At 32.4% G+C, this 109603-nt stretch overlaps 2 protein-coding genes and 1 long non-coding RNA gene across 4 annotated transcripts; all 3 read left to right on the top strand.

Moving 5' to 3' along the window:
• The first annotated feature begins 5889 nt into the window (after window positions 1-5889).
• Window positions 5890-66253, top strand: LOC148621540 (transient receptor potential cation channel subfamily M member-like 2). Its single transcript, XM_088576038.1, has 33 exons — window positions 5890-6083; window positions 12711-12873; window positions 17392-17477; window positions 17723-17759; window positions 18442-18619; window positions 20542-20635; window positions 21118-21193; window positions 21679-21779; window positions 21960-22094; window positions 22386-22451; window positions 22718-22820; window positions 23108-23221; window positions 23488-23587; window positions 24160-24385; window positions 25223-25438; window positions 26262-26402; window positions 27934-28188; window positions 28455-28629; window positions 30363-30528; window positions 31666-31835; window positions 32219-32311; window positions 50186-50274; window positions 51454-51514; window positions 52669-52831; window positions 54287-54407; window positions 56818-56893; window positions 57622-57728; window positions 61820-61954; window positions 62636-62701; window positions 63147-63249; window positions 65224-65319; window positions 65755-65857; window positions 66139-66253. The coding sequence occupies exons 2-33, from the start codon at window positions 12762-12764 to the stop codon at window positions 66227-66229; spliced, it is 3855 nt and encodes a 1284-aa protein (XP_088432164.1). The 5' UTR covers window positions 5890-6083; window positions 12711-12761; the 3' UTR covers window positions 66230-66253.
• Window positions 43237-47769, top strand: LOC148621541 (uncharacterized). Its single transcript, XR_015921203.1, has 2 exons — window positions 43237-43285; window positions 46574-47769. It is a non-coding gene; the product is annotated as an uncharacterized LOC148621541 (long non-coding RNA).
• Window positions 66254-66739: 486 nt separating the features above from the next.
• On the top strand, window positions 66740-72866 carry LOC148621539 (transient receptor potential cation channel subfamily M member-like 2). Of its 2 annotated transcripts, none has more exons than XR_015921202.1 (8): window positions 66740-66873; window positions 67600-67740; window positions 67976-68230; window positions 68654-68828; window positions 69283-69442; window positions 70135-70307; window positions 70667-70782; window positions 72146-72164. XR_015921202.1 is itself a non-coding variant. In XM_088576039.1 (8 exons), exons 1-8 carry the CDS (start codon window positions 66778-66780, stop codon window positions 72184-72186), a joined length of 1134 nt encoding a protein of 377 aa, XP_088432165.1. In that variant the 5' UTR covers window positions 66740-66777; the 3' UTR covers window positions 72187-72866. The 2 variants fall into 2 exon arrangements, 1 of the variants encoding a protein (XP_088432165.1); XM_088576039.1 differs by having other exon boundaries at window positions 70690-70782; window positions 72146-72866.
• The last annotated feature ends 36737 nt before the right edge of the window (window positions 72867-109603 follow it).

The raw sequence follows: 109603 nt of genomic DNA, 5'->3' as shown, positions 1-109603 counted from the left end.
ATTGCCACACTAAAAACTCTTCGATAATTGAAGTTATTACTACGATGCTACAATTTGAATTTGTTGAAATAAAGTTTTTTTCTATCAAATCATGGACACCTTTATTCGAAATAATTTCTGTTTTGAATGAATGCCAATTTAATTATTTTTGTTTTAATTACGGAGGGTGAACCCACCAAAGCCATTTTAAATATGAATGATTCATTGACATTCATTTCTTGTGTCGGTAATTTATCATCAAATTTTTGACAAAACTGATTTTTTTCAAAATATTTCTGAAAAGTATCTTATAGGGACCACTTTATTTAAATTAGTGAACGATTTATTTGAGTCAATTCACATTTGTCGCGCGCTTCAACGGTGAATGTCCAATTGTTTAGCATCAAGTGACATTATGATTACCAGTTTTATATCATTTGCGTGTTAAAAAAAGTAGAAAATTTTAGCTGTTTCGCAAACTTTTTCATTTTAATTAAATCTCTTCGTGTTTATTTGCACGTTATAACATTGCATTAGAATTAATTTGAATATTTCATTTCGAACTTCGGTCTCTATGAATCTACATAGATTTAAGAAATAAATCACGGAAACTCAATTTTTATCATTGTTTTACCACGGACTGGCCATTTTTTAAATCGCATTGTTTTACCCCGAGGGATAGCGAGGGGTTAAATAACGACATAAATGGCCAGCCCGTGGTAAAAAAATGCTTGCGGTTTATTCTGCGTAAAACGAACCAAAGTTCCTTTTTACAAGATAATATTTTCAGATATTAGTTACATTTCTTAAATAAAGGTAGAAATTGAATAGTTTTCCTTCCTTTAAAATGTTTTTCTTCTCGAAAAAGTTCTGATTTAATTATGAAATATTAAATGGCTTTGGTTTATAATTATATTGAAGCTTTAACAAAGTACAAAATATCAAATTATTTTATACATGCACATTCCTGGTATAAAGGGACAAAATATTAATTTGTTTTATCAAAATAGACGCCTTCAGGCCTGATACAGTTAAAAAAGAGTCACAAGCTTCTCAATTATTGCATTGATATGTTCTCCAACAAATTTGCATAATTTTACATTTTTAATTTCATACTCTTATGTTGATACTTAGAACCATATGATAAAACCGTATAGTTTTTTTCTGTTGAATAAACCTCGTTTTGCATTGTCTATGACATGTTCGCATTCCTATTCTCCATTCTTATATACAACCGCCAATACGTGAATACTATAATACATGATGCCAATTGAATATCTTAATTTCGCGTTTTATATGATATTCACATTGTCATACAATAACTTTCAAATTTAAATCTGATAAACAATTCACGCCTCTTTAATCCGATTACCGATCCTAATGCCAACGGCCATTAACAAATTCGTAATTGCTACATACTCAATAGTCTGCCACAAAACTTTTAAATACTTAAGTCTGAAAATATTCTTAACTTCCATAGTAACTCCAACCAAAGTCTAACGAAATTAATAATAGAACAAAGTTTAGAATTTTCTCAGACTTCATTAACTTTTCATGCAAACGTTTGGTTAAAACAATGATAAAATGTCATTAGAATGATATGACCAAATATAAAAAAGTGTGACTACTATAGTGGGCTCATCCTGCTAGTTTCTGTATGTACTGTTTGTTCCCCTGTGTCTGCATGGTCGAATGAATTTATAATAGGACACGAATTTTTCCTGTTTGACACTTTTAGATCAAAGAAAAATACACGATAAATCTGTTCATTGGACTTTGAACACCTAACCAAGACAATGTAGGTATTTGTAAACACATGTCACAACAACTTGAGCCTATCATCTGCCTCTTTAGCAAAGAAGAAATGGCTCGTATTGACAAATATAATTAAGTTTCTTTTAATTTTGTAATTCAAATGTAAATAAAAACCTTTTATTTCACCACCTGAGGACGTTATATTGTACAAAAATTCCAGACCTGATTATATTGAAAAAAGGACTTTTCTATGGTTCTTTATGACTTACAAGGCTATGAACGTCGATTCTTTAATTTCAGGCGTTTAAAGTAAAACACTCACGACAAACAAATGAAATATTTCAATTGACTTTAAACATAAGAACCTGTTCTCAACTTTGGTTTTTGACATTATGCTTATCGATACTTAAAATTTAATACAAATACCATGTGAAAGATATAACAATTAGAAAATGAAAGAGAAAGCTAAATATTGGCACATAAATAACACACATTGAGTTCATGCCCTTAATGTATATTCTTTAAAAAAACATATATAATGTCTGTTTGTAGCGTCTGGCTTCCCAGTCGTTTGGCCTTAACTACCTAGACCGTGGATCGGTACCCTTATGAACTATGATTGAACTATGGGGATTTAAAATTATTACTTATCACAAATAAAGACGGTTTATTCACGTTTTTACACTATTTTAATATTTCACACCTCAGACTACTAAAGCAACTATCAATCAAGGCAGGAGATGAAGGGCCCAATAGAGGGGTGGTTCACGGCCAATCAAGGCAAGAGATGAGATGAAGGACCCAATAGAGGGGTGGTTCACGACCAATCAAGGCAGGAGATGAAGGGCCCAATAAGAGGGGGTGGTTCACGGTCAATCAAGGCAGGAGATGAAGGGCCCAATAGAGGGGTGGTTCACGGCCAATCAAGGCAAGAGATGAGATGAAGGACCCAATAGAGGGGTGGTTCACGACCAATCAAGGCAGGAGATGAAGGGCCCAATAAGAGGGGGTGGTTCACGGTCAATCAAGGCAGGAGATGAAGGGCCCAATAGAGGGGTGGTTCACGGCCAATCAAGGCAAGAGATGAGATGAAGGACCCAATAGAGGGGTGGTTCACGACCAATCAAGGCAGGAGATGAAGGGCCCAATAAGAGGGGGTGGTTCACGGTCAATCAAGGCAGGAGATGAAGGTCCCATTAGTGGGGTGGTTCACAGTATTCAAACATATAAATCATTTGGTATTGCTTTTTACATTAGGTTTTTAAATTGTCTATGACAACGTTTTATTTAGCTGTTTGAAGCAGTACCTTCATCTTAATTCCATTTTTATTTGAAAGGTCTAATGTTCTAGTTATATTTCTTTAATCTTTTAAGAAGAATATATAAAATAATTGCTGTTGTGTTGTAGTTCTAATTAGTATGATTTTAATGTAATGAAGTATTTCTCACATTTTGTTGTACATTTTATTACAAAAATATAGCAGTTATTGCATATAACATTGGATAGAAAAAACAATACAGTATTAACGAAAATATGAAGCACTCTCAGAAATAAGCATATAACATAATCATATGATATCAAACAAATTAATTCTATCTTAGTTCAATAAACGAATACAGAAAGAGTCGAATGTATATATGTTTGCTTTTTTTAAGAAAGAAAGGAGATTGGTTTAGTGAAGTGTAGAAGGTTCCGTCTCCATAAATTGTGTCTACAGTCTGGTGAGGTTCCTTGTGGTAGAAAGTTCAAATATTTTCTGTGCATTGCCATCGTCAACTGCAAGAAATCTTTCAATAGCAAATGTTTATGTCCACTTAGAGTCAAGTCACATGTCTTTTCAGGTGGTAGTCTCGGTGCTTCTTTATTTCTTCATCCGATACATATGATTTGTAGAATTAAATAGTTCGGCTATCACGTATACGTAGTTTGGGTTGGTGCCAATGTACTCTGTTAAACCTAGTTTGGTTTTTTCTTATTTGTGTACAGTAGATGTAGTAGGTATCGGTGTAGTTTCCTTGGTGTATCTCAGTTTGGTCTTGACTGATTATGGATCGGATTAGTGGTCAGTAGTTTTGTCATCCACATTTTTTAATTGATTACTGTTTAGGCCTTTATTTTAACTATGTTCGATGCATTTGGGTGTGGAGTACCACGTTAGATGAGTATATTTATTGTTGCGGTACAAAATGGAACAATACGTATACATTTTCTAATATCTTCTGTCTCTTTCTCTTGTCTTTACCACGTATTGTTATCCATTAAACTCAAGTCTAAATCTGCCAGACTTATTTGGCACAAAGTTCACTGCAAGCATTGCATGCATGTCTTATAAGGCATCGGTGAGTTCAGCCCAATTTGCCGTGTGAGCTATACATATAGCAAGCTGCGGTTTTAGCTGCAATGAGTTACATTTCTTGATTATTATTGGTATTACATAGATAAAAATAAAAAAAATGACGACACGTGTTAAACTTATTGAAATTAGTGCATTATAATGACACAAAATAACTTGTAATTAACAATTATCAGCAATAGCAAGTAATATTTTAAAAACTTTTTCATTTCAAATATGAAATCAAGTATTTACCTAAAAAAGAGAGCGAATTATATTTAAACCTTATCGTTTTAGTATGTTAATTACAAATACAGTAAAATAAGATATGTAATAAAAACAAAATTACAAAAAGAGAAATATTTTGTTTTTTTTATCAATGATAGTAAATAGAATATTTCTTCCAACAGTTTATATTGGAAAAGGTAAAGTTTAGTTATATTCGAAATATCTATCCATTTTAAGGGCCCATAATCCCTAACCTTAATTGTATGTTATTTGAGTCTAATTATTAAATGATGGAGAAACGTAAACATACCAAAACACACTTGTATAAAGGCAACTACACCAAACTTGGATCAATTTAAATAAATGACATATTTCTAAATCATACTGAATTTTAAAAAAGATGAACGATACGTATTCATCTTACTTCATTTTTTCAAGGTTGTTTCCCTCTCCTACAGTGCATTTTAAAATATTTATAGTATTCAACATTTATTTATACTATATGCATCACACGTGGTTTGATTCGACAATGTGAAGCAGCTTTGTTGATATGGTATTATCAATTCAAATTTTTTTAAGATAGTTCCATGTATTTTTATGAAGATGAAATGTTAGAAAAAAATGATCCTTTGTCTGCTTTGTATTACCGATATAAATGTAGCTTTTGTAATTCAAAATGTGTTTTGTCTGGAGTAAAAGTTCACTAAATGGTTCAATGATGTGTTTAAATATTTCAAAACTATATTCGACTTCAATTCAAGCCCATTTTCGATTTAATGTTAATTGTCTTCAGCCGTTCTTATGTATAAAAACTTAACACCAGTACTTACGATAAAATTCTTTTTGATTGTGCATATCAATTTGATTTGCACAATCAAAAAGAATTGTATAATTTCTTACTAAAAATTTTATGTTAAACCCGCCATTTTTGTTGCTAACTGCCGATTGTTGACAAGAATACTTTTTAATTCATATGTTGACAAAAAATAATTACTCACGAATTTAAAATAAACAATTATTTAGTATGAACGATATCCTTCAGAAGAATTAATTTCGTGATTATATGCATGTAATTGGCACTTAGAACTACCTAATCCTTAAATACAAATATTCATTTTTATAATTTTTGATCGTATTAAGAAGAAAGGCAATACTATTTGTTGTTTCACACACTCCTGAAGGTTAATGATAATGACACGATGTTTATAACATTAATCTGCTACGGAAATCATCAAAAATGTGTTCATCTACTTTTTTAACATGTATTTGTGAAACATACGTGAGCCATATTTAAAAACCACATTTCCACTCTGATATTTACTCCTCTCCGACGAAACCCAAAAATAGATATCAATCAACAAAATAAAATAAAGAATTTCCGAATCAGCTTAACCTTTACTTGTATGCTTGTGATCTGTTTTAAACATTTTACTTTATGCTAAACAGATTTAACAGACTTGAAGTTAAACCCCATTCATGAAAAAAAAATCCATACCAATCTCAGGTTATTGTAAAGAGCGACTGTTTTTTGAAACTCGTTCTCAAGTCACAGTATGGCATTTATATCTAATTTAGTTACCAAAATATATAGTCATGCGTCCTCAAAGCATACTTCCTATTGAATTTAAATGACGTTCTAATTCAAACTATTCGAACAATATATTGCAAACAATATTTACCGAGAACTATTCTTGATTTAAGATTAATTGAGCGGAAGACACTTGGTGTATTGCTTACACATATGGAATTAAATCTTGATAAACAGAAGAAAAAACAAACATCCGATCGGTAAGTTTACTTCAACTTTCACTTGCTTTACAAAACAGATTTTCATATAATTTGGAAGCTTTGCTTAATTAGCTCATTGGCAATTCTTAGTTTTTTTTTTATATTTTGCAAATTATTGTTAATGAGTACTACTGTACCAATACGAATCTTTGCTCCTCTAATCGCTGACCTATTTCTTTACTGAGGCTGACTTCATTGCTGATTTGTTCCAAAGAAAGGAACATCGTTTAGCCAGATCCTTTGATTTTTGTTTCCGCTATATATATATGACGTATTTTACTTGAACAATCCTGAGTTAGGGGATTTTATACATCGCATCTACCCCAAAAACAAACTTGAGATATATGATGCAACAGACACTTTAAAGTCAGTATCACCTCTTGTTTTACAGTAGGAGATCAAAGGAAAAGGAAAAGTATTGACCAAACTCTACGACAAACGCGATGACATCCGTTTAGTATCGTCAACATCCACTCAGCACCTGCATATGGTGTTTTCATATCACAACTGATGCATTATACCATAGCTTTCTGTTACTACGCAGAATTTTTGCACCACACTAGACATCTTTTGGCTTCTAAATTAGGGTTATGTTGCTACAAGACTACAAATCATCAGTACAGAAGTTTTATAGTCGTAAATATGAGCTCATGGATCGTTACGGTGAATCCATAGGCACCATGAGAATCGATTTGTCAACCGTGTCGTGTCACAGTTTTCTTTTCCTCTTTCGTCTACCAGGACTTGTTTTTAAATAAATAACTCGGCGGATTTTTCAGAGGAAAATCAGAGGATACTTACCTGCCGAAGCACCATATCCATGGTTCCAAACTTTATTGGAATCCGAATTGTTCATTTATTTTTGTGTCTTAGTACGTTTTATTTTGTCTATTTCATGTTCTTTGCTGTGTGTGTATATTTTCCCTGTCTTGTCTTTATCCCTGGATTTCATTCTTTTGATTTCAACTAGAACCTTGGTTCCATTGATAAGTCTTTGCAAACAAAAATAATTGTTAAATATGTTATTAAATTTATCTACATATAAAAACCGCAAAAGATACATAGGATTCCCGTCGCCTATGATAACATTTAATCTGAAATTACGTTTTTACTATACACTGCCCACAAAAACTAGTTGTTTTTAAAAGGTGATCTGAAAATAAACTTGCTGGACAAATCTTAACTGTAATATATATTAGAAATGATTTAATATTCTTAGTAGGTTTGTGGAATTACTGAGTTATTGTTTGATATTTCTAAGTACCCATATGCAAAAAACTATTTAAACAATAAAAAGCCATTTTTAAGAAAGAGGAAGCTCTAAATTAGCCTAAAAGAAACTCTAGGCATTCAAAAACGATATAACTCCTTACAATACTGAACTCTAAAAGTCAATGTAGACTAGAAATATTAAAAACAAATCTTTACTCTTGACATGACTGTTAACAATAATTAAAATCATTTGACATAAACCATGTCAATTACTTCCCTTTTCAAAAACCTATAGAATTTAAAATCAGATATGTGCTATTTCTATCGGTTGTATTCAATCTTACCTTTAACACTTTTTTGGTTCACATTGGTACACACTATTTACAGTATCGACGCATAAGCTTGCATAAACTGTTTATTTGGTACCACCAGTACTTTTTATGTAGAAATGGTACCACTCGCCAAAGGTGATGTGCGTAAAACTCATTCTGTTGTCGATAGTAGTTCACTTTCACTATTTTTAAAATGAATTATTTTTGCAAGTTAATTCAATAGAAAAAAAGAATTGTACGTTGCAAAACCATAAGCATTATATACTTTGCTCATATTGGTATGCTACATGCTGTTATATATATTTTTTTCTAATGTGGTAAAAGAACACTAACTTTTTTGTCGGTCGATGATGTGAATTACTTACTATTACTTTCTATACTAACAACATTGGAGGAAAGACCTGTATATGACTAATAGTGCTATGGACAGGTATCAAAAAGTTCTTTAAGTTTCGAGTTTAATGGGCCTAGAGGGTATATGGGTATATCATATGTCAATGGAAAGATAATCAATGTAGTTTTTGAATATCATTCTTTTCTAACTGAAAAGTGGTAAAGTTTTCTGAAATTTTGCATTAATTAGCGGAGGGGTCAAAGATCAATCGACCTCAATACACTTTGATAAGTAATTTAAGTAAAATCGTTTATTGTATGTATTAGGAAACAAGTAACGTGTAAAGACCACATGATCAAACAAAAAAAATAACTTTTTTTTGACAAAAATTGACAATTTAATCACAGAACAAAAAATACCTCTAAAAATGGTTGCATTTAAGTGCATTTTCATTTATTAAGAGATAATAAGACATCATAGAATATTACAATGTATATCTGAATATTCTTTAATGAAGAACAAATAAAATAAACACAACATTCTCGATTCGATCTGCAACATGAGCTTTACAAAATGAGTTTGAAGTTTTTTTCCCCCCTCATATTTCAACTACTTATTATACTAAAATTGTAAAATACGAAATCAATACCCGGACAACCTGGTACAGCATAAAAGCATGGATATCATCCAAAGTAACTAATTTTTTGACATGATCAATATATTAAGTGCTTTCTAAGCAGATAGCTAAAAGTTTGACATATTTTTTTTCTGTTATTCAATAATTGAGCGCTCAACAATGTTCGTTTTAAGGAAATTGGAATGAAAAATAGGATATCCATTGTTAAGGGAATGCACCAAAATACAAAATTAGTCATATGAATAACATATAAATTCAAAGAATTAATTAGCAAGTCAGGCTACATTAAAAAAACAGACGGTTTGGATCAGGTTCATTCTTGGGATATTAATTTTAATACCTTTTCTGTTTTCTGTTTTTCCTTAAGCGCCCGTCAATCAGTTCTTACATACAATGCATATAAATGATGTCATTCCGGATTTGAACTAAAGAGGGAAACTCTGGGATTGCTTAAAAGTCATTTAATTTGTGACGTGAAAAAGAGAACATTAAAAAGATTTTTTGTAAATGGTTTATTTCAAATAAACTCGGCCTTCACCATCCTATAGACTGATGAAAAGTTTCTAAGTTATGAGTGGTTTAATACAGGCAGAAACCTACCACTACGAGGACAATAGAAATCATGCTCTCGTTTAGTTGAGGCGGAAAAGTTAATCCTGTTGTTTATTGCCGTTGCTAATGACTTTAAAAGTTACTTTAAGACAAACAATTTATTATTTTCAATTTAGGTTAGGAATATCATTATTAAACATTAAATTATCATCAGAAACTGTATCAAATAATAGTAAGACAAAGCCACGAACTTCAATTAAAATGATTTTGAGTGGGGGTACGTTTATTCAAAAATGGATCATGCTTAATGTTTAGTCACAAAAAAATCAGGAAAAAATATACAAGTCCGTCAAATGTGTATCTGTTAGCATGCCACATTTTGGATTTTTTCAAGCTGTAATAAAAAGAGAAAAAAGTTTAAGTGAGTCGGGACCTCGAATGCTTGCCGATGTAGACATGACATATATTTAACTAAGATTACCTGTATAATCACGTCAACAAGCTTGTCAACAATTAAGTTCAAGGTTACATGTACTTGTATATCGGCAAAGTAATTATAGACCGAACATGCTTTATTAAAATTACTACAAATGTACATCTATTTCCTCCAAAGCCTTCTTTTACCCTAGCTATATATTACAAAAATTTATGAAGGTCAACCCAAACTCGTGTACACTTGGATCTTTCCGTATAGCTGACAGCATGTATCTCACACCTCTTTATCAACAAAAGTAATGCATCTATGTACATGTATAAATACTATAATAACCACAATTGAAATTCCATTAGGTTTCATCCTTTTTGTTGAGGTTTACTTAATAAAGCCGGGTCAACTTAGTGTAACAAAAATCAGGGACAAAAATTGACAGTCGCCCAGTAGCCCATGGCTACTAATTTTGAGCTGAGCTACCAAATTTTGGATAAAATGTAGCTAACATACAGAAATTATAAAACATGGCCTGGGTTACCAGCTTGTACTTCCTAATTATTGCCCTTGCAAATCCCATCTATCGGATCTGCAAGTATAATGCAATCTATAAATTCAAGTTCAACAAGGAATACAAAGCTTCCCAGGTGGCAGTTTTGAGGCGACCGTATAAATTTGGGCAAGTATCAGCACAGCTTTAAAACTTGATACAACTGAACTCTATTTTTTTTATTTTGTTGGTAGTAACTTAACCAGGATCAAAGCGGAAATCAGTGCAGTAACAGCATGATTGTATTGAATTTATTTCATTTTTCGTTTTATACGGTTGTTGACTTCTTCAAATATTTGATAAATGTGGCTTTTCATGCTGTTCGACTAAGTATAACATATGTTGATCCAATCCACATGAGATGTTCAATCACACTTATCTGTATTTTCCCTGTAAAATAACATTGGAGACACTTAAGAAAAAATCTAGTTCAAAATAAAACTTGGATTGGTGCTTGGATTTGATGTCAGAATATAATATTTTTATTTAATAAATGAATGATTAAAAAATCACAGAATTTGGAACTCCTTTTTTTATTTAAAGAAAACCCTCACCTCATGGTGCATAACAAAACATTGTGACGAGTTCAAAACTAGCTTTCTGGGTGTCATATGCTCGCAATAGAACCTATAGTATTTCGGCATAAAACTTGCATAGAATCTTTCCAAAATTCGTAACTTGTCATCGTATGAGAACCCTTCATTAGTTATTATTATATCGTACTCTAATTTTAATACACGGTTGCTGTGCGACGATTGAAGTTGAAGAATGAAGCTATAGGACAGTACATTTACGTTCTACATCACCACATTTGACCCTTTTTGTATACATTCACATGAATACTTAATGATATACTGTATGTTTAAATGGACTACTTCTATATGCGACATCGGAAGCAAATAATTTTTACTGGAAACTAGAAACACTTACCGTAACATTAATGTACATGATCCAATTTTAAACCAAGACATATCAGCAGTGCACCACAGTTTACCATCAGATTACGATTTTTTCAAAACTTATCCATTCCAAGAAATCCTCGTTCTACACATCTGTCAAACAAAGGCACGATCCACACTAGCTGTTTCCTATTCACCAAACATGTAGTAAGGAGTTTTTACAAGTCATATGTTATCAACACGTGAATGTCTTTCATATTCAATCATTTTCCGTATCAGAACCAACAACGGTCTATCGCAGCCATTTTCTCTCACGACAGACGAAAATCACAATGAAATGGAAGATAATTTAACTCGGATAGGTTTCTGCCTGTAATAGCAAACGATAAATTGTATCCTTCCCTTATAAACGTCTTGATCAGAGCTACTCTCTTTTTCAAATATTCTTGATCTGCCCCAACCCTGAATAATGATGTTTTCTTTGAACTAATAGTCTATAACAACTATGTTACCATTGTATCCTATTCATACGGCTAGTGAAACTGGAGTCTTTTTGAGAGGTAAAGAAGTTTTCATTGCGTCTGAACTTCTTTCATCTTTTTGCGTTAGAATTTTTACAAGAAATCTTGTTTGTTTAATCAATTCGTTTAGTATAATTCGTTCAGAGCAGCGGTGGATCCAGAAGGGGTGCATAGGGTTGGGACCTTCCTTTTTATTGGAAAATTTGTCATTTTCACGTGTAAAATTGACAAAAAATGGTAAAAAATATCATAGTACACCCCCTTTGCTGAGGAACACCGGCTGCTACCCCTCCTTTTTACAGTGTGGATCCGCACAAAGCCCATGTTGCAGATCGAATAAAGAATGTTGTGTTTTTATTATTTGTTATTCAGTAAAGAATCCTTAGATATACATTGCTATATTCTACGGTGTCTTATTATTTCTTAATCATTTAAAATGCACTAAATGCAACTATATTTAGGGGCATTTTTGTTCTGTGGTTATGTAGTCAACCTTTGTGGAAAAATAATCCTTTTTACATTTTTGAAATCTTAAACATATGATTTTTACATATTCTTATTATCCGATACCTACAATGAACGATTTCACTAAAATTACTTTTCAAAGTGTATTGTGGTCGATTGCTCTTTGACCCCTCCTTTAATTAATGCAAAATAGCAGAAAACTCCAGTTAGAAAAGAATGATATTCAAAAACTACTTTGATTTATCTTACCATTGACATATGGTATAGCCGTATACCCTCTAGGCCCATTAAACTTCGAAATATCCATAGCAGTCCGCAGCACTATAAGTACAGCAGTATGTAGTTCTCCGTACAAGGATAGTATTATAATAATTGCACAAACCGACAAAGTTAAACTTTTTAAATTGAAATTCGTTTTCAGATTTATTAAACGAAAATTACAAAATGATACAAAGAAATAATGTTTAAAAGAAAGAAAGAGTAAGCAGTAAATATCCGGTAACAGATCTGAGAAGCTATTTGATATAGTTAATATGAATAGTTGTGAACATGTTCCTACAGTCAACAACAACAACAAACTCATAACAAAACATAGCAAAACACACAAAGAAAAAACCATACAAAAAACAACAAGTACTAACCAAAACAAAACCGACAAAAATATATATACAGTTGTGTAATTATGTTTGTTGTTACAGCATATGAGATATAACCAAGTGTAGTGACCAAGATATAGGTATTGATGCAGAATGTCAGAGCTGATAACACCCGTCATTTGTGTGATCGGCGATGGACAACGTGTTCAAATTAACCAACACGAAAAAAATGCAATAAAGAGAGGTCTGAAGGGTGCCACAAAAGGTGGGTTAATTCTCATAAGGTATAAAAGTCGTATTCTTTATTGTTTTCCCATTGTTCTTTTTTTCTTTATTGTCTGTATCGTAATACTTAAATTAATACAAACTTATTTTTGTATGTGTGTGTTGTTGTTGATAAGCAGAATATTGTCAGTTTTGTTCGTCTCAAAACAACATCAGATCGGGTACTATCGGGCTCGCTGTGACATTGTCGGTCTCGCTACAAACGCTTTCGTTATTCTGTATTTATCCTGCAATTAGGTTATTTGTTAAATAAATAAAGGTATACGGATTTTTTTTGACTGTATCCGTACATTAGCAGGTTATCGACTTTCTGGCTCCTCCCGCTCACGTGATCGGCGGAACTACTTTTTTCTGGTATGCGTAAATTAATCATGGCCGCCACCATAGATACGATATAAAAAAATTGCGATTGAGTATACGGTTAATCTTTTTTTTTTGCTGTTTTGTTTCGTTTCACCTGAATGAAATAGAAGATTTTATGTAAACCAAATAATGATTTTGTTTGTATTTTTTTTCACCATTATATATATGGCAAATCCCAAATCAGTTTGCAGACGACTTCCCCTGTCATTTCAGTCATGTCGGACTCGGAGTCAGAGTGTCCGTCACAATTTAACATACACTGGTTCCCAATTAAAGAAATTGAAGCATTACAATATGATAAAACTCTTGAAGAGACAAATGACCAGGAAACTGTTATGGTCTTGGATTTATTACTGCCTAAACCCCAAGATAATGAATCGGAGGAACACTACATTATAGATCTGCCCATACAACTGCCTTCTCTTCTTCAAAAATCTCAAACAAATATTTCAAATCCCAAAGAAAATAGTGCACAAATTTCACCCCTGAACTGTTCTGCCATATACCAAACAGAAACAAGTCAGCTTCCACCTTCCTCGCGAAATTCAAATCTTTAATGTTCTTAAAATCGACTTTACAACATTCAAAATATTTGTATTTATTGTTCATTTTACTTATTTGTCTCTTCGAATTAAATAAATTTTGATACATTGCTTTTTTTCTTCAAACAGCCTTGACGGATTGTATGGTGCGGATTGAATTTCAATGTGTACTGAGTCATGCGCCATGCGTATTAATTTTTTTCTTCGGATTTAACGATCGGGGCTCCTCTGGGGATATGCATTTTAAAAGTTTATTTTAAAAATGTACACACGCACAAAACTATTAATATAACAGGACAAAAACGATATAGGTACATTGTCGAAAATATTTGAAGATATGTGTATTCGGCTTGGAACGGGGGAAATAGCTCGGCGGAGCCTCGCATTTCCTACCCGTTCCGTCGCCTTATCACATATCTTCAATAATTTTCGACAATGTACCTATATTATATATATATTTGCAGATACATGTATGCATTATATGAGATTGTTTTGTACGCCACATAAGACAGTTCGTATTATAGTTTATAAATGTCCGTCCGTTCGTAAATATGTCTCACCGTAACTTTTAGAGACCCTCTGTTGAATAAACTTTAAACTGAACACAAACGTTTTTATGGTGGTCTTACGTTCTTACCGTTTGAGAAAATTTCAGTTTTAGTTTTTGAGAAAAGATACTTTACTAACAAAGGAGGGGAGGGGTCACGATATTGCATGTCATCCCACGGTTGTTTGCTACAATTACTTGAATACCTTTTGGTGAAACCTATTTTTCTTCGTGGAATAATTGACTTTTTCATTTTTCTATTGAATTTTTTAAACAAGTCGCACAGTTACTTAAAAACAACCTCATATGCATTTAACTTAAACAATCTACACAAGTTTTTGTTTTAATGGTCTAGTGACCTGTTTAAGTTTCTGAGAAATTTTATTTTTAGTCTTAGAGTTTTTATTTTTATTTATCATTTTATTCATTTGTATGACTGTTATAAGAGAATAATACTCCCTATATTGCTATACAAACAAGTTTAACATACTACAAATATCTGTTTTAGTAGTATAAACATGAACAAAACGTATAGTATCTTCTATAAAAACTCTGCTAGTATATCCGCCCATCATGGGGAGGGGCGTATCAGGCACTCATGGAACAGCTTTTTATTTTGAATGTGCTTGAATTTTCAGTTGATTTTTAATAGTCACGAAAAATAGAGATTTCGATAATTATGATTAAGATAAGAATGATAAGGAAAAAAATATTTTTCACAATTGTTTTAGGTATTTCCTTAGAAAGGAAAATGTGATGAAAGAGCATCTCTTATTCCAAAATGTCCCAAAAATATTCATTAAATTGACAATTAATAATATTTAGTCTTTTTAATCACTTGTTTTCTAAAGCAATGTTCCTTAAAAAACTTTGGTGTGAAAATTGGTGTTTTACTCAGGTGAGATTTCTTTTCACAAATTGGGTTCAAGCTATATTTTCACTCTCTCGCGATAGTGTTCTTATTTTAAGCACTAAGACATCCTCCCAACTCAGAGCTTTGAGTCCACCATCGATACCTAAAACCCCTGACATCACTCATTCGTATTTAGCGGGTAACGCCCAACGCCATCCGGTGAGTTACCGAAATTTAACCCGTATCTAACATCCATTCAAATCACTCGTTATAGAAACTCTTCGGTATATCTCTTACAAAACGGCTACACACATCGTCTATTTTGTTCGATAAAGAATCTAAACATAGTCAAATTTTATCATTTTTGCTCATACTGAATCATTTATAAAATCTTACAACTGTCAGTTACTATATCAGATCGTCCATTACCTCGTGGCATTGTTTACCTTTCCACTGACGTTATGTGTTAAATCGATTTTCATTGGTGCTTCCTACCCGGAAAAGAAACACTCGGATTTGGCTGGACAATAGTGTCTAAATATGAATGAGTGATGTCAGGGGTTTCAAAACCCTGACTTGAGGGAGGATGGCTCTAGGAGAGCTTCGTGGTTAAAATTGGAAACATATATAGTAGAATCAATTTAAGGGAATACCATTTAATAGTGTCTGATTCTATATATATATTTCTTTTATTGTTGAAAGGAAACACATTTGAACGATTTGTTATTATTTATATAAGCGACTACATCAGATCTAATAATTTAAAAAAAATAAAAGTAAGCGCAGTAAAGCCTGTCCCAGCTATATTCAGTAATAGCATGACTATAAAAATAACCCAATGTAGTGGATTAAAAAATAACATGCATACACAGACTACATGACTACATGTTTTATATAGAAAGGTCTGATAAATTCCCAAAGATGTTAGAAATGTCAAATTTGCGATGCAAATATTTGGTCATTCTCTCCGCGGGACTCGAACTCGTACCGCTGTGACATCTATGGCAAGACCGCCTGCACAAAGTCCAGCGCCCTAGACCACTCGGCCAGCTAGGCTATATAAAAATATATACTACCATACATCGTGCACTAAATTAAAGCCCTAGATTAATCCTTCGAGGAGGAATGACCCAGCCAGCGAAAGCTATATTTTTATATGGCCTAGCTATGGTTATGTTCTCATCGTATGTAATGTCAACCCTAATTCTTTACATGCGGTGGTGAGAACCAGGGTACATCAAATGCCATACAATAAGGACACAAACCGCGTCATGTCCAAAACTTATTTTAAATTCAGTGTGTTAGTTTCTATGGAATGAATCTATGTCAATACCAAAAGATGCAATCTTTAACGGTTTGACAACAATTTCATAACTTTATCCCTTACGAATAAGCCATTTTAACGTAACTGTTAGTCATTTTACTGGGTGAGTGTTTAACTTTCCATGCTTATGGCGAATAGTACGATAAAATAAATAATGGGAGAAACCCGTACGTGTTTATAATTTACAAATAAGTTGAATTTGAGAATGAGTTCCTTGTATTTGTTGAAAATGTGAATGTTTTTACGAGCTTGTGATTTTGAAAGTATTTCTTTTGTTAAAATCCAAACATTGTTACCCATGCTAGTAAATCTAATCAATTGTGATAAGAAACACCACTTAATGGTGACAAGGGAACGTCATCATCTGAAAACGGATAGTTAACAAAAGTGAATGAAAATTATCGTAAATTTTAGTATTAAGTTTCCCAAAACAACAAAAAAACAAAAACAAAACAAAACAAAACAAAAAACCCAAAACAAAACAAAAACAAAACAAAACAAACAAAAAAACAAACAAAACAAAACAAAAATGTGTCACATCAAGTGGTTTTGTAGTGATACAAGACAAGGTCTGATATTCCGTTATGAACGTCCGGTATAGATATTCACTGTTCTTCATGAAGTTATACTGCATCAAAGTCTAACAAATTATTGACGTAAAACTCTTAAACTTAATCTGTTGATTTTTTTATGACGTCGACTTCATCAATTGACGAAACCAGTGGTCAATTTACAAATTATGAAAAAATCAATACGTTTTCTTTTTACATTAGAGAGCGAACTATTTAACCGTTCTAAGCGGTTGATGAAAATTAAACAATTTATTTCTAACTTATTATCAATGTATTTCTTGTTTTCGTTTATAACAGGGGAAAATATCCTTGTTTACACCAGCAATGAAATGTCAAAGACTTTAGACGATACTAAGATATACGGGAATGATCTAAAATGCAAGGTATGTTACCATCAGTTGAATGTTTTAATTTTAAATATAATTTTACTTACCCAAATTAAATTTAGGGTCTAATTTATGCACTGGTTTTCGATCCAAAAAACTAGTAAACGATATACATATATATATATATATATGGTAATATCGATGATTTTTACAACAATGTTAAGTTATAACTTATTACAAAGAAAAAAAATCTTACTATAAACAAATGGAAGTGGAACTTTGACACATTTGATTTTTTATAGGGAGGCAATCTTGACAGCTTCAAAAGGTCTTCAACAGGTAATCATTTAGCCTCGGGTAAGACGTTCTAACATTTCTTTATTAGTTTGTTATCACGTTGTTTCAATTAGCTCAATTATATAATGTAAGATCGTGTGCCGAATTTTTATATCTATCTGTTGGCCGCATATATAATATATTATTTTTACTAAGATGTACATGTATCATTCAATGTATAAACACTCCTAAATACAGTCAAACTTCGGTAGCTCGAACTGGAAAGGACCATTGAAATGTGATCCAATTATCGAGAAATTGAATTTTGTATATTTCCGGATTATTTTTTCATTGTCTGTCTGGGTTCGACTTTATCGTTAGACATCGCTTACTTCCTACGAAGTTTTGTTAGTTCGTGGATCTTTTTTCATTCGCTTTTGGAAGAATATGTTTACTTGTGGATGATGTCTTTGGTTTAAAAAAGTTCAGAGTTCCTTGGTCAATAATTTGTTTTCATCAGATTTTCTTTGATGCTTTCATAATGAGAAAATCCAAGGTTATTTATATTGATTACATAGGAGAACATTTTGGTACTTTGAACTGTGTTCAAAAATCGCGGGTGCTCGAAGTATCCGAGTTCAAGCTGAAGTTCAACTGTATTGTAAGATCGTGGACCGAATTTTTAGATATTCCCATTTGCTTATCTTATTCAGGTTTAACAATTCTATAAACAATAAATTATTAGACAGGCACACTCCAGTTACATGTATTGTTGTTGGAGACGATCTGCTGTTATTAAACGATTTATTGGACATAGCCAAGAAGGTCGATACCATAAATTTCATAGTCATTAATGGACATGGCAGGGCCACAGATTTACTGTCTTATATCTACAAGTCCTTGAATGAATCGAATGAATCCAGGTATAATAATTATGGACTAGTCATATTTCTTTTGAACTGAAGGTTATAGATGTTTCTGTGATCATTTTTACCATTCTATTACACGTGACAGTTATATTATTTATTGCTTGATTTTTACGTTAATTCGTTAGAGAAGTGTTTTGATTTGACAACATATTACATTATGAAGAGTGCAAAATGATGTAATTTAATATGTAATATAAGTGTATTCAGTAATGCCTTTGAAGGCATTGAATAGCCGTCTTCACTAGTATAAATTCGAAACCCGTGATGTTTTCATATATATGTTGATTAAATGTTTTTACGCATTTGACGCATCTTTGTTTGTTCATGATCTCAAGATATATATGTGTTTTTTTCCGTAAGAGCAACTGACTTTACGATTCAGTTGAAATAAGATAATTTTGCAAATATGCAATTAATGTAAAAACACATATTTTCATAGATATCTAACCCTCCCAAAAATACTGCCGTTTACTGTAATATAATGCAATTAGAAACACCCGAATATCACCAAACTATCACCAGCAAAGAATTCTTTGTAACTTTGCATCATGCTGCATCAGATGCACGTGCTTATTTTTTCTGACAGCTTTATTTTTTTTGGAAATTGTACACAAGAATTTGATGTTTTGTTGCATTGTACATCACATTTCCTCCTAACAAACTTAGCCCATTTTTTCGTGGTCGCATTCGCCAATATTTCTAAAAAGTGCAGGGAACCAGAAAAAAAAATGTTTGTCTAATATTATGTAGAGAAATAATCTGAATCGGCGTCGGAGCCAGTACAGGTAGACAAAAGGTTCCCGAGTCTATTCTACAGAATTAACGTCTGAATTGACTTGAGTAATTCTGTAATAATAAGGATAAAGATTAGACATTAGACACGGAAAACACACACACACACACACACACACACACACACACAGAGAGAGAGAGAGAGAGAAAATGATTTAACTATAAAAAAAAACAATGAAGCTTTATAAGCAATCTGCACTAAAAAAATGGTAGCATGGACCAGGTGCTCCGGTAAGGTATGATCTCATAGTGTCTGTAGTGTCCTCTATAGCAAGTTTTTTGGCGGTAGATGCAATATATAAACCCCCAAACCAGGATTGTTTAAAGAAATACGTTTACATAGCGGAAACTGAGATCAAAGGATCTGGCTAAACGATGTTGTTTGATCAGATCAGCTAGACAGTCAACCTCATAAGAGTGAAGGAATAGGTGAGCGATAAGCAGAACAGTTTGTTTCAATTAGAATGTCGACATTCTATAGGAAATCGCAACAAATACACTGGACAAACATGTTGTTTTTGGTATATTTAGAAGATGATTTTGAATCGTTTTTGTATTTGAATATTGATGTTCCATCCTTTATAGAGAAACATCGATGTAAACTGAATTTCAATTGGGTATGGGGAATAGTAGTTTAAAGGGTTAAAAATTAAAAAAACATAGTTCTTGGTGCTATTATAATGCAATAATAATAATAATAATAATAATAATAATAATAATAATAATAATAATAATAGGATAGAGGAATTCACGAAGATCTCATTAAAAATGCATTAAAATAAATGTATTACCGAACGAAAACAAACTCGCAAAAAGGTATTGTCTCTTTAAGATTGAAGTTTTTCAGTATATTAGTAATTTGTTACTTAAAGCAAATGAAATATCTTCATATTGTCATTGAGTTTAACAATAATCGTTCGATTGCCCTGTCTGTTGTTACAGTTCTCTATGGGGTAAATTTCCACTCCCTCCATTACCAATTACTATATTCCTAAGACAGGGTATATGCTTTTATGAAAGACACGAAGAATATTCAGGTTTATGTCCTAAATCTGGTTGCTCTATATTAAAGCAATGCGTTTAAAAGTTTCAAAATAGCAATGATCAATACATTCTTTTAACAGTATCATAAACAAGGCATATAGTGATTATGGTGACGACATGAATATAGAGAATTTTAAAGTCATCTGTGAACAATTGCAATCGATCAAAAATAAGGTATTAATCAAATGTATAGTAAAAGAATGATACGTGGAATACAGTAATTGAAGCAAATATTTACAGTGAGTCTATCAGTATTTATGCAGAGTATAGAATGGTCACTAAATTTGTAAGAGACAATTTCAGAAAAGTTGTCACGGTTTAATATCATTTCTCGAAATAAAAGTCAGTTATATTTCTAAAAAAATCGCAAAGACGTTAACAATTGTCATATTTTTTCTGTGCATTCTATTGAATGAATGAATGAATTAACTTTATTTTCATAAACTACAAATGAAGAGAAACATATATACAATAATGTATGACAATTACATGCATGTGTGAAAAATACTAAACTTAATAAATGTAGAAGATTAGTCCGGGGGTTTGACTTTCATTTTTATCAACTTAAAAAATCTGCTTAATTTTTCTATAACTATAATATTTGTTGTGTTGTGTAAAAACATGTACAAAACTAACATAATATGTTTCGTTTCCAGATGACTTTGTGGTGTTCAAAGGACGAGAAAGGGTTGGATATTGTAATTCAAGATACTCTATTCGAATTATTTCAGGGTTTGTAGAATAAGTCCGAAAACCGTTTAGAGTTTACTGATTGAACATTTAAAAATTGTATGCGAAATCAAAGACAAACAAAACCCCCCAAAAACCTAACCCCTCCACAAAAAACCAAAACAAAACAAAACAAAACAAAAACTGGCCCCAAGTATCTCTCAATTCTAGGATAAACGGTAAACATATGTTTTCATATGTCTCAGAACATATTGAAATATATCTATTGTTTGCCCATCACGAAAAAATTATGTTGCATCTTTTCATGTATACATGTTTCCCTTGTGAAAACAATTCAAATTCTTTTGAGTTAAGTTTTGATAATGTTGTTGTCACTTTGTGCTACGATCATTGTCGTACCGGTATTAGAACATTCTGTATTATATGAGAAATGTAAATGATGACGGACTCAATTATGTTAAAAAAATTGTATGATTACTAGGAATGTAGGAGGTTAAATTATAAAATGATTTCTATTTCTGACACAGGGATAGATATAGTTCGTCAATTAGACATCACTACAGCATGGGACAGATATGATTTTGCTGAACAGCTTATTTCTGATAAGTCCGACTTCCTGGGCATCAATGTTAGTAGTTATGACGTATAAACTGTTTTGATAAATGACAAATAAATCAAATTAAAGCAGCAAATTGCATTGTTAAGGTTACGAGAGTGGAATGAAATTCATAAATTGAATTAAATTTCAGCTTTTAAAATAACAAAAATATATATAACACTTTTTTGGTTATTATGCTTTCCTTTGTAGAAAAAAGTTTTAAAGAAGTATTTGACCGAGGGACTTATAAAGAACAAAGTTTTGTTTGTTGGAAAATTATTGAGGTCATACAACAAGTTTGAGGGTTCTTTACCACCTGAAGAACTGTATGATATATATCAAAAGGTTTTATATTTTTGTTTATATATTTTAACAATTATCAAAAACACTGACATATCAAATACTTTTTTAAAAGTTCAATTCGTCTTGTATTAACGCTGGTTAAATACGCCAAATACTAGAGTTTAGTGTACGTAGTAGATTTTAGTACTATGTTTAGCTTAGACGATTCATGGATACGTTAGATTGTCTTGAGTTTAACACACTGGTAAATATTCATACACTTAGTGTTCGTAAGTGCATTCATTGTATTTCTTAAAAATATTCAAAGTTGATAATTGTTTTTAATTAATGAAGAGTGTAAAACTAGATAAAGAAGACAGAGCAGCTCGTTTGTTTAAGATTCTATTCTTCCCTTTAAAGGTATGTATGGGTATAGGTTCATTCAAATTTACGTCCAATGCAGATTCACTTTTTCAATCATATTTCACATATTTATAATGTTGCAATCAGATATATGATAGTAATAGAATTTTTACATTTAATTTATGCTTCACGTCTAACAAAAGGTTGCAACTGTCATGAATGAAATCACTTTATAGTGTTCATTTGAACACAAAAATAAAAACGAATATTCCAGCATGATGTATTTTGTTGAAAATTGGTATTTATTTTATTGTTCTATAAAGGTAGCGTGGCCTTCCAAAGTAGACACTTTTTTCTCTGATGTTGGCGACTTTATTGAGAAGTTATTGGCAGATACATATCTCAACCCATACAGCAAGAATAATGGTAAATTTGGTTCTTTACTTCTTTATTTCACATGTTTTATTGCCTCCTTAAAGAACATACCTACATTAAATGATCGAAATTACAACTTTTTAAAACAATATTTTTCTCAAAAACATCAAAGATCGAACCATTCGACTTCAAAATTATAATGCATTATTCTATGGGACATGGATTAAAACATGGTTGGTAACTTAAAAGAAGAAATTAAGATCAATACAAAGATCAGTGTTGATCCATTACTTGCTTTATCTTTATGAACTTTATATTTTGTACTGATACCTGTTTAGATAATGGAGGATGTATGAATAAAGTATGTTCAAAAGACTTGTTTTGTTGGGGCCTTTTACTAAACAGATGCGATATGGCAGCTCTGTTTTGGACTAGAGGGGATAATTACACATGTAAGACATGATTGATAAATTTGATAAGTATAGAAGTCAGAATAACTAATACTCTCAAATTTTCACAGATATTCATTAGTCTAAATGTAAAGATCTATAAGTGTTATTCGTCCTTTTATGCATATTGGATAAAATTAATACATGTTTAAAGTTGTCATTTTTGGTTACAATTTTGTATCGACCGAATATACCATACATTAAACACATATGTTTATAATAAAAGTGATATAAATAATTATGGCTAATCTGTTACAACATTATAACAGGTGCAGCTTTGTTTGCGAGTGCTGTGCTTCGAAAGCTCTCCAGGCGAGCGAAAGACTTTGGAGATACAGACCTAGCTCGTTCAATGAAGAACAATGCAAAGTATATATAAAACAATTTATTTTAGCTATATTTATTATCATTTTACAGATATAACTAAGTTTAACTATAGTACTATGTAATGCATGATAAAAACATGATTGCTTCCACAAAATGGAAAGAAAATAACTTTGAGCAAAGCTCACTTGAAGATACATCCCTAAAAACCATAAAGAAAACCGCAAAAGTCTTTCTGATGAAACCAAAGGTAGAGGTGCACAATGACATGATCTGATAAAAAATTGTAAAAAGTTTTATGAAACTCCATCTGCGTTTTAGAGAAGTAACGGACGGGGAGAGACCCAATGGTCGTCTCTGCTAAAACGAGAAATGAAGTGAAACATTAAATCACTACGCAGGTACATAGATATGGAAGAAAACATATGATATATAGATAAATAAAAGGCAAACCGTAAGAGAAAATAATGATTGCATATTTAGCAGAAATCTTGAACGTTATGACAGTTCAATCAATAGCAGAATGCTGCCAGAAGAACTATCATATCCTGTTTATTTCAGTGTTTGAGTAAGTAGTATGATAATATGTCTTAATAATGAAAGATTACATTTTTCAGGATCTTTGAACGCTATGCCTGTGTCATTGTTAATAGTTTGCATGCATCAAGAGGTAAAAAGTCTCACGATTTGCTCGTGTCAGTGGTTAAGCAATATGGAAACACGACCCCCCTTTATATTGCTGGTAACCACAATCTTATGGATTTCATGGAACAAACGGCTTGTCAGGCAAAGCTCACAGATATATGGAATGGAAACATTGCATGGAATACCTCTTTATTAAAGGTATGAACATATCATTGTATTTCAAAGTGATTCATATAACCTGTAAAGAATACTAAAAGTATTATAACAATGAAACTGTTGACATTTACAGTCATGAAAAATATAAACATTTGTCTTCATAAATGACGTGTTTTGTGTGATAAATAAGTGGAAAATGCATTTTACTAGATGCTATTTTTTTTTCAATAAACTAGCTAATAGTAGTTAATTGCTGCTGTAATTAGATAATGAAAAATGATGAATTGAGATATAGATTTCCCAAGAAATGGAACCAAGGTGGAGCAGGAAACAGGGAACAGGGAAGTTGCCAAGTATGTCTTCATTTTAAGTTATGAAAAAAATATTTTCAGATATTAGGTAACATAATATTAAGACTTCTATCGCATATTTTTTTTAAAACGAAATCTCTTTTGTATCATTTATTTGATATTCTTGGCAATCCATTGTAAAATAGGAATTCATAACTGTGGAACATAACGCCAACAAGGCCTAATCCCTCAACTGTTTAAATGCTATTTTCTTGTGGAGATTGTTTTCTGCTTTATACAATAATGTATATTGGAAATTGATAACTGGTCAAATAGACCCTTTGTTATAGCTGTGGATAAGTCTGTGTAGTTGGCCAAAATAAACTTTGCCAATTTATTCTATCCCAAATGTTACCTCGGGAAAGTATATATCACGCATGCCAATTGGCTACACTGCTTTTACGAAAAATCGTTAAAAATGCCAACTGTCGATATATACCAGTGTGATTTGCCTTGTTACTTGTAAGAATCAGAAATTATCTATATAATACAATTTTTCTACGTTTGTTAAAGGTATATACTTTTTCAGAAATTCGGATGCATATTTTTCCCTTTTGTGCTGCTCCCAACAATCAAGTTTAATTGCGATGAGCACCACTGCAATGCCCAAACATATCCAGAAATGACTGAAAATACTGGAAGATATTATACAGTATTAGGGTCACCTGAAGAAAACAAAATTGGATTAACTCAGGCAATATATTCTTTTTATAGTGCTCCTGCTATAAAGTTTATGACATCTGTGGTAAGTTGTGAGACATAATTGAAAATTTTATCTGTATTGACGCAATTTGTCGATATTTATATTGGCTAATATAGAAAAAAAAGAAAGGAAAATTGTAAAATGTAAATACAAGAATTTCATTGTAGCATCTAATTATAGATACTTCTTGTAAATTTGATCATAATATGGTCTTACACGTAGTAACACTGGTGATGAGTGGGTGTTGTAAAAAACAAAAATACCAATCCTAATTATATTGCACATTTCGACATGCCTTTCATGCGACCAAGGAGCAAACATTCGTTCAGCAGCATTCGAACCAAACACATAGGTAGGTGTTAATCCATACGTTATTGCATACAAGAAGTGCTAAAAAAATCTTACGGAAACATGAAGCCTTATCCTTCACGGACAGGTTGTACAATGTGCAATACCAGAAATGAAGTCTCTGTGTTTGAGGTATTTGGAAATTTTTAACACGCGAATTTTGGTTAAAAATATATGATATGATTGGAAGTCAGACAAGTCCGACTACTATATTGATGAATACCCTTGGGGACTTGTGGTCCGCCACCAGTGGCATGAAATGTATATGTAAACGACTTTTGCAGAGAACAAGCAAATAACCTACAGATGGGTTATTTCAAGTCAAACATATCACATTATTTATTGTAAACCTGTCATCTTTCAATGAGCAAACACATGAGGAAATAGTAATACTCGATAAATCATTACAATTAATGATTGCATTGGGATAAATGGCTGAAAAAACCTGTATTTTGAATAGTATTGTTCAAGAAATACTTCGGTTTTAATTTCTTTGTTTTGTTTTTCTTCATCCCAGGCATTTTATGCTGTTTACTTGATGACATTTAGCATTATGATTATGACAAATCTGCACGATTTAGAGGATGGAGGTGTTTCTTTTCTCGAAATGATTGTAATTTTCTGGACTGTCACATTTCTTTTTGAGGAAGTCCGTCAGGTAATTTTTATTTCTTCAAGTGTACACCAACATCCGATAATATAACTACTAATCATAAGAATTCGATGATTAACACACGAAAAAATATCATTCTAGTGCAGCATTATTTGTAATTTCGAATTTCACTAGCTAACGTCGTACATTTATTGGACTACCATCAGTAAATAAAATAATTGCTAATAAAACAAATTAAAAACACGCATACACACGTTTTCAAACTGTTCATTGTTATTTCGCAGCTGCTTCATTTAGCAAATGAATTATTTTAAAAATTTGTTATCATAATTCTTGATTCGATAATCAGAAATATCATTTACTGTTTCAACATAAGCAGCGTCAGTGAGCTAAATGTAGAGATACTTAATTTAATGCCTATACTTTGAAAATATCAGTAGGTCATATAAAAAGTTATTGTAAGATACGCCTTATTTTGTTTGTTTTGTAAACAGGAATTTGACGAATCGATTTGCAATACAACATGTGCGAATAAAATGTTTTCTGTACATTGGGTTTCTGTGTACTATATACCGTCGAATATCGCCTTGGTGGTCTCGGGGTGTTTAGGGGCCAAGGTGATGACTTTTTGACTCAGAGTCGGGAGAGTCACACAAAAGATTATAAAATTGGTTGCCTTTGCCACTCCGTGAATTGTGTTATAATGTATAATCGAATTTCTGCTTGAAAATAACGATCTAAGTAGGCGATTATTTTTTGCCGTTAAAGGGAGTTTTTTTAAATTGATATATGAAAATAGATTAGAATAGTTATAGGTTATTATTTCGTTATGTGGAGTATACATTAAAATATTTCACAAGTATTCATTGTGCGAAATCGTTTGTTTGTTTGTTCGAGCCGTAAATACGGCGAGACCAAATCGGGCGTCAGTACAACATGTATGTGAATACGATCTACCTCAAACTCTATCATACAATTTTTATCATTCATCTAGCGTTGCAAATATAACATAAGTATATATATTGTAACGTCACATAAACGTTACGGTTAACAACGTAGTCATATTGTTCACCTGAAGATTGCCACAAGGCATGAAAGTACTAGTGACTAAAATATTGTGATTACTCGATCATGTTGGATTATTATTGACAAATATATACTTCTGTATACACATTTAATTCTTAGTCGAAAATATATATATAATTTACGACACGTTGTTGTGTATGACGCACATAACGAACGACCAGTTAGGGAAGGTGACATGACCAAAATAAATGATTTTCATTGGTTAATAAATATTAATATTTTATATTAATATTTTACAGTATTCAGTTATTCCTATATAGTAGTAGCCAAATATCATTTGGTGTGAATACCCCACTACACACAAAAAATAAGGAAGAATTTTGTATGAAATGTGCACCAGTTTACGAATGATGTTTAGACACGTGAAAATTGAAAACAAACGTAAATTCATCATGTAAATTATTTCTACGTTGTGATGCCGCCGACGTTTATTTCGTTGCAGTCATCTTCATTTTGTTGTCCATAATGTTCGATACTAAAATATTTGCAGATGATTGAAGAAGACCAACCGTCAGCCTCAAGTAAAATAAAGTTATGGTTTTCTAGTACCGGCAACAAGTTTGATTTGGTAGCTTACGTAATGCTAATGTTGTCCATTGGGGCAAGATTTGTGTTACCAACGAGTATGTTCAGATGGGCAAGATATTCATATAGTATCACTGTTGTTATATTCTGGTGGATCAGCATGCGATTTCTTTTTGTACATAGACATATTGGACCTAAAGTTGTTATGATTGGCAAGATGGTAATTATTTTGTTTTAGGATTTTGACGTATTTGAATGATCCCACTGCTGACGCTTTGGTATTTCTTTACCGATATTTAACTATTTGTAGAAACAAAGAATTTAAGCTTATAGATTCGTCTATAGAACCTAAAAATAAACGCTTTCATTGTTTTAATAACCCCAACAAAGGATGTAAAAGTGTTATTATTTATTTAAAAGAATTTATTTTGAGTTAGTATTATATAAACTTTACAAATAGTTTAAAGACGTCTGTTTTGCTTGTAGCTTACAGATTTAGTCTTTCTAATTATGATTTTTGCGGTGGTCATCATAAGTGTTGGTATTGCGTACAATGCTAATATATACCCAAACGCCATATTTGACTGGGAAACAGTGAAGAAAATAGTCTTCTATCCGTACTGGCAGATGCATGGAGAATTATTTTTAGATTATATCAGAGGTACAAATGATCATTTTATGCAGTCTGATTTATTTAAACTAAGCTTTTCATAATAAATAAGGGTTCAGCAAAATTACCGAACACTTGTCCGATCCATAATCAAGACGAGTCCAAAACAAATCTGACAAAATAGATATGGCACTTTGTACACCACCGGAGTAGCTGGTACTGCAATGGTCGTGACTTGATACATTCATTTCAAACGAAACGGTGGGTTAAATCTAGGATTTAAAGCGCGCAAAAACTCCCTCTTCTATTGCGGCGTGAATATATTAGCGGTGATTTCATACCATTTACATGCTTTTGTTTCAAAATATTGGACAATACTTCATTAGCATATCTGTATGTAAAGTCGAAGGATTAAGTATCTTTTTGTACTTTTTATTCTTTACGAGATTCTGAAGAATTTTTCGTATGAATAACAAAAAAAGGAGAGGAGCACAGTCAGTGCCCATTAGAATGCCAATTTTTGTTGAACATAGCTTCTCCAAATGTGACAAATATGTTTTCTTTGAGGAAATCAAGCATGAAGCAAAACCTGCTTTTTGGGTAGCACCATTAGGTAATATTTTAGAAAAGTATGGTGATTTGTCACCAATAACAACATAATTTTTCAAATCAACAAAAGTTTCACGAATAAGTCCTTTCAAACGATATTTCATTTACAATGTGGCAACGTAGTATAAAGAGTTGATAAATCAAAATTTTGGAGAGAACTTATTCCCGAAAAGCTGCGGGATTTAAGTTTTCGAAGTAAATCTTGGAAGTATATACATATGATAACTGCCACTACCAGAGTAGGTGGTAATGCATCGAACCTGCTGTCCATCCTTCACTGCTGACGATATGCTTGTAAGGTGAATCGACATATCCTTCGTGGAGCAAAATGAAGATCGAGCTATATACTTTCTTCGTATGGATTCTTACGAAGTTTGGGAATCCAATACAGATAAGGGAAGTCTTCAGATTTTGCTTCGATGTTGAGAGAAGACATAATGGACTTGTGGTTGTTTAAGATTTTATCTTTGTCAAATTAGTACGTTTGTATATAGCATTACTTGGGGTGTTACTATCAATGACCAATTCCGTAATAAGGCAATTCAAGTAATGGGCTTTACAAACAAATACAATGTTGTTTGAAGCTTTGTCCGCAGGGACGATAACAAATTTCTTATGTAATGAGAAACGCAGTGTTCATAGTTGAATAAAGATTGATTAAATAGACGTATGTGACAAGTGGAAGTAGTTGTATACGAAAATGACAGACGAATTGTCCCTACAGTTAAACTAGAAGACCTTTACTTATACTTGCCATTGATTTTCTTTGACATAAAGAAAATAAATCACATGAACGACAACAGTTCTATCATTCGCGGCGTTGATGCAAGTTAAGTTTATGACTGTTTATTGCCAGGGTGATATAAGCATTATCTGCTAAGATTGTTCCCACTACACACGACATTGCATGATTCAAGGAAAAGTTGGTACAATTACATCTTTCAACATATAGAATCTTGAACAGACCATGCTTTAGAAAGTAATTAAAAGAAAAATATAAGCTTTACAATCTTTGGTTTCTCTATGTATTAAATTTGAATTTAACACCAATTGCGCAAAACTTGCTATCTAAAAAAAGTCACAAACGAATTTATTGAAAAAAACATTGTCCACCAGAAACTCTACCTACTACTTTGTAAACAATATAAAAAAACTGATACGTATTTTGATTAAAGGAAAAGAACCAGATCCACCAGGAGATTGCACATATGATCCTGTCCTATTCAGGAATGGAACCCTGCCTGCCTGTCCCGTTCAATTTGATATGATCACAATGATAGCAGTTGTTTATCTTGTACTTCTGGACATCATCCTCGTTAATGTTTTGATAGCAATGTTTTCGTAAGTTTGTTTTGTATAAAATTTTCAATTGATATAACATTTCATTCTAAATTATATTATTTGCTTTGTAAAATCCTAAGGTAAGTGCACAGATGATATTGTTATTCTAATTTGTTTAAAGAGTTGTTTTCAGTCAAAACATAATTTAATAAAACCTAAGGTGTTTGATTGAGAATAAGAAGAATTAAGAATAAAAACAAAAATGAGATACATACACAAACATGAATGTATGACAAAATTTGAATTTAAATATAAACTAAAGACAATCACGGCACTATTTAGAATACCAAGTTAGGATATTCAAAGTTCAATGGTATAAGGAAAGAAAACATATTACAAGTGATATTAGTGATATAAGTGTGTTAGTAATAGGTATAAGATTTATATCATCTTTATGACGCAGCTGGAATTCTTTTTTGATCAAATTGACAAACATTTTCTGTCCTTCTCCCTCTATATTATATGTGTTTTGATTTGAAGTCTTAAATTTCTGTGATATGCCTTCACATGATATTTCTACAGTATGGTAAAACAAACTCTTATCATGACTTTACACATAATTCTTAACAACAAGGTTTAGTCTACTTAAAAGGACCAAACGAGACATATGGAATTCTTTTAATACCTAAATATCTTGATGATTAAGTTATAACTTAGACAATTTGTCATACTGCTTGACAAACCAGCTATAAACAAACCCTTGTGGTGTTACGTTCTATGACAGACACTTCATACACAATCGAACAGACAATGCTTTGTACCTTTTCGAAACGTGCAGAGGCCAGCAGGTAAGCATGTTCACACTCTTGATATCGTCACATTATCTGCGATATACTGCCTGTTATGAAAAGCAATGAAGCAAGGACTGATAATTATAAAAAATCATTGGTGTGACTTGGACGAGAATCAAATATGCGACCTCAAGCATTCACAGCGAGCCACGAAATCACCGAGGTGGGTTTTCACATGATGGATCAGCTGGACATGTGCTATACTACATTGTTTATTCATTTCATAAAATAATGGTTTATTTTACTATCTTAAAAAACTGTTTTTAGTCTTTCTGTAATAATATTATGTGTGCTTGTAAAACTGTTCACCATCCCTTATACGACTGTAGAATCATTTCATTTACAGATATACATTTATGAAAGTCCAAAGCAGAGCAGAGAAAGTAGCTAGATTTCATAATTACTTCCTGGTACATGAGTACAGCAATATGCCCACTCTTATAGCACCATTCAATGTGATAAATCTTCTATATAGATTATTAACATGTTGCTGCAGGGATAGAATCAACAAATTTAGTAAGTTTAAAGCAATTTAAGATTTAAAAAGTAACGAAATAATGATAAAAAATGAAATCCATTATTACATATTTTTAAATATGAATGAATTGCATGCAATGCTTTGAGTTTTTATAAAAGTGCTGTTTGATAGTTATTTCAATAACCAAACATCGCTGTATTAATTAGTAATTTTATTTAATTGGACCTAGCTTGGTATCAATATTTCCGAACTACAAAAATAGAAACAGCAGTTAATGACATTATGTATCAGTTATTCACTTAGCATATCTTTAATACTTCATTTTCCTCGGCGTAAAAAAGGTTTCATACGTCCTTTTACTTATAGACATTAGGATTGACATGATATAGTATTTTGTACTTTGCACTTCTATGTATTTTAGAGATTAAACTACAAAAAGACGATGAAATGGAAATGACGGAATTTGAGATCGAGGCACTAGAAACAACAGTACTACAGCATTTATTACAAAATGGTTGGTATTTATGTCTTTAGAACTATACAGATAAGAAATGTTGGATAAAGAAATAATAATAATAATAAAAAAACCAAACAAAAAAAAAAACCCAACCAAACAAAAAAAAAAAACAAACAAACAAACAAAAACAAAAAAAAAACAAATAAAAAACAAAGCAAAAAAAAAAAACAAAACAACAAACAAACAAAAACAAAAACAAAAAAAAGTTGCAGCATATTAAGTATAACAAATGCAAATAGAAATCTTTGATTAGGTTGAAATACGTTTGTTGCATTGAGTCTTTAATCATATGATATGATGCGTTGATCCTGTCTCATGTCATTAAAAATTAAGTTGTCTGAGTCTTGTTAACATTTCGTTTCAGACTTTAAAGTATCTGAATTTCGCTCGTTATCACACCGTTAAGACAAATCCTTATAGGACTTAATGGCATATATGATTATGTTTTCAAATTGTATGAAAACATAGGACCACACGACAGTATAAACGATTATACATGATATGATCGTCGTACCTATAATGATTTTCAATATATGCACAATGTTAGTCTTTACTTATGTATATCATAATTTGAAAAGTAAAATTTCACGTTTTTTGAGTTCTACGAAGTGACTTCATCAATTTGTTTTACTGATTCACTTCTTTGTTGTAATACTCTGTTCAAACTATTAGGAATGATATATTGTTCTGTACTTTTGCATCTTAATGAACGTTGTTCACATTTCTTCATAAACTGTGAAGTTTTTTTTTCAATGAGTACCATGTAATAATCATTTTTTTTACCAACAAAATATTTCGGTAAACGCAATTGAGTTGGGAATGCTGTTGCTTTTATTTTGACTTTTATGGATGAAAACCAAATTACTTGACAGTAATAAGTATTTTGTAAATGTGAATGAGTCATATTTAAACGTTTCATTTTGAAATAAAGTATTTGGAATACTTTTTCCTTCGTAGGGTTATCTTAGATCATTTGTATAAACTAATCTATGTGTCAGATATGTAGTCCGTCTGTGGTGGTCCATTTACTTCGTATTGAATAGCCAAGTATTCCAAGTATTCTAGAACCAAAGATTTACAGAAGAGAAATGTCTTTTATATCATATTCATTTTTGTGTCATTGTATACATTGTGTTTATATTTGTTTTTCGTTTTAATTTTGCCTTTTACTTAAAAAAAAAACTTTGTCGCATTTTTTGGATTACACATTCACTGCAGTTTGTTTTAGTACTATTGTCAGAACGTTTAAGACCAATACTCTGTAAGAACCAAACTTTTTTACATAGGGGTAAGACATGCATAGTCTCATAATTGGATGATTATTGTAGACATTGACTATCACAACCATGTAACAACTTAAAAGACTTCATAAGTAAAAAAATCATGATGGTTGCCATGGCAACCGACCTTAATGATTTTGGGCCAAAATGCAGGAAAATCGACACTATTTTTTGCCATTTTCTATCATTTGTTATGAATTATACATTAATGATATAATAATCACACTACAAACATGAGTACAGCAATATTATATTTTATCATTACAAATTGATATATAGAAATGAATTTCGACATTTCATATGTTGATATCATGACGGTAATATAACCCCCCTTTTTATATTTTCAAAAAGTCATATTTTTAGTGTTTATTTTTTAAGATTTAAAGCTAAAAATGCACCGATATCAGAAAATAATAAATCATTATCCTAACCAAAATCAACTAAAGTTCAGTGGGTTAAAAAGTTTTTCTATTCTTACCGAATCCTAAGAAAACCCCAAACAGATTATTTTTTTTCATAAATAAGTCATGAATAAGGATTACTTTTGTCAATAGTTTTCACATTTGATTGATATAAATATAAAGAAATATCAAGAGAAAAACTATCCATATGAAGTTTAAAGTAGAAACATTAAAGTTCAAGTTCAAATGCCAAAAGTCAAGGTCATAGTCAAGGTTTCAAATATTGATAAAATGACATTTTTTTCCCTAAATCGTAAGCTTTATGAATAGGTATTGAATTTTAATGGTATCTATATATATGCCAATCAGGTTTAAGGTTTCTAGATCATGCTTGAAATGAATCACACAGTTCAAGGTCAACGGGCAAGGTCAAATATTAAGGCGAGACCTTGAGAATTTTTTTTCCAATATCTGTACATCATAATAAGATTTTGTCGTGTACGAAACTGGAGGTTTATTCCTTTTCTACAACATAGTAACAAATAAGAAATGATGACTTGTGAACCACCTGCATACAGGTCAAACGAAATGCTGAATAGAATGCTTCTCAATAGACAACTCTCTTGCACTTCCTCTTGCATGTAAATTTTGATAATTTGACAGGTTTCAAAGCGTCAGAGACTATTTTGTCTGCTTCATTGTTAGTATCTTTCACAACAAGATCTGTTTTGTCAATAAATTAGAGTTAACTCCATTGAAATGATGGATTTGAACTGTTCTAACATGTCACCCTCTCCTGGACAAATGACTTAACGTACAGCCGCCATGCATTGCAAGGATTTTGTAGCACATCTTTTCTGAGTTTGTTTTGGATGATTCTCAACGAGAATTAGAGTACTGTGGCTACATCAGACGTGGCTAGAAATGAGTTCAGGCCATTAATTCTCCTATGATACAACTGATCCTTGACTGCTAATAAAAGTATCTGTCTCCGTACTTACTGTTGAGTAGACTTGACAAAAATGACTACTTATACCCTTAAAAAAATGAAAGGTTGATAAATTGCAAACATTCTTTTGGATCAATTTTAAGAAATTTCAGTGTAAGTTGTATTTACATTGTACAATGTGTCTTTGTGAGGAAGAGAAACTGATAGTGTGGCTATGGAATTCCCTGGTAATTATTTAATTTGGTCTATATGCATAATTTATACAATTGTGTAACATGTAGGTCATAATTAATTAATCTTGCTTTAGTACCCTTCTACAGTTTTTGTTTTCATTTGAGAGCAATATCTGGTCATATTTTGACTTAACAAGTCTTGCAGCATCTCCTGTTCCCAAAGAACAGAAGATAGTATATGTAATTTGTTAAAGCTTTGAGAGACATGTACTTGGATATGTACAGTCCTAATAACAATTATTGTTCATTGTATTGCTTAGTGCATAGATTGCTGATGCGCCTTTCAAAGCTGACAAAGCAAACTTTTTTCTTATCTTTCTTGTTTCAAGACCTCATGATTGGTTGCCTAAAATTGGTTTTAGTATTTAACAAAACTGGTGTGCCACTTAAGAGTAATCAAGGGAACCAAGGTTATAGCGGTAATCAAAAGAATGTAATCCAGGGACAACGACCAGATATGGAAAACAGACATACACAACAAAGAACATAAAGTAACTAAAATCATACATACAAAGTAACAAAAGTAAACGAGCAACTCGGACTCCACTAAAAACTGGGAGCATGGACCAGGTGCACCGGTAGAGTAAGCGTCCTCTGCTTTTCTCGAAATACCCGCCGAGTTGCTCATAAAAAGTCAAGTCCGGGGTAGACAAAGAGGAAAGGAAAAACTACGACCCGTTGTACCCTTTAAGATCTTATTGGTTTACTCTTTCAGAAATGTCGATTCCCACGTAACCAACATAATACTTCCCACTTAGCCAACATATGTAAATGAACGAATTTTATTGTAATATACATGTAACTATGGATATTCAACATTTTTGTGTGTTGCAATACTATTGTCAGTAAGGTCATAATGCCTAAGAAAACATAAACAATATTTTATTTAATGTTAAAAAATAGATGTAAATGCACATTGTAAATGTACACTGTGGTTTCAGCACAAGTTTTAATTTCTCCACTCTCGAAAGTGGTGAACATGGGAGTGGAGTCACGGTGTCTCCACGAGCACTCAACACAGTATAAATTAAATCCTTCTGCCTCCATATCAAAATATATTATTTGATTCTTGAAGTTTTATTACATTTCTGTGACATTCAGAAAACATATAATAAGAAAATTTAAAGGGAATGCCCGCGCAAATGGAGTTAAATAAATAACCCATAAGTTCAATTATCTCCCTTTGGAGTTCTTCTACACTTACTATATTTCTTCTTGTACATCTACGTAAGAGACACAACCTTACTATAAAATTTCTTCAAAATCCCTTGAGCGGTTGACGGGGTGATCCCTTTATACCCCCAAACGGAAGCAATGTTATCTTAGTTTTTACTTTGGTGGAGACATGGAGGAGTCACATTTACGGAAAAGTGTGCTAAACTATGACAAGACCGGGCAAATTTTTCCACCCATTTTCGGGACAAGCCCAAGCCCTTTCTCAAACCCTGCAAGGGGTTAGACTACAATGGAGAATATGTATCTGTATGCAGTAAAGATAGACCCGCTGCAAGTTTATTTATAAGATTTTTGGGTAAAAAAAATATACTTGATGTTAGCATTGTATGACTTAGCATTAAGTAATCAACACCGCTTGTTTATTGGCATTTATTTTTAATCTATATTATTGTGGTCTAAATACCGTTACTACTTATGATATATTATAGACAATATATGACAAAGGCCTATGTTTTTGCATTTTTTCATTAACAATTAAAGTTATATGTCTGCTTAAAAAAAGATTTGATGTAAAAAAAAAATTTGGTTATTTTTTTATTTTCTTACATTAATTGACGTAAACAAAATACTATATATTTTATGTTATACCATTTGATAATTATTTATTTTGAAATAAAATCTACTCTGGTCATGTAAAGATTTGTATCATTTCTTTGTTCTCCTGTATTATTTTCAAGAAGTTTCTTTGTTCAGTTATCATTTATTAATGATCAGTGAATAACTAAATCTAGATAGGAAACACGGTGTATGCAAAGTACATTTGTTTTTATAATTTGATATTTCACATATATGTACGACTTTTTATATATCACCTGACTACCTTTAACGTTACACTTAGAACATCTGTATATGCAAACTATTTACAAACTTCCGTCTCTGATCATAAAAAAATTCTATATACATGTATAAGTAAACATACCACGTGATTATGAATGTTTTGTGGCCTTCTCTTTCAAACTTTTTGCAAGATCTTATTTGCGTCGATTCTTTAATGTCAGGTATATAACTAAAACAGGAATGACAGCATTAGTGAATCATTTCAACTCCATGCAAGCATTCAATACTTTAAAACAGCATAAACAATCCTTAGAGGTTGTTCATTCGTAGGGTATTTTACGCTGCTACAACATTGTGAAATCCACGGAATTAAAAAAAACTGTATATGTTAACGCATCACGTATAAATGCATTTATTTTAGGTATTAAATGGTAACAATAGAAAAGTCCGATATTAACACCTCTCAAGAAAGTTGTCCTCACATGCTTTATAAACAGAGATTCCGGAAGATCGAGAATTGCGACCAATCAATATAACGAGAATGGATGTGGTGCATAAGTCAAAGAAAAAATCCTTACCCACCCGCACGTTTAATGTCAGCTCAAGGCACATAGCGGTCTTCAATGAAGGACGAGAAAACCTGAAATAAAGACGACTAATTTCGCTAAATGAAGTTTACACACATTGCTCCATTCTTGTCTGCATATGGTTGTGTTAAATATTTGGTTACATCTGAAAGGTCAATTTTATTTCATATGTTTTATAACAGCTAATTTAACATTTTCGAATCACCGTCAACATACATTTTATGTGCCTCGGTTTGTATTTTCAATTTTTAATCATAACCTCTACTTATTTGTTTTTACTTTTTAAGGTGCTTTATTTGCGACTGCTTTGCTGATGAAGCTGTCTAGTCGAGATTAAGCTTTCGATGTTGTTATTTGTCTGAATGAGGAATAATGCCATATATATTTTTCTTAGAAATTACCTTTGATGGCCGGTAAACTGAATAACGGATAATTCAAGATCTATAAGACTATATGATTGCATTTTAACATTCTATCTTGGAATCGATATAACTATGAATTATATTATGGTAAAAACCAAAATTGATACCATTTATGATACATTTATATCACAAAACCATTTTCTTTACAGAAATTTGGATGTATTTTTTACCGTCTTTGCTCCTTATGATGTCTCCATAGATGGTCTTCTTCCTTTCGTACAACAACCTCTTGAACTTCATCACATTAGAACTAAACTTTATTCTATACATCTCACTCTACTACACTCTCTTTTCAAAACAAGTCTTGACACTCCTGTTTCTGACCCCACCTCATCATTATACAGACTTGTTGCCATCATTTTGGAAATTGGTTTCCACAGAATCTTTAAACCATTCCTTGTGATAAGTCAAGATGACAAAAAAGACGATAATTTCTTCCACTACCGTTTGTCAACAAATGTATGGATGCAATTAATTTGGCTAACATCCTCCATCACAACAAACGTTACCAAGAAAATTCTCCAATATTTTAAAGACAAATCCATAACAAATATTTCATATTCCTATACTTCACCCATTGCATCCAACATTTTCAATTATAAAAGGCCATTGCAGAACAAACATCGAGATTGAGGACTTTAAATGTGGATCCTAAAAAATTCGAAAGATCTTTTGGAGACAATCAGTTCAAGACTTATCTGAATATAATAGCATTAAAACCTACGATTTGTCAACACTGTATACATCTATTCCCCATACTCAATTAAAATCCCGACTTAAAAACATTATACATCGATTTTTTTTTCCAAAAAGATGACACACCTAGATACAAATATATAGTTCTTGGTAGAGATTCCACATACTTTGTACGAAATAATTCCAAATCATCTTCCAAATATACAAAGGGCTGGAATTTTTAATCGACAACACATTTGTCCAGTGTGGTGGACGTGTTTTTCAACAAATGGTCGGCATTCCAATGGGAACAAATAATTGTGCTCCTTTACTTGCTGACCTATTTCTTCACTCTTATGAGGCTGACTTTATAGCTGATTTGATCCGAAAGAAAGAATAGCGTTTGGCTAGATCCTTTAACCTCAGTTTCCGCTATATAGATGACGTTTTGTCATTAAACAATCCTAATTTCGGGAATTTGATACATCGCATCCCAAAAGAACTTGAAATAAACGATACTACAGACACTGTAAGGTCAGTCTCATATCTTGACCTACACTTAGAAATCGATGGAAAAGGAAAACTATTGACCAAACGTTACGACAAACGTGATGACTTTTCATTCAGAATTATCCACTTTCCTTTCATCTGTGGCAACATCCCTTCAGCACCTGTGTATGGAATGTTTATATCACAACTCATACGTTATGTCAGAGCTTGCCGAAACTACGCAGACTTTTTGTATCGCCCTAGAACTCTAACAAATAGGCTTCTTGAACAGGGTTATGTTGTTACAAGATTGAAGTCATCACTACATAAGTTTTATGGTTGACATCATGAACTCGTGGATCGTTATGGTGTATCCATCTGCACTATGAAAACCGATTTTTTCAACGGGTCATAGTTTTCCTTTCCTCGTTTGTCTACCCCGGACTTGACTTTTTATGAGCAAATCGGCGGGTGTTTCTAGAAAAGCAGAGGACACTTATCCTACCGGTGCACTTGGTCCATGCTCCCAGTTTTTAGTGCAGTCCGAGTTGCTCATTTGCTTTTGTTACTTTGTATGTATGATTTTAATTACATTATGTTCTTTGTTGTGTATGTCTGTTTTCCATGTCTGGTCTGTCTCTGGATTGCATTCTTTTGCTATACTCTATAACCTTGGTTCCCTTGAATACTCTTTGACTTCTTGTACCTTTAGTTTGCATGTTTTATATCTTGCTGTAGTTGTAGCAGCTTTTCCAATTTTGTGCAGATTCAGACTTGATTTTGTTACAATAAGGTTGTGGTCAGAACCAACGTCAGCTCCACTATGAACTCTGACATCTAAGATAGATTTTCTGAATCTTCTATTTACAGTCACATGGTCAATTTGGTTGTGATGGTTTCCCCTGAGGTGATGTTCAGGTGTGTTTGTGAATATCTTTATGTTTGAACATAGTTGATGTAATTGCCAGGTTGTTGATTGAACAGAAAGATGTAAAACGTTCACCATTATCATTCCTATCAGATTTCATACCATGGTTACCTACTATTCCATCTTTGCCATCTAACTTGTTGCTAATTTTTGCATTCAGATAGATCCCCTATGATAGAGATGATGTCGTGTTTTGGGGTATTGTTGAAAACTCGTTGTAGTGTTTCATAGAAAATGTCCTATGTTGCATCTTCTGCGTCATTGGTTGGTGCATATACTTGAATAACTGTGGTCTTAATGTATTTTGACCAGAAACGCACAGTTACGATACTATCGATAATTGGTGACCTTTCATATAATGACTGTTTCTTTCGACATGACTATTGCAACTCCATTGCTATGATGATCATCTTGTCTTCCTGAGTAAATGATGGTGTCGCCTGTTTGTCTATCTGCATTCGCTGATTCCAAGAATGTCTAGTTGGTATCTTCTCATTACTTGAGCTGTTTTGCCAGTTGCATACAAAGTTCTTACATTCCATGTACCAACTTTGATGATCTTTTTGGGGTTTGCAAGGGAAACCATCTGCCTGCGTACTTCCTTACGTATTTTGTGCGTAGACGTCATGCATGCATTTCTTTCAACTATAAAATCGTTGTCTGGAGAGTGCTGGATATCTTGACTAATCCCGTGGTTTCTAATTGACTCAATTACAGTTTCCGTAATCAGTTTGCTTTTTATGATGTCGGATGATTAGTCCTACGATCAACCTTTTCTTAGATGATTCCATTTCCCTGGTAACGGGGTCATCTGCCCGGATTTTCTGTCTGAATTTTCTTCCATAGCCTTTGACTCTCCCGAGTCATCTACAAGGCAGTGAAACTATTTAACCCATTAGCTGGGGCAAGGTTGAAGAGTGCTAGGGCATATCTACACACCGGTGGGCATACACACTGCATCTCTGGGGTCCTTGCTACTCGAGATCCTCTTCAAATTTTACCTGAGATGCTAGATCCCAGTTGACGTGCATTGCCACGGGGAGGCATTTGAAGGAGTCTTGTTAGAGTAGAGGCTTTGTACTGGCGGGGGCAAGATTTACGCACTCGACTCTGCCTTTCACCTACAAGTAGGTTAGCAAGCGGCAACCGTAGATCTACAATTTTGATCCCAGTCGCTCTAGACGCATTTCACTACCCTGTGATATAACACCACCAACACATATTTTTTTAACATTGATTATATATTACCGAGCATTTTCATTATTTTTAAAAGCTTCTAGACCCAGAACGCTTAATTATTAAAAAAAACCAACCGTTTACTTTTAAGCAATTGAGCCTTTTGACGGTTTTGTGCATGATGTAGAAAATTGAACTATTTTTTTGAATGAATTTGATACGTTTTCGTTGTACAATAAGTAGAGTCGTATTAAAAAGACTTTTTATGGAAAATCCAAAAATCCCATTTTGAGCAGTTTACACTAGAAATAATTTAAGCTATTTTTTCAAGGGGGAGGGGTACATATCTTACATGTAACTCAATAATCGTTTGCGTACTATTACGTTCATGATACCATTGGAGATCTGATAAATTGGGCTACATGAATATACCTATGTATATTCAGTATACCCTTGGGAACCTCAGGTCCACCAGCAGCGGTATCGACCCATTGAGTAACCTCTAATCAGCAACACTAAAATCAACTATGTAAGAAGATCATAATCACAATATTAGTTGTATACAAGAATTACTCAAAACCAAAACTATCGAGAGACGAAGCCAAATCCATCACCGAGAGGTACTACCATATGTAATGCAAGGAATGAAGCCTCAGTGTTTTACGTATTTTAAAATTTGGAATACTGCATGATTTAATAAATAGGGTAGATAAAATACTATAATTCCTGGTCAGACAATTCTGATTACTGGGTTGGTGAATACCCTCGAGGACTTCAGGTCCACCAGCAGCAATATCGACCCAGCGGTTCTTAAATACAAAACATATCATTTTTATACGTTGTAAATTTCGATAAGTTGTACACGTGTATCAAGGAAAAACCTCTCATCAGCAGCATTAAAATAAAATATGTAGGAATAATAGAGGTAATATGTTCGACAGATATAATTCTTCAAAAAATAATTATTTTAAAGAACAGTAGTAAAATTGATGCATATAATCGAATAAAACCGAAATTTTACCATTCGCCTCGCATTTTGGACCTATGTAGAACGCGCTCACTCATTCCATATGACCCCCCAGAATGTCTAAAATTTCTAATACTATACCAAAACACAAATAAAAGCTTTGTGTACACTAATGGATATTTAGCATATCTTATTCTTGACGCATAACATAACTGTTATGCAAGATTTCAAGAGGGTAGATAAAATATGATATAATACGGGGTCAGGCAAGTCTAATAGCTAACTATCGAAATTATAATTTTCTACCATTATTTACGCAAATCAGTTAAGTTTCCTTTACGCTTTCTAAAATACGGTAGTATGATGTATAATGCAAATTATGTAAAGGATCTGGTAAAATTAGAAAAAAATGCAGTAAAACGGAATATCCAAACTGTACTGCGCAAATGGGGCTTTTAACCGTAACAGCATGTACTTTTTTTCTTTATAAAATTGAAATATTTGACCGGTGATGTTAGTTATTCAATAAAATGCCAATTGTATGAGAAAGACAAATAACAAATTGCAAGTTAATCACAACAATACTATGAAAAACTCTGCAAATAAAATTAAAGTGACAAGGTAATCATAAGTTAAAGATTATTTCGATTTGAGATATATCAATGAAATGAAAAAAATAAATATATTACTTTGGAAATGATAAACTTTTAAACTGATTTCAGATTGCATATCATAGGTAAAAGTAAATAACTGAATAAGGAAGAAACGCTATCAGTTATTGATATTTAATTTCAAGCCTAAGGCTATGGGACGGAAAACCTATGTGAAGTACGAGGGGAATTCAGGGACAGGTAAGGAAGGGTTTGAACCACGTACGATTACTTCCACACACTTGGAATTTGATTGTATGAAAGATAAATAGAAACAATATTTTTTTTAGTTTACAGCTTTTGAACCTGTTTATGTCTGTAAAATTCCACAAAATTATGTTACTCTATTTTTGTAAAGCAAAATGATTAAAAAAGAATACACGAGAATCTGGAATGTTATTTTCCCGTCCGGTAAACGAGGTCACCGTGAATCAATGACGGATATTAATTACGTGGTGGGACCATTAAATAGGTAACCAATTTGCAATCTTATAATGGTGGATTGATTGATTATTGGTGTTTTTTTACGCCCAGGAAGCAATATTTTAGCTATATCCGGGCAATGAACATGCAATGGATGATAAAATGAACATGCAACGATGTTGAAAAGAAAACGGGATGGGCCACAAAGATAAAAAGTATCGACAAATTTTAAATGCTACTACAAATAAGGAGGGGAAATTTCTTGTGGCTGAGCACAAATGTTCCTACTCCTATCATATGCCAATGCAGGGTTGTTTATCGTGTATTGAACATGGCATCTTTCCAAACACATTGCACCACTATGATTTGCATTACTTAATTGACTAGCTTCGCGCTGCTGCAGGCCTATTTTTGAACACTCGGTCCAACCAGGGCCTCAATTAATGGAAAGCGGAAAACAAACCCACAATTGCATTGCATAGTTATCAAAATATGAGATAACAGATAGTATGAATGGTTCGGTGTGATAAGACGCCCGCTTAAGTTGCCAAGTCATTTCCATGTATCAATATTAAAACTAGTGGCATCTCAAACGCAAACTTGCTCCAGAAATAATGACACAAATGCTATAAGATGCAATAAAGTCACGATCCTTGGGTACGTCCATAACACTTAAGCAACCGCACATTAAAAGCGGAATACCTGCTCGTCAAGATGCGATAAATTCCCGATTAAGTTCTCCAAACTGAAATTCCAGATATTTATTTTTGATCTGTATTGTGGTCAAGATCCTTCTTCGTTATTTTACTGTGTTACATGGAAAAAAAACTTTAACTTGGCATTTATTTCTACAAAATATTGTTATTGGAAAAGATATTGTTGCGTTTCCTTTGTTGTCTGGTTTCATAAAAGAATACACGGGCACACGGCAAAAAAAGGTATCATTTTAACGTATGCAGTGAAATCGTACTAACCAGAACTTTTTTTTTGAAGTTTTATCGTACTAGGTTATATGCATTTGTGAACTAAACACCTGTCTAAATCGGAAAAAAACTATACAGTCCGTAAGGTGTTCGATATAAACAGGTTTCATTTTTTTAGCTGAATTATTGTAGTAATCTGTAATTAAATATAGCTTTTTTCGGACAGGCAATGGATTTGTCTGTTTAATTTGTTTTATAACTATTTTAACTGTTTTATTCATGTACGCCTCAAAACGTTGATCTGCATAATTATTGGAACTTAATCATCACATGTTACGGTTTTGTTTATATTTTAGTGTACATAACAAGGTGTTGAAATATTGATTTAAGCTTGAGATAACTTTTCAGATTTTCAGTTTAAGGGAACGAAACGTATTGAATTCCTTTGATTACTTGTTTGAAATATCTTATCTAAAAACGTTTTCACGCCACTTTTCATTTATTCACTGGATGATATTAGTGCAAATAAAATTTTGTGACCTTGTAAGTTTTTGTTTGATTTTATGTATGAAATAATGTTTTTAAACCTGATCATTTGTAGTTTGGTTTGATGGTTTTAACAGCTTTGATGTTATGCTTTCTTTTTCATAGTCATTCTTTGTAGTATCTGGGCTGATATAAACAAAATGCACCCCATTCGTCAACTCAAATATGATTATAAGGTACCGTAATACCTGCCATTTACGAATGAATTCGCCTTCAAATAATAAAGTGAAGCATTTTTTATTGCACTTTTTATACTTCGTTAAGGCAGAAATCTAAAATGTTTGTATTTTGATTTTTCAACATTCGTCTGCCTCAAGAAAGAAGAAAATTCACATTCAAGTATATTGGTCAAACGGTATCACAAATATCGAAATCACATTTTTATTAATTTGTGGTAAATTCTAAGTGCAAAAATCGTCACAAATTGTCAAACGAACCCTACTAGAAATGTCAAAAGAATCAGTTGTGATAGTGGGGTAGAGTACGTATTTTACATGTAAGTGTTGTGGCACCTGATACCATTGAAACATATATATGATTATATTTTTATCGATATTTATTTTTTTATATTTGATGGCCCAAGATGATTAAGAAGCTCGAACAACTGAGGAAGAAAAATATCGATGTTTTAAGCCAGTATGAAACAGATAAGCTTATAGCGAAAAAATATTCTTAAATGGGAAGTTTAAAGGTATCTGAAAATCATCATGAAGTTGATTGATATGAGGATTCACGTGGACCCTCCAAGCCCATGTACTATTATTTTGCGTTTTCAAGGTAGATACGTTGCATTTGTTGTCATGCCTGAGTGTGAGACATCAATTAATAAGAAAACAATGCTTCTATATGCTTAGAGTAATGAATACAGACATTGTAGTTGTTGTTGTATTTGTTGTCTATAGTCACCTGGAAGAAGACCAAAAAAGGAATTCTTATTAACGTAATGTAAAATTTGTCATTTTAGGATAAAAACTGAACTTAATGCTACATTTATAGTGTTACAAATGCTCCAAAGTTAATTTCCTAATGTCGACAGACATGTATATAAATTCTTCATTTCAAGTAGACCAGGGGTCGGCACAACTCCCTCCCAAGAAATGTTCATTGTAAACGTCTTTGAAATTGAAATGACCTCGGGACACTATAGACCAGCAACCCCAAAGATGACTCTTCTCCCAGAAGGTATAGTTTGAAGCCTGGTATTAATGGAATTAAACTCTGCTCGCATGCCAAAATATAATTGCAGTGTTTATTGACTTATTATCATGTTAACTTGTCAGAGAGAGGTTACGAAGGTAACACAGAGGTACGCAATTTTCGTCCTAAATTAAGTTGATCTATTTTCGCATATAATAAGACTAAATGGTAGAGAAAATGCATTCTAAAGCAAGCTTTCTAGTATGAATATGGACGTTTTGCCAACCATAAAACTGGGAAAAAAGTGCTTTATTTTAAAAGACACATATTTGTGTATATTTTAATAATTGATCAGTAAAGAAAAGTCTAAAGCAAATCGAATCAACCATCGTCCCAGTATTACAAATCGGGTAAACATATTCACAATAATAATACTACAGTGTTGATTAATTTCATTAAGGTTATTTACGAGTGAGCACGATGGCACTATATATGTCAGAAATATTACGTCAAGGCTGAACAGTTCTCTACGATAATACACATGAACCGATCACAATGAAATTTAATGTATCAACGCTTATCGAGTATGAATGACAGACTTACCATGATTGAAACTAAATTTATACAATAAACAGTTTGAATAAATCTATACACTCCTTAATTCAAGATATTGGGGAGTTAAACTGAAGGTTGACAAAATTGAATCCTCTTAAAAAACACTAAAAGATAGAAATGACAAGCAAAAGGCAGAAATGGTTACAATAAGAAACGAACAAGATTCAATAAGGAATGCTGTTCAAGATTTACAAAAAGAAGCAATACACAGCTCAATGAATTTAAAATTAATGAGTGACTTCAGGGACGATTTCAAGAAACATCACCAAAATAACGTAAAAGACGTAAAACGAATGAAATCGAAAGTTAGTATAGTTGCGAACGATCTGGATAATCATGCAATAGAAATAAGACAAGAAATCAAATCTGCACTTAGGATGTTAGAGAGGAAAATAAAGAGCTGAAAAGCATAGTGTTTGATCTCCAGTGCAGATCCATGAAGTACAATTTAGTATTTACACGAAGGAGAAAACACTGAAGAACTCATTAGAGAATTTATAAAGAGAAAAGTTAAAGTAAATTAGTTCATCGTGTTCGGCAACGTCTATCACTTTCGATAAGGTGCACAACCTGGTAAAAAAGGACGCCCAAGACCGATAGTGGCAAAGTTTTTTTTTACCACAGAGATAAACAAAACGTCATATTGGGGTGAATCAACAATATCCTGATGTGGTGGAACAAGATAGGAAAATATTTTCCTCATTATGAAGGAGAAGAGAGAACAGGGCTACAGAGTCAAGCTAGTCCGAGACAGCCAGTATGTTGATGAGGATGACGATGATATGAAAGTACAGAAAGGTCCATCAAACACTCGCTCTTTCTCGAACTCAACACCAGAGAACGGTGGACTATCAAACGGCATCGGATGCACACACCCACGAACAAGTAGGACTCCCAAAGGGACAGCAAACATAATAGTTATTGTAGATATTTTAATAACATTTATTGACTCCCAAAGGGACAACAAAAAAAAGTGAATGTAGATATTTTAATAAAATTTATTGTATTTGTAATGGTTGCAATGTACAATTGAAAATATTACCACTGAATTGTTGTGATGTTAAACGAAAAATGAAATATCCAGAATTTATAGATTAAGTAAAACATTTATGATTTTATTTGTTCAACTGGGTGCAAAATTGATGATTTAGACGTAATTGATATCCCGGGGTACTCATTCTAAACGAAAAAAAAAGAAAGTAGTAATTCTAGAGTAAAATCAGGTGGTATACCGTTTGGGCATAAATTCAATATGACAAATATATTCACCAATTAGAGACTAACAGTATACTTGTTTCATGGTACAAAATTTCTATGAATATATGTAAACATCAGAGGATATTTTTATTGAAAATATATATGTACCCCCTGTACTCAATGCATAAGGTTAATAATACTTTTGATGAACTAAAAGAAGAATTCTTGAAACTATCAGTTAATTAAAAATACATACTTTTAAATGGTGATGCAAAGGTAGAACCGCAAATGATTCTGATTTATTTTTAGAAATTGACCAAAATAGAAGGTGTCCATGTTGTAATGATGTTAACTATGTTGCACACTTTAGCAATTAGATATTTCATATTTTCTAACAAAATTTTATTACCAGAAATTGCTTCTTTGTTATATCAAAAGTAGGTCATATGACATACACTCAACAAGTAAAGCAGACACTGTTTTGTCCTTATCTGATACACTGACTTTGTTCTTGTGTGAGAAAACAGATATTACAACCCACAACACAGACAAAAAACGTATAACCAAACCGAGTAATAGTTTTGAACTCCGAGACCTCTAGTTGTCTCTCTAGCCTATTGTGTAATGTCATGGGGAGGGGGATTGTGTCATCCTATTTTCTAATCCGAACATTGTGCCCTACAGCAGGGATATATTAATCAAAATCGTCATTTAAAAAGTGCTTCCGTCGTAACTATGACCTGTTTAACTGATATATAGTATCTTCAATTTGTCATATTTGTTCTTTCCTTTTTAGAAAATTGTACATTCAACTACCAACTTTTTACTCTCCTTCAGCAAGTTAGTTAATACAAATGGTTTGGTTTTGCTGGTTTTCCATTGGCTTTTCAAATTTGTTTTGTACTATTTGTTCTCCTGGTGTTGTCTTTATGGTATTCCTTGTGTTATTTGATGCAACTATTTTCTAAATATATTTAATGTAAATTTGATTGAAAAAGAATTTCAGAAATCAAATCATTGGAATTGAATAGATATGCTTAGCTTATGACCGTTTGAAAAGAATTTAAAAAGAGAAGCGCGCTTCGTTCCTGTGCATCAATTCAAAATTCCCATCTACCTATAGTACTTCGTGGTCTGGGGTTATTATTTAACATATTGTGTTGAGAAATTACATATACATACTTAAATTAATGACATGCTAAGTCGCACTTGCTTTTGCCGCGTAATGTAGTACTGGTATTGTTCGTAATAATGATGGTTTCTTTCAAGCAGAAATGTTGCAAGACTGTGGTTACACAAAAAGAGAAAAAAATACAGGGTGTAATAAAATATAAAAAAAATCAATAAAAAGAAACAACCCAAGCTGTTTCAAGTATCAAAAATTGTATTTAAGCATGGAATTCAGTAAAATAAAAGACAAAGATATATCACTTTTGGTATCCATAAGGCTTGTTGTCATGATAGATACGCCATGCATACCTTTTCTTGATATTTGTATAAACGTGTTTTTAATTTACATAACTTTGCTTTTGGTATGAATAATATACTTGTTTCATTTAACATATGTTTGTATTGATTTTCAACTGTAGACGGATGTATCTAATGTTTGTTATTACACAAAACTCGGTTTATACACGAATTGATAATAAAGAAGACTTTATTACTTAGCGAATCTGTTCATACATTCTTTTGCCATTAAAAATATCCATTGAAAATCATGTTATATATATCATATAGTGTTATTCATAGGTAAAACTTCAGTTCACGTAATGAACTATGAAGATGAGTAGTATCTATGTACTTGGAGATACACAAAATTGTAGTCTGTACAAACATGATATGAACAACATTATGCGAGGTGTCGTTGCTGCAGCTAAAACTACTGGTAATTATGTAACTTATGTTAACTTGCTTATTCTACTTCTGTTTACATTTACCAAACCCTAAAACACCAAACATTTTCTTGATATCTCCAGTACGTTTCAATGGTTGTACAGCCTCTGTAAACCATAAACCATAACCTGTTAAAACTGAGCCCAAAGATGTTTGACATGGATCATATTTATGTACTATGTTCAGACAATAACCTTGTAAAAAACATTTCAAATATGTTTACGAAATTATTACCGGGTGTCAAAACGTGCTCAACATCGTGTTTAAGTGAAATTCAGATAGTTAATCATGAACGTGTTTTATTTTGGTTATCAAAAGGTTGTTATTTATTAAGGAGAAAAATACTATGCTTATTTTTATTCCTAAGGTTCAACAATAGTCTGTTCTACAGACGATGGAATTTCAGAATTTTTAAAGGATGCTACAGAAGATCAAGATTTTAATATCGTTGTGGAGGTATATTATCAATAACATATATTCCGGTAAATTCTGGCAAGCAATTGACATTGATGGCAAAATATGTCTATTCACCTAAAACAAACGGAGATAATATTACTAAACAACAAGCAAATTGTCTGTGAATCTTCTGTAAAAGAGTAATCAAGGAAACCAAGGCTATAGCGGTAATTCAAAGAATGTAATCCAGGGATAAAGACTAGACGTGGAAAACAGACATACACAACAAAGAACATAAAGTAACTAAAATCATATATACAAAGTAACAAAAGCAAATGAGCAACTCGGACTGCACTAAAAACTGGGAGTATGGCCCAGGTGCACCGGTAGGCTCATAAAAAGTCAAGTCCGGGGTAGACATACGAGGAAAGGTAAACCATGACTTGTCTAATAAATCAGTTTTCATGGTGCTGATGGATACACCATAACGATCCGCAAGTTCATGATGACGACCATAAAACTTCTGTAGTGATGACTTCAATCTTGTAGCAACATAACCCTGTTCAAGAAGCCTATTTGTTAGAGTTCTAGCGCGATACAAAAAGTCTGCGTTGTTTTGGCAAGCTCTGGCATAACGTATGAGTTGTGATATGAACACTCCAGACGCAGGTGCTGAAGGGATGAATAAGCCTTAAAAATAATCCTTCTGTTTTTAAACCAAATGACTGTAATTATAAATCATTTCCGCTCTGCGAAATAAAAATACATATTACTTTAAATTGGCGATGAACCAATGTAATTTGGTATGTAATGCAGGTTTTCAATATCATTTCTTTAGTATTTGATTCTTTTACCTTTCAGGAAAGCTACAGTCAATCTTCAAAACATCAAAAAATTTATACAGCACAATTCATAATATGACTTAAATAATTAAATACTTTTTTTTATTCATTTCCTGAATAGAACATTTTAATAAATACTTTCAGTACATAACAGTCACCTTTGTAATTTGGGGACATTTTCAACAATTATTTTCATGTGTGCAAAAGAAAAAAAAATACAAATGTAATTAAGATAATAATTTATCAGATTTGCATTGACAAGTATATATGAAAGGTCGTTTTATCATGAGCTTCCTGATTATAGTTAAAACCAGCTAATAAATATGTAATTCATAAAACAAAGGATAAGACAACTTGTGCTTTTTTTAAAACTAGCATGTTTTATATATTTTGGAAGATACCAGAGGCCCCCAATGATCAGCAAGGAAGAGTTGAAGGCGTCTTACTAGACAGAAAAGGTATTGTAAAGTCTTCTACGTATAACTCTTCTGTTGAGTTGCTTAAAAAACAAGAACAAAACAAAAACAAAAAAGAACAAAAACATAGCTTAATTGAACAATATTTATAACATTTTAGACTATATGTTTAGTTGACAGTCATTTCTTATCCTACCGGTACACCTGGTCCATGCTCCCAGTTTTTAGTGGAGTCCGAATTGCTCATTTACTTTTATTACTTTGTATGTCTGGTTTCCATGTCTGGTCTTTGTCCTTGGATTACATTCTTTTGATTGCCGCTATAACCTTGGTTCCCTTGATTACTCTTTGGTTACTTTGTGTTCTTTGTTGTGTATGTTTGTTTTCCATGTCTGGTCTTTGTCCCTGGATTACATTCTTTTGATTACCGCTATAACCTTGGTTCCCTTGATTACTCTTTAGTTACTTTATGTTCTTTGTTGTGTATGTCTGTTTTCCATGTCTGGTCTTTGTCCCTGGATTACATTCTTTTGATTACCGCTATAACCTTGGTTCCCTTGATTACTCTTTAGTTACTTTATGTTCTTTGTTGTGTATGTCTGTTTTCCATGTCTGGTCTTTGTCCTTGGATTACATTCTTTTGATTACCGCTATAACCTTGGTTCCCTTGACTACACTTCCACCTGTCTGAGTGATAATGTATTGGCTACATAACCAAATAAGTAACAAAATCAAATGAAACTTACAACATCTTGTCGAAGTAATTGTATTCTATAATGTTTTAGAGAGTAATTTATTTACTTCTTCTTTAAAATTCAATGTAAGTGTTGATTAATAAATTCGATACGAAAGTTTACAATATTTAAATGAAAGGCAAAGTTCCATGCCACAAATGTGGAAAAAATCAGGATATGCATAGTATTGTTATTTGAATAAAGTATAAACAAAACCTGTGCTCGTACACATTTTTTTTATTTATGTACAAAATTGTCATTGGAAAGATGGCAGGCAGTTCTTCAGGTTATGATATTAATTTTATTTAGATATGTTTAGCTCTTTTAACATAAACACGACTAATTACAGTGGTCTTTTGAATTTCTTTTATAATTTTCCGTTTATTAAAGAAAAAACGAAGTTGATAGTAGGTGTTACGCACATGTCTGAAATTTCAAACTGATATTTCCGTTCGTTTTCAGATATATCTGCAACGTGTGTTGTTTTTGGAGGGAAGTTGGAGTTAGTACAATCTATTTTAGATGTAGCAGAAGTAGTAGAAAATATTCGATTTATTATAGTCGATGGGTCCGGCAAGGCTGCAGATTTCATCACACATGGATGCAATTTGAAATCACTTTCGAGGTAATATTTTGTTAATCTAATAAGATATTTGTTATTCTTTAAATCAAAGATGAAATAAATCAATGCAACAACAGACGAAATATAGTAAAGATGAATAATGTGATGAATATAGGACAAGACTGTTGACAGATTTCAGCAGTAGTATAAAAAGTGTTTTTTCTTGGATCTTCACCATGAATTAGTGCTGATCTACTGGATATATTTTTGTTTCAACCAACTGACGTCTCGTTGTAGTAATGAAAAAAAATACAAATAAAACTTGACACCAAACACAGACTTTGATGCTATTGAATATACTAAGATGATGATTAGTTGTAATTGTATACTTGAAGCAAAAAGCTTGTGAAAATTCTCTATACCCTATTTGGAATGCAATTATAATTTTAGATTATTTCATCGGTTATGATTTTTTATGTAATTTAAAATGAAGCCCATTTGTATTTGTTGCGTATGATGTTTACATACAGCTAACGAAGAAAAATTAACTAGAAATAATGTGATCAATCTCTTTAAAAAAAAGCCTCGTTTCAAATGGAATTTGGATGTTAAATATTTAACCCTTTTATTCATTTATCTACTTATCTTAACTTCCTTTACACTTCCACAAATATCCGTTGTGCAGTTTAGGAGTCGACAGACAGACAGACAGACAGACAGAGTGATTCTCATATACCAAAACTGTGTTTGTTAGGGCATCATAATATAACTTAATATTCAAATTTATTTTATTATTTGATTAGTAACCTGGACATGAAATACAATTGTGTCATTTATGTGTTGTTTTCAAGTAACACGTAAGGTGCTGAGTGTCTTTTTGTAAGTAACTAAACACCATAATCTTTTTCAAAGGCAAATGCTTTTCAGATGCGACAAAATTTAAAACATCGCGGACATAGTTTTTGTCATAGCTTAACTTATGATACAAATATATGATCAAAATTTGATACCACATCCGAACTGAAATCTCTTAAAAATATCAAGCGTTAATAAAGAGCCATTTTGCATGATGTATTGTGATTTAAGATGGACAATTGTATTTAAAGAAACACAATTTTACATAATTTTTGTGAACGTTGAAAGTGTTATCGAATACATTTAACTTTATTTCTACTTAAATAATATACCTATTTATTTTATAACAATTTTGCTCATGCAGTTAATTAAGATTTATCAGTCAATATAGATATGTATATAGTTTCCATATTGCATTTTGAAATGATTTTAAGCACTTGCAAAAAAGTAAGCACATATACAAGTATTTAAACTAATATTAACTCATGAGCAATCACTTTCCCGTTCTACATATCACACCTTTAATAGTAAATCCTGTACAATACTATATAATTCTACCGTAATATGATTATGATAGTACTAAATTCAATTATTATGGTTAATATTAATTCTAATTTCAGAAGAGTGTGCAAATTTAATCCAAATTTTCTATTTTTGTTAAAGCGACCATTTAAATGAATTAATAAATAATAACAAGGAAACAGGATATGGACTTCATTTTGATGATATAGAAAGCACTGTTTTGAATGGATATCTTCAGAAATGCACATCGTTTTCACAAAAGGTACCCTAAATATGTATATTTATCCACAAAATGATCGTGTAATATTCAGATGTTTTCAATTTACAGATACCAATTATATAACGATATTACAAATTTCGCTATGCCTTCCGCGTGTTCATGAAGTAGTAATCTCTCATTAGCAGCATTATAACCATATAAAAATAAAAGGAATATAAAAAGAAGTCAAAACACAATTTTCGAAATAGAAAGCCAAATCAAATGACGGGAAAGTCTACAATGCAATCACAAAAACGAGCTTAGCCAAAAAAGAGTGAAATAGACCCATTGATTCATTAATACAAAATTATAAAAACCACAAATTTCTTTATTCTTTATGCTATAGAAGATTATAGACGATCAACCAAAGAACTCGATTTATTGCACACTTCACTCTTATTTAATATCGCAAGTTGCGGTTTTTATCTTTTTTTTATATCACATAATATAATTTAACATATAAATTGTAAACAATGAAAAGTGTATCGTAGGCTGTAATTGTACATTATTAATGGTGCACAGAATGTTCAGACCCATCAAAAAACAAAATGGAAAAAAAAAGAAATGCAAAGACCTGAAATTGGCAAAAATATATAGTAAAATCGTTTCTAATCACCATGGTCTTATACAAATGCCAATACGCGTTTAAAAATCAGACACGGTTTATACATAACAAAACACTCAATAAGCAGTGGTGGAATGATTCATTGTCTTAAATAATTTTCAAGATTCTTGTGAATTTTTTTTAGATATTTATTCATGACATTTAATCTTAATTAGGTTTTTTGAAGAGCTTGAATGATTTCACCCAAATGTGAATTGTTTTCAATGGTCCTGTTTTTAACCAGTGTCGGAAAGCTTTATTACTGTTTTTGACTAGAACCGGAATATACTCACTTGAAATATGACGGATGTCGTATGCGGAAGAGTACATGCTTACCCTTACGGGAGTTCAAATTGTTTGTTAGTTTTATTGTGTGACGTCTTGTTTCTTTATGTCTTTTGATGTAAGCTATTCTATTCGGTTCGCTTCATTTAATTTATATTTGTAGTTTTTTTTCTTGTTTTCACGTTCAGGTCATGTACATGGATTTTGACGTATTTGAATAACCCCATTGTTGACGCTTTGATATTTTATGGCGATATTAAGATGGAAACAATTACTATTTTTAATTCTGAAGAAAGAATAATCCAACAATTGCTATATTTCTGGTCTGAAATTTATGGAAATCAAAATATTTAGGCTTTTTTAAGTGTCTACCCCGGACTTGACTTTTTATGAGTAACTCGGCGGGTGTTTCTAGAGGACGCTTACCCTACCGGTGCACCTGGTCTATGCTCCCAGTTTTTAGTGGAGTCCGAGTTGCTCATTTACTTTTGTTACTTTGTATGTATGATTTTAGTTACTTGTGTTCTTTGTTGTGTATGTCTGTTTTCCATGTCTGGTCTTTGTCCCTGGATTACATTCTTTTGATTACCGCTATAACCTTGGTTCCCTTGATTACTCTTTGATAGTATAGATGTTCGTGTGATATTTCTCCCTTTTTGTTCATGTTTCAAGACTTCGTTTATCAACTCTTACACTTTTGGATATAGTATTTCATGAAAATTTGATTAAAACTACATATAGTTAAAAAAATATGTATGTCCTTGATTGTGAAATACTAAGCCATTTATATTATACGTGAAGACACTAACACCATACAAATGAATTACGCAGAGAAGAAACTTAAATTTATTAAAACTTGTTGGCAAAAAGACATAAAACCTAACATTTCCTTTCCTTTCCAAATGAAACAATATACTAGTTTTGATGAAAAGACACAGTTACTGTTACTATTATTATGAATAATGATAATATAATTAATGTTAGTTAATGCCATTAAAAATGACAAATGTAGGTAATATCGGTATCATCGTTGCGTTTTAGATTCATATAAACATGCTTATTAATATGTTAAGGGTTTTAAAAAACTCGTCTCATATATCGATTGTCGAGAAATGGAGGGCAACTCCCAAGTAAAAACACTCCACAATATCTTATGCATATATACGATGACCATGCTATGACACATAACTATTTCTACACTAGAATTTATTTGGTAATAAGACGAAATAAACAAAATCTGATAACTTTCAATCTGTGCGATGTACTCTGAATTTAAACCTAAATAGCAACAGGTCTTCGATTTCAACATTAGAAATTTTGGATGACAAATAAATTGCGTAAACAGCATTTAAAATATACAATATTTATATGATTTATATTTTTGTTTCGAGCAGCAGTTTTACAACCCGTATTTAAAGTTTGAATGAAATATTGTATGGAATGTTTGTCTGTCCTTTACCAAGCATTGCGTAATTATTCATCTTATATTTTAACTTCAAATTTTGTACATTTCTTTACTTAAAGTTTATATTATGGTCACCTGGTGGAGGAATTGGTTTAAATGCCATCATTGAGAATGTTGCATTTGCGTTTTTGGAAGGTTTGTGTCGCGTTAAGGTATATAAATAAATTTCGCAAAATCGACTATTTCAGCAAAAAGAGAGGACACTTTTTCCAATATGATATTTTAAATTAATGTATCACGCAAAAAAAAACCAAAAAACAAAAAAACAAAACAAAACAAACTAACAAACAAAAAAAAAAACAATGGAAAACGAAACAAAATAAAAAAAAATATCATCCAAGAAAACAAACAAACAAACATGACAAAATAAAACGCAGGATAAAAATTGCAACGTAAAATAGACACCCTTGACCAATAAATAGTAAACATGGAAACCACAATTCTTTGGAAAAGACCACTTCCAAAAAGCCGATGAGCATGTCTGATGAAGTCCGAATAATTGTGTAAAAATGTGTAAGAAGTAAACTTATGCTTCTTGTGTTCATCTTATAGAATTTTTGTGCTTTATCGGAATTCTCCAAGCAACAACTTTTTTAAATTTTTAATCAGTTTTCACTCTCTAACGCGTTCAAGCGTCACCAAATTTTCAATGTTCAGTTAATTCATACGCCGTTTATTTAAGAAGATAAAAGCCGTAAATAATAATGAGATACAAGTGAACATTTATGATAGGAATAATAGATTAAAAACTGTGTATCACCAAAATCTTCGCACTCTATGACAAACATTTATAATCACATGTATTCTATAATTATACCAGATCTGCTGGTTTCCGCTTATTGATATTCAAATTTTGACTTTAGCTAAAAAAGTCGGAATTGGATATCTGTTAGAAACTACTTTAAAATGGAATAGACTGGACCTTGCTGAAAAGAAAATTTTTCCGATGTCAAACTTTTTGGACATGAACGTAAGTAGACAATGTATGAAGAATTGACCTCTAGTTATGATGATCGTAGATTAGTTCGAATATATCACGTCATTTGTTTTAAAAGGTCTCAAGAAGCACTTGTTTTTATTCAAAATATTTTGCAAATGCATTTGATAAAATGGTAATTTAGTATATATCATGGTTTACCGTTATGTATAAGATTCACCTGACGTGTTTGTGGCTTTCATATGGCTATGATGGGAACTGGTGTATAATGATAACTCATTCAATTTCTTCCGAAAATTTGTTCTAGGATTCCGAAATTTTCTTATTAGCTCACCACGCCGAAGGACAAGTGAGCTGTTGTCATCACTTGGCGTCCATCGTCATCGTCCGGGGACAGTTTTGTTTCAAAAACATATGAAACTGCTCAATTTATTGAAATCAAACTTAATATGTTTGGTTTTTAATGTATTCTGCACAAAATGACCGTTGTTTTTTATCCTTGTAAAACATTACAACGGTTACTAAAAGTAGAACATATAGTATTTTTTCAAAATACCCACAACTGTAAGGTTTGTCAAATTCTGATATTCTGATAGATGCTATGACTGTTCAGTAGGGTGACATCTACCTGCATATAAATTTTATGTTTTAATTTGTGAACCAATATTGGAGTTTTGCCCTTTTTTCTACGTTTTGTTTATATATCAATGTTTTCATTTTTAAAAATCTTCTCTTCAACTACTAAGCAAAATTGACATGAAGTTAGCATTATCTTTCCTTAGCGTTTGCTCCATATAACCACTTTTGGGATTTTGATCTCTGAATAAACATCGCTGCTATTGCTAAAAATAAACAATAGGGGCGAAATTGCAGAATTTTGCAAATAACTGAGTATAGCTAAAATCCCACAGGCAATATAATTGTTAAAGAAGAAATGAACCTCTGCCATCATTTTGGATATTGGTTTCCACAGACTCTTTAAACTGGCTTGAGTAAAAGGTCAATATGAAGAAAAAGATCATTTCTTCCACTACCATTCGTGAACAAAGGTATAGATGCAATTAACTTGGCTTACATCATCCATCACAAAAACGTAACCAACAAAATTCCCCCATATTTCAAGGACAAATCAATACCGATTATTTCATATTCCTATACTGAAAATATTGCATTCAAAATTTTCAATTATAAAAGGCTATTGCAGAAACTCGAGATTGAGGACTTCGAGGGTAAGCCACCTGACTGTTATGAATCACTCTATTCAAATATGGTCCGTCCGGTCGCGTCGTTACGGGTGATTTAAGCAGCATTGAAAAAATCTCTGTGTAAGGTCCTTTCTAAAGGTTCCAATTACCACCCTCCATAAATTGGAATTGGAAAGCTCTAATGAATATTGTGGAGGACTACGCAAGAAAATGGACAAAACGAGAATACATTGATTCTCTGTCAGAGTGGGTAAAAGCCGTGATGTCTTTAATTTTTAAACGAATGAGTTTTGAGTAAATCAATGAGTGTCAATGCTAGATCAGTTTTCAAAGACCCGATGTAGCAACAAAATGTCTACTATACATGACAATTTGTTGTCGTACCAGGAAGACAAAGCCAAAAGCAACATTGTTTTTTGTCTGCAAAATTTATTATATCCAATGTTTATCATCAAAGGTAGACGTAGAAAACGATATCAGTGATAAGACCTATACTACCACTGCACTCTCCAAAGAAGAGATAGTGGAATACCATAAATTTGTGCTATACTCTTTTTGGTCTCTCTACTAAAGACGATGATTGTGATTCTACGTCTATGTACCGGATTTCTAAACTCCACAAGAATCCATACAAACAACGTTACATAGCTGGATCTGCAAAATACACCACCTAACCTCTTTCAAATATTTTAACTTCTATACTCACATCTGTCAAAGAGGGTCTGCCATCTTACCACAATACCTGTTACTCCTGTAGTGGTATTAATTCAATGTTAATCCTAACAAATTCGAAGGATCTTTTGGAGACCCTGAATTCAAGATTATTATCAGAATAAAATAGCATTAAAATCTATGATTTTTCAACTCTGTATACTTCTGTTCTCCAGACTCAGTTAAAACTCAAAAGCAATATACATCGTTGTTTCTCCAAAAAAGGATGGTACATCTAGATACAAATATACAGTTCTTGGTAGAGATTCCACATACTTTGTAAAAAAATAATTCCAAATCATCTTCCAAATATACAGAAGAAGACGTTTTGAAAATACTGGAATTTTTGATCGACAGCATATTTGTCCAGTGTGGTGGACGCGTTTCTCAACAAACGATCGGCATTCCGATGGGAACAAATTATGCTTCTCTACTTGCTGACCTATTCCTTCACTCTTATGAGGCTGACTTTATAGCTGATTTGATACAAAAGATAAAAACGTCGTTTAGCTAGATCCTTCAATCTCAGTTTCCGCTATATAGATGACTTATTATCGTTAAACAAACCTAGCTTTGGGCATCTACCCTAAGGAACTTGACATAAAGAGTTACAGACACTGTGAAGTCAGCCTCATATATCTACCTACACTTAGAGATCGATGGTAAAGGAAAACTATTGACAAAACTTTACAACAAACGTGATGACTTTTCATTCAGAATTGTCAACTTTCCTTTCATCTGTGACAATATCTCCTCAGCACCTGCGTGTATGGAGTTTTCATATCATAACTCATACGTTATGCCAGGGCTTGTCGTAACAACGCGGACTTTTTGTATCGCACAAGAATTCTTACAATAAGGCTTATGGAACAGGGCAATGTTGCAACAAGATTAAAGTCATCACTACAGAAGTTTTAAAGTCGTCATCATGAACTCGTGGATCGTTACAGTTTATCTATCTAAACTATGGAAACCGATTTGTTCAACGTGTCATAGTTTTCCCTACCTCTTTTGTTTATCCCGGACTTGACTTTTATTGTGCAACTCGGTGGGTGAAAGAGTAATCAAGGGAACCAAGGTTATAGCGATGATCAAAAGAATCCAGGGACAAAGACCAGTTATGGAAAACAGACATACACAAGAAAGAACATAAATTAACTAAAATCATACATACAAAGTAACAAAAGCAAATGAGCAACTCGGACTCCACTAATACGATGTTTGCTTTTTTGTCCCTGGATTTTATTCTTTTGATTTAGGCTAGAATCTTGGTTTCCTTGATTACTCTTTCCGAAAGATCCGTTGACGGATGTTTGAGGTTATGATCCTGAAATTTTCACAATTTCACATTTCCAACTCTTCTGAAGCTACTTGATGGATTGTCTTTGCATGAATAATCCTTACAATAACATAACAATTAATAAGTGGGAATTTGAAAATTAGGTATTGAAAATTACATGAAGTTTCTAAACAATATTTCATGATTCAAGGTATTAGGAGTTCTGACAATGAGTATAAACGATCCCGAGTTCCGTCCTCGTCTTTTTGTAAGCGCAATCTTGCTTTAAGTATCCATATCCTATTCACGGTGGTGTTTTTCTTCAATCTGTTCATAGCTATGCATCCTAACCTTCATATAATAAGATTCTTTTTTTTTTCTCCTTGTATTGCCTTGTATGCTTTATTTATAGATCTTTTCACAGAAAAAAATGTGCCATATATATATAATATTTATAACGAGTAATCAAGGGAACCAAGATTCTAGCGAAATCAAAAGAATGTTATCCGGGGACAGACAGCACACAAGAAAAACAGACACACACAAAAAAAGAACATAAAATAACCATAATAATTCATACAAAGTAACAAGTATTGCGCAAATTAGACTCTGTGAGCTGGGAGCATGGAGCAGGTGCACCGGTAGGGCCAGCGTCGAAAGCAAACAAGTAATTAGTACAACGGAACATATTTAGGTCTTTGTACAAGTGTAGGTATTGTTTTAAATGGTGAACAGAAAGGGCGATGCACTTCAATTTATGGTTGTACTTGGTTGGAGCTTCATAGAATATTTGGCTACAATATGAATGAAAAGTGACTTTCTGTGTAGTTATTTTTCTAATTAAAGATAGAAACAATTTTTAGACGGGTTTTTTCAATTACATACAATAATTCTTTTGTAATTTTTGTCTACTCCAAATTATGATGTAGGACGCTGATAAGAAGAAAAGAATAATTGATGGACTTGTTCAAAACAAGGTTGGATTTGTTAGAAAGCTGTTGAAAAGTTGCCCTAACTTCGAATGTTCATTGACTTTTAAAGAACTATACAATATCTATATGGAGGTATTTATAAAGATACGACTTGAACGGTCTTTCTGCTTTGAGATTTTACACATATTATTAATAATAACTGATGTAATAGATTAATTGAAGATAATCAAATATTATTGGGCCCTCGATTAGTATCGTGCCTCGGGCTAAAACTCACGGGGCCAATAATACATATCGGGCTGATTACAAGGGGAATATTAAAAAGACCTTGTATTAATCTGTTATCACATATTTTAAACCAGTAATGCATTATTTACCAAATTTACCAAAGAAAGAAATAACATAAAAGACTAGCGAATAAAGTATTTGATCCGCAATTGTTACATCAAATCGACTGTGAGGTCGCCGATGAACAGGATAACGTTTTAAACGATTGTGTGAATTTGACCTCAGTAAAGCTCAGGAGAGGGTAGAAATTGCCATCATAATATGTTAATACCATTGGGACAGAAAACAATATATTTATTATATTGTCAAAAACAATGTTATTGGTAAACTTCATTGTATGTGTGTTGTTTATCAAATACTTTGTACAATATCAACATTTCAAATATAACTTTTTGCACGTTATTTACATCAATCCGTACTTTCCTGTGATTAATATAAAATGTTAAAAAATATCGTTGATTTCATCTGTTCCCACTTCAACCGATTCCGTCGTATAATAGAAATTAAAGTGTTTATCTTTTGTAGAGCGTAGCATTTGATCATAAGAACCAGGCAGTAATTTTGTTTACAAAACTTTTCTTCTCACTAGAGGTAAAGCGATACAAGATATAAAAAAATCCGACTAGAACAATGTAACTAGATATTTTAAAGGCAACAAAAGCAATTTATTAACAATATGTTTATGACATATTATGTGTCTTTATAAGCTCAGTGCCAAAAGAAAATTCTAGTATTTTGTTTTTTTCGAAGCTCTTTAGACCATGTCCATGGTTAGAAAGTGATAAACACATAATCAAATTTTGTGCAAAACATGGGCAACGTTATGTCCTTATTTAACCCCGCGCTATTGCTCGGGGTAAAACAATGTGACATAATAGCCAGGTCGTTGTTAAATTAACGATAAAATCGAGTTTCTGTGATTGCATAGCCAAACATAACAATAAACGAAACTTATTATCTTGCACAGAAATGCAAGTACATATGTTTTTTATACTTACTACTAGATACATTTGTCGATTCGTTGTTTTCGTATTAGATTGTCTGGGGCAAGGATGAAGGTAGATTTTTCAATAGACTTGGACGTTTTATAGAAACCTTATTAACAGACACTCATCTCAATCCATATGAAGATGAAAAAGGTATTGGTATTGGCAATTTTAAGGTAATATTTCATTAACTATGTCAACGATGGAGTATCAGTTATAGGCAAAGTAGTTGGTCATTTTTATGCATTTAGAATAGTATCCCTTTAATCATGTAAATAACTCTTTATGATTAAAATATTATTATTAACATTTGAATGCACAACCGAAAATCTTTGTTTGATTTTCGATAGTCCCTTCGTCAGTTTGTTTTAACCTACTGGCGTTTAACTGTACCCAGCACTTGCTTCATGGTGACTTGCAACTTCAAAGACCAGTTTTTCTTTAAGACCAACACGTATGGGCCACGTTGTATGGGCGTCTATTGGTCACCTAAGATATGTTTCTACCGACCAGCATCATAAGCGAAAAAAGTGTGATTTTGGACTGAAATGTAAGTGAAAGAACGCAAACAACGTTAAACCCCAACAAACAAACTTTTTTATCTGTTGCAATTTTTCTTCAACATCTGCGTATGGAGCTTTCATATCATAACCCATACGTTATGCCAGACCTTGCCGTAACTACAACGATTTTTGTATCGCGCTAGACTTATTACAATTAGGCTTCTGGAACAGGGTTGTTTCGGATCGTTACAGTGTATCCATCTGCACCACGAGAACTGATTTATTCACTGTGTCATAAGTTTCCTTTCCTTCTCCGGTTGCCCCTGGCATGACTTTTTATTAGCAACTCGGCGGTTGTCTCTAGAAAAGCAGAGGACGCTTACCCTACCGGTACGCCTGGTACATGCTCCTAGTTTTTAGTGGAGTCCGAGTTCCCCCATCTACTTTTTTTACTTTACTTTGTATGCATATTATTTGGTTATTTTATGTTCTTTGTATGTGTCTGTTGTTCATGTTTGGTTTTTGTCCCTGGATTACATTTTTTTTTATTTCCGATAAAACTTTGGTTCTCTTGATTACTCTTTCAATAGAATGTAACAAAATTAATGTTTTCAGAGAGTTACGTGTACCTGAAATGATCATTTGCAACAAAATGAAATGAAAAGTCGTGTCTTGATGGTACAACTAATAACATTAAACTGTACAAATGGTGGATTATTTCCTAACATGTTTCACACACACACACTGTCTGATCCCTACACGGAGACACTTACATTTTACCATATATTATGCAATATAGTTTGCTGAAGTAATGTATGAGATCCTTCAAGCTCACTTTGTTGCATGCCCGGCTACTACAAAAATCTCTTTAGTGTGTAATAGAGTACATGTACTATATTTTGTATGTAGCTGCTTTTAAGGAATACATATGTATTCATGAAATACTAGCAAGTTTTTTTTTAATAGACAGAAATGGAGAAATACCTTTTAGCTTGTTCTTTGGAAAATATTATGATTAAATTGTTGACCGGAAACTCAAATTCAAAAGCAGTCATATAGTGTCAGGGGATGTCATCGGTATTCCATGTCATAAACTGTTTACATATCGAAGCTGCTGTAAGTCGTGGCACCACTCAAAACGTCTTTTCCCGAATGGATGCAATAATGTTGGCTATACCCAGTATATCCTAAGCAAATTAGCTCAAACCATTAATTCGGGGAAGTCAAAACAAGTACAAGTACAAGCAACAATGAAATGCCGTTGATTTGTGAAACGAAATCACTCACTGTTCGAGCTTGTGGTTTCTGTTAACGAATCAACAGCGGTTCATTGTATCTTTATTACTTAGTGTATCTAATTGCAAATAACAATATTTGTCGATTGTATCTTTGTTTTAAACTTTTACGTTTTTATCTTTAGACAGGTCGGTATTTACAGTTGTACTTTACAATCCAAATAAGCGATAAACTTATATCATTTAGCATCTGTATTGAAAGTATGAATTAAGGAAAAAGACAAAACAAAGCAAAGCAACAAATAAAAAAGCAATATCAAAGCAAAACAAAACAAAATCTTTACCTTGATAACATAATCGTCATTGTTTATAGTTACATTTTTATATAGGTAACTGTAGTCCAAAAGATCTGTTTTGCTGGGCTCTCTTATTAAACAGATACGAATTATCTGTGCTCTTCTGGACTCGAGGAGAGAATTATATAAGTAATATTATTCCTTTCATTTAGTATATATACATAAATTAGAATCCTGATATGTGTTAAAATATTGTTTCACTTAAAGAATAGACCATAAGCAGCCAGTTTTACATTTATGGGCATTGTGGTAATTTGTTCAGTTATTTTATTTTCTGAAAAAAAATGTTTAGAACATTGTGACTCCGTTTGATAAAAAATGAACATCATAAAATATGGTTATATGAGTGAGTTATTGTTAAATTAAAGGGTAGCATTCCAAGCTTCGTGCTTAAATACAAGTAAGGGTTATTCACAATTATATTAAATTATAATATCAATGTTTTAGAAAATGAATCCCAAAAAGATAACACAAATGTGTGTTATTTTCTCTTAAAACTTATTTAATTGAAGGTAACTGTTGTTTATAATTTTTTAAATAAAACAAGAATATAACTATATTTAGGTGCTGCATTATTTGCAAGTGCTCTTCTGAAAAAGCTCTCCAAGCAGGCTGAAGGGTTTGGAGGATACTTTGAAGAATCGCAAAGAATGAAGAATAATTCAACGTAAATGAAAATAATTGATACGCAAATATTTAGCTTTAAACTAAATTTGTCTTGATTTGAAAATGAAATCAAATAACAATCAATAATAAATGACCTTTTCTTCAAAACTGCAACTAGGTTGAATATTCCTTTCAAAGTTTCGTGAAATTTTTTTTGTCCAACTTTTTTACATAATGATCTTTGGAAGTAAATACACTCTTTGAAGACAAATTTGTAATATGTATTAAATTAGACAAATACAAAATGAACTTACTTTCATCTGAACTCGATTTTTATTCCAGGATAGCTATTATTTCTACCAACAATAAAGGGTCCCGAATAGACATTATGTGCCTGTTTGTTTTTAAGTTAATTATTTTGTTTGTTACTTGAAGCTTAGTGGATTCAAGCTACAATCAGACGTCGCATAACTATTGTGCTCAACATATAATTGTAGAATTTTTGAGCAATTTGCAAGCGTTATCATCAACAACATGTATTTAAGGAGATGTGAGCTTGCTAAAATGTTGCTGGTGTATGTAGATGAACATTATGGAAATACAACCCCCTATATATCGCGGGTAACAATAATCTGATGGACTTCATGGAACAAACGGCGTGTCAAGCAAAGCTAACAGAGATTTGGAACGGAAATATGGCTCTAAGTACATCTTTAGTGAAGGTAATGTCAAATTCATGTTTTGTGTGCTTTAGAACAATAGTTGAGATATGATGATCCTTATAATACAGTAAAACATACAAAACGTGAAAATTCATGGATACTCTCATTTGTAATTTGTAAATACATATTTTGTTTTCAGAAAATTGGTTGCATACTCCTTCCAGTTTTACTTTTACTGACAGTGAACTTTAAATCTCCGAAGAAAATCAAATTAATTCAAACGACAAACCACGAACATTATCGTATTCCCAGATACTACATGATATCGTCGTTCAAACGGGAAAATAGAATAAGCCTTATAGAGGCTATTCATTCTTTCTATACTGCTCCTGTCATTAAGTTTATATCTGCTGTTGTAAGTATTTGAATTTGTATACGATATCCCTCGTTTGTTCTATTTTATCATATAGTCAACCAACACTTTTGGTGGTATGTACGACATAGAAGTTTCTTTTACTTAAATGGTGTTTTATTCTTGTGTTAGAATTACTGTAAATAAAATAGTGAAACAACACACGAACAAACAACATACAACAAAAAGTACACAACAAAAAGAATAATTACAAACTGATCAGTAAAAAATGCGATTTTAAAGTTCATCATGCAAATTTAACAAAAAGAATTACTAACATTTCTAATGTCAAAATTCATTCAAAATAATATAGTCGAAATTATAAGAATCATTTGTATTCCTTATACTATACCGTATATTTATAACGAAGCAAGTCACACATTGGATTTGGTTTGGTAAATGCTTTATTTCGAATTCCTTGTGTTGCACAAACATGTATCTTTTTAAAATATTTGGACCATTTTGTATTGATTAAACTCATTGCAAAACATTAACACCATGTTTTAAGAAAACAGGTAAGCAGCAATAATCGCATTTAAATAAGTTTTCCAGTAAATCTAAATAAACCTCATGTGTGTACTTTAATCTCACAATTATGCACTTTAACAGTATGTTATCAACTTAATATGCCTCGATTGCAACATCAAACGATATTTATAATACATTCATTTACAAGAAATCAAGAAACGTAGATCGGACCTACAACAGCAATACAAAACTATATTCCAGATATCTTACTTGGTTTTCCTCGTGATGTTCAGTTTAATGATTATGACAGATCTTCATCCGTTAGAAAATGGTGGAGTATCTTCACTGGAATCTATTGTAATATTTTGGGCGCTTACACTGATTTTGGAGGACGTTCGTGAGGTAAGAAATGAAAATACCTTATTTGTTTCATCAGAGGAAATATTTTGTTTAATCGTTCCGTCACTATTAACGTTTTGTATAGTTTTTTTTATATTGTGTATTTGTTTAAAATTTACTAAATGCGTATATGTAATCTCTTTTCTGTAGTCTTCAATTTTGATTGCTTACGTTTTTTACATAATTATTTTTGGGTTTGAGCTGTATTATAATTGAAAAGCAATTTTATTATTTATAGGTGATTGATGAGGATCAACCGTCTACATGGAGCAAAATTAGATTATGGTTTTCAAGTCTTGAGAACAGATTTGCTTTCGTTGGCAATATAGTTTTCCTGGTTGCTATTACCACAAGATCTGTTCTACCAATTGACTTATTCAGATGGGCTAGATACTTCTACAGCATAACAGTTGTAATTTATTGGTTGATTAGCATGAGGTTCCTATTTGTACATAAAAACATCGGACCAAAAGTTGTAATGATTGGCAAAATGGTAAATAGACAACATCATTTTAATGAAAACGCTGTTGTATACAAGAGGTCAGTTTTAACCAATTCTAAGGCATACTGAAATTAATTTGCACAGAAAAAAAGTAGCAAACCGTGCAAACAAAAACATACTGAAAACTGGCGAACACGAGTAACTTTTAAGCAAGCATTAAAAAATAAATAAAACAGAAGCATATCAGACCATTCTCAGAGCTCGTTTCCAATCACGATAGTTAACAGTCTCCATTAATAACCATTTAAAAAATCGACGTTAATAAATAATTAAACCAATTAAAATTTACAATGCAATACAATCATGTTGTTCCATATTGGTGTGTTATCAAGCACAATATCCATGGTACAACATGCCTTATTTCATGTCAATGATAATAATTGAACATGTTTGTTGTGTGATATATCTTTATAGCTTACTGATTTAGTCTTCGTGATTGTGATATTTTTGGTGGTTATCATAAGCGTTGGAATTGCATACAATGCAAACATATATCCAAACTCAATGTTTAATTGGGCTACAGTGAAGAAACTTCTCTTTTATCCATATTGGCAAATACATGGTGAATTATTTCTGGACTATATAAAAGGTATTGAATTCTAAATGTTTCCTGTATATTTTTGTTCATGACCAGTTCACTACAACTAATGGAAAAAGCATCTGCTAAAAAATAATTTAAAACATCAAGTAAAATATATATTACATATAACATGCAACTGACAAGAAATATTGGTGAACAAAAACATACCACAAGTAAAGTACAATGTACGACTTTTTCGAATGCAACCATTAAATACTCATGCTTTAACTCAAGATATTTCTTTTTTTATTTTCCATAACTATCAAATATTTGTATTGCTTACTATAAACTACCACAAAAAGAGATTTAAAATTATATCTGATTTCATCAGATTATTGTCAAAACCGATACACATATTCATGATAATCAGCAAGTATTGGATTTTTATATTATGTCGGTTGGCATTAAAGATATTTAACAATAAACAATACATTCTTTTTGAGTTCATGTATTAATACTTTAGGTAGAGAACCGGATCCACCGGGCGAGTGCTCGGACGATCCCTATCGGAACGGAACACTGCCAGCCTGCCCTGTGAAGTTTGACATGATAACTATGATAGCTGTTGTTTATCTTATTCTTTTAAATGTTATTTTAGTCAACGTCTTAATTGCAATGTTTTCGTAAGTTATCACTATTTTTATCATTGTTTAAGGAAAAACTATATAATTCTTTGGTATATGAAATTAATCTAGGTGTTTTATCTCAACAACAGCAAATCGAGTCAGCATGAAGTTCTCCCACTGAATCAAATAAAGGATTACGAAACGGACGTGTCCTCACAAAAATTATGTTAATTTACAAATGAAACAAAAAACGTCTCCGTCCTCTCAATGCAACAATTTTCTCTGAAATACTATAATAACTATAAGTAAGGGAAACTAATATGTATCAATTCTTCTTTAGTTGTTTTAAGTTCTTTTCGGACGACGCCTACATGGTTAAGATATCATATCATGGATTAGGTTATTTGAGTGCCATACAAAAGTTGATTTGTTTTTGCATGAATGTGTCATATTGTTTGTTAAAAATGATTGATCGGAGGCAACTATGGCGTTTAAGACAAATGATGGCTAGATTTTCTTTTTTGACGGTCCCTAATGTCAAGCAGTTCAATATACTAAAAAACACAAAGAAAAATGGTCCCATGACACATGAAACTTAAATATCCTTTTATATATGAAACTTTTAACATGATAAAAAAACTTACCGATGATCTTGATTGTTAGAATGTTCAATATATGTACTTCACTCATCATAATTATTATACCTATATGTTACTAATATGTAAATTATTTTCCCTTTATCATGCAAGGTATACATTTCTTAAAGTCCAAAGCAATGCAGGTAAAGTTGCCAGATTCCACAATTATTCCCTTGTGTATAAATACAACAGCATGCCTTTACTTGTGGCACCATTTATTGTGATAATTCATATGTACAGACTAGCTAGACGATGCTGTTGGAAACGTAGGCACAATGAATTCAGTAAGTTGTGTATTCCGTAATGACACAAAGGCGATACTTCATGTATACATATTGTATCAATAATTTACAACAACAAATCAGACAACTAACGATATATAACAATAAATCATATCAACTGTCCTCATTCAGCATTTCAACAATTAAGACTGCATTTTACAAGTTGACGGTTGCCGCTACATGACATGCTTTCCCTTCCGGAGCACATGGTGTAATTTTCTTGAAAGTGCTTTATGTTTTTTGCATAATGTCTCTTGATTTTTGAGGATATGGTCATGTCTTTGCTGTTGAAGCTGTTGTATTGCAATTGTCCTTTCGTTTTGATGCTTTTATTTCAATAGGAAAATCTTTGATATGTTTAGATATGTTACATTGATTTACACAGAAATAAGATTGACATCTCAAGACAACATAAAAGTGTCTTTTTATGAAACTGAGGCCATGGAAACATCGGTGCTCCCATTGCTTTTTCGCTACGGTAAGATTTTAACTCGTCAAAATTGTGATTTTCTTACTTGATGCGCAGTAGTTAATTTTCGAATTATAACGGTATCGAAATTGTAATCCTAAGATGCGTCACTATAGTTAAAAAAAGAGTAATCTAGGGAACCAAGGTTATAGCGGTAATCAAAAGAATGTAATTCAGGGACAAAGACCAGACATGGAAAACAGACATACACAACAAAGAACATAGAGTAACTAAAATCATACAAAGTAACAGAAACAAATGAGCAACTCGGACTCCACTAAAAACTGGGAGCATGGACCAGGTGCACCGGTAGGGTAAGCGTCCTCGGCTTTTCTAAAAAAACACCCGCCGAGTTGCTCATAAAAAGTTAAGTCCGGGGTAAACAAACGAGGAAAGGAAAACCATGAGTTGAATAAATCAGTTTTCATGGTGCAGATGGATATACCCTAACGATCCACGAGTTCATGATGACGACCATGAAATTTCTGTAGTGATGCATTCATTATTGTAGCAACATAACCCTGTTCCGGAAGCCTATTTGTTAGAGTTCTAGCGCGATACAAAATGTCTGCGTAGTTTCGACAAGCTCTGGCATAACGTATGATTTGTGATATGAACACGCCAAACGCAGGTGCTGAAAGGATGTTGCCACAGATGAAAGGAAAATTGACAATTCTGAATTAAAAGTCATCACGTTTGTCGTAAAGTTTGGTCAATAGTTTTCCTTTAACGTCGATTTCTAAGTGTATGTCAAGTTAAGAGGCTGACTTCTGTAGTATACTTTATCTCAAGTTCTTTGGGGTAGATACGATGTATCAAATCCCCACAATTAGGTTTTTTTAAAGATAATACATCATCTATATAGCGGAAACTGAGATTAAAAGGTCTAGCTAAACAGTATTCTTTCTTTCGGATCAGATCAGCTATAAAGTCAGCCTTATAAGATTGAAGGAACAGGTCAGCAAGTAAAGGAGCACAATTTGTTCCCATTGGAATTCTAACCGTTTGTTGAAAGAGTAATCAAAGGAACCAAGGTTATAAAACACGTCCACCACACTGGACAAATATGTTGTCGATTAAAAATTCCAGCATTTTGTAAACATCTTCTGTATATTTGGAAGATGATTTGGAATCATTTCTTACAATGTATGAGGAATCTCTACCAAGAACTATATATTTGTATCTAGGTGTACCAACTTTTTTTGGAAAATAATGCTTCATTGCGTTCTTTTATTTTCTGAGACTAAATTAACCACCTTAAGACACGGTTAAAGTATAAATAAAAGTTGTCTAGGTTAATCGCGTCGGTTATATTTTAAGCGTTGTGTACATATGTTGAAAATCGTACTGAGGACTATTCAATTATTTTCAGATACTGACCAATTGCTGGGAAATTTGAAAAAAAGGAGATAAGCCATTCATGGATGACTTCAACATCAACTAACTTACATTACTATGTTGTATTGTTTTATGAAGTCATAGAAAGTGCAATTATTTTATTCTTTTTTTTATTTCCCCCTTACCATGATTACGTATTAAGTAGTTAAAACACTTGTGAGAAAGTCAAAGCAATGAACAAAACTAAGTCCCCTGTACGGTCAGGGCACCATTTACAGAACATTGATCTTCCTATTTGGCTCTAATTAATACACACAAGGTAGTATGTGAACCACCTAAAGTTTCAGTATTTTGAATGAAAATTAAAATTCTTTTTTAAAAAAATAGCGTTTTATGTTGGGTAGTAAAACAAATCGCTTCAATTATTCAAGTATATATCATTTCACTGCTCTGTACCTAGTAAATGCTCAATACAGTGCTTTTCCATAAGAAAACTACTGTTATTCTGCCATTCTGACACAGCCTATGAACAGACTTGTTCAATTTCTGTATGTAAATGTCAGATTACATTTTAAACGAAGAGACATAAACATACATTGTGAGTTTTATTTACAAATACAAAAATATTGTTAGCATGAACATTTCCGGTTTTCATAGGTTTAACTTGGTAACCTTTTGAGGTGCATTCTAAATATAAAAAATATTTTAAGGTTATGAGTATTTAAGATTTATCTCTTGTAAATGCAAAAATAAATCACCATATGTATTTAGAGTTCAATATGATTTTTATTTTTAAGACAAGGCTCTTTTCGTGGAATTAATCGAATTCTTTTATCATATCATCGTCTTGTTAGCTTAAACTGTATCATATAGTATAAGGTCAAATGGTTAATATCTTTGATAATACGTATAAGTTAACGTTTAATATGAAACTTTGCAGGAAGCATTTCACAATGACTTGATCGCACTTTAGATAGACATGTTTTGGGTAAAACGTTAGTTTTCAAAAAAGAGTTTCACGAAAACAAAATATATCAAAATACATTTTTGAAAAAAAAGAAATTTAAAAGACGTTAATTTATACATTTATTTTGTTCTATAATACTCCTTTTTAGTATTAAGAACACTCTTAATTTCAATACCACATACTTTCAACCTCTTACTATGACAAAGAGTATTCAAGGCAACCAAGGTGATAGCGGTAATCAAAAGAATGCAATCCAGGGATAAAGACCAGACATGGAAAACAGACATACACAACAAAGAACACAAAGTAACTAAAATCATACATACAAAGTAACAAAAGCAAATGAGCAACTCGGACTCCACTACAAACTGGGAGCATGGACCAGGTGCACCGGTAGGGTAAGCGTCCTCTGCCTTTCCAAAAACAACCGGCCGAGTTGTGCATAAAAAGTCAAGTCAGGGTTAGTCGGAATAGGAAAGGAAAACTATGACACGTTGAACAAATCAGTTTTCATAGCGCAGATGGATACACCGCAACGATCCACGAGTTCATGATGACGACTTTAAAACTTCTGTAGTGATGACTTTGATCTTGTAGCAGCATAACCCTGTTACAGAAGCCTATTTGATAGAATTCTAGCGCGATACAAAAAGTCTGTATAGTTTCAGCAAGCTCTGGCAGAACGTATGAGTTGTGATATGAACACTCCATACGCAGGTGCGGAAGGGATGTTGCCACAGATGAAAGGAAAATTGACAATTCTGAATGAAGTCATCACGTTTGTCGTAAAGTTTGGTCAATAGTTTTCCTTTACCGTCGATTTCTAAGTGTATGTCAAGATAAGAGGCTGACTTCTGTAGTATTCTTTATCTCAAGTTCTTTAGGGTAGATACGATGTATCAAATCCCCACAATTAGGATTGTTTAAAGATAATACATCATCTATATAGCGGAAGCTGAGATTAAAAGATCCAGCTAAACGATATTCTTTCTTTTGGATCAGTCAGCCTCATAAGAGTGAAGGAAAGGGTCAGCAAGTAGAGGAGCACAATTCGTTCCCATTGGTATGAGGAATCTCTACCAATAACTATATATTTGGAATCTAGGTGTACCATCTTTTTTGGAGAAACAACGATGTATAATATTTTTAAGTCGGAAGTATGGGGGATAGAAGTATACAGTGTTGAAAAAATCATAGGTTTTAATGCTGTTATATTCAGATAATAGTCTTGAACTGATTGACTCCAGAAGATCTTTCGAATTTTTTAGGATCCACATTGAAATAATACCACTACGGGAGTAACAAGTGTTGTGGTAGGACTGCAGACCCCCTTTGACAGCTGTGAGTATAGAGGTTAAAAGTTTTGAAAGAAGTTTGGTGGTAAATGATGCAGATCCAGCTATGTAACATTGTAGGGATTCTTGTGGAATTTAGGAATCCAGTACATAGACGGTAAATCACAATCATCTTCCATGGAAGAGAGACCAAAAGAGGATAGCACAGATTTATGGTTTTCCACAATCTCTTCTTTGGAGATTGTGGTAGCAGTATAGATCTTATCACTGCTATTATTTTCTACGTCTACCTCTGATAAAAAACATTGGATGTAAAACGTTTTGCAGACAAAAACAATGTTGTTTTGGGCTATGTCTGCTGGTACGACAACTCGGACTCCACTAAAAGTATCTTTATGGCCCCTCATGGCCATTAACCACTCTGACAGAGAATCAATGTCTTCTTGTTCTCGTTTGATCCATTTCCTTGCGTAGTCCTCCACGGCATGCATAAGAACTTTTAAGTTATAATTCCAATTTATGGAGCGTGGTTCACGGTACTTGGGACATTTAGAAAGGATTTCGATGATGGACAAATCTCCCGTAACGACGTCACCGAAAGGGCCATATTTGAATGGGGAGTTCTTGCAAGAACAGTCAGATGGTTAAGCCTTGAAGTCCTCAATCTCGAGGTTCTGCAATAGCCTTTTATAATTGAAAAATATGGATGCAATGGGTGAAGTATAGGAATATGTAATAATCGGTATGGATTTCTCTTTGAAATGTGGGGGAATTGTTTTGGTAACGTTTTTGTGATGGAGGATGTTAGCTAAATCTATAACTTTGTTGACAAACGGTAGTGGAAGAAATTATCTTTTTTCTTCATCTTGACTTTTCACACAAACTGGTTGAAAAAGTCTGTGGAAACCAATATCCAAAATGATGGCAGAGGTTCATTTCTTGTTTAACAATTGTATTGCTTGCCGAATTTTATTTATACTCAGTAATTTGCAAAATTCTGCAATTTCGCCCCTATTATTTATTTTTAGCAATAGCAGCGATGTTTATTCAGAGATCAAAATCCCAAAAGTGGTTTTATGCAGGAAACGCTAAGGAACGAACGATAATGCCAACTTCATGTCAATTTTGCTTAGTAGTTTAAGAGGAGATTTTAAAAATGAAAACATTAAAATATAAACAAAACGTAGAAGAAAGGGCAAAACTCCAATATTGGTTCACAAATTAAAACATAAAAATGATGGCAACAAGTCAGTATAATGATGAGGTAGGGTCAGAAACAGGAGTGTCAAGACTCGTTTTGTAAAGAGAGTGTAGTAGAGTGAGAGGTATAGAAAAGAGTTTGGTTCTAATGTGATGAAGTCCAAGAGGTTTTTGTATGAAAGGAAGAAGACCATTTATGGAGTCATCATGTATCTTAGGTGACATATAGTCGCCATGGCAATAACTCTTTCCCGTCTTGGATTTTTGTCAAATAAATTCATCACATTTATGCTATTGTTATATTGGCTTGAAAGGTTTCCTATACTTTTGATGTTTTCATTGTACCCATAAGGTATTACAGTACCTAGTCTGCATATCCATTATTCCTCTATTTCCCTACGATAGTTTTACTTAGAACGGGACTGTTCGTTGGATGGTAATATTTTTCTAGAATGCAAACTTTCATAGAGAGGACTGAATGATCTTGTTGACAAAAGGAGGAAAAAGCAGACTAATACTATCATTGTATTTGTTCCAAAAGGAATCCTTAGATTACAGATCGCCAATTCAAGCCTAGTACTTTGGTTAAAGTCTTAAACGGCCCTTTCTGTTTGAACAAATCTGACCTGTCTGAACAAAAATTTGTTAAGACTAGTTCAGTCGTTCAGTAGCTGTTAAGACTGTTATCGGTCGTAACCATTTAAGCCTTGTCCAGTCTATTTGAGTCGGTTCAGTCTTTCGTAACCAGTACCTGTTCAGTCACGTTCAGACTATTTTAGACTTGCGCCGAAAATGCTGTTAAGACGGTGTCAGGCTGTGGTAAGATGGTTTAAGTCTCTACTTTGATCAAATTACTGTTATTTTTTAAAAAGATTTTTGACTTTTTCAAAAAAGAGTTATCTCCCGTAAGTTAGCAGGGCAATGTACACTACTTTAACTTTTTCTTTGTGAAATAAGTAAAATAGTTATAGTAAAATATATTAAATAATGTTTGGGTGTGAATATTACGTAACTAAACAGCAGTAGTAATAATGTCATGTGAAGCTGCATAAATTGCAGTGTATTAACATTTTTGGGGATTTTGATAATACTTTCACTGAAACCAAATGGTGAAATAGGGAAAAAAAACATTTCACAGCATCAGTTTAAAATAGGCATTACGAATTCGTCGGAGTACCATCAAATTTACAGACAGATGGTGGAGTAGAATAAATATATATTTTTTTAATTTCATTTATTCATATTAGTCAAATTTGAGAAATTTTCTCAATTTGATAGGGCGCTGTGTTCTATGTATCGCATGAACGTTTGTATATCAAGGCATCTAGAATACTTATAACACACCATCAAAGTCATTCTTACGCTGTGTAAGGTTTATTTGTAATTAACATAATTGTACTGACTTTTTAAATTTTTTTTTTATAGTAATCTATATTTTACTCCTTGACCCGTGTAATAAGTTACACAATATTTTTCATAATTCAGATTCTAGATTTAGCATTCGAATAATTTTAAAAACACTCCTACCTCTAACCCCAGTAGAAAGTGCTTTTAAAAATGCTTATAATGCACTAAATTAATTTTTAAAAATTACACAAAACCGTCAGTTATTAAGTCTTTTGTGCAATGACTTCCCGGCACGTGTCGGTAATCACGCTAGTAACTGACCGTGACCATGACTCGTTGGTGTCTACAGTCGATGATGCGTTCAGGTTTTAATTTATTAAGCTTTGGTCAGACTTTAAAGTCCTGTTCTGCGTTTGATTTTTTTTTTATTGTTATCATTATATAAAATTGATATTTGGAGCCGAGCGAAAAGTAGAAAAATTAAAGGGTCAATTGTTCTAGAACAATTGAAAGGTCTTTCCCAACAATTGACAGCAATCATGTTCAGAAGAAAGTACCTTTGCCTCACGTCTACTTTCATTGTATAACAGCCTGTAGCGACGGGTCGATCGACACTACTTATTTCCTGCATATATTTTAAAAGGTGAGGTCTTTGAAAATCATTAAGTATGCAAAATAGTTCTGATTCTTAGAAAAAGATGAATTCAGTAGTAACTGTATAGTTATAAACTTTTTTCTGTCAATTTCATCACTAGAATTATTTGAGAACAAAATGAACTTGTGATTTTCATGAAAATAGAAAAAAAAGTCAAAGAGAGATAATTATAAAGTATTCCAAAGCAAAAGGTCTCAATTGTCACTCCCAGGTCAAATGGCCACCTCTCTATGGAATACTAAAAAACACTTAACCTAGTATTATGCATTGTAAAGGTATTGTTTGAATGTGTATTGAACAAATGGGGTCAAAATAAAACTCAGATTGTAAACTCTAAATTCGTACTTTTAAGTCTCTACAAAAGTATGAGTACTGCGTATAAGTGTGAACAATTTGCCTCCGTTGTGTAAGTTGGGACAACAATGTCGGAAAAAAGTGACTTTACAGTATTACTGTACAATGACTGTTTAAATGTTTTGATAACCAAGAAGTTGGTCTCTGTTCTTGATTTTTTAAGGCAACTGAAAGAGTCAATGTAAATTGATTCAGTACATGAGTACTTTGATTTTTCTATTTTTATGACAATTGAAAATTATTAATACATGTTAAATTATCGTGATATTCCCGGTAGGCTTTTGTTTAATGTTAGGCGATGCATAGGCTTGTTTTGTAGTTAAAGATCGTAAATAGTGATTTGTGCTGTTAAAAACGCGGCCATCGGCGATGTAGGTGCCTATTTATAAATTGAACGTACTATGCCGCCTTAAAATAATGTAGTGGGAGTATTTTTTAAAAAGACAGCTTTCAGAAACTGACACATCTATGAACGTATTCACATTATTTATTTATTGTCTTAATTAATAAGAAGACTTAACGTATTTCGCTTTAAGAAATGTCAATGTGTATTGCGGCTATTTTTTATTATTGCACTGTAACGGAGGTGACTGTAGCTAGTTGGTATTTTAATATTATTGTTTACTTACCAAATTGTTCCCGTGATTTGGCTTTGGTCATGTGACATTGTTACCGATGTAAATAGTCGTAACTTTCATTTTGAGCTTGCCTCGGTGTTTTACGTTAAATGTTCGAGTCTAAGTATTTTAAATAAGTTCAGTTTATTCAAAACGTGTTTTACTCAGATCGAGTTCATAACATTTGAGTTGATATCCTTGCTCTGATTGGTGATTCATTTTTAACTGAGTATTTTAGCGAGTACGCGACGCGGTTTATCGTTTCTTCTACAGATAGCCAGTTCAGGTGTGTATCACACATTTTCTCTAATTTAAGACTGTTACAGTCTGTAAGTTCTTTGTTTCTAACCTATTTACGGTTTTACCGTTTTTCTCAAAGGAATGTAACATTCCGGAGAATACTTTTGGAATTTTTGGCTTGCCGATTTATGGAATGATTTTGGATATTTAGGCTTTTTTATACACTAAAACATTTATACTTATTGGTTTTCTTTCGATCGTCGAGCCGTGTTTAAATGTAAATTAGTAATTAAGGTTGGTCAACAGTTATGATTTTAAATCCCAAGCTATCCCAAAACAATGTGAAAGTATTTTAGTTAAAGGCAGTCACCTCCAGTTAACTAGCTGAACCGGTTAATTTACTCACAGGCGATCCGCATTTATAAGCGTTATGCACCATTGTTTTACATGAATTTGTACTTTGTTAAAAAAAAGGTGTGTTTCCACATGTAGTTCTTATTCACAGTGTTTAATTATAGAGCCCAGTGCACGAACAATCCACGCGGGGTGTACTGTATGAACTGTGGTCATAGGTAGTGGTTATTGACAAGTAAATCTAGAAATGCAAATTATTCATCGAACATTCAAATACTACCATTTATTAAAAGATCACACTACTTAAACAGTCAGATTGGTATTGTTGTTGTCTTAGATTGTAAAGTATTAACTCATCATTTTCACTGAGAAACTTGCACACACAGAAGACTCCAGTTACAGCACCATGATTCATCGTTACTCATTTACACTACTGGATTTTGTTATTTTATTCATTTTAAAGGTGAAGTGTAAGAATACTAGAAATGCCCAAAATTACTTACAATCTTTTACAGGATTATTAGTTTACGAATGATTTTCAAAATAAAATATTTTAATTTGTCACATTAATCAAACAATTCGGAAAACGTGAAAACATATTACAACTTTTTGCACACATCAACGAAGGGGAAGGTAACAAAAAAGTAGTACTGGAGGTCGCAACAAACGAAAAACAAAGTTCTAATTAAATTATCCTAGCAGTAGAAAGCGATAGCCATCAGTTTGAAATGTAAGAAAATACAAGGAAATTTAAACTCCATTATTCTTTATTTCCTTGATTCATTTTTTCCACTTAACATTTGGAGTTACGACGCTTTGACCGCATATGTTATAATGATTACGTTCACTGTTTCAAACAAAATAAATATTTGTCATACAACTAAATATGCATTCATGGATTCATTTGAAAGAGTAATCAAGGGAACCAAGGTTATAGCGGTAATCAAAAGAATGTAATCCAGGGACAAAGACCAGACATGGAAAACAGACATACACAACAAAGAACATGAAGTAACTAAAACCATACATACAAAGTAACAAAAGTAAATGAGCAACTTGGACTCCACTAAAAAATGGGAGCATGGACCAGATGCACCGGTAGGGTAAGCGTCCTCTGCTTTTCTAGAAACACCCGCCGAGTTGCTCATAAAAAGTCAAGTCCGGGGTAGACAAACGAGGAAAGGAAAACTATGACCCGTTGAATAAATCAGTTTCCATGGTGTTAATGGATACACCGTAACGATCCACGAGTTCATGATGACAACCATAAAACTTCTGTAGTGATGACTTCAAGACTTTGAAGTTTTGAATAAATGTAGTGAAGGTTTCTGATTAAAAGCAGCTAAGAGATTACCCTTGAGCACGAGACGATCATACTCCATTATCACATTTTCATTACATAAATCATGATTGTTGGATTACTTTAGAAAAATCTTAATCCATATTCTTTCTTTAGATTAGTTTTATTAAACAAATGCATTAACTACGGTAAGAACTGTTGTTTTCAACGTGTGGACCAATTTTCAAAGAGAGAGGTGATTCTCCATAACGAAAACCGACAAAGACACCACTAATGGAATTCGTTGTATAGTTATACGAATATAGTTCTAAATGTCGGTTGAGAGTTTTCCTATATAGATACATATTTAGACAGTAAAAACCGACTTACCAGTAGTTATAACTCATACTATAAAGACTTAAACAAAAAAAACTACAGCAAAAAAGTGCCTAATAGAGATTCAGAAATGACCGTACAAAGGAGGTAAAATATCTTATCAAAGTTTGACAAAGAACCAAGAAATCCAAAAACATACTGCAAATCATTTAAGATCAACAGTGAAGGTCCCAAGTCCATACGACTTACGGTTTAAAAGTTTAGTGACCAACCGAACAATTTCATTTTAGGTCGCGAAATCGCGTAACCAGGGAAACCTCAAATCTTTTCGAAACTTTGTCAAATAGTACTGCCCCGGGTTTCTAAAAAATATGGAGCTTTCGGTTTGTGTGTATCTAAAAGGGTTTCAGAAATTTTAGCAAAATTAGTTTTTCCGCTACGGGGCAGATAACTCTGGACCGACAAATGATCACGTCTCACAGGGTGAATTCCAAAGTACCCTGTCAGATTGCAAAAGATTGTCAAAATCTTGTCGTGATACGGTCAGCCAAAACTTTGGCAAAATGCCTGACGGAAAAAAAAGAATAATAATAATAATAATAATCAGAAGAAATACAAGAAGACCTTAATAAAACCTTTGAAAATTTACTCAAAAATTGCAAAATATGCCTTAGCGGCAGCTGATACTAAGGTTTTCATTTAGCTTTGAAACTTTTTGAAACTATACAGTAGATCAGTATATTTTAGTTCATAATTAAATGACCAATAATTTATTATCCTTTTTCTTACACAGATTTTCTACACATTTTATACAGTGTAGCAATTTTCAAATAAATTTTAAATTTTACAGGAAAAAGTCCGAGAGTTATTTTACAGTCATGTGAAATATCAGAATTTGTTACACATGGAACATTCTATAATTAGAATCTGTCCCCTATATCATAACTACAATGACATCATTTTGTATCGTATATAACCACAACGATTACAATATACACGCGTTATACATGTATACTGTTACATGTCATTCAGGCTATATCCTGTATATAGTGTCCATTTCACATATACAAGTATTATGTCGAGTTAATTGAATAGATATTCCATGTGTGGGTTTGTCTTCATTTAATTTATTTAGTGTGTCCACTTTAAGGCACCAAACGATACAGTGAAATTTTATATTCTCTTTAACATTTCCTTAATCTTTAATATATTTGTTGGATATTTGATGAGACATCCTTAGTATATCTTATAGTTATGTTTGGTAAAAATGAGCTGCGTATACATACTTAATATTAATTGATTGATTCATGTATTTTTGACAGCAAAACAAAAAAAAAATAAAATAAAAATAAAAATGAAAATAAAAATAAAAAAAATAAATAAAAAGTTTTCTCACAAAAAAAAACTTTCAATATAGTGATTATACTCATTTTACACATTGAAAACATTAAAAGTAAATTAGTAGTGTGTGTAACATGGTGACCGTGTACAACATTCGACTTACAAAGTGCATGGTTAATTCATGTCTGGCTGTCTCAACCTGATATAAGTATAGGTTAAGTAGTTAATCGTCATTTATGGTTTAATGCGGCATTATTGTAATCTGATACATGTATGTAAGTATCTATGTAGAATAGCGTCACGCTACATGTATTGAAGAGTACATCTGTAGTGAACAATAAAAAGTATGCATTCGAATATATTTGACCGTCATTTAGGTAATACAGTGGCGGATCCAGCTGATTCTATGTCAAGGAACCCATCTTGACCCTTTTTAAAATTTCTGCATTAACCCGTGATAGGCTAGTAAGCATTACATTGTGTGTTATTGATTAATAATGCGCATTATAATTTGTTAAATTCCTATTAAAAGGGTCTACGAATCTGTGCACTCAAATATTAAAATGTAATAATAGATCATAACTTGATATGCATTACTTCCATTCACCAGGGACTTAGGTATACACTACCAGTTTAGTCTATCCCGATCGGCTTATTTTCCCCTTCAATAATATGCATAGCCAGAGAAACCCAATATTGGCCTTGTCACTTAACTTTTACTTAGTTCAAAGTTAAAAAAAAACCCCTTCAACTGTTTTGCATTGAATTATGCGATGAATTGAAAATAGCTTCTTGTGATCCGAAAACAATGCATACATGTTCAACATATTTCCCTTACATGTGCATGTACATGCGTTTGTGCATGTGCATGATAAACACGAATTCTCTCGTTTCGAGAGAGAGAGAGAAAAAAAGTCTCGAATTAAATGTCCACATGATTATTACACCCTAAAATCAACATGGATTCATCTATTGACTGAGCTACAAAGGTATAATTAACCCGTAGCATGGTTGCATGTGACTGTGTGCACACATATTTTGTACTGGGACCATCATGTTGATGAACCATATTGACTAATATTACTATAACAGTTTTAATTTGATGAATAATGAGAAATTTGTCCTTTGACCATAAAAACCGGGGGACTCACATATGCTTTACTTTTTATTTAGTTACCGGTTTAGGAAAGATCGGCAGATGAGGTGCGTGTGGTATAATTAGTCTGTAATATATATGTTACGGCCGAAATCGGAATATGGCCCATTCCGGAATGGGACGCTCCTGAATCGGAATAACGCGAGATTCAACGTTATTCCAATTCAGGTCATCCGATTCCGGAATGGGACGATCTCGTTTATAGATATTTCAGTGCATATTTCGAGATTTGTAAAGGGAACTTGCTAAATTAGCTCTTACCACTTTTTTCATGCTTAATTAAAAAATCGCTATAGAACAACACCTTATTTATCCATAAATCCTTAAAAAAACGGTGCATTTAAGTGATTTTTCTTTTTACACTCAATAATTTTACTGAACTTTCAACAATAAGCGGGTATACCACATGTTATATATTCATTCATTTACTTACGTTACTTTTTATGTACTATTTTAGTTACTTTACGTTCTTTTTGTGTTTTTCTTTTTTCCATGTCTGGTCTTTGTCCCTTGATTATATTCTTTTGATTTCTGATAGAATTTTGGTTCCATCATTACTTTTTAACTATACACTACATTATTACCATATATTTTATTTTATATTGTTTAATTTTGTTGCTATAGAAATATTTCTATTTGAATTTATTTCTTTAATAATTTAATTTTTATGTATATAACCGAAAAAAAAAATAAGTTCAGCATTTATAATTTACATTGGACAGGGGAGCTGAAAAAGAATTGTAGTCACATTTCTGTTCTTTTTTTTCGGCTACATGTTTAGCATGATGGAACATTTTATTCCTAATTGACTCTATCACATATCATGATGCCAATGATATGCAAAACACTTAGTAATGTTTGATATATTTAAATATTTTGGCAATATTGTATTACAGATCATTTATATTTTCTATTAGTTCCACCATTTTCATCAGAATTAGAGGAAATAAGTTATTATTTGTTCGTGGGTTGATTGAACTGAACAAGAATAAAGAACCAAGAAAAGTCCTAAAGATTATTTTTTCCATTTTTCTTAGGGTTTAATTCATTGTTACAATCACTATAAAATCTATCTGGCAAGGTTTAATAATAAAGTTCTTTTTTCAATTTTATTCGTACAAAAGTTTTTTACATTTTCCTATTTAGCTGTATTTGTATATATTTTTGAATTGGGTGTTAATACTTTTCTACACTTATGGAAAGTTCGACCTCGTTATAGGGATCAAACTGTACTAAAATATTTACATTGTATTTTTAAATTGAAGATGTGTACTAAATAAAAAAAATATTAATATTTGTTTAAATATGTTCTACAGATGTAAGACATTTGTACTGAATATGATGTAAAAATTCAATTTTAAGATTTGAAGGAAATTCATAAATCAAGATATAAAGACTATACATGGAAAACAAACACACACAAAAAGCTTATACTAATCAAAAAGGTACAAAGATGATCAAATCGCGTGAATCCTCAAAATTGGGAGCATGGACTAGATGCAATTGCAGCGTAAGCATGCTTTGCTTTTGGTAAAGTTGTGGGAATTTAATCAGAGGAAGTAAATGGAATAAAAAATAATGTTTTATTACCAAATTAAAGGACCAAATAAGGCATGTAAAAATATTTGGGACTGATAACTCTAGGTAGAAAGAAAGAATGTAAAACACGATTTCTCTTCCACTGAACTAAAGGAAGGTTAGAAGCAAATACATTTGAGAATCAACATAAATAAATGACTTTTATAAGTTCTATATATACGTGAACGGTAAATACACCGAAAACAATAGTATAATCAAAGTACCGAAGTACTGAGTAAATGAAAGCCTTCATAATTTGCTCTGTTCACTTTTCAAATTATAAAAAAAGATTGTATAATATTAAAATAGGGAAAGTAATTTTTAAACCCCCTTTCAGAAGAATAGGCATACACTTTTACCCTTGTCCGTGTCTCCGTTATTATTTTGCTCGATATGTTGCTATAATAGTCAGATAATAGTCAGTCGCATTTTTAATGGCTAGATTACACTTTTTTCTTATTTTTCTGAATTTTTCCCAACTATCCGTACTATCATGCTTTTTTGTCTTGTTATGACAGTGGCTTTTCTTCCTAATTATTTTTTAAAGCGAGATTTAATCCAAAGTGGGTCATTCTTGTTTATACTAATGATATGGTTTTGTATAACCTTGTCACAGAGAGAAATATTTTTATCCGTGATATTTGAAGTAGACGAATCTATTTGTTCATTTACAAATAGGGAGTCCCAGTCTACTCTAGCGAAACGATCGCTCAGTAGGTTATAATCTGCTTTTTCATATAGATAGATTTTTCTTTTAAAGGGTTTTTGAGGGTTATATTTGGGAGATTTAATATTCCAAGAATGGGTAAATGGAAGCGAACTTGATCTAAGAGATGCGGACCTACATCAGTGATCAACAGGTTGATTGGATTGTTTAGCATGATAAGGTCAATAAGAGATGATGAGTGTTCAGTAAAATGGGTAGGTTCACTGATTAACTGCTGAAAGCTAAACATTTGAAGATCTTTAATTTTATAGTTTGGAGAATTAGATAGTTGATTAATAAATAAAATTACCTGTTACAGTAATGTCTTTGCAGTATTTAGGGCTAATTCTAAAGACTCGGAGACTTCTTCCCATATATTATCGTTACTATTTGGTGAAACATAAAGTATACCGTATAACACGATTTTCTTTTTAAGTCTTATTTCTAACCATAAGCATTCTAATTGACCAACGCAAAGGTCGGGACGCCAGATACAGTCGATATTGGATCTTACATACACAACAACACCCCCATCCAAACGAACTAGTCTATCTTTGCGGAATAGTTGGTATCCTGTTATCGATATTTCATTATCAGATACAGTCTGCTTTAATCAGCTTTCCGCAAATGAGAGGCTATTGAAGTCGTTATATTCAATTGATATTTGCTCAAGTTTTGGTTTTTTGCTTTGCATGTTCAAGTGAAGAAAAAATAAGGAATTCTTCAGGATTTGCGAATAACTTAGGTTTAAGCTGGCGGAGCTTGTATTTAATGGTTCTGTGCTACAACTGGGTGTAGACAAGGGCCCAGCAATTATCAATAAAGTGCAAGCAATCATGCGGTAGAAAATTTCAGTTTTTATTGGGAAGTCTGGAACAGACTTAGTATAACTTGATATATTTTTCCTTTTTATCTCAATACTTGCTTTTGTATTTAGTTCCCGATTTAGCTCATAATCAAAAAGGACTATTCTTAAAAGAAGTATCTGATCCATAAGTGATAAATAAACAAATGAATTTGATATTGAACAATGAGAGACATTTCTTAGATTTCCTTATACGCAATAATGAGTAAAACAGTCCGATTCTCTCTCTCTCTGTGTAGCTATATTATCCGTCATCATGACCATTTAAGACAAGATTTAACAAAACAAGATTTTATTGATAGCCTCAGACACAGTAGGTGTACAAGTGGACAACAAAAAACAAATACAAACATGTACATACATGTAAATAAGACAAATACACCGACAAAATACACAGAACAGTCAATATCATTAAATGTGTGAATACATACAGATTCACATTTTTATTTTAACACATTCATTTTCATATGATATTAGCAATTTTCCGTAAAAAAGCACACACTGTTTGTATAATTGAACATTACAGAAAGACAATAACCCACCAAATTTACTCATATTCGGTTGCTTTGAGTAGTAATCTGGGATGTAACGAGATCTTAAATACTTAACCGTTGGATTATTTCACTGGAAGAATATGTGAAATTCATCTCCCACCCCCTTTTTTACAAAGATTACATATTCTTTGACTCCGTGAGACTCTAGACCACCTTCCATTTTCTATTTGGTAGTTTTAAGTTAGGACATCTTAATTTTAATCTTAAGTGCAGAATTCACCACGAGATATGTTGTCCATTTGTAAAAACCAAGACCATGGTAGAATTGATCACATAATGCCTGTTCAACTGCGATCTTAAGCCAGTTAATATTTACTTTAACGTGTTCGTTCCATAAGTAACTAAGACCCGTATCATCCAAGATAGATTTAACATGATAGTTATTCCACCTAAATTTGGTTGGATTATTTTCAAGCAATTTTAACATAAGACGAAGCATTATATTTGACAGTTTTTGTTCTTCTCGCATAGTTCTTGTCCAAAAGCTAACCATTCTTACTTTAACAAACATTTCAAGTGGAATTCTACCCAACTCTCCATAAACCATAAAATTTGGAGTGCTGCTTCTCAGCTTAAGGATATTTTAAGAAAATTTAAGATGCACATTTTCAATGTTTTGCTTATTTTCAAAACCCCAGACCTCAGAGGAATATAACAGTATTGGTGATATCAAAATATCAAATAACTTCAACTGTAAATTTATTGGCATTGGAATGTCTCTTAGTTTCCTATAGAGAGCAAATAGAGCTTTTTTGGCTTGATCTATTAGACGCTTTCTTGCAATAGTGAAACTGCCGTTGTAACTGAAAACCGTGCCTAGATATGTACACGACTCTCCTATTTCTATATTTGTCTTTTATATTTGGAATTGAAAATGTTGTTTACACTTTATTTTACTGAAGTCAATAACTTTTGTCTTTTCAGTATTAACTTGTAACTTCCATTCTTTACAGTTATTAGCAAACACATCCAAATCTTTTTTGTAAGCTTCCTTTGTTTCTGATATTATAATTGTATGATCTGCATAAAGCATCACAAATATTTTGACATATACATTTCTAAGCATGAACTTTCTATCAAATCTAGATTGTGTACTTCATTGTCTTACAAAAAAATTTCTAGATCATGCAATAAAATTGAGAACAAAAAATGCGACAAGTTTTCTCCTTGTCTTACACCAACTCCACAATTAAAAATGCAGAGAGTTTACCTTGATGCCTAATACAAGCCTTAATATTCTGATCCATATTGAAAATAATTGAAAATGTTTTCCTTGTTACATTGGATTTTTGAACTTTTAGTCACAGACCATCTCTCCAAACTATGTCAAATGCTCTTTAAAGTCAACAAATGTGCAAAATAGTTTTTGAAAAATATATAGCTAAAAGGGAGTGTAACACAAAAATGTTGTCAACAGTAGAATAACCCTTTCGAAAATTCAGTCTATGATTCAGATAAGAGCTCAATCTCATCAGAAGACTTAGTAAGTCTTTCATTCAAAATGGATGAGAAGGTTTTTCCCTAAGCATGAATTTAGTGTAATTCCTCTATTGTTATTTGGATCTTATAAATAGGTACAATAAGTTCTTGTGACCAAAGTTCTGGTACAATACCTGTATCGAGTACTAAATTATAAATCTTTAAGTATACAGGTATTAGCTTCAAAATTGTTTTTAAGATATTCATTAAGAATATCATCAACTCCACAGGCTTTGCCATTTTTTTATATTTCTAATATTTTTATTTTTAACTATTTCGTCCTCAGTGATTGGACCACTAAGTTGTTCAATTCACATGGTAAGTTGTTGACGAAATTTTCAAAATTTCTTGAACTCTACTTCGGTGTCCATTTTGGTATCAGTCTTGTATTACATATTCCTGAGCGGTGTACGAAAATGACTGATTTTTCATCAGAAGTACAGGGTAATTATCAAGCTATGACACAAAAATTTAGTTTTTGAGGAAAAATAGTATTTTAATGAAAAATAATGCTTCAGAAAAGGTGTTTACTTTATGAACTCAAAATAAAAGTGAAAGTAGAAAAGGTCTCTTTTTAGTTTGACCAGTCCTGGTGTACCAAAGTTTGTGCCTTTTTTTCTAAAATGGACCTAAAAATTATTTTTGACATTTCCTCAATTGAAAAACATGATCAAAAGTTGAAACTCTTTGTCTATTTTTTTTTAAAAATCATGAAAATTTAAGGTATACTATAGAAGCCTGTGAGGCGAAGAATACAAGACTGAGACCTGATGACCACAGATTCAGTGGAAAGTGAGATTTTTAGTTAGTGAGTTTCAATTATCCTAGAAGCTTTCAAACAACAATATATCATATTTTATACTAAATGGAGCAACCTTAAATGGAATAAAGTGATTCAAGGCCTCATGTTTTTCTTTTATGGCATATTTTTACTAAATTTGGAAATTAGCAATGTTTTATGGATTAAAAGATGACCAATGGATTGCACTTGTTATTATCAAAAGTTTTCTCAACACAACTATATAAGAAATAAATAGTGTGACTTAAATTGCTGAAATATAAACAGTTTTGATTTTTTTACATTTTTAATACTTGGAGTAAAGACTTGACTTGAAAATGGTTGAATTGCACTTGTTACACATGACATATAAAAACTAAATTTTTTTTTTATTTTCACTTTTATTCTACTTTAACTGCTCAAGAAGTACTGTACTACAGCCATTTGATTGATTAAAAGTGAAAACTGGACGATAAAACATTTTTTATCTCATAAATGACCGTTTCTAATGGTACTTCCACTCAAATACTAATGTGACTTATAAAAAATTGGTGGTAATGACATATAAAAAATAAATTTTCTTCAACAGAGTGTGAAGTAAGTAGAAACTTTGATGTTTTCTGTGTATGTTATTTACTGTTCTTGCAAAATATAAATCTGTTTCTGTGAGATATTTCTCCTTTTGTAATTACCGAGTACATTTATACATGCCCGGGGTACCAATTGTGACTGAAAGTCAGCATTTTTGGGAACTAAGATGTCTTTTTCATTAAAATAATGATAATTATTCAACATTTTGACCCTATTATGCCTTTGTGTAAACAAGAAATTCAATTTTGTGCAATTGGTTGTTTCAGTAAGCAGATTTTAAATTATCAAGAGGCTCCCTTGTATTAATGCTAAAAAGGGGGGGGGGGGTCCGAACTGGACTTTCGTGAATATCGGCCAAAAAATTGAGATTTTGAAACAATTTGGTATTCATAGAATAGTTAAGGCATTTGTCTTATCAATACAGACTACCTTTAATGTTTAAAAAGGTAACTAAATTTTTTTTTATCAAAACTTGTCTTTTTTGCAAAATTTGAGATATTTGACTTAATACTGTTAAAGGGTACCTATATGAAAATTGGAACAAAAATTCACAGGAGAGCAGGAGGACAGAGATATTTTGTGTTTAAGTTGGAAATTGAACAAAGTTATAGAAAAGCAACAACATTTAAAGATATCTAAAAGTTTTAGTAATAGGTATCAGTCTTGTATTACATATTCCTGAGCAGGTGTACGTCAAAACATGGAGGCTGAAAATATAGTGTGCTTTCTTTTTTGCCTTTTCCTGTTTTTGTTTCTTGGCAAATTACTATCATTTTTCATCAAAAGTACAGGGTAAATATCAAGCTATGACAAAAAAAACTTGTTTTTTGAGGAAAAACCAGTATTTTTATGAAAAATAATGCTTCAGAAAAGGTGTCTATTTTATGAGCTCAAAATAAAAGTGAAAGTAGAAAAGGACTATTTTTAGTTTGACCAGTCCTGGTGTACCAAACTTTGTGCCCTTTTTTCTAAAATGAACCTAAAAATTATTTTTGACATTTCCTTAATTGAAAAAAATGGTCAAAAATTGAAACTCCTTGTCTATTTTTTTTTTAAATCATGAAAATTTAAAGTATACTATAGAAGTCTATGAGGCGAAGAATACAAGACTGAGACCTTTTGCTGCGTCTGTCATATTCAAATAAATACCGCCTTGGAACTTAAAATACGTTATTTATCTAATAAACTAGATCGTCCCATTCCGGAATCGGACGGCCTGAAACGGAATAACGTGGAATCTCGCATTGTTCCAATTCAGGACGCGTCCCATTCCGGAATGGGGAAATTCCGATTTCGACCGTAACATATACAATCATGTAGATCGAAAGGGTTCCGCCCTTATGGGAAATTTTGTTAATTACGTGCAAAATTTGTTAAAAAAAATGAGCAGTTAATAGCCTGGACTTCTCCCCCCCCTCACCAATTCACCATTCCTGTATTCGACTCTTATAGTGTGGTAAATATACTTAAAATAAAAAGAATTTATACGGGGGTAGCAAGATCAGCGAACATATCTGGACTATTCGACGATGCACACATATATCCAGGGACGTATAATTATGTTCTCTTGCATCTTGAATACAAGTAGACTTGCATACTAGTAGTATACAGGGAGTAAATAGTGTAATATCGCTATTTTCTATGTCTGGTTTTTGGGACTGAATGAATTATTACTACTTTGAAATTGGGTACCACTCCGGGATCGGAAGGAGAGGTTTTGGGAGTGTTGTTGATCGTCTGCTGGATAAATTTTGTGATGTGTATTCACGTATAGTTGAATGTGAAAATTTGTTGCTTGAAAATTAACAATTTAAGAGGGTAAAGAAGTTTGTAGTTTTTTAGTTGATAATTGTACCCCAGACCCAAAGAACGCGACAATTGTCCAAAACTTGCAGGTGATTATCATTTAACATTCACTTATAGTTAATTCATACAATGCTATCATTTAAACTGTAAAAACATGTACGCTATATTTCTGCTGTGACATAATTGTATATCCCTTAAGCAGTGTACGGTAGATGGCTTTTATTTAAGAAAACTTATTTTACATATGTGACTTTCTCTTCAATTATAACGGATGCTAAAACTCAAAGGCGGAGTCGGGATTTCAGGTTGGGGATGGGGGTATTAATAATATGAAGAGTTGCAAGACAATTGGGAAAGTCTTAGAGATTACTAAAAAGGCAGATTTCTTGCAACAAAAATCCCTAATTTTATGGGGGCGTAGGCCCGGTACGCCCTTTCTTGGATTCTTGCAATGAAATATGAAAATATATATAAAGTACACCAGGTGAGGATCCCACGGAAGATGTATCGCTCACTCAAATTGGGAGGGAATAATTGCATGGAATGACAATTCATATATTTTACACTCGAAATGTTCTTATTTCATACCAAATTTATAGTCATAGTATTACTGCGTAAGGTTTTCCATATTGGCTTAGTTATTGGTCCGAGGCTAGCCATATTGGACTGAAGCGTAGACGAATTTCTATATTTCTAGCCGAGGACCAATAACTTATTCAATATGAAAAACCTTACGCAATTATACCTTTATTGACTAACTAGTCCAATACACTAGGCCAATATGGACTTTAACCAGTCCAGTATGACTATTATACGGGGACGGCTTAATCCCGAATTGGACGGCTAGATCCCGTATTGGCGCACTTTTTTTTGGTATTGTATCGGCAGTTTTAATCATATTTAGGCTGATGTTCGAACTTGAGTCAATAAAACTCATTATTCCTTGAATGTAATAAAACCTATCTACAATTACTTCCGAGAATTCTACAAGTATTCGTACGCTTAAAATTATGCATACATTGTGCACGTGAAAAGGGTGTCAACGGCGGCAGGACCAAACTATTCTTAAATTGGAAGTGATCTTTCGAAGGGGTTCAAACGTTTTATATATATTACAACAAGATTAGCTTTTAAAAGGCCATCCATTCGGACCATTTTGAAACAAAAATATTGTCTTATTTTCCTATTCGACAATCTCATCAGTGATGTCATATTCACTAATTTGCATATCATTATATTGAGTATCAAATTGGTTGGCAAATAAACAAGTAAATAAACAATTAACAATTTCATGATTAGAATCCCAATTTTCAAAACTTTATAGCTTTGTTATTTAACATCCAATTTTGGTTCTGTAAAATGTTTCATTTACATAAAAGAATTCATATTTTATATGCAAATTTATAACTGTTTTACTTGAAGAAACATGAAGAATAAATTTGAACCCATGTTTATATGTAAACCTCTATTTTCATATAAAATGGTCTTTAAAATTTTATGCTCATGTAGTCTAATTACTGAATATTTATTGAAAAATTCCATGGAACAAAAAGAGTTTTTTTGGCAGTCTAAAAGAATTGTTTCAATTATCTTAAAAAAAACGAAAATGTTATGATGATTTACAGTTGTTGCCCAATGCCCCCGCAATGAATTTTTTGCCAACCAAAACCAAATCACAGGTAAGTGATGACATCACGAAGAACTCTCCTTTACGAGATTGGCAAAATTATATGACTCTTATACATTCTAAAGATTTTTGCATGCATATGTAACGGCTGCAAGTCTTTTTTTATGATATTATTAATTCGGTATTCATCTACTGTATTATATGTCACTGTAGTTACAGGTCTAGACTATAGTTATGCAGTACAAGGGAAAACTGTAATATTAAACTAAACGGCAAAACTGAGCTACGGAAAGTTCCGGAAATCTGGATGACTTTTGGCTAAAAACCACTAATTCCACTTCCCATAGGCTTCTATGCTAATTTCACAATATTCAATGGCTTCTCTGGACTTTACCTTAACTTTAACCTGCAGATGACTATATATCAGCATGATTCTACATATGTCAGCTCACAACCCTCAGAATGGCATGTGGGGTTAGCAGACTTGCAGTGCAGTACTGGTCACCGGAAGTGAAGGGTCTATAAATAGCATGGGAAATCCCAGTGTTTTCACAAGATAGGGGTATATTTAAAAATCATTATGGAGATTAGGCTTCACATCACAAGAAGCAAAATGCACCTATAAAATGTACAGAAATGTTTTTCCTTTCAGAAACTCTTTAAATTTTTAAAATAAGATGAGAACTTTTTTCACAGCACTATGAGGAACAGGGGTAATTTCTGCGTAGGACTATTTTTGCGTACGTTCCAAATGCTCATTGGTTGAATTGGTGGTCTGTAACCTAAAGAGTCACTTTTTGTCTTAGAAAAAATAAATAACTATACAGGTATCTTCCTACACACATACTGAATGCATTTGCAAAGTTTCAGTGAAATGTGACAAGCACTTTTTTAAATATTTGATTTTTAAATATAGGGTAACCAAGTTGTGCCAGCAAAAAAGTGAAAATATTCTACCATACTGAAATGCATTAAATATTTGCAAAGAACTTTTTCTGACTTTTCAAATAAAAAATATCAATCACAACTTGTTTTTTAACAATATTAATGAAGAAATAGTTTTAAAAGTAATCATTTTCTGAGAAATTGGTCTATTTTTAAAAATTTATTTCTGACATGCCTCCCCCTTTTTCTTGATCACATGTCAAAAATCCTAAATCTTTAAATTTTCACAAAAGGTGATATATTTGGCATTAAATTTGTAAATACAGTGTTTTCACATTAAAACATGACCAGTAAAGGGCACCTAAAGCAAAAAAGTGCTCAATAATGGATTTTCCATGTTGCCATAGGGGAATGCTTATATGGCCTTAACCGCAGTAATGAAAGTGAGTTTTTCCTCATTTCTAACCTAATTTTTGCTCAAATCTACACAAAACTTGATTTCAAGTGCTTATTACTACCATATTTAGGTAAATATAGCCCTCAAAGTTTAATATTTGATATTTTTACTAAATTTTCTACACTTTTTACAAGATAGGACATAAAAATCAGCCAAAAAGACCAATTTTCCATAATTTGGACCTATAACTTAAAAAAATGCATATTTTGAAGGATTTTTGTAGTGTATTCCTCTCATGGCAAAGTTAACAAGATCTTCAAGTAGTTTAAAGCTATTTCAAGAAACTTTTCATTTTGCCATGGCTTCATATTAAGGCTAAAAACCACTAATTCCACTTCCCATAGGCTTCTATGCTAATTTCACAATATTCAATGGCTTCTCTGGACTTTACCTTAACTTTAACCTGCAGATGACTATATATCAGCATGATTCTACATATGTCAGCTCACAACCCTCAGAATGGCATGTGGGGTTAGCAGACTTGCAGTGCAGTACTGGTCACCGGAAGTGAAGGGTCTATAAATAGCATGGGAAATCCCAGTGTTTTCACAAGATAGGGGTATATTTAAAAATCATTATGGAGATTAGGCTTCACATCACAAGAAGCAAAATGCACCTATAAAATGTACAGAAATGTTTTTCCTTTCAGAAACTCTTTAAATTTTTAAAATAAGATGAGAACTTTTTTCACAGCACTATGAGGAACAGGGGTAATTTCTGCGTAGGACTATTTTTGCGTACGTTCCAAATGCTCATTGGTTGAATTGGTGGTCTGTAACCTTTTAGGCTAAAAACCACTAATTCCACTTCCCATAGGCTTCTATGCTAATTTCACAATATTCAATGGCTTCTCTGGACTTTACCTTAACTTTAACCTGCAGATGACTATATATCAGCATGATTCTACATATGTCAGCTCACAACCCTCAGAATGGCATGTGGGGTTAGCAGACTTGCAGTGCAGTACTGGTCACCGGAAGTGAAGGGTCTATAAATAGCATGGGAAATCCCAGTGTTTTCACAAGATAGGGGTATATTTAAAAATCATTATGGAGATTAGGCTTCACATCACAAGAAGCAAAATGCACCTATAAAATGTACAGAAATGTTTTTCCTTTCAGAAACTCTTTAAATTTTTAAAATAAGATGAGAACTTTTTTCACAGCACTATGAGGAACAGGGGTAATTTCTGCGTAGGACTATTTTTGCGTACGTTCCAAATGCTCATTGGTTGAATTGGTGGTCTGTAACCTTTTAGGCTAAAAACCACTAATTCCACTTTCCATAGGCTTCTATGCTAATTTCACAATATTCAATGGCTTCTCTGGACTTTACCTTAACTTTAACCTGCAGAGGACTATATATCAGCATGATTCTACATATGTCAGCTCACAATCCTCAGAATGGCATGTGGGGTTAGCAGACTTGCAGTGCAGTACTGGTCACCGGAAGTGAAGGGTCTATAAATAGCATGGGAAATCCCAGTGTTTTCACAAGATAGGGGTATATTTAAAAATCATTATGGAGATTAGGCTTCACATCACAAGAAGCAAAATGCACCTATAAAATGTACAGAAATGTTTTTCCTTTCAGAAACTGTTTAAATTTTTTAAATAAGATGAGAACTTTTTTCACAGCACTATGAGGAACAGGGGTAATTTCTGCGTAGGACTATTTTTGCGTACGTTCCGAATGCTCATTGGTTGAATTGGTGGTCTGTAACCTAAAGAGTCACTTTTTGTCTTAGAAAAAATAAATAACTATACAGGTATCTTCCTACACACATACTGAATGCATTTGCAAAGTTTCAGTGAAATGTGACAAGCACTTTTTTAAATATTTGATTTTTAAATATAGGGTAACCAAGTTGTGCGAGCAAAAAAGTGACAATATTCTACCATACTTAAATGCATTAAATATTTGCAAAGAACTTTTTCTGACTTTTCATATAAAAAATATCAATCACAACTTGTTTTTTAACAATATTAATGAAGAAATAGTTTTAAAAGTAATCATTTTCTGAGAAATTGGTCTATTTTTAAAAATTTATTTCTGACATGCCTCCCCCTTTTTCTTGATCACATGTCAAAAATCCTAAATCTTTAAATTTTCACAAAAGGTGATATATTTGGCTTTAAATTTGTAAATACAGTGTTTTCACATTAAAACATGACCAGTAAAGGGCACCTAAAGCAAAAAAAGTACTCAATAATGGATTTTCCATGTTGCCATAGGGGAATGTTGATATGGCCTTAACCGCAGTAATGAAAGTGAGTTTTTCCTCATTTCTAACCTAATTTTTGCTCAAATCTACACAAAACTTGATTTCAAGTGCTTATTACCACCATATTTAGGTAAATATAGCCCTCAAAGTTTAATATTTGATATTTTTACTAAATTTTCTACACTTTTTACAAGATAGGACATAAAAATCAGCCAAAAAGACCAATTTTCCATAATTTGGACCTATAACTTAAAAAATGCATATTTTGAAGGATTTTTGTAGTGTATTCCTCTCATGGCAAAGTTAACAAGATCTTCAAGTAGTTTAAAGCTATTTCAAGAAACTTTTCATTTTGCCATGGCTTCATATTAAGGCTAAAAACCACTAATTCCACTTTCCATAGGCTTCTATGCTAATTTCACAATATTCAATGGCTTCTCTGGACTTTACCTTAACTTTAACCTGCAGAGGACTATATATCAGCATGATTCTACATATGTCAGCTCACAATCCTCAGAATGGCATGTGGGGTTAGCAGACTTGCAGTGCAGTACTGGTCACCGGAAGTGAAGGGTCTATAAATAGCATGGGAAATCCCAGTGTTTTCACACGATAGGGGTATATTTAAAAATCATTATGGAGATTAGGCGTCACATCACAAGAAGCAAAATGCACCTATAAAATGTACAGAAATGTTTTTCCTTTCAGAAACTGTTTAAATGTTTTAAATAAGATGAGAACTTTTTTCACAGCACTATGAGGAACAGGGGTAATTTCTGCATAGGACTATTTTTGCGTACGTTCCGAATGCTCATTGGTTGAATTGGTGGTCTGTAACCTTTTAATCACAGTTTAATTTCTGACATTAACTTTACAAAGCATATTCTCAAACAAAAATTACATTTTTACTGAAAAATTATTTTGTATACACGTACCTTCAGGTACCGTAATACCGTTTCAAATGTTTGGACTGTATCAAGGACTGTATATACATGTATTATTGTAGCCTTACTACTGGAGCTCCTTATTCCATGCATATCAATACACAAATGTACATCGAACATGCATATATTCTTAAGCGAATACTCTCTAATAACTTTTAAATCCTTTTTCATAAATTTTTATTACAATAAACGGAGAAGTTAGATGAGTGACACAACGTACATGAACAATGTTATGGGATAGAAGGATAATAGGGTCAACAAATTTTGATTGCCACTGGAAATAGGGAGAGTTGGGTAAGGTCGGACAATTTAGCATCCTGTGGCGGAGCGCAAATGTTCCTGCTCCGATAGAATACCACATATGGTTCTTTAACGTGCGAGGAACGTGGCATCCTTACCAAAACATTGCACTACTATAGTTTTTATTTGTCACGACTTCCGTATTATGGCCTGACGATCCCAGCATGTAACATGCCTGGGTTACCCCATTTACGCCTGAGACACCCAACCCAGTTGACTTCTGGAGCCGCACGGGACTAAAATTTGTTTAAATAAAGACAGACAAAAACCTCTATTTAGCTTACTGTACAATGCATTTAATCTTTGCACTTTTCTCAAAATGAACATTTTACACTCGGGCTTCACTGTAAAACGAAAATAGAATGCATCATTGAAAGTGCCAAAGCCGAGGCGGATATCAACTATTAAAATTTCGAGTTCTAAAATTAAAGATGAAGCTCAGTTTTGTATTACTTGTTAACAACACAATTCGAGAGAACCTTGTCTAAATAAAATAAAACTATTTCCCTAGATGTTCGGATAATACAATAGTAAAACAAAATATCTGTTAAATAGGAGTGTTTTTTTTCTTTTTGTTGTTGAAGATTTTGAGTTATAAACTTCTTTTAAAGCCGTCATTCGAACTGAGGACATTAAATCTTGTCAACTGTATTATCACCACATGTTAATTATTCATTCCTTTTTTACGTCCAAATATTTTGTCATAGTCACTACTTATGTATATCATATGTTTAATTGCAATGCAGGCAGTTATTTGATTTAGAATGATTGTTTGGTTTGTTAGAGTTAATCATTAATTAATGACTTCGCCCCTGGGCCGGGATTACCAACTTACCACCAGTTATACAATACACGCGCGTGTCAAGCGAATTCACAATTGGCCAATCGATACGGTTTTGTTAAATAAAATAATGTACACACCCTGCACTTACAGCGGGATATACATGTAACTAACAGCCCAATGCACTTCATATTGTTTCTTTGACTCAATGTACGTGCATGAATCTGAATATATCTTTCGAAAGTTCAAACAGTCGTTATGCCTCTGCTTTCCGTGGTTCGTTAATAAACATACTCAAAGTAATCAAAAAACTTTTTTTTCTACTAAACCGGGTCAGATATTTTACACATCAAAGCTGTAGTCAGAGATGTTTGTTCATAGCCAGTCTTAAATCGACACCGTTTATATCTATTTTAGCTATATACATGCATATGTCTAATCATGGATTGTGATTAAGATTTGACACTGGATTATGATAATACCAAAATCACACTCACACTGGCCCCTACAGATTTTTCAATTGAATATAGTCTAGTAATAAACAGGAATAAGTTTGTATACCCCCCCCCAATGGCCGAGAAAAAATCTATCCTAGCCTTTTTGTTTGTTTTGCATGTACGTTACTTTTTTTCATTTTTTTAAATACTTATACTATTATTTATATTTCTGATAATATTTACACGGAATAAAAAACAAAGGGGTACAAAGGTCATTAAGGCCTAGATCAAGTCTTAATTGATTATAGTTTCATTTCGCGTTAACGTTTCTCAATTTAGATTATTTTGGTACATCTTGTTTGTATAAACCCAATATCTGGAGGTAATATTTGTGATTAACGTGATTTATAATGATCTTTAAAGAAGTAAAACGGCACTCTTTCGTGTTCATAAAGACATTAAAATTATATACTGTTTCTTAGTGATACTTTTATGATACTATTTTTGCATTTCAGAGTCACCAATATTGTGCAAGATTGTGAGTCACAAAAATAGATGTACAATGACACAGCAAAATCTGTGTTCGGGATTAGAAAGAGTCCTACAAATCGAGATGGACCTAATAGTGATAATTCGCAACAAACCCCGTGGTTTAATACCGCTTGTAAAGATAAGCGCGAAATTTTTCATACAGCTAGAAAAAAATATAACGTTTGTAAAAGCGATTTAAATAAAGCGCGAATGAATCTTGCTAGTCGAGAATACAAAAAAGAGCTTAATAAAGCATACGATCAATTTCAAAACCAGATGACGGGTGAAATAAGAAGCGTTTCTAAGAGTAATCCAAAGAAATTTTGGGATATTCTTCGCCGCTGTATCAACAGCAAGAAGTCAGATATTGATGTCCCATTAAAAGATTTGTACGAATATTTTAAAGAAATAAATCGTGGTGACGACACTCAATTAGATTTTAATCCTGATGAGCAGAACGATATTAATTCTGAAATTTCAGACCGTATACTGAATGGTAAAATAACGGCAGCAGAAATAGAGCGTGTGGTGAGAAAATTACATAGTAATAAAGCATCTGGTTTAGATTTTATTACTAATGAATATTTAAAGCACACACTCATTATTATGCTTCCTGTTTATACGAAACTATTCAATATAATTTTTTAAACGGGTATTGTCCCCGAATCATGGACAACAGGTAATATACATCCAATCTATAAAAATAAAGGGAATTCGATGGATCCGAAAAACTACCGTCCTATAAGCCTAGTAAGCTGCTTCAGTAAAGTCTTTACTACTATTATAAATAACAGGCTTACTTCGTTTTCTGACGAAATTAACCTTATTTCGGAGGTACAATGTGGCTTTAGAAAATCACATTCAACGGTTGATAATATCTTCATCTTGAATTCTTTTATTGATTTATATTTGCATAAAAAGAATAAATTGTTTTGCACGTTCATAGATTTTAGTAAAGCCTTCGATAAGGTGAATCGAAGTGGTCTCTGGTCAAAAATGATAAAATCTAATATTCAGGGAAAATGTTTTAATATCATTAAGAATATTTATCAAAATATAAAGTCATGTGTAACTAAAGGGGGTATTAATTCAGATTTTTTTGCTTGTGAACTAGGTGTGAGGCAAGGGGAAAATCTTTCGCCCTTCCTTTTTGCAATCTTCATGAATGATTTAGAATCATATTTTGAAAATCATTATGCTGATTCATTACACATAGTTGACGATTTATTTTTCGAACATTTGAATATTTTCATGAAGGTTTTTCTCCTTCTTTATGCGGACGATACTTTGCTCTTTTCGGAAACTTTGGATGGCATGCAAAATACATTAAATATTTTTGATGATTACTGTAAATTATGGAAACTTGAGGTAAATATTGAAAAAAACTAAAGTTGTGGTTTTTTCAAAAAGAAAATTTAGACCAGATGTAAAACTGAAGTTGAATGGGAAAGAACTAGATTATACTGATACTTATTCCTATTTGGGCATACTATTTCAATATAATGGTAGTTTTAATGCTGCAAAAAAGAAACTGGTCGAACAGTCACAAAAAGCTTTATATGCTGTTTATTATAAAATACGAAATTTACGACTACCAATAGATTTACAGTTAAAGATTTTTGATTCTTTGGTATCGCCTATTCTTTTATATGGTAGTGAAGTTTTGGGTATTGGAAAAAACGATAATATAGAAAAGGTGCATTTACAGTTTATGAAGAAAATACTTGGAGTCAGAATTACAACTCCTAATTTTCTAGTATATGGTGAATTAGGTCGATACCCATTATACATTAACATTAAGATTAGAATGTTGTGCTTTTGGAGTAGATTGTTAGTAACTAATAAGTTATCGTCAAAAATTTATAAATTGTTGTACTCTTTGTATATAGATGGTCAATATCAGTCAGCTTTTGTGAAAAATATTGCAAACATTTTTGATGATACTGGTTTAAGTTTTATATTTAATAGCCAGATGCCAGTTAATCCAATATGGATAAAAATTATGTGAAACAGATATTTATTGATCAATTCATTCAAAAATGGCGTAGTGATATAGCTAATTCATCTCGAGGACACTTTTATTCTCTCTTTAAGCAAGACTTTTGTTTAGAGCCTTATTTACTACGTCTTCAATATAATTATAGATGGTATATTACTAAATTCAGATTGAGTAATTTCAAAATACCTATCGAAACTGGCAGATGGCTAAATATAGCAAAGGAAGACAGAAAATGTCCAAAATGTTTAAATAATGATATAGGAGATGAATTCCACTATCTTTTTATATGTACTAATCCAGAAATCAGTAACCTCAGAATTAAATATATTCCCGATTATTATATCAAATATAGCAGTGTCGAGAAAATGGCTGGTATTTTTGCATTATGTCATGTAGACTTACTGAAAAATGTATCTTTTTTTCTAAAGAGTTTGAGCAAATTATTTGTGTAATACCGTACCATCTCTGTTAACCATGTTTTTTTCCCTTTATGTGTTTGTATTTTGTTCTTTATCAATGTATATATGTTTGTAGTTAAAATGCTGTATTGTATTCTCATGTTGCACTCTGTGCCTGAGTTATTAAATAAAGTCTTTGAATCTTTGAATCTTTGACAATGTATTCAGGCCTTTCAAAATGTGAATTTGGAATTTAATGGCCACAGCTGTAACAATCTTGTCAGTATGACATTTGAGGCTGTCTCGGTTTTTTTCGAACTTGTAAATATATGTATACAATGTATGAATGATGGTGTATTAAATACTATTATATACCTATACCCAGAGGTGTTCTTCAGCACTCAAACCTCGTTTGGTACCACGAAAAGAGGATACTAGATACGGCATGCCGTACCAACAAAAATTATTGTCCCGATGCCAACCGTTCCTGCTGCTGCGTTCCTGCCTATACCTACACACAATTGAAGCTATTTCAACCTCCAATTATTTGTATACCTACATGTACATACATCTTAATTGCATGAAGATGTATCGGGGTTTTTCGAAACTTTTCTTCATAATATTTTAAGGGATCGGAAGTAGAGCTGTTCTGTGATTTTCTTCCACTAGTGTTGCACTCTACATGTTCATTTGTTAATGCCATGTACAGTGTATGCATACAAACATTTAAAATTAGTAACGCACCAATATTTCGCATACATTTACAGATGTCATAAGGACTATTTTACCGGTTTCGTGGAAATTTTCACACGAAAACAAGTATATGTATAAACGCCAGTTTAACGGACATGATTCCTTAAAACTCGTGTAACCACATGAAAATCCTATTTCAGTTTTTAAAACACGATCCGGGGAGGGGATAACTTCCTGTATATTAGCATACGGGAATATGCAAAAATTATGGGTATGGTTTTCCGATTTGGATATATAAATTTGATAGTATAAATTACATGTATGATCAACTGGGATGAATGCCCTACATGGTTTTTCATAAGCATATACTCATAAAATAAGGGTTATAGTGTACAAAGAAGAAAAATGGAAAAAATTATACTTTGCTAATTTGTTTTTTTCTAAGTGTATAAGATCGTCGTTAGTACACTCGATCACACCCATATATAAACCACGCCGGACCTTTGTAAATAGTTATGTAAAGTAGTAATTAAACCACCAAACTGATAGACACGAGATTTATTTTCATGAGTTCAAATTACTGACTGGTATTCTTATTAATATTTTCAAGTCTGAAGTATATTTTGATGAAAACGGAACTTACCCTGTATTTCATGGTACTAAAAACAATGAATAGTTTCAAAGCAATTCTCCATTTGTTTTCGAGTTATCATCCGGAAACGTGTATCGGTAAAAAGGGGGATGGTAAAAAATGAAAAACAATTTACATTTTACGGAAAATACGAAGGAACACGAAATTAGGGTATCACATAATTCCTCGCCACGACGTGTTGTGAGGTATACAAAATTGAAGCTAAGAAAAAAAAAAAAAAACAAAATTAAACAAAAATAGGAATAAAACACTAGATATATGAACACACAAAAATAGGGAATAGTCCTTGTTATGGTTTTGTTGATGATGTAGACAGCGCACAATCCTATTACATCTATGTGACTGTATATATACATGTATACAGGTTACAGACCACCAATTCAACCAATGAGCATTTGGAACGTACGCAAAAATAGTCCTACGCAGAAATTACCCCTGTTCCTCATAGTGCTGTGAAAAAAGTTCTCATCTTATTTAAAAAAATTAAACAGTTTCTGAAAGGAAAAACATTTCTGTACATTTTATAGGTGCATTTTGCTTCTTGTGATGTGAAGCCTAATCTCCATAATGATTTTTAAATATACCCCTATCTTGTGAAAACACTGGGATTTCCCATGCTATTTATAGACCCTTCACTTCCGGTGACCAGTACTGCACTGCAAGTCTGCTAACCCCACATGCCATTTTGAGGATTGTGAGCTGACATATGTAGAATCATGCTGATATATAGTCCTCTGCAGGTTAAAGTTAAGGTAAAGTCCAAAGAAGCCATTGAATATTGTGAAATTAGCATAGAAGCCTATGGAAAGTGGAATTAGTGGTTTTTAGCCTACAGACAATTTCGTTCAGTATTCATGCAGTACATATGAATTTGAAATCTTGTATAGTATTCAACTCTTAATATCAAATAAGCGCGATCTAGGTTAATAACTGTATGGGGTGGGTGCATTTATTTGTTTTACTAATTTAAAATAAATTTTCAAACGTGGACTATCGCATTTAGGTAATATACAAGTAGGTACTGTTAACGTTAATTTAAGTGTTTTTACCTCCTTTATAATTGAGAATTTAATCTATTTAAAGCAAACTTAGTACAAAATGGGCATTTGGTAACAAAGAATCTCTAAAAAATTACAAGCTGCTACTACATTTTTTTTATGGACTTGTATACATATTTGGGTCTGTCTATAATGAACACCCATTACGAGGATATTAGTTAGCAGATGTTGGCGGAGCAAACCTTCGTGAAGCCTGACCAAAGAACTGTCCATATGTCAAACTATGACTTGTCCTACTACATGTAGCAACTACATATAAGTTGCTGTTTTGATTTTTCGTACTCAGCCTCATACAAATGTACCCCATGTGAGTCTGTGAACATTCCCAAACACTGCAGTAAGTCAACCGAAGAGTGAAACAAATCTGGATTGGACTCCTCTTTAATGTTATATGGCCATCCCCCTGATTTTGAAATGCTTTAAATAAATAAGGTCATTTACATATGACTGGTTTATTAGGTATACATTTACAACACTTAGAGAAAGGTCGATCAATATTTAACACAAAATATTCTTTATAATAATGATGAAATATTTTTAAATTTTTTTTTTTAGTGGTTTACATGTACCATGGTATTTTGTTCATCTAACAGTTTTAAATTTAATTTATAGTACGTGAAATATACGAGTGTATAGAATAAACAAAGCCGATGTATTCAAAATCATCAGTATAAGATTTTTTTTTAAGTCGGAGGAATATTGAATACACTAAATATCATGGGTAAAAATCTAGCAACAAAACTGTGACTTTAATATTTTTTGTAAGGAAATGTAAATAATATTTAGAATCAAAACGACACAAATTATTTTGATATATCTTTTTTAAATACATAATATTCAGAATCAAAATGAACTATTAATTACATTTATAAAAAAAATCTAAAAACAGCATATAATTAAAGAATATTGTCAAAGGTGGACAATTCATGTTCACAATTTTATGACTTTACAAGTCTAGACGCGATCTTATAACATCTTAACACAGAATTTTCATACAATCTCAAATGATCCAACAAAGTCTGAACTAGTCTGAACAGAAAACAAAACAGCTGGTCTTGTTTATTTGAACAAGACTGAACACGTCTTACAAGTGTCGAACTGAAAACAACCTTGCAGTCTGAAATGGTCTTAACATTTGGAACGGAAATCGATCTTACTCTCTTTAAACAGTCTAGACATTTTTTTTCATATTTACCAGTATATTTTAAGACGGTCTAAGATTGTGTTCAGACCACAGAACTGTCCATATGACCAAATGTGACTTTTAAGACTTAAAACTCAGTAGTAGTGTAAATATTTTTTTATATTATGGTGTTCTTATGTAAAATGTTTATAAAAATTGTACAGATAACATAAATATACGGACTCAGATTTTGTGTTGCACATTTTCAATTTTCAAATCATTGATTCTAGCCTAACCATCACGACATTTTGTAAATGTGTATAAAATATCACGTTATAATGAAGAAATCGGCAAAATAGTATTTAGGTACGAGGAAAGTTTAAATAAAACTAGAGTAGAAAGACTATTTATTAATTTTCAAAGAATATTTTAAACTTTGTTAATGGTGGGGATGAAACGAAATTGACTTTTTGTTCAGCAACGATGATACCCAGGCCTGTCTGTCACTGCCAAATTTATTATTGATCCGGTAAATTGACATTTTCCTACAAATAATATATATTTTAAGACAGTCTAAGATTGTGTTAACTTTTTCTAAAACTTATTAATGTACTGGTACAATAGATATGCAGCCAGTTTCCAGCTATATTTTTAAAGCTCAAATCATTTTTTTTTATCTCCGACAGGAATATACATATATTTTGGTTCGTTCATTTTGAACTGATATCTTTATAACTTATTTGTGGACAATTAAAATTAATTGTAATTTAATTTGTGAAAAAAATTACTATTTGAACCCAAGTTTGATACTTTTTTTTCTAACTCTTGTGATATGCGATCTACAACTTATACATGTAGTGTTGAACGGAATACTATTGTTTGTATTATTAGTTTTTAATATACGTTTTCAACAATCTAATTTAAGATATGTTACAAACATGATCCTATAGAAATATCTCATCATTTATAACAGATGCCACGATGACATTGTATTCTTTTTGGAGCATAACAGATAGCACAACCAAAGTCAAATCGAAAAGTCAATAATTTATTGTAACAAAAACCCATGGTCCGTGGTCATTACAGTTGCATGTTACGTAATCACGACTGTCGATTGTGTGACTACACGTGGTAAAAAGCTATAAAAAGAAACAAAAAGGGAAAATGTAATAATTGAAACAACTAAACAAAACCTACAAAAGACATACGCAAAATGTCACTGAAAAACCACAATGAACATTAAAAAATAGCCATAAAATTAACAAATGAATTTTTCTAAAAATGAAAAAGAAAAATAGTACTATCCAAAAAAAAGTTTCAAAATGAAGTTTAAATGGAAAACTAAAACTTAAACAGTTATTTGAAAAAGTATCTCAAAATCACAAAAGTATTCACTTTGTCACAAAAATAAATCATACCTCACTTAAATATAAAAAAAACCAAAAGTTCTACTTACATAGTGAGGTGTCACACAACGATGGATACATAAAAATACGATTAAGATTGTGGTTCACAATCAAACCAAGGTCACATTCAGAAACAGTAAATCGATAACACAGGAAACAGGAAACCGATATAAAACGAAAGTGAAAGTAATAATAATAGAGTACTCCCTATGTCAAAAATTAGAACATACCTAAAAATACACAATGCGAAATATAGCTATCAAAATGCCATGTTATAACATCAATAACAAAAGGTCAAAAATGAGAATGAAAGTATTAATCAATACTGGAGAAAAATGAGTATTATACATATGACAAAAATGCAAGGAAAAATATAACATATAATAAAGTATAATGTTCATAACTATTATGAAATTTTGAACATCACACTCCCCGTCTGATATAAAACATATATCAACCCCAAAAGGAGGACTAAATATCAAAGTACAAAGAGGGGAAAATATACCGGAGTATATATCAAAACTTTGCAATATTAAATGTCAAATTAACAAAACCTATCAAGCTTCTTAAATTATGCAAAATATCAGTCAGATATATCTGAACACAAAACAGTTACATATTCAATCAAATATGCTGGGTAACTGGACGAACATAAGTCATTGGTTGACCATCTCTCATCACTCTCCATTGCACTTTACGGACAAGTCCATCAGTTACAGGAAAAGTATTTTCGATAATACAAATTGGCCAGTCATTGCGATTAAGATCATTTTCATTCAGAATTACTACATCATTCACTTTAATGTTTGTCTGATTTTGTTCCCACTTTCTACGTGGTTGTAAAGTTTGCAAATATTCTTGTTTCCATTTTGTCCAAAATTTAGCGGCCATAACTTGAACGAACTTCCATTGTTTAGAATACACATCACTAAGATATAAATAGCTAAAATCATCAATTTGACCTTTAAGTATAGGATGCTTTTCACTTGGAGATAAAGCAGAAAGTTTCAACCTTCCGCCAACTCTGAGAATTCCCGACGGATCAAGAAATGGATGAAGTTTGAGAATCTTATTAGTGTTAGGAATATCAACTCCATCACTAAGATTTTGAATCTCTGATTCATAACTTTCGAGCTGAACTTGTCGAATAATGAAAGCTTCCGTTTCTTTCCTTAAATCCAATTCAGAACCACTAGAAGTTTCAAAGGAATGATCTGATTTACACAAAGACCTTGCCTTCCTCTTAAGAAGGACGATAGCTCTCCCTAGAGATTTCCAGACTGAGAAACGTTCAAAACGACGAGATCGTAAGAGGGGCTCTGAAATCTGAGTCTTACAAGAAATCACGTTTGGTCGAAGTTTTTTTGTCAATTTCAGGTGAAACTAATGGAAAGTTTATATTTTCTGTTGAATGTTCGCTGAGAAGCCATGCAACTGGCTTTGTCCACAAGATCTACATCTGGATTAATGATGTTCCCAAATCAGCAGGATTGAAATTGGTAGGTATGAAAGACCATTGAGAGGGTGTTGAAACCTTTTGGATTTTTTCAACTCTATAGCTGACATGTGTGAAAAACCTTCTAGTAGTGTTACAAATATAGCCAAGGATGACTTTGCTATCAGTATAATAATGGCAGACACTTTGATCAAGATCCATGTAAGAACAAATTGAATTACTAAGTTTGGTAGCCAAAACAGTTCCACAGAGAGCTCAAGTCTAGGAATAGTGTGACCCTTAAGGGGCGCTAGCTTTGATTTTGCCATAAGAAATCCAACAGAAACGGATCCTGCTTGGTCAACAGACTTCAAAAAGGCAACAGCTGAGACGGCTTTCTCGGACGCGTCAGAGAAAATGTGAATTTCAATGTTCTTTGCTAAGGATATCGAAGTCGGAATAATCATTCTATGAATTCGAAAAGTTCCAATTGAGGTCAAAGCTCTATACCATGTGTTCCATTTTGGCTCGTATTCTGGTGACAGTGGATCATCCCAGTCAGTTCCTGGAGGAAATATTTCCCTAAGCAAAATCTTGCCACTGATGACATGCGGTGATATGAAGCCTAACGGGTCAAAGAGACTATTGATAGTTGAAAGTATGCCTCTACGGGTAATTGGTTTCTCATCATCATTTACAATATAAACATGTCAGAATTGAGGTCCCATACAATTCCTAAGCTTCGTTGAGTCGGTAATAAATCTGAAGTTAAGGCAAGATCTTTTAGGTCTTAACTAAGATCATCAGATGAAAACGCATTCATTACTTCAACATTGTTTGAAATAATTATATGGAATCGAATTTTTGCCATTTTGATGTAAACTTCTTTGAGTTCTATGCAAGAGATTGATAGCATCGGACTCGTTAGCTACAGAGGTGAGACCGTCGTCAACATAGAAACTGTCCCATACGAAAGACCGTACATCATTATCCGAGTCTTCGACTGCCTTTCGTAGGCCGTATGTGGCGACTGAAGGAGACGGG

Source organism: Perna viridis, chromosome 3, assembly GCF_037379345.1.
Source record: "Perna viridis isolate PV_CMFRI_1.1 ecotype Kerala chromosome 3, ASM3737934v1, whole genome shotgun sequence".
Taxonomy (NCBI): Eukaryota; Metazoa; Mollusca; class Bivalvia; order Mytilida; family Mytilidae; genus Perna; species Perna viridis.
This window is presented reverse-complemented; position numbering and strand designations above follow the sequence as displayed.

Excerpts from the sequence above, each read along its gene's own strand:
- LOC148621540 (XM_088576038.1), top strand. The coding sequence starts at position 12,762 with ATGTCAGAGCTGATAACACCCGTCATTTGTGTGATCGGCGATGGACAA. Across the intron at positions 28,630-30,362 it reads ATTTTTAGATTATATCAGAG|GAAAAGAACCAGATCCACCA; the intron begins GTACAAATGATC and ends TTTTGATTAAAG. Across the intron at positions 30,529-31,665 it reads GTTTTGATAGCAATGTTTTC|ATATACATTTATGAAAGTCC; the intron begins GTAAGTTTGTTT and ends TTTCATTTACAG.
- LOC148621539 (XM_088576039.1), top strand. The coding sequence starts at position 66,778 with ATGATATCGTCGTTCAAACGGGAAAATAGAATAAGCCTTATAGAGGCT. Across the intron at positions 67,741-67,975 it reads TTTTGGAGGACGTTCGTGAG|GTGATTGATGAGGATCAACC; the intron begins GTAAGAAATGAA and ends TATTATTTATAG. Across the intron at positions 69,443-70,134 it reads GTCTTAATTGCAATGTTTTC|GTATACATTTCTTAAAGTCC; the intron begins GTAAGTTATCAC and ends TTATCATGCAAG.